Genomic DNA, 144,179 nt, shown 5'->3' with positions numbered 1-144,179 from the left:
CTGTAGCACAGTACTGGGCCTTTTGAGCGCTGCCTCTTCAATTTGTGGCTCAGGTTGCCAATGTTACAATTCTAAATACTTGCTGAGCAGACTACCTGTTCATACAGGAGATGCATTGTTGTGCAGTTTCATTCCTTCCGATGGGCGTGGAGCAGCATTAAAGCATGCTTTATAGGGGTTCTAATTGCAGATGCCTAATTGACTTGATGAATAGCAACTACTTGAAAAAATAAACCCTCTTTCTGTGCTGATCTGCATGATAGAACATAACATCTCACAGGTGTTGAACACTTAGAGATAAAAGAAATCTTGCTATATTTCCTAAGAACTTTTTTTTTTTTAAGTAGTCTCTGTGCATTTGTACCTCATTGTCTCGCTGGCATCTTGTAGCAGTCTGTGGCACGGGTTCGCTGAGGCTCTGGCTAGCCTGACTGCAAGTGGCCTGAAGAGTGATTCTTCCCAAGCAAGTAGTTCTCCCCTTTGAGCTGTTCCCAGTTGAGGGTGGTAGGGGAGAGAAAAAAATAGTCTATTAGCTGCCTTAACATACATTTTCTGTAGTAAGATGTAGTATTGGGTATATATTTTGGTTTAAATTCAAAGCTGTCAGAAGTTTTCTTAAGTGTTCTGGTTTTGTAAGTTCATCATGTTATCCTAAATGACTAAAGCTTTTGCAAAAAAGCTCACAAGACAACTTATGTTCAACCTGAAGTTGGTCACAACTTTCCATAGTTTGAAGAAAATAGGGCATTAGGAAAAAAAATTGTGTTACGTTACTTTCTGATGCCTTATGAAAATTTCTATTGGATTTGTATTTAAGAAAATGTTACACTGTCTGATTATTTCTGACCATTTATTTAGAAGGAATGGCCAGCTTGTATGTGGGTAGTATCACATACATTTCTGTAGCCCTACATTCCACTTCTTAAGCTGTGCTGTACTTAAATCACCTTTATCTTCCTGCCCCTGTCTGTGCACATACACAGGCACCCAAAACCTGTGAGCAGCCTGGCTGGACTGTTTTGTAGATCCTGGGCTGTCAGCTGGCCACTCCTGCTGAGAGCATCAGTTGTGTTTGCAGTTTGTTTTTACTCCTGCACAGAATATACATTTAGGAGTGTGTGGGCCTTAGTGGGGGAAGGGCCACAGATGAAATATCATTCCTCAGTTCACCTTAAGAGGTTATAAAGAAGCTTTGGCTGTGAGGGTCTGATAGCATACCTCCAGTAGAGTATGTTGTCCTTCTGTGTTTTAAAGCCGTGGATCATCTATTTTTAATGTTTCCTATATGCGTACCCATTATAATACATTTTTCAGTTCAGGGTTGGATGCTACATTTCAAGTGTAGTATTATGCATTTATGTGTACACAGAATGTATTTTATGCTACTTATGTAGGTGTAGTCAGTGAAAATTGGTATTCATGTGTGGTGTTTTTACAAAGGTGTTTTTACACCTGTTGAAGTGGGAATCCACGTGTGTGTTTAAGAAGTCCTTCTTTCCTAGGGATCATAATAGCCATATTTGTTTCCAAGATCCTGTAGAACATATTCAAGAAGTCCAGTGTGAACCATTTTCTCTCAAAATTAGTGAAATTTTTTCTCTGTTTTGCAGACGTCATTGGCAAAAGGAGAATTAGTTTATTGTTTCATTAATTTTGTTGAATCAGAATTCTATAACATGTATTTTCTTTCCACTTTTCAGGCTTACAGCTGAAAATATCTAAGTTGAAAAAGGAAAGATGCTTGTAAGTACTCATCCTGGTGATCTAATTTATAAAAGGAAAGTCTGAGTACCATTAATATGCCATAATTCTTGTAAGATCAATTGATGTTTTCTGGATTCTTCTTTCAGACGTGTACAAAATTCTGCTCACTTTAATAATTCAGCTGAAGTAATCTAAAGATATACATAACTCTTTATAGGGTGTGTAACCCAAACACTAGGTTTGCCTTCCTCAAACAAATAGCTGGTGAGGTTTTCTTATCTACAGTATTTCCAGGATGCCTATCAAGATGTTGACATTTCTAATATGAAAGATTATTAGGGAGACATTTTAAAATTTAGATCAAATCTGTAAAAGAGAAGTGACAAAACAAGAAGCCAGCATTTTTAGTTTGTTTTTTTTTTTTGCTATATGTTTGACTTTAGTAACAGGTGTTGTGAATTAACTCTTTCAGTCATTCAGTAAAGATTTGGGTAATAACCTTGCTAATGTTCACCCAATGCTTCTATTTTAAGACATGTAACTTCTTTTGCAGTCATTATTTGCTACTAATTTTTAGTTCTTTCTTCAGAAGCAATTTGGGGAAAAAATCTGAATTACAATTTACATGTACAGTAGAATCAAAATGTGTATTTACAACATTAAATCAGCTTTTATTTCCCTTCTGCTGACTAAAGCCATGTTTGTTTAAATGATAAGAGATATGCTAATGTGATTCTTTATTGAAATTTTTCTTCAGATTTAATTACATTAATATTATGTTAGTATTACATATGACCTGTAGTATGAGTTGCACTTTATATAAAAGCTGTGTAGAAGGAATAAAAATTAATTATTTGATCTTTTACCACTTTGGAAAACAATATAATTGTATTAGATATGTTAAATAAATTAAAATCTTCTTAAAATTAGCAAAAATGCTCCATATTTTTATTCCCAGCATTGCCACCTGCAGCCACAGAGATACAATCTTAGTTTTAAAGTATAGCCACAGTGCTCTCAAGCATAGTTTCTGGGTTTTCAGAATTAACATTTCTATCATCATCTAGTCAGTTTTCTTCCTCATTAATTCCTATTAGTTTTTTTAGTTGTTCCCTTTTTAGTTATATTTTTCAAATTGTATAAGCGGGAAATAACCCTTCCCTAGTCTAGAAAAATTAGGTCATCATGTGCTTTTTTTGTGCAATAGTAACTCAAGCAACTCCCTAGCATCTTTGACAGCTACTGGCTAAACTCCCCGATGTGCTTATATTTCTGGTTGGGAGGGAAACAAAGGTGTCTTTCCATAGGCGTAAATTCCTTCTAGTGAATCCATGTTTCCTTTTCGCATAACATGAATATGTAAATCCATCTTAAAATTATACTGGCTTTTCTAGCATAACTTGGTTGTACTACAGTACATACTTAGCTTGATGTCTACTTTAATTATAACTGTGTCTCACTTAAAGGTAAATTGTTCCTGTTTCTTTTCATTAGGCTGTTGGAAGAGATTGCCTTCAGTTGTGTAATGCCTGTGTTCTCCCTTCCCTAAATATCTTTTTGGATTTTGTTTATCCTTTGTTGTGCTCAGACTTCCTCTGAGCTTGTATTTTACTTGTTTCAGTTAAGTATTGCACAACTTTCTGGCATTTGATAATCCACAGTAGCACTTTGAGCCTGCGCAGCATTGTGTTTTCTCACATTTCAGCTGCATTCATACAGATCTCATCTGTGGAGCCATAGATAATTGCCTATAGTTTTGACTTCTGTCTGCAGGTTGTCACTCTGATGCTTGCTGAGCAGGTGCAATTCACCAAATCTACAGCAGGGTTTACAATCCCAAGAGTACCTATGTGGCTAAAATTAACTCCCTGCTCCTCCACATACGGACCTGCTCCTCAGGATCGAGATTTGTCAGCTTTTATAGGGGTTCTTCAATCTCCAACACTAGTAGAACACAGTATGTACTATTTGCAGCCACTATTTAATTATGCATGAGTTCACAAATTATTAAAAAAAAAAAAGTGGCAATAGAGTCCTGTTGCTTATTTGGTCTATCGGTGAATTTTTAGTCAATTGAAAACAGGAATTCATATGAACTTTATCAAGATTTTGAGTTCAGAGTATGTCATGGAATGTTGTCAGATCTTTCATTAAAATCCAAAGAGCATATGTGTTGTTTACATTTTGAAGATATGCTTTCTGAACATTAAGATTCATATTGCAGTATCACAAGGAATATATTTATGTTAGTAGATGAAATTATATTGGGTTATCAGATGACTTTCAGTTAGCAAATATTTGGTGCTATGTTTTATACTTAAAGGCTACGCTTTTCTGTAAAAAAAAGTCAATTTAACATCATTTATGAATTATACATATGAAGTAACAAGAAGTAGTTATTTCATTTTTCTTCTAAAAGGATGAAATTATCTCTTGCTGTAATTGTTAACTTAACCTGTTACGTCATGAGTTGCTTCCACAATCTGAAAATCTTAAGTTGATCAGTTAATTTTCTAGATGATGAATATTACCAATGATGTGACTGAACACATACCAAATGGTTTAATTATTGTTTGTTGGAATCTTTCTACAATTACCACATTGTAGATACAATACTTTTACATAGGAGTTCTTGTTCTCCTTGGTGCATCTGAATACCTGAGGTTTAGTATTTCAGACTTGGTAATCAGCTGACAATGAGCACCTTATTTTGTACCCAACTTCAGCATTGGAGCTAATGACTTGTAAATGCTGGGTCAGAGACCGTTCATTATGCAGAGTGCCTTCACAGCCAAAAATGTCTGTCGTTTATCGGGTGCACTGGAATTCGAAAAAAACCCGCAAAAGCCAAAAAACAACCACCACAAAAAAAACCAAAACCACTAAAAGCAAACCCTAGTTCCTTCTGTCATTTTACTATCTTAATGTGACATTTTACACGGTTTAGGTGGTAGGCATGGAGTATTAGTGTATGTTAATGTCTTCTTTTATTTTCAATAACTTAATGCCATAAAATGACTTAAAAGTAGCTTAGGAAAAGATTTTAAAATTTGATATTTTAAGCCTTCTGTAAGTTGCATAAACTGAAAAAAAAGAGGGATTTTTTTAATGCCATAAACACCAGAAAAATACAAACTGCTTTTGTCAGACTTAAATTTTGCCATGGCCTTGCTGTACTTGGTTAATGAACTGAGATACCAGAACTCTAACACTTGGTCCCCCCCAAGTGAAAGTACAAATTTTAAATGGTCCCTCATGCTGTTTGCATGTAACTGTTTTATATGTTGCATATGCAGATGAAAAGGACAATATTGGTCTGGGTGGTAGTACAGAAAAATAAAATCCCTGTTTTTAAATTTCAGAATTAATAAAATTCTGAAAATTTATCTATGAATATTGTCATAAAATATGTTTATGATTGTACACTGTGGAAGCTTCTGGCAGTCCCATTCACTTGGACACATGATTGCTAATTTCTTGTATTACCCTAATACCAGCAATTTGAGAATGTGTTTGACTAACATGTCTTAAAGGGATAGTGCAATTTGAAAAGTATGTCTCTGTAAAATAACTGTATCAACAAGTTAGTTAACAGTTTTCATTTCCTGTTGTGTGTGTGCTTAGCAGCCTTTTGTGAGCCAATTTCATGGCTTCCTCAAATAATCCATCTTAGGCACACTGAAAACAAACACCCGCATTCATGGACTACGCAAAGGATTCCATGGTAAAAAGAGCTGGGAATGAATTCTCAGAAGTTAGTCATTGTTACATAGATTCAGCTGCTTAGCTTTAACTGAAAGTCAATTTCCTTGTAGAAAAACATTGTGTGCTTGTTGCTTGTGTACCTTGTTTGCATCTGGAAAAGGGGTTGTGATCTGATAATAAAAGTGAAGGGGAGCTAAAACTGGGTAGTTAATGTTACCACTTTTCCTTAGCTCCTTTGAGGAGGAAGTGTTCTTAATTAAATAGTCCTGGCATTTAGAGAAGGTGTTTTCCCCAAACCTTCTGTTTCTGAGGTTTTGGGGAAGAGAGTTCTTTTCCTCGTGTTCATATTCTGGGAATCCATGTTCTATAGACTCTGAGAATTGCTTCTTGGGGAACTAATCCTCTAATGGATCTAAAGACTTGTCAGAGCTGTAAAACATAATGTAGTTTGCCACACTGCAAGATGCATTCACTGCTAAGACAAGACCAAAATGACCTGATTGTTAAAGCCCCCAGTTAGCTTCCCAACAGCTCAACTGTTGCTACACAGTAAAATAAGAGAAGTACTTGAGCTTACGTTCCCTGAAATTGTTGTTTGAATATTATTAGCTTTTATGCCTTGGCGATTATCAGCTCCAATTTTTGTCCAAAGATCAGATATATCAACAGAAGCTCAGCTTTAATATGAATGAGAAACTAGCTGTTCCTTTCCCAACTCGGATGTTTCTAAATTACCATTCATCAGTAACACTTGCTTCATTTATCTTCAACTAACTCTTTGTGCTGATGATAATCACATTTCCCAAGAATATGAAAGAAACATGCCACAGAGAATTCTCTGTTGAAAAGCTCATAGCTGTAATTTAAAGGTAGAACTAACTTTTTCTCTACTTGATTTTAGGGATGCAGAGAGGCTTGAAGAGTTTTATACCAAGAACCAGCAGCTCAGAGAACAGCAAAAAGCACTTCATGACACTATCAAGGTTTTAGAAGACAGGTGAAGTAGTGTCTTTTAGCTTTTGGGTTTGTTGTGTTTTGCTCTTACAGAGTAGTTCTGGATACTTAGCAAGTTGGGTTTTGGGCTGGTTTGTTTTTTTTTTTGTAGACCACTCCTTTTCTAACACAATCCAAATAGTGTGTTTTAAAGAAAATTGTAGAATTCAGATTCTTATGATTGAATTATAGTTTTCTTATTTTGTTATTATTGAAGTGCTTGGCTTGCTTAGTTCAGTTAATATAAACAGAAATTAAATAGATCAGCTTGGGAGGCAGACAGCTGTTTTAAAGCACATAATTTTCCATCCATTTTTGTAGAGGTAAGTTTGCTATCAGTTGAGATGTCATACAAGTACAAAACCCAAGGACAAGCCATATAATATACTTTGAAACTCATGAAATAACTCACTAGGAAATCTTTCAGATTTGAGGGGGTGTGTTTTTTACCAGTTGTCTGTTTTACCTACATGTAATCACAGACTCTGTCTTTTGCCTTCCTATGGACTTAGACAATCTGATCACCTTTTGAGCCATTCTGCTTTTCCTTTATTTGTTCTTGTTTAATCTGGTATAGCAAAACAAAACCAATAGATGTGAAGTTACAGTGTATTTTTTTATATTTTAAAAATGGTACCTGTTTTGGAAAGTGTATGTTAAATTTGCTGCTAATAGGCTCTCAAAAGCTTTCTGGGAACAGGAGATTATTACATAGTAAATTATTTTCCCACATTCCTGTGGTACATCAAATTTTAGAGCTATGGTACTCAAATTTTGCTTTCAGCTCTGTTTCTCTGTGGAAGGCATTAGGGATAAACTTGTAACCACTCAGGTAATAAACTTTCATACCACATATGTCGACATTTGCAGAGTGGAGGGACTTCTCTAATTCCTAGAGCAAATGAAGTACTCACATTGTGGGGAAAAAAAAGAAGAGTATTTAAAGTGGTTTAATACAAGGCGATGATCATACACTGTTTATTACACAGTCAGATAAGCTGGTATCAAGAGGCATTTCAGTATTCTATTCTTTCCATAATTCCACAATATTAAAATACACATAAACCAAGATGGCTTTTGCTTGTAATATTAAACTGTGGAATTGGAAACTTAAGTGTTTTGTCTGGGTTTTTTAGTTGGGTGGGTTTTGGTTTTTGTTTTTTTTAATTCTTCATATGCTAGCAGCAGCAATGCAAAACTCTTAATCAATTGGTCTCTTATTTAGCAGGCAAAATAGAGTGTGAGTGTGATTTTTCACTTTGGTAATACTGTTATCTTTTTGTTGTGTACCAGAAATAAATAAACTTCATTTATCAGCTGTAAAATGAACACACATTTAATTGCATGAATGAATGCGTCAGGTAAGATGGAGTGATCATAACAAATCCTTTTCTGATAGTGGATATGCTTTAAAGAGCTGATCTAAACCATTAGAGACAGTGGAGGCAATGCCTCACATGGACTTTTGGATGCACCTCTAAGTATTGGTGTCTAGATAAAGGTGAAAGATTTCACATTTGCTTGGTATTTGTTACAGAGTGAACTTATTATTTGTCCTTCTTATTTTATTACTTTGCTTAATGACAGTGATATATCTTTCTTAGATATAGTAGTAATTATATTTACTGAAATGATTTGCTTATTTGTGTTTGCTTGAATGAACTTTACTTACAATTAATGGTAATTTATATCTGACAGTACTCTTAGTAGGACAGCTCAGAAGGCTTTCAGTGGCAAGGTGTAGCATGCTCCACTTTATTCAAGTAATTAATGTTGCTTTAGAAGTATCCAGTACCTACAGTCGTTTATGCAAATGTTAGTACATGTAGTAGTAGATGTTCAGAAATCTCAAAATATTGCTATGTCAATATATAAAACCGCAGTACTTAGTGGTGTTCTGCATAGTTGTCAAATTTTCTGGTTTTCATTGTTCAAAAGGCCAGTTAAGTGTGGATATCTGCTTCATGTATGGCAATTTTTTCTTAACAGAGGGACTTTTTTCTCTTAATTTTATTGTAGATTAAGAGCAGGATTATGTGATCGCTGTGCTGTAACTGAAGAACATATGAGAAAGAAGCAGCAAGAGTTTGAAAATATCCGGCAGCAGAATCTTAAACTTATCACTGAGCTTAGTGAGTTTTATCCATGAGTCTTAAGACAAAACATACTATTTTGTAAACTAGTTCTTCATGAATTCCTGTAACTTGATATAATTTATGTATGGTGTGTTTAGTAAGCCCAAGTTCAGTCAGGGGATACTTAATTCTACACCCTGAAAATATAGGTACATACCGATTACTAGTCATTTGACCCACCTTCTTAGCTTGAAGTACTGATACTGAAAGTGAACTGATGTGGAAAATCTTACAGTATTAAAGTAGCTACTGTAGATAAAATGTGGCTGCTACTGTTTATTCCTACAGCATAGAATGACTGACTGCCAGTTTTCCTAAGGAAACCCTGACTTCAAAAGTAACTGGTGATCACAACGTAGCAAGCTCAAATAGAAGTTCTCTGGGACCAGCTTGTGTCCTTTAGTTGGTCTTGGAGTTTAACTGCAGTAATCCATAACCTTCACATCACCCTCTGAAGCCACAAAAGAATCGCTTCATGCCAGGCAGCTTGTAGCCAGCTCATTTTGAAATCAGGAAGTCGTACATATGGGACGGCAAAAAATAAACTGTTCTGGGTGACATGAAGGCAGGACACAACAAATGTCTTCAAAAGGAGAGTCTGTAAAGACTGGTCGTGTAAAGTGCTAAAAAATACAGGACAGGATTTTAAAATGTTAATGGTATCGTCACCATTAATTATTACGTGTCATTTAGTTGTCTTGCTTTATCAAGAACAAGCAGACATTCAATGAGATTTAAAATATGAGAAATTCCAGACACAAAAATATTTCAATTATAGAAATATTAGATTTTTGTACTAATATAAAATACATAAATTTTTCAAGGACTTTTAATATTGGATATATATATAATATAAATATTCTGAATTCTTGAGTTTAATGGTTAACAACAAACAGGTTACAACCAATCTTTAAATAAATCTTTGAGCCTTAAGAATCGAGGTGAGATCTATTGGGTACAAATCTTCTTGAACACTATCTGACAGAACAGTAGTTTTCTGTGGGTTTATGTTGAGGTCTGTATGACAACTTACGTATTTCCTGCAAGGAGCAAAAAAGGTCAGTCAAGAATAATCCAGAGGTAAAATACACAACAAAAAATAAGAACAAGAAAATAAAAATTAAAGTGAACGGAGAAGCTGGGACATTAGTGTCTACTAGTGACATTATTAGCTACATAATGTAGCTCACTACATTAGTGTGAGACAGCATGGAAAAGAGGCTGAAGGTGATGCAGTAAGCTTTTGTGAAATATGTGCAGAATGAATTGGAAATTAAGAAAGGTAAATAAAAATTTTCTGATAAAATATTTAACTGATTTTTAAGAAATTGAGGATTTTTTCATATTCCCTCTAATTACCTGGTTGCTTTGGTGGCTAAAACCAAATTCTAATTACTTTATACTTCATAGGCTGTCTTCAACCTAAGGAAGCAATTTTGTCCATGGAGCTGAGCGACAGTTCATTCATCTTTACAACACAGTCTCACTTGTATGTACATGGACAAAAGTAGTTAATGATTGGGTGGAAGTAATATGATCCAGTAGTTGTGACACCTTTGCCTTTTCTAATGCATCATTTTGCAACCTTTTTAACAACTAGCTTGAAAATACATTTTGGTAAGCCATAGAGGGTATATGGCATTACATTTTAGAATTGATTCTGTTTCCTTAAAAGACCTGACAAATTAGGTATGATATGATGTTAACATGTGTGCATTGATTTTTTTTCTTTCTCTCTTCCCCCCCCCCCAATAAATTGCAGTGAATGAAAAAAACAACTTACAGGATGAAAATAAAAAGATAACTGAACAGTTCCAACAATTACAGAAGGAGTTGGAGTAAGTTTTGAGGGTTTTTTTGGATGTTGCCCCCCCTTCTCCTTCCTCAGTAGTAATGTCTGGGAATATAAACATCAGCTTTTAAGTCTTTAAAACCTGAGTTTCCTCTTTTTTTCATAACATTTTTGCTTTTTTAAACTGTGTGCATCTTTCTTTTTTTAAACTGAAAGAGCGAGATAAATTTGTCATAAAAATTATGTTTGACCTCATGATTCTTCAAGATTATTCTGGCCTTATGTCTCATTCTTTTATGCCTCTGTGGACTCTTTACCAAGTCTTTCCTCCTAGGTGAAGATTTCAGAAAAGTGGTTTTTCAGCTAGTCAAAAAGTCCCAGGATTTTGCAATAAATTTTTAAAATAAACTTACGATAATTTTACAATTTTAAAAAGAAAAAAACATAGTAAATTTTAAAAGAAAACCATAAAAACAATCAGCTATGTTGACTGTCAAATTGTAATCTGATATGATAGCAAGAATGTGCCATATAATGTTGTGGTTAATATGCAAATATCACAGAATCATGAAGGTTGGAAAAGACCTTTAAGATCATCAAGTCCACCCATCAGCCATGTCCTGAAGTGCCATGTCCACATGTTTTTTGAACACTTGAAGTGATGGTGGCTCAGCCACCTCCCTGGGCAGCCTGTTCCAATGTTTCACCACTCTCTCGGTAAAGAAATTTTTCCTAATACCCAGTCTAAACCTTCCCTGGTGCAACTTGAGGCCATTTCCTCTCATTCGATTGCTAGTTACTTGGGAGAAGAGATCAATACACACCTCGCCACAACCCCCTCTCAGGTAGCTGTAGAGAGTGATAAGGTCTCCCCTCAGCCTCCTCTTCTCCAGACTGAACAACCCCAGTTCCCTCAGCCGCTCCTCATAAGACTTGTGCTCCAGACCCCTCACCAGCTTTGTTGCCCTTCTCTGGACACGCTTTAGCACCTCAGCATCCTTCTTGTAGTGAGGGGCCCAAAACTGAACACAGGATTCGAGGTGCGGCCTCACCAGTGCCAAGTACAGGGGCATGATCACTTCCATACTCGATATGGTGCACTGTGCAAGGCAGAGGTAGTAGTATTCCTTTTTTGTATAGCTGTGGCCTGATATCATCTGAAACTTACCTGTTTTGCCCATCTGTTAGCAAGTTGCATATGTGCATGGGAGGAGTGGGACAGGATGCGTGGACTTGAAACATAAGGCTTTTTGTGCATGTAATTTTTTTTTTGTCTTTGTCAGCAAGTAACTTGGGTAGAGGAGTAAAACAGCTTAGAGTTCAGTTCAAAATGACTGTGGTCCTATTCCTTTCTATTTCTTGGTTTGTCTCACATCACTTGCACCTTAATCATCCTTTCTTTTTCTGTATGCATTTCATCTTCTTGGAGTAACATTTCATGACCTTAGGAGTACTCCTTTTTAATACCAAGTAGGAACAAATTTCTATATGCTTGCCAGTGTATAATTGCTTCTCAAATAATGGTTCTCCTATGCAGCTTGACAGCAGTTAGGAGGTGACATTTAAAAAATTGACACCAGACAGATCTGTACAAATGTATTAGTTTGATTCCCAGTGTTGCTATTTAGCTTCCCGTACAAATCTCCAGCCACTGTAGGAAAGTTGAGAATGAACGATGTAACACTAAGTTATTTGTTCTGCATGTTAGGTGGTCATTTAAATGAGTGCAGAGTTGAGTGGATGAACAGTAATTAACAAGGATGGTCCTGCTGTTTGTGATATAGCTACTGCATTTGGTAGTTTTGGTTTAACTATAGCCGTGTTACTTTATGTAGAATAAACCACTTAAATCAATATAATATCACCACTTAGGTGCAAGGTAACAGATCGTTTCTGGTGCATGACATGAAATTAGATTTTTGCAGTCTTCTGTATTTTGTTACCACGGCTTAATATTTTAGGAAAAAAATCTAAGAATACTTTATAAAAGTGAAATCAATGACATTTTAGAAGAATTGTATTATCTGATCCTTTATCAGGTCAGAATTTCATTATCCATGTATGGAAACAGCAAGGAAATTTCTGCAAAAATCTTTTCTGGGGTCTCAGATAAATGTTTCCATGACTCAGAAATTATTTATTGCATATTTATGATGCATAGTATGTATGGCAGCTTCTTCATTTGATATTTTCTTGTAGTGGTATGTTTTTTTGTGGTGGCATGTAGGAACTATCTCTTGGTTTGCATGGAAGTAAGGTACAGAAAAATACATTTATAGCAGGCTAATTTGTCGTACAAGGCCACATGTGCCAGCAAATTTAAAGACAACTCCAACAGCTACCTTAAATTTGCGAAGTAACTGGATGAAGATACTGTTTCACTGTTCGCTTTGATTTGTTTCTTAAGATACTGTTAGTAGATGATAGCATTTTCCAGTTATGGTGCTTTCTTTGGAAATGTGCTAGAAAAGAGGAATTACAGAATCACACAATAGGATTCATCAAGACTTCAGAGCATCAGTGTATCAATGTTTGTCATTAAGTGTTCAAAGTCGGTCATGGTAAAAAGTGTAACTGCAGAAATGCTTGTTGTCTCAAGCCAGGCAGCTTTTTTCTATAGTTCTCCATCATGTTAATAACTTATTTTGTCTAAGATCTTGTGGTTCATTTCAATGCAAGCTGAAATATATCCATATTCCCTCCTCTTCCCTTAGATCAAAACCTTACATCCTTCTCTTTATAGTTAGGAAATGATCTTTTGGCCCACGTTTTCTCTTGAGAGTCATAAGGAAAAGTGCTACTGTAGAAAGATGACCAAGCAGGCTCAGTTGGATTTCCTTGTGTTTTTTTTACTGCCTCTTCCATTTCTCGCTCCCACCACCATACGACAGGTCACAACGCCCTTATTAAGTACTAAACAAACTGTATTTAAGTTAAAAGAACTGAAATTAATGCTTTTTTGTTGTTCTTCCCTTGCTATGTCTAGACAGCAAGACAGAGTTTTTGGAGGGAGAAGACATAGTTATTTGTTACACTAATTTTTATATATCAACTCTGCAACATGCTGACAGTGTGAGGGAAAATAAACTTCGTAACTCATGTTGTGTTTTACATTACTTGTTTTACATGGTTTACATTGCTTTTTACACTCCTCTCTGAAGACCTTCGTGAGGTGGATAAGAGGTGTCATCCAATGGTCTGGAGAGGGATTGTTTTTAATATAGTGCAGTTCATTACCATTTAAAATTGTCCAAAAGCTTTTGTTTTGTTCTTAAGACAGTATTCTTGGGGTATACAGGGAGAAAGACACTAGTCCGTCCATTTTGGCGTTCTTTCATTCAAGTAGTACATGCGTCAGAGGACAAGCTAGAAACTCTACAGTCCCTAGTTTCTTCCAGGGAAAAGGTCTTCCTAGTGTAGTAGTTAAATGTTGACTTCAAATGTGAAGAGCTAGTGTTGTATGCTGTTCTTAGGCTCGATGGAGCAAGTGTGAATTTTTTGTTAGATGAGTCTGAAACCTGGGTTCTAGTATTACTTTTTTACGCTGTGATGTTATTGAGATGGCTGTATTTTCTAAATTGTTGCTTTCCTGAAACATATGATTGTCCTGCTTGCTGAAATGAAAGCTCTTCATCTTGCTGGGATTTATTTGACCACCTAATTTGGTGTCCAGGGAGCAAAAGCAACAAGCAGTGGAATTAGAAGAAGGAGTCATACCAGATTCTCCAGTTTTGACTGCTTCATTTTCTGTGGTTAATCGTATGAGAAGAAAAAAAGAGAATAGGCATGTCCGATACACAGAACATGCACACCCTGATTTGGAACTTGCAGAAAGCAACAGTGGTAAGAGTATTGTATTTTACTTTTTTTAATTAATTTTAAAATATATTTTTAAGGGCTAAAGAAAAAGATTATGTATAGATTTGATTGCAAAGGGTGAAAACTTAAAAAAAAGTCTTGTGCATTTTTTTGTTTGGCTTTTTTCCATTTGTGCTGTAATATGTGAGTCAGGGGAAAAATGTCTTTAGCAGTAACTATTATATTAGGGACATGCTCAAAGCTTATCTCAACCTCCTACTTTTCTTCATACACATGCCTATATAACAGTTTGCCAACAGGTATCTCTCCTGTAACTCCAAACTAAAAAAAACTGATAGGGTTTGGCTTCTCCATACAGCTATGTCACCACCTAGTGGAGAGTGAAATAAATGTTTTGCCATATTCAGCAATTATTCTGCAATTAAAGTAGTATTACTGAAACTAATAGATACCTAATTCTAGCAGCTACATGACCTTTCTTTTTCTGGTACTGATACACTGTTTGCATTGATTTTGTGTCTGAGTCCAGAAGTATTGTGCACACTTAATTTCTGAACTTCATTTGGTAATGTCATAGAAATGGCTCGAATGTATATTAACTGTAAGAAGTACTTTTGTGAAATAAGGGACTTTGGGCTTGTATTTTAATGATACACAGGAAATATGATAAACAATCCAGGTGCTCTTAATGTGTTAATTTGTCTTGTTGAATAAAAAGAAGTATTTTAAATACTATATGGTTACATCTAAAAATAAGTCTTGGCTAAAAGCTTCTTTCCGAGAATAAAAATAGCACAACTGTGGGGTGAAGAGAGTGGGCTGGTTATTCACACCCTTTATTTTGTGTATGTAATTTTAGTGCCGTGAATAGTTTCTAAACATGCCCACTTCTCTCCATTTTCTGAACAAAAATTTGAGCTACTAAATTAAACCAAAGTTAAATATGTAGGAAATGGTGTAAATAAATACCTGTCACAGTTACCAGCTATGAAAAGGTATTGTTCTCCAGATAGAAAGGACTACATAGCACAAGTTGGTCATGATAAAAATCTCAGGTTTTTCACTTCAGCTGATGCAGAAAATTATTCCATTAGATGGTTTCCTCTTTAACAGTTTTGTTGCCGTTTGAAAAGGTCAAATACAGATTGAATACGTACTTTTTATGTGGTTACTGTAGAAGGTGATGTAATTATATGTCGGTATTGTTTTATGGCTAACTGACTAGGCTCATATTTGTGAAAGAAATGATTAATAGGAAATATTTGTGGCTAATTTGTGATAGTGATACCTCAGAATAAAAATAATCAGATGAGCTTAGATTACTGGATCTACTGACATATTAAAATTCACATTCAAGTGCATTTAAGATCAGGATCACTGTCTGTATCTACACAAAATTATCACAAGAGTGATAATTTTCACTGTGTGAAGATGTTTCTACATCTTCTCCTAGAGTTTGGAAAACTTCCGTTGTATTCCACGCAACTTAACAGTCACCACAGAGAAGAGATACTAGTGGCAAACACCTGTGATCCACAACTGTCCCCTGTACCAAGTAAGTGTATTAATAGATTTGGTTCTAATTCCATTCAAAATAAGGCAAAAATGTTGTAAAACTGAGGGTTCATCAACAACTGAGGGTTCATGTATTTAAGTACAGGAGCCAGAAAAAGGATATTATGTTTAATCACAGAATTGCTGCTGAAATGCCTGTCAGTAGATACATGATCTAGTGGCATAGCATCAGGGCTTAGAGTCAAGAAATAAAAAGAAGCTCAGTGCAGCTCTTAACTGCAGATACTTTATATTTTAGGCAACTTATCCAATTGCCTTACATCTGATTTTCCAGCTGTACAGGGGATAAAATATTCTGAGGATTGCACTTCTGTCTGACATAAATATATAATGTTTAGAAGCTTCTGTTAATTATTCCCTTTTTTGCAATTGTGAATTGGTACAAGTCTTTAAGTCTGAAGTCCTTCTCCATAAACAGTTCTTTGACAGGAACTTTCTGTGTCCCTGATTTTTTTTGTGTGAAGTATTTAACTATAAATGACTGCAAGAATCAGCATTTTTTAATTGTTTGTGCAGGTCAGGGTTGTGGTGGTTGTAGCTCTTGTACTTTCCCATCATATTACCTTGCCCCAGTTTAATAAACTGGGTAATGTTAAACCCATTACATGAGGGAAACTCATCTCTCTGTTTTCCTAATAAAAACACAAGAAGAATAATTATAAATGTCACCTAGGAAATATGCAACACAAGCATTTCACTATAAATATACATTAACACTGTTCTACATGATTTTCTGAGACTATTCAGGCCCTTGACTCGGAGTTTGAAAAGCAACTTTTACATTGACTTGTGTTTGTATTTTAATTTTGGGGAGCTGTATTGAAATTGGAAGCATATTTCTCTGTGATGATACAGCAGCTTGCTCTCATCGGAAATTCTTCTTTTGTCCCCCTTCTCCATTTAACACTTCCAAATATGATTTTTATTTGACACAGGTTAAACTCTTTCCATAATTACTGATTTGAATTTGTGATTTTTTTAGTTCTGTTTGTACTGTCTATGTGAGTGAAGTAAGATATTACAATGTATGTGTAACTTATTGTGAACTTCTTTCTGCTCCTAAAGATAAACCAAGGATGGGAGGCTATCCAGTTCCAAAGCCGTCTTTTAACTTGGCTGCAGTTGTGGCAGAAACGATTGGACTTGCTGTTCAAGAGGAATCTGTAAGTAGTATTCCCAGATTTCTTATATAATCAGCTTTTTGTGCCAGTTGTTTTCAGAAACAGTATTTTTCTCTTTTGCATTAAAAATCTGCGAAAGTATTCCGAGTTACAATAAACTCGTTTTGATTTGTTTTCACTTACTCATTACAGAATTGCTCTAGCAAGAAGAGATGTAACTGTGCTGACCTGTCTGGGGGGTGGGGAGGAGGGTAGGGGCACAGTTCCTGCTGTGTATACAACTTTCAAGTTTGACTAAGATAGTGGACTAAACCCTTGGGTCTGCCAAACTGCCTTTGTGCAGTAATCAAGTCTAAGACTTAATTGTTTGGTGATGAGACACTTTGGTGACTCAGGTGAGATTATTTAATGTCTTTGCTTGGTAACTATGGTGAAAAGGATAGTATGCAGGCTATTCTTTTTGTGTGTACATTTGAATGATGAAATTTTTCCATTTTCATAATATTTCTTTGAAGTTGTTGGTCAAAATTTCATCTCTCTTGTCACTTCTATTATTTTTCAGAGATTTGAATGGGTCTTCACAGTATGTATGTGCAAACCTAGCAAATTTCTAATTTTTAATTATAATAGCTTGTCACACTTACTTTCTTTGTTTTTCTTCACCACTTGCAAGGAGTCCCAGAGTGTACTGAGTCCTCCCTGCACTAATACTCTTGTGAGCCAGGCCCCAGAGAGCATGCAGTCTGAAGACTCGAGAAAACATCCAGCTTCTGAATCAAGAAATGATGACAACAATTTAGGGTGTGTTTCCACTTGGTTATAATAATACTGTTTTAAACAGACTTATATGAAGTTCTGGGTTTAGTAGAACTTAAAACTTACAGCAGTTTGCTTTAAAGGTACAGACATGGAAATAAATATTTTCATGTTATATGGGCTTCTTTCAGGTAAATAACATTAGAAGCAAAGGAACTGATAGGATGCAACACTGTGGACTTTTACATTCTCAGACTTCTGATTTGGGCTTTCTATGTACACAGTCCCTCCCTCACTGACTTCTTGTTATTGCGAGGTATCTTCTGAGGCCTATAAACATGGGGGTGGGGGGCCTGGAACTGGGGTAGGAAAACGATTGTAAAACTTGTCTGTTGACTAGGTGTCATACAGATTGACTGCACTTCCCACTCTCCTCAGAATGATGTGATCTAAACAGAAATGTTTTTTTAGCTCCTATTTGTTACCCTAGATATATGTTTTATTGATGACAAGTGAAAAACAGAGTACCTGAAAGAAGCTTGCACATTTTCCCTTCACTTGCAGAAGCTTTGAGAATCTGTTATTGTAGTTATAAGATCTATACAAGAACCTAGATAGAATGCTATCACAACCATGCTCACTTTCTTCCATTTCACTGCATTGAAAGGTAGGGAGTCCTTTGGTAGGAGAGATACCTAGGTAGGCGTACTTCTGTCCTTGGTTCTCAGTTGAATGTAGAACAGAATTTCATACCATACTAAAATGAAGGACAAGGCCTGTGTTTTGTTTGCCTTTCATAGCTCTAGGTGCAACTGTGTTAACACCTAGGCCAAAAAGTTCCCCTTTTCCTTCTGTTTTCAGTTAATACTAGCCACCCTGACAGCTTTCAAGCAGATCACTGATAGGAAACATATAATTTTTATATATCCCTTTCTGGCCTCCCAGCCCCCTGTGTACACCGGAAAAATCTTTCATCTCTCCATTGTATTCAGTCTTTCAGATCCATCTCAGAACACTCCACCACATGTTGACTGGGATTCTCAGGTAGCTTCTCCTGTTTTTGGAGCTTCTAGCAGCGTGAAGAACAACTCGAGTACAAGTCATGCCCCTTGTATTTTAGATTCAGGATTGAAGCCTAATCTCAAAACCAACCTCTTCAACAATCCTTCCATTTCCAGATCTCATAAAAGTAGATCAAAATCTGAAGATGTTGCTTTTGTTGCACCACTGAATCTTGGAACTGAACTCAACTCAGTTATAAGCCAAGCCTCTATCAATAGGCAAATGGTTGTGAAAAAAAATACTAATGAGGCTGTAACCTGTGTTGGAAACACTTGTGCAGCTAAAAATGAAATGATCAAGAGCGATTTCCTTCTCATACACCAGAGGCAGCTAGAAAGTAGGTGTGCTAAGAGAAAGAAAGCTGAAGATGAGCACACGATGAGCTGTGAAAAAACATCCTTCAACAAAGAGAACTCCATGCCCTTTCAATCAGATGTTCAGCATATTAATGGGGAACATACAGTTGATAAGCCCTTGGATCTGTCTGATCGCTACTCTGGAGTTCGTTGTCAAGACAAAAAACAAGGAAGTGAGGATACCTGTAAAAATAGACTGAAACAGGTGACTCTGCATGACATTTTTTCACAGCTAGGGAAGCCCATTCCTGAAGGTTCATCATCTATTCAAAATGCCAACAATGCGAGTTGTTCGTTTGGCAGAGATTTACAAGAGGAAGCCTATGTACAAGAGGCAACGTTGGGAAAAGCATTCCCAGATAAGAAAATCCAGATTCAAATGAAAGAAGAAGTTTCTCCCTTCAAAATTCCACCACTGCCAAGTTCTGCAGAGACAGAGCAACTTTTTGATGATGTGAAGGTATGCTTTTCTGACCTTTTTTTTTTTCTTCTCCTTTGAAATACTATATTTAAGTTTTGGGAAATAGTAAAATTGCAATATGTTGTTAGGTTGCCAGTGGCCATGTACCAAATAGAAAGAAAACAAGGACAGGACATGGAGAGTCTGAACCAGCATCTGTACTTCAACCAAATCCTTGTAGAGTATCAAAAACTAAAGCACTGAAAAATGAGCAAGGTAACTTGATGAAAATGTTCCTTTTATTGCCCCCTGCCCCTCCAGCCTGTGTTATGGTTAAATAGAATTTTTCATATCTTCTTTTCTCCCACTTTAATCACTTTCTCTGTTCTGCTTCTAACTTAGTCTCATCCTATTCAGGACTTCTCAAGATCACCTCCACATTTTCAATCTGTATCTTCCTGGCATTCTTTTGCCACTATATAATAAATGTATTATTGGCGTTCAGCTGTAAACTCAGCAGGCTAGGAATCTTGTTCTTTCTCATTTGTTTAGCATTGTTATTTACTGCAGCATGTGAATAACAGATGCTGAAATAAAATCTCAGGACGTTTGAGCTTATCTATATCAAATGCTTGAAAACTATGCTTAAGCGTAAGGATAAGCCGTTTTGGTAGTATTTTTCATGATTCCTGATGATCTGTTAAAGAAATTTTTACATTTAAAATAATGATAATTATATATTATATTTATGTCATAAATATATATTTTATGTCATAAATATACATTTATATATTATAATTTATATATTGTCATTTAACATAAATGATAATAAAGAGGCGCTGCCAAATATTCTTCCTAGAAGTTGTATCTTCTTTCCTGTTAAGTGGTCCCAGTCTAAAAACGTATTTTTTGAACTGGGATTGTAGAATCACTGCTTCTGTACTCCTTAGCTGAGCTGTTACACTGCATACTTTATTTAAAAATACTTGCATAATGAATTTTTAAAAAAAGTTTGTCAGCAGTTGGTGTGGCCATGTAGTTTGGAATCTAAACCTCTACTTCACAGATAAATCAAGAGCCATCTCTGGAACAATGACCAGACACTTTTGTATTTGTTTATATTCTAAGACATGATTTTTGTATTCTTATCAATCTAATGTCTTCTATCCAGTATTAATACTACTCGATTTACAGACTACAGAAGTTTCACCTGCAAGAGTATTTTATGTATTACATACTTCATACCAACACAAAGGAGTGGTGTGTTTCCTGAATATGACAAAAAACTTAAAAGATCTATTTCTAATTCTTCAGACAAACTATGATTTACACTGAATGAGCACGTTTATTGTTTGTGAATAATCAATCCCTAAACCCAAAGATGAATTGATAAGAGGAAAGCTGACTCATAATTTAGATACTATAGGATGCTATTGGCAGAACTGAATTCTGATTATTTGCCTTTTATCTCATGTTCTCTGCATCCAGACCTGAAAGATAAACCTTTAGAAAACCTCCAGTGGAGCATAGATCCAGCAGCTGACCTTTCACAGTACAAAATGGACATTACTGTGATTGATACAAAGGTAAGCTTGTGTAACATGTATGTGTGTTCTGTGATACTGAAAAAAGCCTATGAAAGTAGTATCATGAACTTTATTCTGGGCAGACCAAAACCACTTTTTAACAAGAATCTGAATTAATCTCATTTGATATTTGTGTGCACTCCTGAAATGTTTGTTTAGGCATCGTACACTACAGTTATACTAAAACATTTCCACTGTCTAGTTGTATTTGATAAACTCAGCCATGTGGCTACTCAATATGAAACTGATGTACTTGGGGGTGCTTTTGGGTTTCTTTTAAGACAAAAAAATAATGTTCTAAATCTCATAATTTCTCCTGTGAAAATGTTCAGAAAATGTGCAGATAATGGCCATTATCTTTCTTTGAGTTAGGTGCAGGTTGGTTATTAGGATCTCTGAGAATTTTCGTGAAGTCTATTTGGTTTGTCTCACTTAAGGGCTATCTTATAATGTATTAATTTGACCATTTTTTAAATTTCTGTATGTTTCATTGTTACTTTTTGTCTTTGGAGAATTTAACATGAAAACATTAAAAGCATTTCTTCCCCATCAAGTAATGTAATCCACCAGATAAATGCTTCACATTCGAATTTTAAAATATGTTATTCTCTTACCTAGATTTTACGTCTTTATCATACAGACATTACTGCAGAAAAAACATCACAGAAAGTGTCCAAGAAGATGCCAGTAACTTTTGTGAAAGCTTTTCATATATACAGCGATGGCACTGACCACACCAGTTGCTTCTGAGTGCAATTGTCATGTTTGCTTTTTTTATTTAGGATGGTTCTCAGTCAAGAGTTGGAGGGGAAGTTGTTGATATGGATTATACCTATGTTAGTGAAAGTGTGCTATTAAAAATGAAAAATCAAGAGCAAAACCATGAAAACAGTTCAAGTAAGAGGCACTTTTTTTTCCTTTGGTGTGCTTTTTTATGGAGGAGGAAAGGGTAAAGGGCATTTTTTCCCCTGTATGAATAGATAGTAGAAAATGATTTGCAGTAAAACAGCACTGATGTATTTTTGTCGGTTACAAAGATCAGTCTGTTTCCTCGTAGAATCGGTGATTGTTGCTGAGATTTTTTAACTTAGATTAAGAAAATGATAGGATTTGTGTTGCGATAGAGCCAGTAGCTATGCTTTTACAGTGCTTGGAGTTAAATACTTCACCATATAATAGTTCTGATCTCACTGCAACAATCACTCATACAACAAACAGCTTTGAAAGTTTTCTATGTATATCAGCCTTTCTACGGGAAGACTAATTTCATTTTTAATGGCATATAAATAGAACTGGTATACTTAAAGCAAATCCAAATGTGTTTATATCATGTTTAATTTATGGTATGTGGTGAATCATGGCTGCAGGCCAGTGACTTTTCATGGTGTGTTCTGGTTTTTTAAGCTGTTGCAACTTGATCACACTTCCGTAGTTTATCTCTTGCCCACAGAAAGTATTTCCTTCTGCTTGGATAACTCTATAATTACAAGAACAAAATTTTCATGTATCCAGTATTAAGGTTAAAGGTTTATCAATCAAATTTTAGAGATTGAATCAAGGTATCTTTATGAAAAATAGATGAGCATTGTCCACATTTAAAAGATTGACAGAGAAGTTGCAGAAAGAATAAACGTATCACTGGTGTTAAGAAGTACTGGAACAGGAAGTAAATGTTAGATCTTTTTTGATGCCCATTCAGTCAAAATATGCTTTCTTGACTTAAATTGTTGAGAGACTGATTTGGATGTTCATTATGCTTTTTATAATAGGAGGAGAAAAAAAAATGAACGATACCTTAACAGAAATGTTTGATCGGACAACCCATGAAGAATATGAATCCTGCCTACCAGAACATAGTCCTTCTGCATGTGATGAAAAAGAAATTCTTCATGATGAAGAGCAGGATAAGGGAATAACAGCAGCAAGCAAGAAACTAAAGAGTGGGATATAATTTGTTTTGTCTTTATTAGCCTGGTTAAACTGCAAAAGTTGATTTGAAATCAAGCTTGGTTCTCTAGGAACTAATATGCCAAATAAACCATGAGTTTGTTCTTCATAAATTCATGGGAAAATTTATTCATTGTAAGGACATAACATAAACCAATATGAAAACTATTTTGGTAGCTCATTTGTATAGCCACCACATAAATATGGGTTGTGTAATGGAAGTTGGCACAGAAGTTGTACAGCAAAGTGACTCTTACAGAAAACACCAGGTTTTGGCTGCAGATTACTTGCTTCCTTTCTTCTCCCTATCCTCGGTTCTATCAAAGGTTTCGCAGAATTTTGTATTTTAAGCAACCTTTCCTTTACTCTTCTGCTTATCTTTTTTACTTGTTTCACTGCTGTTTTCCTTCTACTTCAGTAATGTTTTTTGATCACTGGTTTGATCAATTCTATATTATTTTTATTATCTGTTTGAATCTGTTGTCTCAGACTGAATGTACATGGCATTTTTTATTTCTTAATAGCTGGCTAACAATTTTACAGACGTTTCTCTAGGCAGTCTGTTAACTATATGACATGTAGTTTTCTGTTTTGCATATATATTTACAGAACATGAGGATAAACAAGATAAAGCCAAGCAGAAAGCTTTTGTGGAGCCGTATTTCAAAAGTGATGAAAGGTAATTTAGATTGTTCTGTAGAGGCATTTTAAGGCTCTTTATATTCTCCCTATAGGGAACTTGTTCTTTCATAAAATAAACATGTTTGTGTGTAACGTACTAGCAGCTGAAGACGCACAAGTAAAAGATCTAATGAATTAGATAAAAGCCTTAGATAAAAGCTGGAGTGTGGGGGGGAAATAAACACAGTGAAATGCCTATCTATCACATTTGCAGAAGAGAAAGGATTTCCTCTTCTGCTTTTTACAAATTTACTGAATGCAGTATTTTGTAATCCATGTTGTTTCTTACAGGCATGAGGTCATGCATGAGTTTATGAGAAAAGAGCCTGTGGGTTGCTTGTACAAATAAAAACTTTTCCTTCTCTGACGTTTTTGCCCCTTCCTCTAGGCAATAAATGAGTAATGTTTAACAACTGTACCTCTTAGTGCTTCCTCTATTGCCTTTCTGTATAATCATCATTGGTAGTCTGAATCTTCATTTCATAATGATACCAACCCCTTCAGTTAAGTAGTTGTTAGCTTATTTTTTACCTTAGCAGATGTCTTCTTTGTAGAGGAATGTGTTTTGTGAGCAGACAAGTTGAAAAGAAGCTGTTAGTTCTGTTCTTGGACTCCAAAATATATTCTTTTTGCAGAAATCAGTGCAACAACAACTGTGTCGTGGACAAAATAAATGTTCTACAGAAGGTCTATATTTGAGTAATTTGATCTAGTAATTACTTCCACACTATGAAAAGCCGTAATGAGGAGGTGCACATCTCTGGTTATGTAAAAGATCATATTACATTTTTAAAAATGCTGGAACTCTTTTACTTACAAAAATAGTCCTATTCACCTATGAAATGCTGTATGATTGGGTTTTTCAGGCATTTTCTGATATTTTTTCTTTTCTTGAGACTCTCCTTCATTGTGTTCTAAAAATTGAAAATCTCCAGACATGTAGGAGAAATAGATACGTTATTGTGAGAAAACATTTTTGTTTTTCAGAAAGAATACTGTGTTAGATTTTCCTCATATTGAGGTTATTCGAAAAAAAGAAGAAAGAAGAAAATTACCTGGCCATACTTGTAAGGAATGTGAAATAGTAAGTAGTGCTTTAAAATTTGGTCAGTCTTCCATTCTCCTAACTCTGCTAGTGCTAAAATGCTGTTGAAATTATGAATCTGGTTGCATCATCATCAGTAACTACAGTAGTAGAGAAATAAGTGTTTGCCAAAGCTGTTTTACCAAGCTTTGGATTGGTTGGTTTGTTTTTAACTGTAGTGACTGCATATAACTTAGAAAGTCTTCTTTTTTGTGTGTGTATCTGTATGATAGAAATTTCTTACATCATGGTTCCAGTAAGATTTTTGTTAATAAAAAATACATTAACTAGTCAAAGAACGATCACACGTTTCTAAACTTCAGCTCAAAAGCTCTACTGAAATTTACAAGTACTGGAATAAGTAAGTTCCATGTCCTGTTGTACCTTTATTAAATAAATCTTGATTAGGGTTTGTTTGTTTTTTTCTTGTTTTCCAGAGTGCATGCGTTTTCAGATAATTGCACCAGCAATAGGTGCCAATATGCATATATGTACAAATGCATGCAAAAATGTTTGCAACTTAAACGGTGTGAAGTTTTAGGTTTCACATTATACCTTTTTTCCTTCCTTTCAAATTACTAAACTGCTTTCAGATACTTGGTACAGAGATAAAATATTGAAGTAATTACATGTGTAATAAGGACGTATTTCATTTGGTCATTAATAGACTTTCAGGCTGGAGTTAATTAGGTGATGATCTAATACATTATGACTCGCCAGAAGTGTGAATTAATCACTGAATAATGATGGATTATCTGGAATCTTTTCACTTAATTTCCACACCTATATAGAACCAAAGTTTTTCATAGATACTCCTGCTATTCACTTTATAGTCAAGTCACATTTACTTAGCTGAAGAAATTTATTAGAGTTTATTTTTGACAAAAAATACATTCCTGAAATGTAGCTTCAGTAAAAGTCATTAAATACAAATAATTAAGTTTTACAGTCAACTATAAATAAAATTTCAAAAAAAACCTTTAATTTAAAGAGTTTGAAAGAAAACAAGATGTTGGAAAAAAACCAAAACATAAAACCCCAAAACTTCAGTCTATTTCTTGGCCCAAGAGCCATGCGTGAAGTGTTTTAATTTCCTGTCTCTGTAAGCTACAGATCTCCTCTCAGCAAATCCATTTCTTGTTACTTTCTGGCAAGTCAGAGTGGTAACTATGGTGTTTGGGAACATTTACAGCTCAAATTTTACAGTATTAGGTTTCTACGTTAAACTTCAGAAAAGTATGGGTTTGTTGTTGGTTTTGTTTGGGTTTTTTTAAGTCTATGTCATTCAAGATGAATGTCTTGGAATGCGTGGAATGCTTGGCTGTGTTATTGCACCATAATAAAACTAGCTTTGAACTGAATGCCTATGGAAGAAGGGAGTAGTAGACAAAGCATACATGATGCTTTAAAAAAGTCTTGGCTTACTTTTTAGTCATATGGGTTTGAAAAGTCTCCAAAGTCTGAGGAAATAGTTAGGGAGTGGGTAGAAATCAGTAAATTGTTTCTGACCATGTTCTGCAAGCAGTATGAGTGGGAAGAGTTACCTGTCATTCCGAGAAGATGCAAGAGATTTAACTTCTGCCCATACTGTAGCAGACTGAATCAAAGTCCGTCATAAGTCCTTATCTTAAAACTTTGTGGGAGCATCTCATTCACTTTACAGTGTAGAACCCTTGATAAGAGGTCTTGTTTTGGTTTGTTATGACTTTGCGATGTGATCGGAGAAAGACTGTATGCAGGTGTTACTGGTAGCTTGTAAAAGTAATGTTTATTAGTGTGGTTATTAAGTCTAGTTACACTTTAGATAAGTAGGAGAATCAGACAGATGTTTTTACATACATTTACATTACAGGAATTACTCTGTAAGTGACTTTGTGCTAAACTAACGAGAGGAACACTTTAAGGGTTTGTTCTCTTTTTGAGACTGCAAGTTGTAGAGTTCTGTAAACAATTCTTTTACCATGAAGACACTGCAGGATGAGATTTTTGCCTATCTTTCCACATATGGAAAAGCCTAGCTCAGATGTTTTGTGTGGATTGAAAATGCTGTGGATAGTGAGATCTAGAAAACAGCTGAAAGTTCTTTTTGCTGTTCAGCAGATATATATGTAACTTTCTCATTCTTTGTCAACCCTCATAGATTTCTAAACAAGCCAAAATATGAAAAAGTTACTTTCTAATTTGTTTTTAATACATATTTAGCTTGATTATTAATTGGTCTTTTTAATTTCTGTTCCTACAAAACTGTACTGTCTTTTTCATTGTTTGATCCATAAGTATTCCTCACTAATCATAAAGATTTTAATTAAAAAGTGCAGCACACTGCAAACTTTTAGTAGGCCAATTTCTAAAATTCCAGGCTATTTAAAGGACAAACGTAAGGTGCACTGCTAATTTGGAGGAGGTTTTTTATGCCAATTTTATACTTTGTCTGCCATCTAGTAGGAAAAAAGGAATTTATTAGTTTACTTTATGTTTCCAAGTAAGTAGGTTTTCTGAAATCCTACTAGTAGATGGGGACAAGAAGTACTCTCTGTTGACAGAGGTATTCTGTTCCTTTCTTTTTTTCCCCAGTCTAGATCACTTTTCAGATGATTGAATGAGGTTTTAAACTTTAGTTTGCCTTTTTGAATTGTAACACTATCAGTTCAGTAGAACTGTTTACCACTTTTATGAGGGTCATGTTTCATGTGCAGTCCAGACTGCGACTGTTGGCTTGCCTCTTGATTCAGACAGTGCATTTGCTTTTAAAACGTTTTGGCACTTTATGACATCTAAGTGCCAGATTACTATTTTTAGGAGATGCTAAATAGAATCACAAACTAGAACAGTAGAAAATTGCATGGAAATAAACCCTATCTTTCTATGATGCTACTTATGGGAACACTCAGTAAAAAATTTTGTGGCAGCCCCCAGTACTGCTGACAAGGATGAAAGAGTAGCTAGCCCATTTACTACATACTCTAGAGAATGCCACGCTGACAGATAGTTTTTGGAGTCCCAGTGTCAGTCGGCTAGCTAAACTGGATCTTTCTTTACTCCTAATTTGAGGGTAATAAAGTAGGAAGCATTTTTACTTATGTTTGTTGTTAATACTGTAAATTTAGACACTGGAAATAATTCTGCAGTGTGGTTTTTGTAGTGTAGTTGTTCACTTTTCTATTTTATTTGTAAATGTGAGCTGAAACTTAGTTTATTAGAAAATTCTCATCTATTTCAATACCTGTGCTACTTAGCTTTGTAAAATCAGTCAGTAAAACTGTTGACGTAAGTAATTGTACCTATGGTATGTTAAAAGATATAAGGCTAACAAATCTGCCACTATAAGGTTTTACTTAATCTGTAAATTCAGTAAGATTTTAGTATAATGGCCAGGTGTTTGTGATTTGGATAACAAAACTCTACTCTTAGCTATCCTCACCATTATTTTTAGATAACTCAATGTCATTGTGTAAAGCAGTTGCTCTATATGTACAACTTTGTTAACTTGGATTTCCTGCCCCTGCCCACCCCCTCCCCAACATTCAGTATTATGCAGACATTCCAGAAGAAGAGAGAGAAAAGAAACTAGCTTCCTGTTCAAGACACAGATTTCGCTACATTCCTCCAAATACTCCTGAAAATTTCTGGGAGGTTGGATTTCCTTCTACCCAAACTTGTGTGGAAAGAGGTTTGTGCAAAAAAGGCTTACAAAACACTATTTAAAGCTGATTTTTTTTTTTTTCCTCCCTGAAATTATCTCTAGTTCATAAAGCAGCCCTTTCTCATCCAGTCTTGTTGAGGTCTCTTTATTTATCAGCAGCCATTATTTTGAATAAATACTGTCTTTTTTTAGCAGCTCCTGTACTACTAAGAAGAAGGGAATGTAAGGAAACTTTTTTAGAGCCTAGATAGAGAAGGCAGGAGTAATTGGGATTTTCATAGAACTAAAACCCTACATGTCTTCAAACTAAAGCAAGAACTGGGTTAACATTTTCAGAGGCAAAGGCTGAGAGATTGTACTTACTGAGGAAAGAGAGGCAGCACTGTTGATGTCCCTTGTCTGTATCATTAGAGCTCCATAATACCACATGATAATGGAAATCAATGTTGAAGGTAGGGTGTGATTAAATAGTTTTTAATAAATATACCCTGTTTGTTAGTGACACTCAAAAGTTGTTTTTACTCTACACAGAAGATTGTTCTTCCCTAAATAATTCTTCTAAATCCTAGAGCTTGGTATAAGAATGAGTTTTTACTGATGATGTCAAAACATGTTGAGTTTGTAGTGTACTATATGTACATATCTTCAGAAGTGGTGAAACTGAGGTAAGGAGCCCTATATGAACTCTCTTTGAATTATTTACATCTTTATTTGTGCATATGTTACTAACTGTGAAGCATTAATCTTCACTTATTTTTATCTGTTCTCATAACAGTTTCAGGTCAGGCATAGGAAAATGTAGCCAGAGATGTGTGTGTGTTCTTGTGTGATAGCATTGCAGCATCATCCTTAATCTTTCAGAACAGGGAGCCCTGGTTTTTAGGGACTTGCATAACTTTCATAGTCCAAATCATGCTGTTTAATCAAGATACGCTCAGCTGAGTTCATTTAAATTTGAAGCTGTATTTCCAAGAAATATATGTATGTCAAACACAGTGTTCAGAACTTTAAGCCTCTCCCTCATTGTGGACAAATGTCAAATTTTCTTTTGAAGCCCTAGTCAAGTTCCCCCTTCTTAAATAGCCACTGCAAAGGGTTAAGCTAGTCACAGAATTTGCAGACTGTTAAGCTTCCTTGGGCTTGGTTAGGCTTCAGCAAAATGGTTCTCTTTTTTGCATCAATTTGTCTCTGGTATCACATAAGGCAAAGTGAATCCCTCAACCCAGCTATCAGTCCAGATTCACCTCAGGAACACTGCTGAATCACCACTGGCTTTGTGAGTAGTCTTTTTCCTCTCTTGTGTATCCAGTTAGACAGGGCTTGGCTGAGCCTAATCCATTTCTCCTTTACCTTAAGTAATGAGAGAGAGTTCTCGCCACTCTAGAACCACCGTTGGTTCTTGATGATTATCTTTCATGATTAGCAAATCATGGTCCTTCCTAGTCCAACCTGGTTGCCTCTTAACTGTTTCAGATGATGAGAAAGCTGGCCTAAGCTAGGCATGTCCATTTATAACTTCAAGTGATCAGGATATCCTGTTAGGGAGGAATGTGAAATAATGAAAGTAAAGTTATGTGTGTTTTTATATTGTATTTCTTACCTCAAATTTGTTCTTATTCTTTTAAGGATATATTAAAGAGGATCTTGCTCCATGTCAACGTCCAAAAAGACGGCAGCCTTATGCTGTAATGTTTTCTCCAAAAGGCAAAGAGCAGAAGACATAAAGGATGGGGAAGTAAGGCACACCAACTTGAAGACTATCTTTCCTGTCCTTAGATATTTATAGTTAATATAAATTTGAAATAAAAGAACTGTGTTTTCCACAATGATAAATAATTTCATTAAATATGTAAATTTTATAAAATTCATTTGCAAATCTGATGTACCAGGACACAAAACTATTTAATGTATGTTTGTTTCATATTGTGTTAATACATTTTGTATTAATTTTTGCACCTGTCAGACAATGAGTCTCCCTTTTTTTCTTTGAAGTCAATGCCTAAAATTCCAGTAAATCCTGTCTAAACTTTGTGTCAGTGAGTAAATGCTTTGAAGTCACAGAAATCAGCTGTTCTTGTAAGGTCTAAATGCCTGTCAATGGGAACAGAAATGCAGATTTTGTAGGGTGCTTTTATTTTGCACTGGGGTTTTTTTATATAGCCTTTATCTTTTGGCAGTAATGGTTATATCTACTTGTAATAAAGTTGTATTAAATATAAAAGGTATCTACTGTTAATAGTTGGGAGATACAAAAACCATGTACTCTGTCTTAAATTTTTGTTTAAATCTATAGCATCACAATTTCCTCAGCGTTTAAATTAGAATACCCAATTTTTTTTTCTTAATTTGGATCTGTTTGTGTATCTGTGTCTCATTGATACAGAGATAAGCATTGTTATTTCTAAATTTGAATGGCAGCTATGCATGGAGTTCTCCTAGGTGATGACCACTGCTATCCACTAGATATGAAGGATTCTCCAGAGGTGTTTTGAATTAATTTTTTGTAGCAGGCGATATAGTTTCATACTTGCATTTGGAGAGTAAAAGCGTGCAGTATCACAGAGGCAGGATAATGCTTTTACATAGGTAGGCAGGCCAAAGATCACTACAATATACTTAAAATAGCATTCTAGAATATAATAAAATGTTCAATCAGCATACAATCAGAGTTAAGTTCAATCAGTGAGAATTCTCTTTAAAAGGAGATCATAAAGCAAGCAACTATTTAAATGCTTTAAACCAAAATAAAAGAATAGAAAGTACAGATACTTTTATTTTTATGTATCTAAAAAAGTATCTGTGCTTTCTATTCTTGTATTTTTTATAGATGTGTGTGTGTGTGTGTGTGTATAAAAAGGTATGTATTTAAAAGCTTGGTGGATAGGACAATTTAATTCCAGGTGTAGTTATATAGGAGTGGTGGTAGGTTCTGCTGGTGGAGATGTTATGGCATATATCTAAACAGAAAAATAATTAAAAAAATTGATTAATTTAGCTTTAACACTAAGTAACACAAAATCCTCTTAGGCTGAAATCACAGGCCTTGCAGAAAAATAGAAGAAGGTGTGTCACTAGCTACAGTCCCCATCCTACCTGCTTAGCTGATTGGTTTGCTTTAGCATTTCGCAGGCATATATCCTAAGGAATAGCAAAGACATAAAGCCAAATAACAATGAAAATTTTTAGTTATTCCCATATATGCTAACACATGCTGACAATAAATGTTTACATACTGTAAAAGTTCATTTCTTGGAGCAGGAGTGTGATAGATGGCAATAAGGTCCTGAAGTGTGGAAATGGTAAATAAGAGGTCTTGCTCACTAAGGGGCATCAGGCAGCAGGTTTAATTACAAGCAGAAAGGAGCATCTTCCTAGATAACACAGTCGAACCTTGGATTATGCCACAGAACTGCTGCAGGATGTTATGGGTACAAAAGGATTGGGCAGGTTAAAAAGAATATAAGGTGGAAAGAAGTCATCAAGGATGCGTTAAAGGTACTACCACTGCCTCAGGCGTTTTTGAAGTCTAGCTTACGGAAAGCTGGGAGAGTATCGCAGGGTAAGTATCATCTATCTGAATTTCTGTAAAGCCTTTGACATGGTCCCCCACAACATCCTTCTCTCTGAATTGGAGAGATACGGATTTGATGGGTGGACCATTCAGTCAATGAGGAATTGGTTGAATGGTTGCATCCAGAGGGTGGTGGTGAACAGCTCGATGTCCAGATGGAGATCAGTGATGAGTGGTGTCCCTCAGAGGTCCATATTGGGACCAGTATTCTTTAATGTCTTCATCAATGACATAGACAGTGGGATCGAGTGCACCCTCAGCAAGTTTGCAGCTGACACCAAGCTGAGTGGTGCGGATGACACGCCTGAGGGACAGGATGCCATCCAGAGGGCTCTGGACAAGCTGGAAGAATGGGCCTGTGTGAACCTCCTGAGGTTCAACAAGGCCAAGTGCAGGGTCCTGCACCTGGGTCGGGACAACCCTCAGTATCAATACAGGCTGGGGACGAAGGGGTTGAGAGCAGCCCTGCTGAGAAGGACTTGGGGAGACTGGTGGATGAAAAGCTGGACATGGGACAGCAATGTGCACGTGCAGTCCTGAAGGCCAACCACATCCTGGGCTGCATCCAAAGCAGTGTGGCCAGCAGGTCAAGAGAGGGGATTCTGCCCCTCTGCTCCGCTCTGGTGAGACCCCCACGTGAAGTCCTGCGTCCAGCTCTGGAGCCCTCAGCACAGGGAAGACATGGAGCTGTTGGAGAGGCTCCAGAGGAGGGACACAAAAATCAGGGTTTGAGCAACTCTCCTGTGAGGACAGGCTGAGCGAGTTGGGGTTGTTCAGGCTGGAGAAGAGAAGACTCTGGGGACACCTTCATGCAGCCTTCCAGTACTTAAAGGGGGCTTCTAAGAAAGATGGGGACAGACTTTGTAGCAGGGCCTGTCGTGATAGGACAAGGGGTAATGGCTTTGAACTAAAAGAGTTCAAAGATAGACTAGATAGAAGGAATACATTTTTCCCAGTGAGGGTGGTGAAACCCTGGCACAGGTTGCTCAGAGAGGTGGTAGCTGCCCCATCCTTGGAAACCTTTGAGGTCAGGTTGAATGGGGCTCTGAGCAACCTGATCTAGTTGAAGACGTCCCTGCTGATTGCAGGGGGGTTGGACTGGATGGCCTTTAATGGTTCCTTCTAACCCAAACTGTTCTATGACAAGTATTTGTGTTTCAGTAAGTGTCCCTCAGTCTGACCATACTTCATGTTCATGTTCCATGCCACCAAAATTCCACAGTATATTTACTAGAGAGTCTTACTATCTGAGATACCATTTCCCCTTTCGATGTGAGGTACCCCAGCTTTTGGTCTGCATCTGCCAACTTAGGAATAGCTTAAGAGTTTTTTCACTAAATATATGACAGGTATCCTTTGTCCACAGATCTATAGTTGTAAAGCTTGTTGAAATGTGCCATTATTTAGACTTTGCCATTTGATACTAACTCCTTTTTACTTCAGAGTTTGTTAGTATTTCAACTGAAATAATACAAGAGACAATTTGGAGAGATCTTTGGTACATAAGAGTGAACAATGTACAATTGAATATGTTAGCAATGCACACTTTTTTTTTTGAAGGCAGTTAGTGTCCGTGAGGATAGTACTGCTCCACTAGAGGACAGTAAGGAACTGCTTTTTTATTTAAGACAGTGTAAGAACTACTCTTTATTTTCCTCTTTAGTTAGCCAATTTTTTAAGGCTTCATTTGCCTTTAAAAATTTAGATCTTTTGCCCAGCTGTTTTAATTCCAGAAAAAATATTTCACTATTGAGAACCAGACTTTATCTTGACAAGTAAGAGATCAATCAAAAAAAAATCTAGAAACAAGAATATAAACAGAACAGCTGAGAGAGATAGACTATGAGTAAGAGAAATTCCTAAAGAAATAGTAGAACAGAAATACTAAGCAACTTTTGTGTACCAAAAAAATTACTGAAATTTATAAATTTTAGAAATGCAGTTACAGATTTCTATTTACAGTAATTTCTAATTGCGATTTCTAATTATGGCTTACTTATATTCTTAGCAAAGTCTTGCAATAATGTATATTTTCTGCCCAGAAGAAATGGAAGGAAAAAGGGAGACAGTCAAACCCAGCAAGGAAAGTCTGCTAAAAAAATAACCTCAAAGACTGTTGCATTCAGAATTATCGTTGGCCATCTTTGTACTCTTTATGGCATGGCAGCACATTGCGGTTGCGGTCAGCTGCACTGTCAGAGGCTGTGTTCTTTGAGTTGTTTTTCTCTACATCCATGAGTAGTGAAGAAGAAAGGGAATTCTGGATAAAAGCCGTAAGCTGAAGTGGGTTAGTGACTTTGAAGGAGTTTGGGACAATTGACTAAAACCAATGTTTATCAGCCAAGTATTCGTTTACTTTCTTGCATGAAGCCACTACTCACAAGTTGAGGGGGGCATTTCTTCAAGTGTATTCAGGTGTGAGCATCCAAACAGGAATCTCTGAGTAGCAGTGCCTGTTGGATCATACCTCCACCATCTGGCACTCCTGCCAGGACTGCCACAGCTATCTTCTAGTTTCCTCTCCTTGTCTGTGACAGTGTCTTGGGATTCAGATATGTCCACATGCTGCCTCTTCTCATTTTGTGAAAAAGGGAAAACTTAGAGTCATTAATGCTGGGATTTGTACATCTTTTTAAATGAACATGTAGATATATAATGCTACCATGTTAGCCATGACTGGGAGAATTTGACAACTTCATGTTTGTATGGCAGCCTCATCCCATTTCTGTTTGTAAGAATCTGTCATAGTAACAACCCACAAAGAGACAGTAATAACCCACAAACCCATACATCATCAAAAATTACTGCTGGTAGAATGGGTTGAAGTGGTTTCTGAAAGTCAGCTTTTCTTAACTCGCATGCAAGTAATGCTCAGGGCTTCCAGCAGAGCTGCTTCTGGAGTACTGGGGCACACAGCGTGCCCCCGTATTCCTAGGGATCCTTAACATATATTCTAGTTCATGATGTTAAGACACTGGCATGGGCCCAATAATAGTACCGCCTCCAAATCAGTGGCCTAGTGTCATTCCCAAAAACATGAAGATGGCAAGTTGATGGCTTTAGCACATCCAGACCACTATCTGTCCAACCCGCAAACAGATCTCAGCCTGAAAAGCAAGCCTTTGATCATAAACCGTTTCTTGGGCTGCTTGGAGCACGGAAGTCAGATTGTTGTTAAAATGTCCACAGGCAAGCTGCACTTCCTGCACTGCCTGCAAGGCCAACTTGGTCATTAGTTGCTTTTAATTAGTTGTGCTTTTGAACTTTGCCTTTCTCACGCCAAAAGGATGAATGGCTTGTCCCTAATGAAGCAGGAGGAAGACAATGTCTGTCTGCTGATTAATGGAAACTCCTGTAAAAAACAAAACAAAACAACAAAAAAAAGAAGAGAACGAAATTATAGGCAGGGGAAGAGCAGAGGAAGAAGAGGAGGGAGGGGAAGAAAGTGGTGAGGTGCTAGTTGTTGATACATCATGGGGTATCGGACTCTTCTTTCTAGAATAATCAACACTAAAATCAGCCTGGCCTTGTTGATCCTGATCTTCAAAGAAAGGGCTTTGCTGTATTTAAATTAATTAGTTATGGAAAATTTGGAAGAAAAAACTAATGACACCTTCTCTTGCATGTGTTAGTACAGAAAGACTGCTCGGTCTGAACAGATTCACTCTTTGCTTTGCTCCCGCAGAGAGTGAGCATAAAATTTCCAGGAGCGTTCTCTGCGTACAATTATGAGCAACTAATTAGCAAGGGAGGGAGAGAGACAATGCAGAAATAAGCCCAAAGTTTGACTTAATGGAAGATGAACCAAGCTTCCTTCATGCCCATGTAGAACAGTTTTACTGAATAAAAACTGAAATGCAAAGCGTTTTCCTCAGATTTCCTCTTGCTTCTTTAGTCTGTGTTTTGAGTGCAGTCTTGGAGGACAATTTGCGTTGCTGTATGTCAGCACATGGAAAAATGATGTGCTGTAGATGATATAAACAGTGTTGTGTTATGTGAATTATTCTACAGGTTACAAAGTGATGGGTCAGCACAGGTAGGGTTGCTGTGTCTTAGAACAAGGGTGTGCTATAAAAACACACAATGCGTTTTGACCATTAGGTTTGAAACTATGAGTGTTGTAAATACAGATAAATCTCTTCTCCCCGCGATGGTCATATTAATAGGAGATTTTTCCTGGGTTACAGTTGTGTCTTCTGTCTCCCACTCTTTTTATTCTGCTTCTCCTCTTTAGAATACTTTTAGGATACACATGTGGCTAGACAACGGGCATCCTGGGCACAGTGCTTGAGATGCAGGCATCATCACCTGGACACCCAGGTGGCTGAGATGAGTTATTGCATCATGTTCATTGTGAAGAGAGGCATGGGGAGTCTCCAGCCCAGGACAGCAACCCCTGTCTCCCAAACTTGGCAATGGTGGGAGATAACCCTGCCCAACAGGAACTTTGAGAAGGATGTTTGAAGACTGCTTGCCCTTGGGTGGTTTTTGTCTGCACTCCAGCTGCAGCCATGAGCAAGGCTAATCACAGTCTCATTTATAACCAAGGCTCCTTTTTAGCATCTTGTTAGGAAAATTAGTTGGAGCTTAAGGTCAACACGGAAGAAAGGTTTTTCATTACAGACAGGAAAGCGGATTTAAGCTAAAAGCATCCTCAAACTAGAATATGTTACCCAATCAGAACAGTAACATTTGGTACATGCTTTCTACATTGATTGGCTAAGCTTGGAACTAGCCAATGCCCGAGCAGGGTTTTAAATACAATCTGGTGACACACATGAGATATTCAGACAAGAAAAGTGAGGAAAATATCCCCAGAAACAATGGTAGGAAGAGTGCCATGCCTACCTCCATTCCACCCATTTTTTCTCCAAAAATACTACTTCCGTGTGGTGATGACACATATTAATACGTTTCAACTACTGTACCAGCATATATATAATTTTAACCACAATTTGGAGATACGGAATATCTCTCTTTTTTTTCTTTCTTATTTCTGAGTAGTTTACGTAGAACATCCTTGATGTTCTTACCTTGGACTTTAAACTTCAGAGTAGAGATCAGTTAGGTGTCTGATTTTTTTTATGTTTGATGTTCACCAACTTTAATAACTGTTTTGAATTAATTCATTTGCACTTACTTAATACCTTGCCTGATGTTGTTTATACTTAGCCAATATTTTCATGTGGAGAAGGCTTTAAAAAAAAACATAGTGACAGAAAGACCTTTATATGCCTATACTCCAAAGACAGTAGAAATAGGCAGGAGACTCTGCTGTGGATCAGACACATGTGAAATAAGAAGCAGAAGAGACAAAATTCAGATCCAGTCATCAGCTCAAATCCATGTGGTAATAAAAGCCACCCAATTCCCTCACAGTCAAAATTACCCACTCGATGAGTCCTTTTAGAACAGTTTTAAATAAAGTGTGAATAAAGTAAGGCTAGATAAGAAAGAAATAATGATTTGGAGGCCTTTGGGAATCTGTTACATGTGCTTTACTTGTGCCCTTGGGTAAATCAGTTGTGGGAAAAGATAAAGAGGTTAAATACAGTCTTTGAAATGACATTCCTAGTGACTCACCATTTCAGAGAGCTTGGGAATTTAAGCTGCAGTTGAAAAGAACCATAAAATGTAAAAAAAAAAAAAGCTAACATTATCTTGGATAATGTGTACCGGATAATGAGTTGATATTCTTTTAATATTGAACAGATGTCCTAGAAGAAGCAATTATTTTAGTTCTCAAGTTTTCATTTACTTAAACCAATTTGCAAAAATACAGGTACTCTATCATACAAGTGTAAGGATTAATATAATTAGAACCAAGACACTAATAGTTGCAAATCAGAAAAGCTGATTTCCTATTTCTATTCCATGGAAGCATCCACTATCTCAAATTGTAGTAACGTTCCATTTTGGAACAAAAAGCCAAGATTTCCCACAAAATTACATCTAAAATAATTGGTTTTGAAGTATTAGACTTCTTGATGTATTTCACTCTGTCCTAATGCAATTCAGTTTATATCATTACTGTCAAATTAATAGAAGCAGGCAGGAAATTCAAACTTATCATGACAACCCTCTCCAAAATCACTGTGCTCTTTATATGCATTTCTAAAGTGTTTTGCTTGCCAGGTATCAACTGAATACTTTTCAGCTTGCTAGCCTGCCAAATGCACTCTATTAATTGCTAATAAATTGTTAAATGCTTGGCAAATCATTCAGACAAACCAATGGGACTTTTGAAGTTTAGTCCTAATAATTTGACACTTAAGCAAGGAAAAAAGGAAATATAAAAAGGTATAAAGAATCTCTTTTCAGCCAAACTTCCCTCTACTTCCCTCTTGGTCTATAATAGATAAGCACATGAAATCATCAGAAACATGACTCTCTTATTTTCAAGCCTCTGTTGAAAAAGTTAACTGTTGAGGGGGGGTGTCAAAAAGCCTATTTTATTCCTCAACCTCTGAGTATTGACAGTATTTTCTTAGTGACTCTTGAAAGGTATTATGCATTCCTGAGAAAGGAATTGCATATATGTCTCATCTGCTCCATCTTCTGCTTTAGTCAATGGAGAGCATGGAGCCGAGGCAGTCTTGGATTAGTGGTGCTTACTGGTAAGTCATTCCACAACTGCACTCATCAAGACTTCGTTAAGGCTCTTTTCCTCACTAAGAATAAGCAAAAGAGGCTTTTGTGAAAATTTTGCCAAGACGTTAGATGACCAAACACTTCTAACATAGCATTATAGAAACTAAGATTTCATAAGTCATTAAATGTGATCAATACTTTTTAAAAAAGACAAGTATGTGCTGTGGAGACTGGTGGTCTCCAAGGCTGCACCAGCTGTTTAAAGTTAGTTCATACATGATCTCCTCACAGAAAGGTGTTAATTTATAAAGACATTTGTGTTCCTTAAAGCAAATGTGAACTACACTGAAACTTTTTTTTTTAAATATATTTCCCTTTGTGATGAAAACTATTTCCAATTCAGCATATATTAAAATGGATCCCGTGGGCTTTCTTAGAAGAAAACTTCTGCAGAATCTGTTTATCCTAGGACTGAACTGGGAAGGACGTGAAAATAAGAACACTAAGACTCAAGGCATTTGTTATCAAAAGAATACAAATGATTATTCCAAATAGGTATATAAACTTGACATGACCAACTCTAGTGGCTTTCGCCCATGTCGCCATAACCTGTGGTAGCTCTTTTTACACCAGGCAAAGACACCCATGAGCTGTTTTAAGCACTGAGTCATTCTAGAGGGAACTGCTGTCAACGTACGGTTAGGAGACTCACAGGAGTCTCCCAAAGACAAACACTTCTTCTTTCTGCCACTCTAGTTTGCTGCCTAGAGGTAGCACCCTGCTTTAATCTGCTCAACTCTTCCAAGTCCTAGATGTACGTACCTTTTCAGGAACAAAACTGATGCTTGTCTGCCAAGGGATATCGTCTGCATTCCTCATGGTAAAATATTTTCCTCAGCAATTTCCCATCTCTCTCACAATTCTGGATCCAGGCATTCGGTAGCTACCTTGAAATGCTTTGAAAAGGGGATCTTGTTTCAAAGGGCAAGAGACTCAGGATGCTCTGAAACATGATGAAGTTCAGCAATTAGAAAGCAAGGTGCTCCCATTCATGTCCCAGTGCAAAAAGCTTGGCTATAGGTTGGGGCACTGGCAGAAGAAAACCCACATGGAGGGAGTTTTGTGTGAAAATATTCTCTGTTTCCCCAGAGTTTGAGAAGGATGTTAACATAAGTATGGCCAAGACCCTTATGTCAGATCCTGGCCTGTCCTCCAGCTACTTTCAAAACTCACCAATATGGATTAACCCCCTACTCTGGTGGCTTTCCTTGACCCATCATACAACTGGTGGCTGATGAATCAAATATTTCAACTTGGCCTACTGTATCTTAAATCTTAATAGCCTCCCTTTCTGTATTTTTTACCACTCGGCCTAAGGGAACTGCATCTTTTTTTATATATTTATTCTATAAACTAACCAAGACTAAATCATGTAAGTGGAAAAATATCGGGAGTGGAGTGTAGAAAAATAAAATAATGTGATTATATCTGTGCCTGCTGTTCCCACAGATCCCATGGAGAATATCTGCTGCTCTACACACTTCTCATTGTTTGGAAAGGTAAAAAAAAGCTACAACATAAAAGACCTGAGGTTCCTTGGCCATGGCTGATGCCAAAAGGGAGAATTTTCCAGGGAGGCTTTCTGAACTGCCCACTTACTAGCCTACTCAATTTTTTAAGGCTTTGGGATAATAGAAAGTCATTTATTGCTCATAAGTGGCCTGAGCATAACTTTATATCAAGGAGGTTTGATGAATTTTCAACACATGGAATTCCAGGATTTTCCTGGCCTACTGACAGCCCTTCTGAGCTCTTTCTCTTTTGCTATTTACATGTGTGCATTTAGGTATTTTCGTTGTGTTTTCAGACCATTCCACTTTCCCATTTTTACCCCTGCGATACTTCTGAAGGTCACGATCTCACCGCCAAGCCCACAGTTGTTGCATTGCTAAAGCTGCAGCCCCCACGATCAAACGATTGTATACATTTCCGATTTTATTTAAGCAAAGCTTTCAAAATAACCTGGGAGGGCAAGAAGCGTTCCGTATGTCGGACCCCGTGTCGTTAAGCTGTGTGACAAGAGGCTCACCCCCACACACAGAGGGGAGCGCCGGCACAGCAGTGGGTGGGGAGCCCCTGAAGCCCTCACTGGGGACACGAGTCCCTCCCCGGCCCCTTGCAGGGCTGTCCCAGGGGAGCCTCAGCCCCACGGGCCAGAGGTGACATCCATCACGGTGAGACAACAGGAGAGGCTCTCCCGAGCACCTCACAGACCAAGGAGTGTGTGGGGACACAGTAGGGGACACAGGGGATCAGCATTTTGGGATTGCACAAACTTACAGGATGTTATAAGGAGGGACCAAAAGCACAGAAAGGGAGGGGTCATGGTGGTTTGGGGAATAACGAGTGTGGGAAAATGAAGGGATAAAAGAGGCCAGTGCACGTCAACAGTGGCTGGTCAGCACGCTTGGCTGGCTATGCCCTGTGTCTCATCGCTGCCGTCTGCCCTGTCTGCTCATTAAACTCCATTTCTAACTATTTCCCTGGGCAAGGGAGTCCCCACTCCTGCTGGCAGGCACGTGGGGTGGGTGGCTCGGGAGCCAAGGATCAAAGCGAAGTAAGCCCTGGCCAGAGGCGTGTGTGTCCCTGCCTGTGAGACAGCTGGAGAAGTTGGCTACTGGCAGGGCCAGGGGGTCCAGACCTACTTGGGGGGGGGCTGTGGGGTCTGGGGTCCGCTGTGAGACCTGTCTGCGTGCGTGTGTGTGCAAAGGGAGATGCGAGCGTCCTGGGCCAGCCGCTGGGTAGACTTGGTTACTACTAGACAGGTTACTGGAGGGGTCCATAGCCCCTGTGTGTTTGTGTGTGCACGTGCAAAGGGGCCTGTGCGCCTGCCAGAGGAGTGGGGCTGGGGCCCTCAGGGGCTCCTGTGCCCCCCAGGTACCAGCAGCTGCTGGATAGACTGGGTGTATGATGTCCCCATGGTGGGTATGTATGTATTTCCCACTGATGGACCTTCATCCTGATCAGACACAGAGGGGGACAGGACTGAAGCTGTTTGTGCTGCTTGTGCGAGTGATGTGTTTTCTGCGTTGTGCTCTGTGGCCACGAACAGGATTTGTGTGTGTGCCTGTTGGGAATTTGTGCTCAGTCTGGCTACAGGCTGTCCTCGCCTGTTCGGCTGCTGGATCCAGAAACCCGCAACAAATAAAGCTTCACAAACGTCAAAACAGAGTCCCCATGTCCGGCGCTCTGCTCTGCTGAAAGCAGTGGGGATGAACAAGTGGCCTAAAGTCTGATATTAAATGAGTTTTCAACTATCAGAATTTCTAAATGAAGGATTTCCCTTAAACAGGGAAGGTTTACAGGCACATGGCGTCCATCCAGTCTCTGCTGGTGGCTGCTCAGGGATCTGTACAGGGGGAAGTAATTTCTGACTGCTGCACTGGCACCTCTCACTTAGCCCCTACGCAAAAATGAGAGAAAGAAACTACAGAGGGAGGAACTCGGAGCTGCAACTAGTTCCGAGGCTGCAGCTTCTCCCACCGCGTTTCGCTAGCGCAGGGCCATGCCTCCAGGATGGCCGTGCCTGTGGGGTTTGCTCTCTCGTGCTGCGAGGGATCACACAGCTTCGAGCGCAAGATCATCAGCTACGTGACCTGGGGCTGCAGGTCCCTCCCACTATCCAGTTACTAGGAATTTTCCAGTAAGCGAGACCCCATAAGGAGGTGTCAGTGATAAAAGCCAACCTGAGAAGAACCCTGTCAGCGTCAGCGCTGAGCAGGCTAATAAATCATTTAGCCCAGCACCTTCTAAATAACAGCCCCAAAGCGGCAATATTTACATAAGTTTCTCCAGCTCGTGCACAGATGGTCTCCCACCACTTATGCTGCGAGAGCTCTCCGCAGGAGCAAGGAGTGCCCCGAACGGGGTTACGGCTCGGGTTATTCACGGGGATAGTTTGTGTGCTTAGCTTCGGGTACTAAACAGTGCAAAATAAAGCAGACAGTACTTCCCACGAATCTGGGAATTCTTGTTTCTAAGCAAGCATCTGCTTGCTCTGAGCATCAAAACCATAAACAAGCACAGGAAAATCCTTCTTGTGAAAGCAGAGCTACGGAAAGCTATCAAACCCTTTAAAATTCCCTTTAAAATTCCCGAGATGTGGTATCAAGCGGAAACGTCGCCCCAGCACGGGCCAGGATGACTGGCTGGCTTGGCTGCGACACTGCTTGGAACAACTGATCCGCTGCCCGACCGAGGGGAGACAGCAAGCTTCACGGGTGATGTCCCTGTCCTCCCACCAGGAAAACGAAAGACACGGTGGAACCAGGTCAGCCTTATTCACTTGTCTGCCGTTTGGTCCCAAGTGAGCCGGTTTCACTTTGCAAGATAAGTGTGAATAGCTGGTCCACGCTCTCCCTTTCCCCTGCAAAGTAGGTTTTTTAAGCCATGTGTTGATACCAAGCAGTCCTGTCAAGGCGCGCAGATAGCTGGGGCTGTGATCTAGTCCTGTGCTAAAGGCTTTGCCCTGGGTTGAAAAAAAAGTGTAAGAAAAAGAAAAAATCCTTCTTGATATCTAATGCTTTCCATGACATGAAAATAGGGGGTGAAAAAGGGGGGGGGGGGAAGGAAAAAAAAGGGCAATAAGCATGTCACTTCCAGAGGGCTGCTTTGGAGGTGTCCTTGGGGACAAGCCTGGGTTTATCCCTGGGTTTTCCTGGTGATGTTTGCAAGACAGGCAGTCGACATCAATGGGTCTCCTTTTTCTCTGTATCAACATCTCCTGCTTGCTTCTGCCCAAGTCGGGCTCCTGCAGGTGCTAATATAGACAGAAAGCACACTCACTCGGAGTCCTGCCTGCAGGGTGGGGACAGGCCATCTGCCCCCATCTGCACCACACCGTAGTGACATCCACCACCCATGTGCAGCTGTGACCATTGCTACTGCAAGCAGGAGCATCCTCTGCCTTGGGAGAGCTGTACCAGCAGGAGTGTGGAGCACATCTCAACATGATGGTCCCTCAGCAGAGATCACTTTTCAGCCCCCACTGACATTTTTTCACTCCCAGATGGATGTGAGTAAGGGTTTAATTCCACCCAACAGCTTCATGATAAGAAAAAGATTAAAACTTGGAGGAACATCTTAATTTAAAAGTCGTAACGCAGGAACAGTGGCTAATGCACCAGCTCCATGGAGTACGGTACGGAAGCATTCCCAGCCCAGCACAATGGGCTGACTTTCCTTGCAAGTCTTGTGTCCCATCCTGCAGCACTTCTCACAGCTTGGCCTGATCCCCCCTTTTCCCAAGACATCCATCTCCTTGGCTTCTGCCTGTATCCCCAATCTCCTCTCTAAAGCCAGAGCATTTCTACCTGCACGATCTCTCTTCTCTGGGACGGGGGGACCTCATCTCTCCCCGTGCTCAGACTTACAGTTCCCTCTCCTTGGGTAAGTTCCCTGAGACAGCAGAGCCACCATGAACATGGGGCCAGTGAGTGGCAGGAGACAGGAGAGGGAAGGGAGGCAGGTGCTACAGAGGCAGACGGGCACATGTAGCTTCCAAGGAGACCAGCGTAGGAGGCAGTGCACTGGACTCCTGCCACCCCTTCCATGCTGCAGCCTCCTCCATCGGGTAGAGTTGCAGTGCCCGGAAGGATTAGATCAGTGAGGAAGCTGGAGTTAACAAAGCAGGCATCTCTGCCCCAAACTACTGGTTTCTTGTCCCAAAGTTGAACAGCACTGAAAATCTGATAGCATGTGGCAATGAGCATCCCCTGTTGTCATAATAAGGGGCCTTAAAGAAGAGAGGAGACGTGGAGGAGCAGCCATTTTTGGTAGTGGTGCAAAAAATGCACACTTCTGTAGTGGTGAGTGAGCTCAGAGAGGCACATGAGAAGAGTGGCGTTAAGCCTCAGTCTAAAGGAGGCTGAGATGGGATTTCAACATCAGCTCTCTAGAAGACAGAATGATCACCAGTTCCATGCTACATAGCAAAGAAACTCTAAAGTGACTGAAACAGCTGGGTGAAGGCAGATGTGCATAGTGTCATCTATGCTCGAGCTGCAAAACTCTCTGTGTTGGGTTTGTGTGGCAGGGTTTTGGTAGCAGGGGGGCTACAGGGGTGGCTTCTGTGAGAGCTGCCAGAAGCTTCCCCTGTGACTGACAGAGCCAATGCCAGCTGGCTACAAAACGGACCCACTGCTGGCCAAAGCCGAGCCCATCAGCGACAGTGGTAGCACCTCTGGGATGACATAGTTAAGAAGGGGGAAAAAATTGCTGCACAACTGCAGCCGGAGAGAGGAGTGAGACTATGTGAGAGAACAGCCCTGCAGCCCCCCAGGCCAGGGCAGCAGGAGGGGCAGGAGGGGCTCCAGGTGCCGGAGCAGAGGTTCTCCGGCAGCCCCTGGGGACGCCCATGGTGAGGCCGGCTGTGCCCCTGCAGCCATGGAGCTCCACGGGGGAGCAGATCCCCACCTGCAGCCCGGGGAGGGCCCCACGCCGGAGCAGGGGGATGCCCGAAGGAGGCCGTGACCCCATGGGAGGCCCACGCTGGAGCAGGCTCCTGGCAGGACCTGTGGCCCCATGGAGGGGAGCCCACGCTGGAGCAGGTTTGCTGGCAGGACTTGTGACCCCGTGGGGGACCCAGGCTGGAACAGTCTGTTCCTGAAGGACGGCACCCATGGGGGGACCCAGGCTGGAACAGGGGCAGAGTATGAGGAGTCCTGCTCCTGAGGAGGAAGAAGCGGCAGAGACAACATGTGATGAACTGACCACAACCCCCATTCCCCATCCACCTGCACTGCTTGGGGGTAGGAGGCAGAGAAATCGGGAGTCAAGTTAAGCCTGGGAAGAAGGGAGCATTGGGAGTTGGTTTTGGCTTAATTTTCTTCATAGTAGCCAGTATGGGGCTATGTTTTGGATTTGTGCTGGGAACAGTGTTAATAACCCAGGAATGTTTTCACTATTGCTGAGCAGGGCTTACACAGAGTCAAGGCCTTTTCTGCTTCTCACCCCAACCCACCAGTGAGTTGGCTGGGGGTGCACAAGAACTTGAGAGGGGACACAACTGGGACAGCTGACCCCAACTGGCCAAAGGGATATTCCATACCATATGATGTCATGCTCGGCATGTAAAGCTGGGGGAAGAAGAAGGAAAGGTGGGGGTTCGGAGTTATGGCGCTTGTCTTCCCAACTGACCGTTACACGTGATGGAGCCCTGCTTCCCTGGAGATGGCTGAACACCTGCCTGCCCATGGGGAGCAGTGAATGAATTCCTTGTTTTGCTTTGCTTGCGTGCGCAGCTTTTGCTTTACCTGTTAAACTGTCTTTATCTCAACCCGTGAGTTTTCTCACTTTTACTTTTCTGATTCTCTCCCCCATCCCATCATGGGGGGAAAGAGCAAGGGCTGTGTGGGGCTTAGTTGCCAGCTGGAGTTAAACCACAACCGGGGGGAAGCTGTTTTAAGATTTAATTTTTATTTCTCATTACCCTACTCTGATTTGATTGGTAATAAATTAAGTTAAGACTAAGATTTCATTTTAATCATGTGATAGGACAAGAGGAAATGGCCTCAAGTTGTGCTAGGGACGGTTTAGATTGGATATTAGGAAAAATTTCTTTACTGAAAGAGTGGTCAGGCATTGGAACAGGCTGCCCAGGGAGGTGGTAGAGTCACCATCACTGGGAGTGTTCAAAAAACGTGTAGACGTGGCACTTCAGGACATGGTTTAGTGGGCATGGTGGTGTGGGGTTGATGGTTGGACTTGATGATCTTAAAGATCTTTTCTGACCTTAAGGATTCTGTGATTTTATGTCTTTAAGAGAATGTAACAAAAAGATGTGAGCATATTGGTTTGAGGTATGAATACCCAATGGAGCAAATACCAACCAAAACCAAAACTGCTATAATTAACCACTGTGTAACAGATTTCGGTTCATCATCACAGTGCTTTTTAAAGTAGCGGTTTATCTGCATGTAAATCATAAAAGTATTTTTTAAAAAGGTACTAATCCTAGAACAACTTGATTTGCTGTAGTAACACATTCTGAAAGTCAAATTTCTATTTATTTATAGACAACCAAAATGAAAATATTATGTCTATTTTCACATGGCAGGCTTAGAAAACAAAAAGCAGTCACAGGAAAAGCATTTGTGATGGAAAGTTACTGTCCTCTCACTGGGACTGCTCAGTCTGTGAGAAGAGAAGGAAAGGGGAAGGCAGGGATATATATATATATATATATTTATTGACATATACATATGTAGGGTGCGTGTTTATTTTCATATATATATTTATATATAGAAGTAAGAATCATAATCTCAGGAGAAACCAATATAAATATTTTTAATTAACATGAGAAGAAATAATACTGTTTCTTAGGCTAGAAGGGAGCAGTGTGTGCTCCGCGAATGCGCATATCCTTGCTGGGAGCTGGAGACCTGGACATCAGTAGTTTCGGTGAGGGCACAAATGACAGTCAAATAATTCCAGGCCCTGGCTCCCACGACTGTAGCTCCTCGCACACGTCCCCAGGACATGGAGGGCGGCTGGGTATGGAGAGGTGTGCGCAAGGGCACGGGATCTCTCCCAGCTTTCCCATGGGAAACCAACTGGGGGGTTGGAGCCTTATACGCTGCGCTCTGCATTTATGAAAAGCAATTATAAGGTCAGTTATAATATTTTTCTTCTTTCCCTGTAATAAAGAGCATCCCTAAGAGATACAGCATCTCATTCAAACTCCTTTGCTCTGCTGCACTCCGCATTTCCCCAGCTCCAGCCGAGCCAGCCCCGGACAAACACCGGCCCCGACCCCCTTCCCTTTCCGTCTGCCCCAGGGGCTCAGCACCTCTGTAAGAAAAGGTGTCCTAGCCTTGCATCCCAAAAAATCAGCATCTAAAAACACCAGCTGCTGCTTTTATAAATCAAAAGGGAGACCCATGGGATAAAACCCATCGGAGAGCCCGCAGATGCTCGGTGCCCACACGTGTACACGCACACCGTGCCGCCCGCCCGGGCGGATGAGCAGCGGGCAGCGAGGCAAACCTCGCGTGCAGCGATGCCGGCCGACTTGTGGAGAACAAAACCCTCCACCAACTCTTCCAGAAAAGGAAAAAAAAAAAAAAAAAAAGCCTTGAACAAACCAGCCCTGGGCCATTTCAGCCAGCGACAAAGCTAACAAGCAAATCAAACAGAGAAATATCCCAGCAGACCTCAACTGGCTGAACAAACAATCAGAGAAACCCAGGTTCCAAAGAGCAGGGGAGCTGGGTTATGAAACAAGATTTTTGATACAAAAGGAAGCTTACAGCTATCTCTGGTGATTAGACACGGAAGAGAAAGGTCGCTCTGGGTGTCAGGCCACACTTCACACGCACGGAGGTTATTCAATCAATATTTGTCCTGGAATCACATGCGGTGGAAAAATTTGCAAGTGAATGGTCAGCAGAATTTAATGCTCATATTCATTCATGTTGTGCTCTTGGAGAGATATGTGTTTTTAAATCTAGCACAACCTAAGCTTCAGAATCCAGCAGGTCCATAACCAAAATACATGAAAATCTTGGAATTAAACACTGTATCTGTATATGTCTTTCAGTTACATCTTCATCAGGACAGGGACCGATGATTTTAGAAAGGTTTCTGTGGTAGGAGGGAGATTACTTGAATCTCCACGTTCTGGGCCTGATGGGAAAAATGATTTATTTAAGGCTCCAGAAAGACAACCCTGTCCACAGAAACCTTCCTAAAGCAGAAGGGAGGGATTTATTCCTGCCATTGCTGCGTTCCACATCCACGCCGCTGCGCTGGCATTAGAGGTTTTATTTAGGGTCACAGCAGTAACCGCAGGAAGATATAATCTTCTGATGAACAGACAGCTGCTACCCCCTGCCTTTGTGAAAACGATGATCTCAGGTTGAGGATATTGTTGCCTTGAATCATCATATTTTTTTTATCCCCCCGTCAGTTCACCACAACAGATTGTTTGCTTATGTTCAGATCATAAGGTTGGGACTCAGTTTTGCCCCCTGCCAGCAGGAGTTAAAAGAAATTTGACCATAGGGGCCCTAATCATGGACTTTAGAATTTGGCTGCAAATAATGATGATTAAAACACAAACAAAACAAAATAAAATCTGACAAAACCCAACCCTCTCGCCTAGTGACGCAACGACAAAATACGCACAAAGCACAGCACAACATCCAGTTCGCTTCAGGTTGTGATATAGCTGATGGGTGGCAATCAGATGACTATCACAGGGACGGGAGGCCCCCAAGTCCTTAAAATAGTTGTTTCGTGTGACTGAAGTGAGGCATTAGTGCTCTCTAAGACTGTGTAGGGGGTAATTTCAGCTGCACAGGGGAAAAAGCCTGGGAGAGGACAGCCCCATTCAACAGCAGAGAGATTTATAGAAAGAAGGCAAATACAGAGGCAGGCTGGCTGCTTCAGGGCAGAAGCTTTCAGGGAGTAGTTTATTTTAATAGCCTAGCTGGAAATTCACTGGAAAAACAGCTCTATCAGCCCTGGTCAGGAAGAGTGAGGGCAGAGATTATGTTCCTCCAGCAGTCTGTCCTGCCAAAGCCCCTGTGCTCCAGCACCAGGCAAAGCATCGCCATGTCCTGCAACAGATGTGCTTTATTCCTTGTGTGGCTAACGCAAAAGAAAAAAGCCTCTAAGTCGGTCACACTGTGTTAAAGAACGCTTTGATGGACTGTCAGACAGCCTGCCGGAATCATCCGCTGTGCGTGCTGGGCCGTGCCGCGTCCAGCGGAGACGCTGCAGGAGGGCAGAGGGAGGAGCGGGGAGCGCTGCCCGGGTCAGGGACGCGTCCAAGTCCAGGCGAAAGGCTCTTCGTCCACATGGTGGGTGGAAAACCAGCAAAGCCCATGCCGAGGGGCCTTGGCGCAGCACCATCCTGGTGCATTCACGGGAAAAAGCAGTCCTGCAAACCATTTTCCTTCTACCCGTGCACCTCCTCCCCTCTGAAAACACTCACCCGCAGGGCAACGCTGACCCACACCACCGTTGTTCGGGGCGAGGAAACTCCCTATTCAAAGTGGGGCACCCTGGCGTGAAACGGGGTTGGTCCTGCAAAGGGTGAAGAGGGCTGGTACCTTTCAGGTGGGGAGCCGCTCCTTCTCGGTTTCACCCACACAAGGCTACCGCGTTCACCTTTGGTAACACTGGCGAGGGAGTGTTCCAATGGGAGAGGGAAAAGAAAGATCCTCCCTGAAGGCGATCTGTCCCTTCCGGCGCGTTGGCCCTCAGTCTGTTTGGCACTGAGCATTACCGCGGGCTGTCCGCCGGCGCTGAATTGGGGCAAAACTGCACAGATGCAGGCGCAATTAAAATGACGTGTCATGGGAGTCGCTCTTCATGCTCGGTCATGTATTCCCTTAAACGGCCACACATTTGGCCTAAAATTCCTTGGTTTGATGCCATTTAAAAATATCCACTGCAGAAACAATTGCATAGCGAATTTGAGCATTTGAAGTTCTGGGACAAATGACCCTAACTGCATTTGTCATCCTCTTACCTTTATGGGACATCATTCTCCTGCTTCTCTCTGCAGCCCAGCTATGCTTCGTACAGAGCAATAAAAGCAACGTATCCCTCACCTCTCTGGTTCTGGTCGGCAAGCAAATACTACATGCTCAAGACCAGCAAATACACATCTTATCGAGCCTACAAAGGATTAACACACCCATGTTTTCACCATGTGGTTCTCCTGTGAGCTATAACGGTTGTTTCCAAGGGCACAGTATGCTTCATGATACGTTATCAGATATTATATTCAGTCCACTGAAATGCTGATTAGGTATCGTAGTTAGTCAGTTTAAAATTCCTGTACCTTCTCAAGAACAAAAATAGTGGCAACGTGGTGGCAACATGTCATCGCTGTTTAGAGCAGTAGGAAACTTAAATCAGGAAATTTTTCTTGAGATTAGAAAGAGGCATTTCAACATTAATTGAAGTTCTGCAATTTTTAAACCTTTCTCTATAGCCTGTTCCTCTTCACTTCTTTTTCTCACAAACATGTTTTCTACCCCCAAATATAAACAATCACTCAGGTGAAACTGTACAGGGAGTTGGGACCTTCTGGCCCCTTGTGAGCTGTTGGGTGGCCCGTAACACCAGTACTGCATAAACCAGTGCAGGCAGCAGATCCCTCCTGAAACACGCTTCAAGTTTCTCCACATCAAATGTCAATACCATATCACCACCAAGCCCCCTTCTTGGAGGTTTTTACCAGTGCCTTAAATCTAAAGGTGTCTTAGACACCTTTAGGACTCCTTCTTAAGGCCATCTCACCATCACCTGCCCTAAGGATGACAGGGGAAATGGCACACACGAATGGTCTCTGTACTCTTGGCATGCGGATGTCTCACCGCGGCCACCCTCTGCACCTCAGGCAAGGTGCAAGGGGAGTGGTACCGATGGTAGAGCATCAGCGAGGGAAGCCAGGACTATGCCAGCAGAGACAAGACACAGATGAACCAGCACTGAGAACAGAGCTAGAGAAGACATTTCAAGCAGTGGTTACAGGAGGGATAAGACCAGGACTGGAACATACAACTCTGACATCCTTGCTTCATTTATTTTCACTAGAAAATTGGTATTTCTGGACTCATAGTACCAGATGGGACACGATGGCACCACACTTGAGGTTTCATTTACATCTGTACCCTTGAGGTACAGCACATCTGACTCCATTTAACGGTGCGTTTCCCCCAGCTTAGAAGCTTGCCTTGAAATTCAAGTCCCAGCCTCCCCGTAACTTCCAGTATGCTCATTCATTACCTGCTGGCAAAGAACTGCAGTTTAAGTTCTGTCACCTTCATATCACTTAGGGACATAAAAGAGCTACTTTGCTGGCAATTTTAACAGCTCAGAGTTAAAAATAAAGCTCAGATACATTTGATCAGCTTCAGTTCAGGGAATGAACACTCAGAATATTGATTCAAAAAAGTATGGAGCTACCTGCAGCGATCATTCTGGTTTCTGAACGACTGGTCAGATCAATGCTTTTCTTCCCCAGAATCCCTTAGTTTCACGGCATATTCGACCGAGCTTTGAAGTTCCCAGGGTTTTCTTCTGTAAGCATTGCTCCTGCCGCAAGTCAACATTAAGGTAACGCAAAACTCTTACGACATACAACACAAGACCTTGTTTTTCAGAGATGTGCGTTTCAGATAAATACTAACATAAAGCCAGATTCTAATATGCTACTTCACAAAGAATAGTTCTTTAGTCCAGCAGTAGTCCCATTAAAGTCTATGCAATTACTCTTGCAATACAGTGCTTTTCAAAAGGGGCATCATCACCAGGATGCAGCTCTGGGCAGTAACACCATGGCTGCAAGGAGGGTGCAAACAAGCTTTTACTACTGAGGATCTACTAGTCAGTCCTAATGACGGTTCGAATGTGGCCGATTGCATCTTGCCTCATTGGCAGAGTAGAACTCTTTCAATTAGTTTCCAAAATGAGTGAATTTAATCGAAATATTGCAGAATACTTGATATTTACAGAACATTTAGTTTTGTGCTAAACCCCAAGTTTTTAGCCAGGATTCACCTACTCTTGCTAGAGAAGCCTCTTGCTTTGAGGCAGCTTGTTCCCATAGGAACACAGTCATGCTGGCATCATGGAGACAGCTAAAACATTTCCAGAAACAGCCAGCAGAATAATTCTGCTACGTATTCTTTCTACCATTCTAGTTGGAGCGTATGTATTACATCCTATTGTATCTAGTCAGAATTACATCCCCACAGGGCAAAGTGAAATATATATACACACACACACATGCACACATGTATACATTCATACATGAATATATATACACACAGACATACAATCTTGTTTAATTCCTTTTCGTGCATATCTGAACATTTCCTTTTTTTGCTAGGGGACTGGCACAAAAACAAGCCACCTCCAAAGACGCTGCAGTAAATTAGAACTAAACCTTGGAAGGTTTAGTTGCGGTAAATTAGAACTAAACTTCAACCTTCACTTTGGAAGAAGTGCGACACACACCGGTGTGTCAAGCTTCCCAACAGAAAGACCTGCAGATGCACCAAGTATGTACCAAATACCGTGCTGGGGGAGCTGTACCATCCTGCTACATTGCCATTTCTTTCGGTTTGCTTTCTGGCCCCCAACTAAGTTTTATTTTGTAATAAATTTTAGAATGCATCTGACAGACTCTTTCCATCACTTCCTTCTTCACAGCTTGATGGATTTATCCTTTCCTTGGGGCTCACGGAGGCTTGAATTTTATTCTTTAGATTTTAATGCCATCTCTCTCCCCTTACTTTCTTCTGCACTTGAATTCATTTATTTAAACAGCCTCACTGATCTCAACATGAAGATTATTACACCGAGGTGCTATTCAATTTAAGCAGAGATAGAAGACTTCGGATCTGTCCTGCCAGGGGATCGCCTTTCCGTTTATGTAATTTCCATTTGCTGCTTACAAAAATTTCCTGCCAAAACTTTTGAAGGAGAAATGTATCCTGTTTAGGCCAATTTTTAGCAGCTTTAATTTCTATTGGATTATATGAGATAGGCGTGTGGCAAGTTCTGGTTATTTGGGGTAGGGTGGAGCTGCTGGTTTCCCCCCCAATGGCAGCAACCCGTCCCCCACCCCACGGGCAGCCAGTTGCCCTGGTGGACCCCAGTGCGGAGCTGGGGCACGCGTGGTCATTCCTCTGCAGGTAAATTTGCTGTTCCTCGAGCGCGGGGCTGGCCTCCCTCCCCTCCCAACATGAAGGCAAGCAGGAGGATTTGGAAAGTGCAGGCAGCAGCCCCCCCGAAGACCACGTCGGCAGCCCGGGGCTGCAGGGAGCCATGGAAGACCTCTGGAAGGCTGTGGTGGGAACCCTGCGACCCGCCCCAGCCCGCGAGGAGACCCCCTCAGCCAGGCACACCCCAGCATCGGAGGCGCGCAGCCTTCGGCAGCCCAGAGGTGTTTGGGGAGAGGAGCTGCCCGCCGCCCTCCTCCCACGCAGTCCACAGCTGAGGCTGGCCCCGCATCCCCCGCCGCCGAGCTCTCCGCCATTTCATCTTCCTTCTCAGCAGCTCAGTCGCTTGTGCCAGTTTTCCTGGCCACCCTGGGACAGAGGCAGAGCTGACCTGGCTGGGATTATGCTGGAAATTTGCCGGTGGCAAATATTTACCCAGGAGCATTGCTCGGAGGATCCAGGCAGGACTCGTGCCCCATCCTGGGGGCAAGGAGAAGTGGCTGCACACCCACCGCGTCCCCGTGCCGGTGGCCCGAGGTGACAGAACACAAGGGTGCGGGCACAGATTTCATTTCTTCTCTCTGGCTGCCTGCTTTCCACACCTGCCTGCGATGAGCATTACCCGCTGAGGATCTCCCAAAGCTAAAAGGGCTCTAAAATCTTCCCTGAAAATTTGGAGCGAACCGAGCACGGCGCTCACGGGATATCACATTGCACGCAGACCGAAAAATGCCATCAAGCTGAACCCAAAACCCCAGCTCCCTCCGCCAAAAAGTTTTCCGTTTGCCTCCTTCATTCCCCTTAGAGTCACGCTCCCTGAATTTAATATTTTTGAGAGGAGAAAAAAAAAAATCCTTTGAACTTCCTTTTTTTTTCCTAGGATATGAAACATTTCCAGTCAAGCTGAACTCGTAGAAGAGTCTCTGAAGTGAAACACTCCACCAGCACGTCCCTCCGGGAACTTCAGATGCTATTTATTTAATGTTTTTACTCATTGAAGACCGTGTCTGAGAAGGTGTCAACAGCATTTTCACTCTCACCCAGCTCCTCGGTCTGACTGGCCTGTGAACTGGAGGATTTTCCTACCCTCAGCAGCCAGCAAACTGAAGGACTTGCTCACATGAATGTTTCAGAAACCTGCAGCCTGCTTTAAAATTATCCTGAGGCGATTAAAAATTAACAGATACTGTGATGAAGACGAATGATCTTCCAGGTTTCCCTCTGAAATCTTAATGTCCAGTGATTCTGTCCTTGATTCAAATTGTCTGGAAATGGTAAAGAACAGGAAAAATCACAGCTGCCACTTAATGAAAACCTTAAAAAAGCTCTTTTTAGCGACCAGTCGTTCTGTTCTACTGCAGTTACAAGTTGCTTTTTATTTACGTCGCTGCTTAAGGAGATTTCCAGGCAGACGGGACATTTACCCATTCCTCGTTCCAAAAAAAGACCACTCCATTTTGAACCTCAACGCTTGCGTTAACTTATTATGATACTGCAAAAAAAAAAAATTAATAATTCTGATTTCACAGAAGAAAACTGCAGCAAGACAAGGACAAACAGAGACAGGGGTTGTTTTCTGTACAAGTGCCCACAGTTTTTGTTTTTCAAGGGAAGGAGGAGCTATGTGGCCCTGTTCCCACTTAATCACTCCAGTAGGAGCCAGCAACGGCCACATTCCAGTTGCAATTCCGACATGGCCACCTTCCTTGTTTTGTCTAGTTATCCTGCAAGCGCACGGAGGCATGGGGGAGCATTTTAGCAGCACCCAGTAAAACAGAGCTGCCATTTCAGTGTGGGTCTTTAAGGGATCTGATAGCACGCAGGGCGAACAAACGACGACAGCAACAACAAAAAACCTCAAAGCCAGCTTAAGCTGAGTGAGGAACTTCCAAAATTCAAGCATGCAAAAAAAAAAAAAAGAAGTGAGGAGGAATTCAGGTTGTATGTGCAAGCCCTCAGCACCCCTGTGTTATGGGCTTACCCCCTAATGAGAGCATATGCATTAGACCTGAGGATGGTATCTTCTCCACCTGCAGCTCCTTCCCTCTCCACATCCATCCAGCTGCCTCCACCGTGCCCCAAAGCAGCTGGAACATCCCTCCCAGCACTCCTGTAGGTCTGGGGACTGCACCTACTCAGCCCGTTCAGCAAACACAGAAGGTTGAGGTTTGCTCCATGAAGATGGCTCCTCACTGGCAGTTTTACCTGCTAGGCAGGAACAAGTCCCTAGCTAGCATTATGTGAGCAATGATTCAAAGGCTTAAAACTGGACAGAGGTGGGTGGATTTTGACAGGACGGGCACCCTCTTCTCCTTCCCCAGCCCCACCTCACAGACAGAAGCCCACCTCCTGAGTTCTCGTCTTGGTGTGGGGATGCTGGGGTATTTCAAAGGAAAGGTCACAAGAATTTCTAATGTGGGCGAAGTGAGGTGTTTTTCTTGGTCTTGCCCTTGGAGCTGGCATAACCATTTTGACCAAAGTTTTCCAAGAAATGTTTGGCCTGAATTTGATCTAGCATGGGTCTAGCAATGGAAAATGTTAAGTATTCTTAATAAAAAGGCTGTTGCCACCAGCCCCACCTAAAGGAACTGTAAGTTTTAGTAATGATATAGATGCCAGTTTTGAGCACTTAATTAGACTGCCCTAATTTCTCCAAGAGACAAACGACTATCAAATTGTCCCTACCTCCCATAGGTGCACTACTAGCCTACTGAAGATCTCAGGAACCTTTCAAGGCACACACAAACACCACGCATGCCACACCTCTGACATCCAAAGTATGTGGCAGGTTGGGTGCCCTGACCATCCACACCTCAGCTGATCTGCAGAGACACCATTTCATCTTTGCTGAAGGCATCCGCTTCTGCACATCCTGCCCCCGCAGTCACCCACACCGCTCCAACCATGACGTCAGGCGGTCACAACTCTCTCCCACTTTCCCACTGCCATATATGAGTCGGTCACAACTCTCTCCCACTTTCCCACTGCCATATATGAAATTGGTTTTACGTTAACTGGCTGATGTTGGCACCTACCCTGGAACGACGCAAGCAAACAAAGTTAGGTTCTTCATACAGAGGCAAGTGTGGACCTACACATATCCAAGGAACACTGCTCTTCAAACGGGGTGACACTCACATTAGCGTCAAGCTTTTTACGTTTCAGATAGCAAAGGCAGCCCTCAACAAGTAAAACACCCAGGCTCCTGAAAAATCACCAATGGGAAGCACAAGTACTTAGCATTTCTGAGAATCAGGCTAAATTTACAACAGACTGAAGGTTAGGGCCTGGCACCAAAACAGGCCTCGCTATCCAGATGCAGTATTAGTCTTTTGTAAAGAATTTGTACTGTCTTTATCCAATTTCCATTCTTAACTATGGCTCTCAGTGAAATGTATTCAAATTCCCCTCTACTTTTTTTCTGCCAGACACTCCTTCTAAGCAGAAGTATTATTAAATTCATATTCCAAGTCTTTCTCCAATGTTACAACTGCTCTCCGCTTTTGAAGTGCAATTCTCTTCTGAAAAGTGACTCTGGGAAGGAAAGAAAAAGCACATATGAAGACTGCACATTTCTTGTTTCCCCAGACTTGTACAGCAAATCTGCTTACAGGCTATGGGAAATCTGCCTAACTGCTGGGATCTGACAGTGATATCCATGACCACCATAATAATGATCTCTGTTCCCAACCACAGGAGCATGGAAGAGTTATCTCCAGGCTACTACTTTGCTGAGTTTTGCATAACAGCATTACCTGACTGATCCTGACAGTCAGAAAACAAGCCTGTCAAAATTAAGAGAGACAATTGCATTTACTTTTTCTTCCCCTAGTTGCCTCGGTTCTGCAGCTCTAACAAGTGTCAGTGACAATAAGAATCTTGTTTCTGTCACTAAAGCAGGCAAACGCTACGCTGAGGCCACTCAAGAACTGGCCTGGTGACTCACGCTGGAGACTCAGGACCGGTTATTCCTGCAGAGTTAACTCTCAGCATAGTATAAATCTTGCCTCTAACTCAAATTCCAGGTGAAGTGTTCGATTCACCTGCAAAGATATTTTTAAGCTTGACTTGGCAAGCTGCTCAGGAGCCCAGCTTTAGCTCCAGGTCTCTGGCCTTTCAGACTGGCTCTTCACGTCCTGCTGGCTTGCAGGCTTGCGTCGCAGCAGGACGGCCCTCACACTCGTTACAGGAAAACCAACACAACGTGAAGCTTCCACACTTGGATTAGCTTTCCTCTGAAGGCAGGTACTCAGAGGCACCGTTTCTCCAATCTCATTTCTCAGACTGGTAAATTGCTGAGCTTTCATTTTTGTCCAAACTCCCTCCACCCTCCTCGAGCTCTTTAAACCCACTCACCTGTGTTGACCGGCCCCCCCAAATTCCATGTTGTCTTCTAACACCCATAACCAATTAGTCTCTCTTCCAGCTCTTGGTGCACTGGATGAAAAAGCCATCACGCTCAGCCACTCCTATTACCACTTGTCATCCAACCGCTTACATAAGGCTGTGACCTCTGAAATAAAAACATTTGTTTGCACTTGGGTAGAGCCGGTTGGTTGGAAGAGAACTTGGAGAGGGAAATGATTGAAAAAACAGTCACAGAAGCAAGCTTCCAGAATATGTCTTTTTGGTTTTCCTTTCAACTTTGCTATTTCCTCTAGTCAACCACTGCTTCCCCATCAAGGAAAAAAGTTTCAGTTGGCAAAGTCTTTAACATTTCCACACATCCTCCAGCAGACAGGACTACTTATAGAACATGCAATCATCTATAGTTTTGCTAGGCACAGATCAAAAGGCCATAAGTAACTGGAAAAAACATTCACCTGCGGTTGTGCACATTCATTTAAATTTGCTACTAAATGTATAAATAGGTCTAGAGAACCCGGTATTTCTAATGTGCCAATTATCTTTGTACTGTGGTACCCCACTCTTTATCAAAAATAGCTTCACTTCAGACTGAAAAAATCATGCTTTTCTTCTTATCTGTGGCTTTCTCAAACGGGTTTATTCTCACGTGCAGTGGAAGGGTTGTTTTAACCTACCTTCAACGAGATTTTCGGAAAAGGCAGTCCATACACACGCAGCACCCCCGGAGGAGACTTGTGCATGTTAGACCATGGCCATCAGTTTAGGCCCACTGAGGTAGTTAGGCTGGTGAGCACGGACATGCACCTTGCAAAGGTTGCGCTGGGTGACACGGAGAGCTCAGCTGAATGAGCCAGGCTCGCAAAGACCTACCATTTATCCTGACCCCTCTAATTTTGATTCAAGGAGGTTCAATAAGCTCAGCCATTCACATGGGCATTCCCGATCTCAGAAACAGCATTGTAAAAATCAGGTGCCAAAAAGCATCTGGACGCACGTGTGGACAAGGGAGGGGGGTAACACTTTCCTCTGGGACAGCTCTAGAGGAGCTTTAGAGCAGAGGTCGTGGCTCCATTTAAAATAATGCTTACAACAGAGAATGATTTATCCCATCACAAGAGTAATTTTGTGGAAGGAGTGCATATTTCTGCACTCATAAAAATTGTCCCAAGTTAGACCAACCTCTGGAACCCCACCTGGCGTTGTGGTGGTGGTTCTTTTTCCTAGACCTCTCTCTTGTGAGAGGCTGGATTTGGAAAATACGCTTCAGGACTTGGTTGCCATAGCAAGCTTTTGAACTCCAGAGAAAAATACACACTGTGGCTGCTTCCCCTCAGAAATGCAAGAGGGGAAAAAAAATCCCAGTGTATACCTTCCTCGGCTGTAATGTGGGGGGCCTGAGTTTCATGACCTATCTACCATCTAGTAGTAGTCCTTGGGGGTCAGCATTCAGGGAATGCACTGACCATCAGGCTACAGAGCTGCGACACTTCCCTGGGGCCCAGGAGCCCTCCTCCAAAAAGTCCTGAATTTTTTTAAAAGCGGGTACTGTCTGAAAAGGAGCATGGAGCTCCTCCAAGGGAGCCGGGTGTATCGTTGCCCCAACACCAGACAACCCGCTGGTTCTCACTGCAGGGACGGGGGCCTACGGTCAGAAACAGGCATTGCCTGCCCCATCAAAGGAAGGTGGCAGGCCGGCAAATCCTCAGTCTTCCCCTCTGAAACAGAAGTTGGACACATTGTGACCTCGGGGCTAGAGAGCATCTTCCCAGCAGGTAGGAGATGCCAGCTGGGCTCTTCTCTGGGGAGGCGAGTCTAGTGTTCAGGCTGACCCACTTCCCATCCAAATGATCCATCCCCAACGTGCCACAGGGACAGGCACACCAGTGGTCTCCGTTAGGAAAGACAGCAGTCTGAAACGAGAACACCCATCTCAAAATAGCACTTACCTCTCTAAGAAGGTGGAATCTGGGAAACATCCCTTTCCTCCATCATTTCCCTTTCCCTTGCTCAGCGCTTCCTGCTCAGGATTGCAGCATTCTTACCGTGTAAGGAACCCACCCAGGGACTAGACCCTTAAAGTTCAGGTTTTGTGGCACTCGGTGTCAGTAAAGGCCAAACTTTCAGAAACCAATCCAAGTCACAGAGCTCGATTCTAAAGTCACTGAACGCTCCAAAGGTCAATTTTGAGAGGAACACAATCCTGGCTCCTTAGCTTCCTCCAGCGATAGGATAAGGTTCCCTTCTCTGACCAAACAATCTCGTGTTTCTATCAAATTAGCAAACTTTTGATAAAATCGCAGGGGGCACTATAATATTTGTGACAGTTTGTGATGACTGTAAATCATCCGCCAACTGCAACTGGAATATAATACAAGTCATTGTAATGCTTTATGAAGGCGCACGTCACTATCTTGCAACAACCATATGTTCTGCTGTTTGTATGTATCTGTTATCCAACCCTTACATAAGCCGTTGGTGAAATTATCATCACAGGACAGGAACACCTGTAGCACGGTTGAGTAGATCAAAACAAAGCAATGAAGAAATGAAGGAGCTTTATGCTGAGGTGGGACCGGCGGCTCACCCTCCCAAACCGTAGCTGCAGGAGGAGGGAGGGTGCAGACCTGCAGTCAGCTGCAGAACAGCCATCACTTTGCAAAACGCAGGGAATATGCAAATTCTGGAGCTTGGGCTACATGCGAGAGGGCAAACGAAATACCTCCAGTTTCTCTCGTGCAGGGGAGAGGGAAGGGTTGGGGAGGGAGTTGGGGGAAAGGCTGGGGAAGGGGTTGCTTTAGCGGTTTGGGGAACTCCTGAGATGTCACTTACTTACGCACACACAGGCACACGCTCGCCTTGCACGGCAGCAGGCCGCCGGGGCAAGCCGGGGCAGGCCAGGCTTGCCGCACCGGGGACGGGGCATCCCCGGGGCCTGACCCGCTCACCGCCCCCGCCTCTCCCCTCCCGCCTGTCGAGGCTCCAGCGCCCGTCCCGGGAAAAACAGCGGGGCAGCACCCGGGCCGCTTGGCACAGCAGGGCACGGCTGCAGCCCGGTGCCGCTCCAGCAGCCGCGGGCAGAGCGGGCCGGGCCGCAGCCCCCGGGTCCAGTACCGCCGGTGCCGGCCTCCGAGGGCCATGTGCCGTGTCCTATGGGCACAGACTCCACCTTCCCGGGCTCCCGCCCGCCCCCACGCATCCAGGAAGGGAAAAAGAGGAGGAGGAGGAGGAGGAGGAGGAGGAGGAGGAGGAGGAGGAGGAGGAGGAGGGGGGGGGGGGGAAGGGGGTGAAAGGGAAAAAAAAAAAAGAGGTTGAAAGGAGGGAGCTCGCCGAGACCCACCCTTCTCCCTCCTCCTCCTCTGGGCTGCTGGCCGGGCTTTTGTTTTCCTCCAGCTCCCCGTTTCCCACACGTGATTGCCGTGTTATTGCACAGGGCGCTCGGCGGCGCGGCTGCACCTATAAATACGGAGCGGGCGGGCGGCGGGGGCCCGGGGCAGCGCGGCGCGGCCGGGCGGAGGGCACCCCCGCGCCCCCCCCCCTCCCCATGCACCCCGGCGGGACGACGGCACCCATGCCCCGCCGCCCGCCCGCCTAAGCGGGAGGCAGCGACAGGCAGCGCCCGGCCAGCGGGCAGGGGAGGGGGAGCCGGCCGACAATGGCGGCGGCCGCCACCGCCGCCAGCCCTGGCAGTCCCGCTGCCGGGCCCCTGCCGCCGCCGGAGCCCTGCCCCAGGAAGGGGCCGCCGCAGCCGCCGCCAGCGCGCAGCGACCCCCGCCGCAGGCAGGCCGCGCTCTCCTTCCTCACCAGCATCTCCCTCGACGGGCGGCCCCCGCCGCCGGGCAACGACGGCCCCGCCGCCAGGCCCCGCCAGGCCCCGCCGCCGCCGCGGCTGGGCAGCCCCCCGGCAGCGCCCGCCGACCCCCCCCGGGCCCAAGAGGAGGAGGAAGAGGAGGAGGAGGAGGATGCCTTCGCCGCGGTGCAGGTGCCGGCCGCCGCCTTCCTGGGCGCCGCGGCGGCGGGCAGCCGCGGCCGCCTCAACTCCTTTACGGCGGGGGTGCTGCCGGCGCCCTTCGGCCGCGCCAGCCCCCAGGGCCCCGCCGGCGGCGGCTGCGGCGAGCTGGGGCAGCCCGGCCCCGCCGCCTTCGAGCTGCAGCGGTCCCGGTAAGCCGCGCCGCGGGTACGGTGGATGGGCGGGATGCGGGGATGATGCGCGGGCGATGGGCTCGCCCCGGGCGAAGGGCGGACACGGCAGCGGGGCGGCGGGGGGCAGCCGCGGCGAGGCCCGTTAGCCGCGGCGTGGGGAGCGCCGGTGGCGCGGAGCTTTCCTCCGCCGGGGCGGGCGCTCCGCTGCCAGCGGGCCGGGGGGAGCAGCGGCGCCGGCCGGGATGTGCGCGGGTGCAAGGGGCGGGTTTGGGAAGGTTCCCGGGCGGCAGCGGCAGCCGTGGCCATTCACGCCTGGGCGCGGGTGGCCGAAACTTTCGCTCCTGCTAAGAAAGGCAAAGGCGGCGGCCCCGCCAGCGCAGCCGGGCGCCGCTCCCGAGCGGCCGTTGGCCCCTTCCTCAGGGGCTGCGCCCGCGGCGCTGCCCCTCTTCGAGGCAGCAGGCTGGGGACCAGCCCTGAGCCGAGTGCGCTGCAGCCAGCTCTGCAGCCCACGGAGGGGAAAGGAAAGCCCTCCCCGTCGATGCCCACGGATTACGGTGTGTACGCAGCGCCTCGTTACCTCCCTAAATAAGCTCTTTATCTACAAGCGCTTCGTTGTTTCTTGCCGCCGGGTACTCTTTTGCCTTTTATGAGCTCGTCTCAAAAGAATAACCTCACCTGCTTGAGACATTTGGCTACGAAGGTGCAGTCACGTAGAAAAATATGCAAACGCATATGGATTAATTGCTTCACGGGTACAAAATCGTTTTCCGTCACTTCTTCAACAACATACTCGGGTATCAAAGGCTGGGGGGGGAGAAGAACCGGGGAAGAAGCTGAAGGAAATGACTGTGCTCCCCAAGCCCACATCGGTCGCCACTCCCACATTCCCCATTTGCCACACTCCCTTCTTGTTTCTCCCTTGGATAAATAGGTAGACTTTGAGTCACATGTTATTGCAAGGGTTTATAAGGGTAATTGAGCATAGATCGCTGTAGAAAAATCCCTTTCAAAACCAACTAGCTTGGAGAAATTGGAGGTATTCCAGGAGAAAGTTGTCTTAGCTGCATGCCCCACTGTTGGTTGCTTTTTTTTTCCTTCCATCTGAATTGTATTGATGGCTTTTTTGAACCCCTTTTCAGGTGCTGTGCTAGGGAGCCCCACCTTCCTGGCTAAAATGCCAGCTGGTGGGTTACCACCCATGTTCTCCCAGTCGTGTGTCTCTCAAAACATTTCCTGCACTGGGGACCCTCTAATTGTGCTGTGGATCACCAGCACACCTGTGACAGGGTTCTGCACGCCGCTGCCTGTGGCCTTGTGAGTTAGGAGTGACCCATAGACCATGATTTGGGAATTCCTTTTCTACTCTTGAACTTTTTACTTGTTGGTGATAACGTGCTTGGCAGTATACTCTTAGTGTTCCAGACACTGGATTCTCTTTGGCCTTCCAGTTAGTGAGTTTATTATTCATGCAGGATTCCTATGTTACCTTTCTGGGTTCCCAGGGATCCTCCTTGTTCTTCCTTGCTTGCAGGCTTTGATACTGTGCTCAGTTCTGGGAAGGATGCTCAGATCTCACCTGTATCATTTCTTCCCTCAGCCCTTACTTACCCCATCATTGTTTTCCCTTGCCCCGTCTGCCACTCTCTGAATTTTTCCTTCCACAACGAATGGGGTTTTTTTTGGTGTTACATGAGAACAGTGTGGAGCTTAAGAGAGAAAGTTAATTGCTGTTTTTGTTTAAAACCTAGAAATCCAGCGTTATGCAAGTTCCGCTGTGCTGCTAGTGTGCCAACAGGCTGAATGGGTAGCTCGTGTCCACGAAATCCCGTAATGAAACCTCGTCAGAGTGCTGCTCCAGTCCTGTGGCAGCCCTCCTTTGTGCTACGTATTTTCTTGTGGAGTAAGATGTAAGGAAAGTACTGATCTTCTCATGCTCTGTTGTTTTCTTGAGAGCTAGATTCAACTGTGGCTAGATTCAACTTGCATACCTCTACTGACAAGTGTGAGGCGCTCTCGTGGTACTTGCTTACGGCTGGTGCTGGTGCAGGAGAGCTCTGGGTTATGGCCCCAGCTTTGCTGACTGCCGTGACGCTGCTCATCTGCAGCCTGGGTCAGTCTTTGGCCTGCCTTCAGTAGATTTGTTTCTGTTCTGGAAAAGGTTGTATCGAGCGTTTGCTCCTTGTCATCTCAAATGAAAAGACATGGCAGGGGCTTTGCTGCTGGGTTTGCTCCTGGCCGCGCAGAAGATGGATCGCGGGAGTGCCCGGGGCTGGCGCAAGCCCAGGGATGGAGGGGTCGAGCAGACCTGCTGCTGCTCTCTTAGTGGAGAGGAAGGAGCCAAACGCCCAGCATGTGGCCTGCCCTTCTCGGCGCGACGGAGCAGGAATCGCAGCAACTGCCCAGAGACAGGTGTTAGCTCACCTGAAGGAGGATGCGGAGAAGCAGAGAGGAAAATAGCAGATTTTTTTTGTAGTTGGTGTGTGCATCTGCTGTCTCTCCTCCCACCCTTCCGCTCCCCTTGCAGCAGGCTTGAAATCGAGTTTGATGCACCGTTTGACAGACTAGTCCTCTGTGCTGAGACACCCAAGTTATGTTGTAATGTGAAACCATTTTCTATTACAGTATCAGGCAAGACAGGCTGCCTTAAGTTGTTTTTATTTAGTTTTCAGAAACCATTGTGAACGTATAATCAGAGTTTCCTGGCTTTTTTTGTTTGTGTTAGCAGTTTGTATAATTCTGTACTAGTTTATATTTAACAAGGTTATCATTAATGTGGTTTGGGTCTGTTCTCTGTGTATTCACAAGAAACAAACGATACAAAGAACATGGTGCTTCTAGCTGTACGGAGGCTAGTATGTAATTATATGTAAATGGGAAAAAAAAAATGCTTGTTCAGAAGTCAGTTTGTTGATGCCAAAGGCTCCTGTCTAGTGCAGATGGAGTTTGTTTCAGTTTTGTGGTGAATGGGTGGCTGGGGACACAAGGCTGCTGGAAACTAGGGCCAGGTTCTGCTAGCTTTTCCTTCATGTCAAATTATAATTAATTTTAACAGCTTTATCTTAAATTAGTGAGGAACTCTGTGGAAAAAGATTTCAGCAACACTGATTTAAAATAATTTCAAATTCTGTTGATTAGGTGATGGTAGCAGGTACTTATTTTTGTGTATGCCTAGAATACTTGTTGCCATAGTCTTATTTGGGAAAAATACTGCTGTTTCCATACGTGAAGTTTCCTTTTCTACATAAGGCCTTTTCCAGTGATCTGGATGGTTAGAAACAAGAACATGCTTTTTTGTTTGTTTTTTGTTTGTTTGTTTGTTGTTCTTTTTTTTCCTAAGGAAGCAAATCAGTGGTTGGATTTGGAGTTTAAACATTGCTTATGGCTGCGTTTGTCTGTGTTGCTGTGTCAGGCTTGAAGGCAGATGGGCAGGAGAATTCCTTCTGGGGGCTTCTTGGTGCTGGGAAGGAAGCAGAGTGCAGTATCTGCTGAGTAATCGCTGGGCGGGAGGTCCAGTCAAAAGGACACTGAAGTTATCATGGTCCAAATAGATTTATCTTCAGAATGTATTGACCTACGAGACAAATCTAATTTCCTGAGTAATTCTAAAATTAATTTATGATTAGTAAAGCCTGTGAAGATTGAATTTGTTTCTACCCATTAGAAAATACAGAGCTGTGTATGGCCTCACTAATCGTCTGGAGAGGTGCAGTGGAGAGGGATGCTGGAATGGTTGACCTGCCTGGCTTTTGGAGGGCTTGCAAAGGGCTATGGGTTGTTGGTGCTGGAGGAGGCCTCCAGGATGTCGCTGAGGAGCTGAATCCCACCATTTAGTTTTGTGGTGGAGGGCTGTGAGGTCAGAGCCCAGTCCTCCATGGCGTTGGGCGGGCAGGCAGTGCAGGCTCAGCCCACCACAGGAGATGCCTCCAAACTGAAACGCGCCGAAGACAAAAGAAGAGTCTCTCAGAAACAAATGTCTTACAGGCAGAGTTCTGAAAGAGGAGCAAAACAAAGAACTGGGGGCACTGTCCACCCTGTGGGGTCATCCCAGCTTCAGGAGTGGGCTTGTGAGCCGCAGGGACCTTTTGTGTGTGATGGAGCCTCTGCTATTCACTGAACCTAAAGCCCGTCAGGCAGCCTGAGTTTCAGAATGGTGTATACAAGAATAGCGTGAAAACAGCAATTTAATGGTCTGAGAAGTGAATGGGAAGTGCATATGCTGAACTAAGTCTTTTCGTAGGTGTGTGACCTTGTATACCACTGATGGTTGCTGTCTCTAAAGAACGGGGATGCTTATTGACTTCAGCTGTCACTTCAGGAGGCTAAATGGCCTTCCTGTGCCACCCTGAAGAGGGGACATTCAGCAACAGGGTTAAGACTTAGGTAATAAGGGCTGTTTCACCAGTTGTATCTCTTGGGGCAGGTCCTCATGGCCCATTTTCAGTGCTACAGGCCCTGTGTAAGCCTTTGGCGCTGTTCCCAAGGGCTACCTCCTCGAGAAAGGGCTTGCAGTCCCCAGGCACACAACTTGCAAGCTCCTCCAGGAGTCCTGTGAGGGACACTGAGTGCACCCATGTCCTTTAGCATGAATGTGCTGAGAGGCTGGGTCCTCATGGTCACTTTGAGCTGTGCAGGAGCGGTCACTGACTGCCGGTGGGCTTTCTGAGCTGCGCATGTGTTGAGCACGGCCAGCCCCACGTCACACAGACCGTCATCCATCGCTGTTGGTCTCTGCCGTTTCCCTTGTTCAGGGCACAGGTTTGTGCCTCCCTCTGTTGCTTCCTTTCAAAATTGTGGAAATGTGGTCATAAAGTTGAACAGTGGTTCAGAAGTCACTGCAATATGACAATGGCCAGACAGATGGACAGTGTAGATGCGTCAGCCTTGTTCCCTTAATACACAAAGCTTTTAAAAACAAATCCCACAGAATTTTGCTCTGGCATATTTTAGGCTCTTATTATATTACTTATTAAGCATCTCTGGCAGATGAAAAAGATAATATTCATCAGACAAGGGAAAAAATCCTTTGCTGTCATTTCTGCAGAGGAGCTGGGACAGAACATGGCATTCATGACTACCAGGGAATTAATTAGACACCTTCACAGAAGGACAGACACTGAGAGGGAGCTGCCTCTGCCGAATCCTCAAGATTTGTCAGGTTTTGGAGTGAGATGGTCTTAGAGCTGGATGGGTGAGAGGGCTCTGCCTGAGTGGGTGCTCAGTAACCCCTGTGAGAAACCCTGAGCCGGTAACACATGAAGAGTTGTGTTTGTGTTGGCTGCCTTTGCTGGCCACCAGTTCAAAGCTTTCTAGGTCCAACCCCTCCTCGGGAAGTCCCATGGTTATACCACGCAGGTGCCTGGCTGGTATGTGGTGACCCCTCATTAGCCATCAGGAGGGCGGAGGAGTGAGACACTTCAGCAGGTTTGCTCATGTGGTCAGTGCATTTCCATTACTCGATCTTTCTTTTCACCCTTTTCTTTACCAGCAAAGCTCCTGTGCAGGCAGCCAGACTGGCCCTTTTCCTTAGAACCCCACTACACAGCTTTCCTCTGCACAGTATTGCTGCAAGCATCTTGAAATGATGATTGGTAGCAACCGTGTAAGTCACCAGCCCTCCAGACCATCATAAAAACATAGTTTGAGGGTAGGTAGATAGGATAATGACAGATGATAGTTTGATAACAGCTTTTGGATAGGAAGTATGCGTTAATCTGTAATTATTATGACTTTGAGAACTTTTCTGGTGGAGAATATAGCCTAGCTTGGATAGTTCAAAACAGTTAAAACACAAGTATGAGATTCCCAAGTGCGCTCTCTGAAAGCAAAAAAACCCCAACCCTCTAGTAATTCTGTGGCTTCCTTGTTTCAAATAAATAAATAGCAGGCGGGCTGTCCAGAGGCTCTGCAGAGTGGCAAGTGTGATAGGAGGTAAAGACAAGAAGCGGAAACAAACCCTGATTTTTTTTTTCTAATTTTTTTTTTTTATAATTCCCCCTCCCCACCCCGATTTCAGCTGTTCATAGTCTCTCAGGCAAGATTTCCACTACATGAACATAATGGCTTATCTTCATAATTTAACCTGAAAATGAAGAAGTTTGGTTTTACGTGTTAGAACTTCTGTACATTGAAACCTCAGTAGACACCAACTTATCCCATGATAAATATGGGAAATCAGATTCTATTTGAGCTGTGCAAATATGCACAAAATTCACCTCTGAGTGTATGCTAATACCTCCAAAGCTGAAATCAGTCCTTTCTGACAAACACTCTCTTTCTACACCCAGAATTGTTAGTGGGGCTGCCACCAGATACCAGGCTTAGCAGCGCAGCAGGTGCAGCGAGACAGAGAGCTGGCTCTTTTCATAACCCAACTAAAAAACCCCTTGTCAGTTTGCTGTAAGAAGTATTATTCCTAGAAAATGGAAATGACATAATTTGGCATATGGAGAGTATCTGTCTGCTGGCCTGCAGTTTGCAAATAACATGCTGAGAAATTTAAGGAATGGTATTTGATTTCATAAGAAGGACTTAGCTGAAGTTTTATTTGCTGCAACGGTAGGGTAAAGAGCTCGGCAAATCAGTTAGGAGAAGAAAGTTTCACCGGTGGTTGGAGAAAGCTCGATGTGCCAGTAGGAAACTTTTCGACTCTCGGGGTTTGCTTTTCAGATTGCAATATGCAGATTTAGAGGAGTACATATTTAAGGAACTGTGAGGTTGCTTTACAGGGGCTACTGCGTTATATTCGTAGCAACTGCTTTCCTGTGATGAGTGCTAAATGTATTTTCTGTTCTTATGAGGTATTTTAAAGTCAGCACTGCTCACAGATATGTTTCAGAGTTTTTGCCTAAGGAAGGTTTTCTACTGTGGAAAATTTAGAAGTGAGTGAAAAGTGAAGTGAAGGCTACCTTCCTTTCTAGAACAAGTGTTTTTTTTTAAAAAAAAAACCTTCACCCTATATATGAATATAAAGGACAAGCACATGTTCTTAGCAAGCAGTTGTGTTTTCCTCCATGCTGTTATAAATTAGGCTAGCAATTTTGTGAAATTGAGGTTTGGGGGGACAAAAGATTCACTCACCACAACTGAAATGTGTTTTCCCCTGCTTGTCTTGGGTGGCAGAGGAAGGTATGGCCTTTCTGACCCAGGAACCTGCAAAGCCTGAACTGTACATTTACGTATATATAAAATTACTCAGTTAAATCAAGCGCCAGTGTATAAAGTTTTGCTGGTAAGTAAATCTTTGCAATATGAGAGTTTTACTGTTTGATATTGGTGGGATTAAAAAATAGAAAGCTAGATAACTTTTATTTATAATAATTTTTCAGACAACGGTTTGCATTTCGGTGCTCCTATGGATAATCATATTACCAAGGTAAATATGATTAGCTTTTCAAATCTACATGCTGTCAAGGCAAATCAGACATAGGCATATCAGTTTATGGGTAAAGGCATTCAAAAAAAGCATAAATTTTCCTGCAAAAAAAAGAAAATCCCCTGATCTTGTGTAACAGGAAAAATCTGTAAGGTGACATTATGCTGACTTATTTCTGCACCACATTATGCAGCTGGAACTGAGCCACATGGAATGAACAGGGATGAAGCTCTTCAGCTGGCTCTTCCCTTTCTCTGGGCTTTGGGTAGGATGTTGAGCACCAAGAAGTCAGTAGTGCCACTCGGTTTGCGGCCTGCTTGCAGGTACATGTTTTTTTCAGCCATCTGCGTGCCATCAGCAGTGTGTGGCCTCTCCCGTGACCGTACAGGACATACCCGTACACATTTTTTGTGTAGACACAAGGGACAGAGAAGTGATAGCAGGATGCAGTGGTGGTGCCAGTCCGGCCTCAACAGGTATGAACTGCTAGGCACTGTTACTGTCCTTGGAGTTGAACTTGTGCCTTCTGCAGAGTGGGAATGCTAGTGATGGGTCTCTCATCATGTCCTCTCCTCTCCGAGGGGCTTCATTTCCTTTCCCATTTCAGGATGGAGAAGGAGCCACTACAGATACAGAGTCAGCAACTCCCAGTAAGGAAGGTGGATGGGGAAGCATGTGGGAGGCTCCAGCATTCCTCGCATCGTTGTTTCTGGTGGGTCTGCCATGGGTGGAAGTGCAGGGAGAGGTCCCAGCCTTCCAACAAGGTTGGATCACGCAGAGGTTAATATACCAGAAGGGAAGAGGAGGGTGTGGGAGACCCCCAGGTCTCCCTGTCCAGCAGGAGATGCACATGCTGGCACTGTTGCATGGATTTTAATTTCATCACCATGAGAAGGTCCAATGTTACTACCATTGCTCTTTAGAGAGTTCACTCACAGCACTGGAGCAGCCTGTTTCCCGCTGCGGCTGCTTAGCAGAGAAGCGAATTATAACCCCGGCGTGGTGGTGTGCCCTTTGAAGGCCTACTTCAGAGGGAGATCTGCTGAATTTTCATTTCTTGGGCGCATGGTGCTGGAGGGGGAGAGAGCAGAGCCTCACCACCCCAAGGACCTGGGGTACCTTCGGCGCTCAGGGAGGACCGTTGTCTCACCTGGGCGGATGTCTGGTTTCATCCAATCCCCCTAGCACCTGTAGGGAGGGAGAAAGGGGAACCAGGAGATAAATGTCACATAAGGCCCTTTGCCTTCAAGCCTGCTTGGGCCATATACATACATTTGTGTGTACACAAATACAGTCCATACCTACAGTTCAAGAAGCTCTCATTACTCCTTGTTCACAGTGGCATGAGCTAGCAACCTGCGCTTCCCGCGCTACTGTACTTAGCCTGTCTGAAGCATGTAACATAAAGCAGAAACTAGATGTCAGCTGTGGTCTGAAATGCATCTTGAAAATGTATTTTTCTCTTTTTTTGTTTTTGGGGTTTTTTTTATTTGACAACTTATTCCTTGTGTTTTGGCCATCGTACCTCTCTACAGACAAACCTTTTATTTTCTTACTGCTTCTGCACTTGCATTAGTACCTACAGATCCAACAGAAAAGGAGATTAATTTCCTCCTTTTTCAGTTGAGGTTGCAAGCCTAGGCAAATGCAGGGTGACAGAAGCATTGCCTGTGTGTCCGTGGGGTGCGGTGGCCTTGCACAGCGGGGAATGAAGTCCTTCTTAGGTGACAGAGCACTGCATGAAATTGAGGACTCCATCTTGATACCTGGAATGTGGGCAGGGTTAAGCAGGCTTGGTGGTTACAAGCAAACTGTGTTGTTCACCGAATTGCTTTAAGTGAATGATACTGTTTCCGACTGTAAAACACGGAGGTGTTTTTTGGGTAATATGAAGAGAGGAAAAACAGCTTTCAGGTGCTACGGTGCAAAGTATGGTTTAATCCCTTGGATAGGTGAGTCGTGCAGGTGCTGCAGCAGGTTATGGAAAAAGGCGTGGAAAGCTTGCTGTCTTGGAAGCGTGGTCTTCAAAACACAAAGGTGTAATTACGTTTTCTAATGTGGAGTTTACATAACTTCCTGTCTTCAACCCATTGTGTATCTTAGGAACCTCCTTAATTTTATGAGGCTGTTTTCTTAATTAAAGCAAAACTGGGTTTGATTTTTAATTGTGATATTTACTGTTTTATAGAATGCAGTCTTTTAGCATGACCTAATCCAGAAGAAGTGGCAGCTAAGAGGTGGCTGCTTAAAAAAGCAGAATTGTATACAGCAGGACACAAACTGCCACTGTCATGTACCTCCATCATGACCTTTGAGATTTATGTGTAAAATCCGTATTTTTCTGTGTGCATGACTCACCTCAAGATAAAATGCTTTTCTAGTTTAGAACGCACTCCGGGTACTGCAGAACTCATGAGCAGCCTCGCAAATAGCAAGTGTCTGCGCACATTTGTTTTAAGGAACAGACTTCATTGTCTAAGGTTTTGTGCTTCTGTTTGTTTTAAAGATATCATTATAAATATTAGTTTCTTGTTTGTTCATTAGTTTCCTTATTGATGTAAGGCTATTCAAGTCAGAGATAGCACTGGGGTGTAACAGGGAGCAGAGTTTGAGCAAATGCATTTAAAAGTAAAAACCAGAAATTGTAGATGTTTGTCAATGAGTTTGTAGATGTTAAATAGGCACTTCCAAGGCAGTAGGTTCTGCTGCAAGCCTTGTACCCTGTGTTAAGGCTGAATGCACGATGTGAACAGAAATGTGTATCTTCTTGCAGTGAGTTTGTGAGCTTGCAAGCTTCCTTCTCCTGGAGGGATGTAGTGTTGTAGCAGGAGTGAGGATTTTTATTTTTATTTTTTTAAATAGTGTGGTACTGATGCAGTGCTCGGTGCTGCACAAAATGCCGTTACTCCTCCATATCACTTAGGTGCTAAGCCCCAAGCCCACGAACTGTTTTGGGCAGTAGGGCACCGCACAAAGGTGCGGGTTGTAACTGGAATTCACTCCCTTGGGGAGATTGGGGTGGGAGAGAAGGGACCAGAGTGAAAAAGCCCTTACGAGCCACTGCCCTTTCAGAAGGCATCTGAAAACAAATGGGATCTGAGTTAAATGCAGGATTCCTCAGGTACAAATGAGAACAGGATCAGGCCCGTCTTTTCTGGTTTAGGTGCAGAGGTAATATTTCTGACCTGTCGAGCGATTGCCTTTCTCGACTATCTTGCTGGATAAACAAATGTGATATCGATGTTTGAGGATGCGGCGGTCTTTCGTGCAACTGGCAGTTGTGTTGCAGTTGTTGCCGTTCCGTACAATGCCCAGGAGAATTTCAACGTGGTCTTGTTCACGGGGTTTTGTGTGTGTGTGTCATTTACATATGTTAGAAGAAACGTTGCTTTTGAGAGGCTCTTGACCCTCACATCCTCTTTCCCAAGATATGGGGTTATGATAATGAAGACTTGACTTCACTTCTCCAGTGTTTGTTCTGAATTAGATGTCTGTCTTGTGTTATTCCAGCTAAAGAGAGCAAAGCAGTTGAGCAATTCAAGCTGGGATTTTTGAAGGAGCCTCTGAACCATGAATTTTGAGGAACTCTCTGAGCTCCTTTGAAAATCTCACTTTGAAAAGATAGCATGTGCTTTTCCTTTATGAGTTTTCACAAATTTTGCTTACCACACTGTCCTGACCTGCTCCCATTTTTATACTTGTCCTCCCTGGCATTTTGGGGGGAAACAGCATTGTTGGGGACTGTAATTGTGGTTCTGCTTTTATTGAAGTTAACAGGACACCTCTGGTTTAATCAGTGCGTCAGAGAGCTTATTTTATGCTGACATGTTAATAGAAATGGACAAAAATGCTCTTTATAAAACTTGAAATGTGACTTTGGAGGCCACAGCTCTAGTAATCCTTTACATCTTAGCCCGAGGAGGGATGTGGGCCATAAGAAGCAGAAAGTCGAGGTGCAGGTTGTGCTTTTCTAATGCAATGTGACTGTAATTCTCTGATTTCTCGTCAGGCTGTTGTTTCCACAAGGTCAGAACGAGGGCAAGACTGGAATAAACAGATGTCTCAAAGGCTTGGTCAGCTCCTCACACAATGTGCCCATGTCATGCGGTGGGATGAGTGTCAGCCCCACTGGGCTGCACCCTTTCTTGCTTTGCACAACCTGTTTAAACACCCAGTGTGCTGAAACAAAGCTAACAAGAACCACCAGCACTATAAATTATTTAAAACTGAAGCCTTTGTGAGAGAATTGGGCCTTCTCCATCCAGAAAGGCTGTATCTGTGTCAACAAGCAGCATGGCCCAGCAGGAGCAGGTTGGTAGAGCCGGTAGCTTGGTGCTGAGGACCAGATGTCCATGCTACGGACATTCAGACCAGCTCTAACCTGGACCTGTGGACTGGACAGCCAGCCGTCAGAGGACGGGTGCTGTGCTCCTGCAGTATGTCATAGAATAGTTTGGGTTGGAAGGGACCTTCAAAGGTCATGTAGTCCAACCCCCCCTGCAGTGAGCTTCCCGTCGTCGGAGGGGAAGCCTTCGTGCTCTGGGGCTGCTCCGTGCTGCAAAGAAGAGCATGTCGTAAGCTGGCATGGTCGGGAGATTTGCTTCACAAGTGTGCTTCTGATCCGAAGTCGAACACGGTGGAGATATGCCCATAGAGTCCCAGTTCCTTGTTCTGGGACAAAGGGATTCATGCCGAGCTAATTTAAATTTCTCACACCCTTCCTTCCACTTGGGTTAATGCACTTTTTGTTTGACCCTATGAATTCAGATGCTTTTTCCCTAGTAATTTCCAATGGGAATTACTGACTTCCCTCTTTTCACTGGGGGTTTTAAAAAGATTTTGTAGGGAAAACATAATTTTTTTTGCTTGTTGAATCAGCACTGGGCACCTGTTTTCTTTTTACTAGTCAGTTGTGGGCTTTCTAAGTCTTCATTTTATAATGTGGTAGATTCATGAAAATGGATTTTTTTTTTAATTACGTTATTCACATTAACAGACATCTTTCCCAGCTGTTAGTGGAAAAGGTGAAACAGGAAAACCAAAATTTCAAGATTCTGTATCACATGTTGATGGCAGTTTGTGAGCTTGATCAACACAGAGGTCTAATGTCGTACCCAGCATGGTTTTACCCTTGCCCCATGCTGTTTTTAGAAGCGACATGCAGCAGCTGAGGAAGTAGTGGTTTCTGTTCGTGAGGTCTGGGGAGGAGGGTTCATTTGTTTAATTAAAAGAAAGACACCCACACCCCCCCTTAATACAAAATATAGCTAATTTTACTTCCAGTGAAAGCAATGAGGCAAAGTTTTGGCTGTGACTGCCATGTAAGTAGCTACCAAATGGGCCTTCGTGTCGGGTCCCACCTGAGCTTTGGAAGGGGGAACCACACCGGGGTTTTGCACAGAGGTGGAGGGTTGCGCTCCCCCTCCGGCCCTGCTGCCCACAGCTCCTGGCAGGCGCGTTTGGGCTTTCCCCCTTCCCCAGCCAGGTGCAGGCAGCCTTTGGCAAGTCCTTTCATGCATCTATCTGCCCCTACCCATCCAGGCACAAAGCCATTTCCCTCTCCCCCTCCCTGTTAGGCAAGCTCCTTATTGCTCAGGTCTGAGGCGGCAAAGGATGACAGAAGCAAAACAAATCAAGTTTTGTATAATTTGGGTTTTTTTTTCTGATGCTGTGGGGGGCTGTGGCCCTCGTGTAGTGGCACTTAGTTCAGACTTCTTCCTCTGCAGAGGCTTGTGGGGAGGAGGGAGAATGCTGCGGGTGCTCGGGCAGTCGGAGGGACGGTGACAGAAATGCATTTCTTCGCTGGACAGGTTCTTTGCAAGCTGCTGCTGTTTCTGAAAGAAAGGTGAAGGCGTAGGAGTTCCCTGTTTTCCAAATAGCGATTAACAGATCCTGCTCAAGAGAGGGCATCTTCCCCGTTCTCCTTGTAGCTCTACCGCGGGTGACTGCATGCCGCTTCGTTAGCGCTCGCGCCTCCCATTTTACTGGTTGAACTCGTACAGATGGCTTCCCGCTGCCGGGGCCAAGTATCCCGCCGCGACAGCGCCTGTGGGACAGTCTGCGCACGGGCTGCAGACCCCCGGCCCGCTGCCCTCCTCAGGCCTCCTTGCCCCGGAAGGCTTCGGCACAGCGCTCGGGGTTACTCGACCATCCCTCCTGCCGCTTGGCGTTGCCTTTGCGGCCTGCGAGGCTGTTGGAGCGCGGTGGGATGGCTGGAGCCGTCGCTGTGAAGGCTTTAGGTGTGCTTTGCTTCAGACAATAGCTGTGTGTCCACATTATGTTTGTCCTTGTTCGTACAAGCAAGGATGTTTATTCTGTATCGATAGCTGTATTTATTCTCTGAGGTGCAGGGGTAAGTTTTTCCAGTTGCTAAAACACCGTTTATTTCCCGTCTAGAACTGCAGAGCTTTTATTCCCAAATTTGGTTTTAAAATCTTTTTTCTTTTTTTTTTCTTAAAAACCTTCAAAGCATGGTGTGCTGGTTGTGGTTATGTGCTGAATTAGTTCAGATATAAAAAAAAAAACAAGGGAAGGAATTGAGGAGGGAAATATTCAGTCCTAGGGCCTCTTTCTTTGTACTCCTTCTGGCTAATATAAATACAGAGAATTTTTTGTATGCAAGCAAGTTCAAAAGGATGCTAAACAGTTTGACTTCATATGTTATAGTATTGTCATCAGCATACTGTTTTCTTTGTGTCACTTACCCAGATACTGCTTTGTATATAATTTGAAAGCTTTAAGTTACCAAAATGTGCTACCAAAGTGTGTGCTTCCAGAGTTCCTACTTAAAGCCAAAAGAGATGTGTGTGTTTACACACAATAAAACGTGTTGTTTTGGGGAGGAATATTGTTTCTTTAATTGCCTGTGTGATAACCTCCTTGGAAGGCGAAGTATTTTCAGTAGCAGCTTTGTGGTCTGTACCCTGTTTGCTTAGTATTTGTCATAAAATATGATGTAACTGGTACTGGTGCAGGTAAAATTTGAGTTTGTGTTCAACTCCCTGGTAGGGGAGTTGTAAATAGGAGTTTGTTGTGTATACATAATCCCATTAGGCAATACGGTTGTTCAAAATCCTCTTCCCCCCCAACAAAGCTCCTAGGTCTGCGGTGAAGTGCTTTGTGACACATTTCTGAATGGGCCTTTTGCCCTGCCTTCAGTTCTTTAATGCAAGAAGCTTTACCAGGAAACAAGAATCTCTTTCTTCTCTCTCTGTGTTTATTCAGCTTGGGGCTGTGATGCTGAATATGCAGGCAGACACACAAGCCAGGTGATTGAAGGTGTGTGATGTTATAAGGTTAACCATTTTATACAATAATAATTTAAAATCTGTATCAGAGTTGTTAGGTCTGCATTTAATGTCTATGCCATCTAAATATGTCTTAATCCTTTTCAAAAGATTTTTGTGTCTTTTCACACACACACACAGACACCCCGCCCCCCCGGCTGTTCTATAGTAAATCCTCCTTGCGTTATATTTAGTTGCATCTTTTGAAAGAGGTGATTAGTTCAAAAGAAGGCCCCTCACTACAAGAAGGACGTTGAGTTGCTGGAGCATGTCCAAAGAAGGGCAACGAAGCTGGTGAAGGGTCTGGAGCACAAGTCTTATGAGGAGCGGCTGAGGGAACTGGGGCTGTTCAGTCTGGAGAAGAGGAGGCTGAGGGGAGACCTTATTGCTCTCTACAGCTACCTGAAAGGGGGTTGGGTGGGTGTTGGTCTCTTCTCCCAAGTAACTAGCAATAGGATGAGGGGAAATGGCCTCAAGTTGCGCCAGGGGAGGTTTAGACTGGGTATTAGGAAAAATTTCTGTACTGAGAGAGTGGCCAAACATTGAAACATGCTGCCCAGGGAGGTGGTGGAGTCACCGTCAGTGGAAGTGCTCAAAAAAATGTGTAGATGTGGCACTTCGGGCCACGGTTCAGTGGGCATGGTGGTGTTGGGTTGGTGGTTGGGCTTGATGATCTTTAAGGTCTTCTCCAACCTTAATGATTCTATGATTCTCTAAATATTTCTAAAGTAGCTTTGCTATTGAAAAAGGGCTGTATAAAAATAGAGCTTGATCCTGCACACACTTGCAGGTACATTCAGTCTTAATCTCCCAGGTAACTTGCTGCCTTTGGCTTATAAAGTCATTGCCTAACACAGTGAAAGTGAGCAGTTTTGTAGTTTCATTTGAGCATAAGCCCTATCAGCCAAGGTTTCTGCAGAAGTGCATTGCTAGTTATGCAGTTAGTACCTTTGTTAGGAATATTGAAGTGGGTGAATTTTTGCAGGATCGGATCAAATTATTGGTAGTAGTGACTTTTTTCTAGTTATTAGTCTGGTCTGTTTTAAAATCTTGGAGAGAATAGGCCTTCAGTGGTCACCTTTGAGATGTTTCTTCAAATGAATGTGTGTATGTAGTTCTTGTAATACTAAAAGCTGAATATAACTTATAGCAACCTAGGAGAATACTGGGCACTGAGATTTTTTTTCAAGGCATTTCACACTTTATATTTTCCTTTATACGCTTAGTCTTTAAAGGAGATGCGATGAGCTGCTCTAAGAACTTTTTCCAGTGTGTTTAAGTTTTTTGTTGTCTGTCTGATGTTGCTTATAGAGCAAAGACTTTTCTGCCTGGAGGTGCCACTAGGTGATTTGGGGCAATTAAAGGGATTGCTGGCTCCAAAGCAGAGGCTGGCCAAAGCAAACATGCTAACGAGTCCAAAATTTCATTTCACAACCCAATGTATCACCTTAAACTGAATTAGCTGCTGATTTAAGCTAACACACAGGTCTGACTCTGGTCTCTTCCAACCCCATGTTTAGGTTTTTCAGCTTTCAGAAATACATAGCTTTTTAGATTAACTGGAATAGGAGAGCCAGATACACTGCGTCTGTTTTCAGGGACCCTGCACTCAGTAATCATGTTTTAAAGGTAGCATATGCATACACATCACACTCCTGGCTTGGGGAAATGGAGGAGCAAACAACGATACTGCGAGCTGCAGCTTAGCGGTTTTTAAGAGTGTTAGTAGCTGTTTTTAAGATTTTTAGTATGTATTTTCCTGACGGTTGGAAGCACTGGAAACACTTCTAAATCACATGATCCAATAAAGGATCCCACGTCTCCTCTTCATCTTTGTTGCAGAGGGCCTTACTCCAGTATCACCAACTTCAAAGTCTAGCACTGCATGATAGAGGCTTTTTTTTAAGTTCATGGGCTGTTGGGGTGAGGTAGAGATGCTCAGTCTAATCTCCTTGTATTCTGTCTTTCTGACAAAGGTCCTAACTTTTAAGATCAAAAAAAAGATTTAAAAATATTTTAAAGATCTGCATACCAGAAGGCAAAAAAAAGACTCTTTAAGGATTCACAGAAATTCGTAAATTTTTAATATGTTTTAGCTTTGTATTTGTTGTTTAAACGAATAATACAGGGTCACAGGTCTCTCATGCCTTTTGCTTTTGGAGAATCAGCAATGAATACTACAGTATGCACATGTAGAGTCCTTGCATGTGTTCATTGATGGAGATGAGACTCTCTGAAAAATGCCAGATACCACCATGGAAGTGGTGATAACAACTGTCCCCATCAGGATGTTGCTGTTAGCATCGCCTTGGCACCACTGGTCATGGGAAGATGCAGCTTGTGAGGCAGATGTGGGTACAGCACAGATGGGTTGGGTCAGCTCAGGCACCTCGGTACGGAAGCGTCCCCCAGGAGTAAGGACTGCCTAGGGAATTGCGTCTGTGCTGGCATCTCCTGTAACCGGAGCCAGGGTAAAGTAGATATGGAACTGGAAAACAAGACCATACACCCTGAGGATCAGCAGTGCAGTTCCTGAGTTTACAGGAGGAGGTGTTCAGAAATGTAAGGGGAACCTTGCATCCTTCTGACTGTGTAACTTTGTTCTCGCATCCTCGCCCCTCCAGTGGTGTTTGTGAGAAGGGTCTGGATACGGGGACATCCTTTGTCCTCTTCTCCCAGAAATTTGTGATACTGAACTCAGTCAGGAGGGACTTCTGATTTTATTTTTTTATTATTTTTTTCTTTTTTTCTGCAAGGCAATTGCCTCCTGTTTCAAAAATGCCTTTCGCCTGTGGATGTGACCTGGTGGTACTGTTGCCTGTCTCAACAAAACCAGCTGGCTGCTCTGGGGCATGCTAAACCCCTGACAGGTCATTAACCTGTCACAGGACAGGGTGTCATCTCCTGCTGGACCGAGATGTTCACATCCAGCTCGGAGCTTTTTCAAAATTACCTGTTTTGCACGAATATGGGTTTCGTCATAGTGTTTTATGGTCAGACCGGGGCGGTGCCTGCGAGTAGCTCATCACCAGCTCTTGCTGAAACTGGTTCTAACAGCAGGCACTCGCTTGGGTTACGGTGGCTGTGGGGCTGGCTCCTGTCCGCAATCCTGTCTGTGGGGTGTGAAGCCAGCTGTGAAGTGTCTGATTAAAATACCTGCATTTGGATGACTTAACAATTTCTGACAATAACAGAATTACTGGCAATAGTAAAAGTACCTTGAAAAGCACGAAGTGGCACTGCAAAATTGTCACGGCGCATAATGTTGGGATGGGACCCAGAGCTGCCCCTTTTTTTTGTGACCCTTATTTTTAAAAATTTCTCTCCAATTGTTGCTGTAGTCTGTGAACTGGAATAAGGTCATCTCTCCTCCTCAATATTCAAGAAATTAGGCAATGCCATGGCCAGCTCCCTGGTCCCTGTGGAGGTGGATGGGGTTACTGGCCGTAGTAGCTCGGGAGGTTGGTATTGCTGAGTTTTCTTTCAGTTTGTGTTTTCTTATATATGTCCAGTCTGTCAAATCATTTGCCTGTGCAGTCAGAGGTTAGAGTGAGCATCTTCCAGAGATCAAGATAAATTATTTTTTTCAGTTAAAGGCTTGATTCTGTGAAAAGCTTAACGAGTATTTCGTTATGCTCTGGAGTAGTTTACTGGGCTTCCAACGAGAGTTAAAAATACAAAATGCTTGGAGTGAAAGCCATCTCTGCGCAGGACTCTGCAGCCCAGTGAAAGCTGCTGCTCCTGTGTGCCAGTTCCCCCGCAAACCTGGCAGTGGCGGGGTGGGATGTTCATAAGAGTAAAGGAGGGTAAGGCTTTTTTTGTCCATCTTTTTCCAGGACAGAGGAAAAGAAAGTAGCTCCTGTTTTCACTCTGTGTGTAAAACGGGGGAGCAAAGCTTTCGGAGGAAACACAAGGTTGGGAAGGGGAAGCAGCTGTTTCCTTCTGCCTCCCACTTTCCTCTTCACTTCCCCTTCCCTCCCCCATTGCCAGGAGGATCTCAAAATGCTGCGGACTCTGTAGTGAGATGTGGATCGGGAGACTGGTTGGGGGATACGACTTCATGTAATTTTTCTTACTTTTGCGTTAAGTACAGAGCTAGAGGCAGTGTTCCAGCGACCTGCCCCGAAGAGGCAGCCTGTTGGGGTGCCAGCCTTTGTGTTGCCTCGGGAAACTGCAATTTCATTGATGTAAAAAAGCGTCTGCTGACTGTTCTCGCTTAAGAATAGGGTAGGTAATTTGATGTTCCCTGTTTCAGAGTCAGTGCTCTGAGTTGCTCAGAAAATTGCCCTCCTTTAGAATGAAAACTTGTGGTTTTGGGGTGTGTTAAGCAATGGTGCGTGCCATTTGCCTGCAAATGAAACTAAGCAGGTTGTTCAAATGAACGTTAGGTTGGTCTACTCACTGTTTTTTTTTTTTTTTTTTTCAAATTCTTGCAGCAAATAACTGGGAGAACTAAATTCAAAGCAACTCCTCGTGAGAGAGGTAGGACAACTCAGGAAATATGTGGTAATACACTGGATAAAGGTCATTTTAGTGATGCCTTGGTAATAACTAGCTAGTGGTGCCTGGAAATAACTTGTCTGTGCTCAGGGGTCATCTGATGAACAGAAATCAGTACCAGCATCATGTGTCAGCAGAGCCTTTTGCTGCCCCGTGTGCAGGTGCAGTACTGGGAATCATAGAATAGTTTGGGTTGGAAGAGACCTTTAAAGGCCATCTAGTCCAACCCCCCTGCAGTGAGCAGGGATATCTTCAGCTAGATCAGGTTGCTCAGAGCCCCATCCAACCTGACCTCAAAGGTTTCCAGAAATGGGACATCTACCACCTCTCTGGGCAACCTGTGCCAGTGTTTCACCACCCTCATGGTGAAAAATTTCTTCCTTATGTCTAGTCAAAATCTGCCCTCTTTTACTTTAAAACCATTACTCCTGGCCCTATCTCAACACGCCCTGCTAAAAAGTCTGTCCCCATCTTTCTTAGAAGCCCCAGTACTTAAAAGTATTGGAAGGCCACAGTAAGGTGTCCCCGGAGCCTTCTCTTCTCCAGGCTGAACAACCCCAACTCGCTCAGCCTGTCCTCACAGGAGAGGTGTTCCGTGATGCCTCTGACCATTTTTGTGGCCGCTCTCTGGAGCTTCTCCAACAGGTCCCTGTCTTCCCTGTGCTGAGGGCTCCAGAGCTGGACGGAGGACTCCAGGTGGGGTCTCACCAGAGCAGAGGGGCAGAACCACCTCCCTCGACCTGCTGGCCACGCTGCTTTGGATGCAACCCAGGATATGGTTGGCCTTCTGGGCTGTGAGCGCACATTGCCAGCTCATGTCCAGCTTTTTACCCACCAGTTCCCCCAGGCCCTTCTTGGCAGGGCTGCTCTCAATCCCTTCATCCCCAGCCTGTATTGATACTGGGAGTTGCCCCGACCCAGATGCAGGACCCTGTACTTGGCCTTGTTGAACCTCATGAGGTTCTCAAGGAAACCTCCTTGTTTTCTGTGGAGCAGCATGGGGCCATCTCAAGCATTCTCTGGGGAGGCAGGATTGTATGGGGGAAGTGCCCGCATCCCCCTGCCCTGAGCCTTGCCCCTCCACTTTGGGACCACGAGGCTGACGGCTGCTTTCTACAGGCACAGTATGTGATACATATACCCTCCCCCCCCTTTAAATGTAAAGGGGTTTTACATTCAGCATCACACAATGAACAGAGGGGCAGGAGGAGAGAAACCTCGCCACATCTAAGTGTTTGGGCCACTTTGGAAAATATTTTGAAAATATTTTTTTTTTCCTTTTCTGTTCTCCATTGGCTTGTCTGACAGCAGTGGCAGAATACTCTTGCTCCTCCTGTGGTTACAGCCTGGAAATAGCTGCTGAAAAAGATTCTAGAGACTCAAACTGAGGGGTAAGAGAGGATGGAGAACACCATAGCCACGCTTTGTCTGTTATCTGTAATGCCTGGCAGAGCTTCAATAGAAGAGATCTCTGCTGTCCTTGTGTTAGTGGGGCACAAGCCTGCAAGCAAAAATATTGTATAAGTGAATATTAATGAAATATGTCATTAATTATAGCCAGAGCATGCTCTGGGTGAATTGGGTTGCATTTTCAGTGGATTTAAATGTATCTGTGCTTATGCAGTCCTGGTAAACATCATTGCAGGATGTCACTGAGAAAGCTCATTACATTTGCTGTATAGAGATTATGACTTGGAGGGAAGGGATCAAGTTTGGGGGGGGATATAAAGTTTTAGCGGCAGTTGCCATCTTTCTTGTGGTCACAGTGAACTGTTAAATGTGGAGAATAGGGGGGAAGCTGTGGGTAAGCCAGACTTTGTGTCTGCCTGCAAACACAACCTTTAAAGCTGTTAAGCCAAACCAGGGGAAACTCTGAGCTTTAAGAGAGCAAAATCCTTCAGAAAGGTGATATGTTCAAACAGTGGGAAACTTCTTTTTTCCTGAGTATGAGTCTTATATCATATATGCAGATGAATATATATGTTTGTGTACATACAAGATGAAAAAAATAATTTCAACCAAAACATTGGCTTCAGGCAAATCAATCAGGCAAATTCGATTCAGGCAAATCAAAATGCTCTGTTCCCCGCAAAATCTGAGATTTTTTTGATCTTTCTGAGAATAGTGGCTAAAATGAAAACAGAATTTTTTTTTTTTTTTTTTTTGTAATTTAGTTGGAAAGCTGCACCCAGTGCACTCCAGCAGGAGCCTCTGCCCCCCAGTGCTGTAGTCCGTGTTTGATTGCTGAAGCTGCTTGGGATTTTCAGCCTGAAAATTTTGCCCTGAGAGCCATGCCATGCTTTTTTTTTTTCTGTTACTAACCTAAGCGTGTCCCTTTGTGCTGCTCTTTTCTGTTAGCGAAAGTCTGAGCTCGGTATAAAGGAAAGCAGGTCTGCCTTTTGCGCGCAGCATTGGTGCACTGGGGTACGGCCGAGGGGGTTGATGCTGGTCTATAATGTATTTTATTCACAGCCAGCAGCGCTTGCTTCAACAAGTCAATCACTGACCTCAGCTGAAGCGGTGTCTACAGACTGATAGCTCTAACTGGACACAAGGCACCTGGTGTATCAGTGATTAAAAACAAAAAAACCATTATGACTAGTTATTGTATAACTGGCTTGAAACCACTGTAAATGACAGTACATTTGCCATCAGATCAGGTCATGAAGCAGCTTTACTGCAGCTTGGAAAATTAGGATCAAAAATAGTCCTCTGATTAAAACTTGAGCTTTTGAAAGCTCTTCAGAGAAGAAGTATGTGCAAATGCAGATGTATGGGAGAAATTAAGAAGTCTGGATATGCATGGTTCTTGAATTTAAAGAGAATAATTGATTGAACCACTGTGCTAGCTCATTTCTCACAGCCACCCGCTCTTAACAAAATTAAATGAAACATCAGAATGATCTGGGAATAAGTTGCCTAAAATACAATCCATAATTGGTCAATGTATTAACATAGTGACTTTAGTAGTTTTGATGGACATGTGGTTGTTATGCATGTACCAGTGTCAGCCTACAATACCAGTTGTCTTGGTTTAGATTTATAAATTTCCCCCACGTTTTAAAAAACATTTCATACACTTTATCAGACATTTATCAGCAGTAAAATAATTTCTTTTTGAAACAACGTTTGCTTTCTGATATCATTGGGAATTGGTCTCCTCCTCCTCTGCCCTTCGCTGCAGCAGCATGATTCCATCAAGCTTGGGGCATCCTACAAAGTCCCATACATCCTGCCAGGCAGTTTTTAAACACCAAAAAAAAAAAAAAAAAGTTTGAACTGATAAAGAAAAATGTTTAGATTCTCCTTTTGCTGCCATTGTGTTGCTTGCTTTCCTTTGCATCAAGCCGAAAAGCATCAACTGTGGTGGAATTGTGTTATCGAGTCCCTAAAGGCTGAATCTGGTCACTGTTGTCTGCAGGCCTGTTTAGTATCTGTATCTGTCGAGCTTAAAGGAGTCTAGCCTAAACCTGTTCCCTGTGGCTGTTTTAGGTGCCTGCTAACTGGCTGAGTTGAAGGTGAGACCTGTAGCTGCTTGGGGACAGATGGGAGCTACAGGAAGAGCCTCTGCGGACGCACAAAACAGCGAGTCTGCTGCTGTGATTTGAGGGTTGTGCTGGGCTACCCCGTTGAGGACAGCAGCACTTCTGCGCTCTCACAAAGCCCAGGAAGAGCTGATAGCTAATCCAGGTTTTTTTTCACTTGTGTGCTTGTTAGCAGGATCAATTCCCTTGCTTGGCCAGCTGCACAAGCCCTTCCGCTGGCATGATGCAGAGGATGGGTAGATGGCTGAAGCAGAACCGTGCCTTTTGGCCACAGCATAAGTATACTAGCATAAATGAGGCTGGTTTAAACGAATTATGAAGCCGTAGGTTGCACGAGGTCTACGTGGGGGTTGACCTTTACTTCATTTAATATTATTTTGGTGTCAGGATGTTCTGTATGTCTCTGAAGGTTAACACTTGTCCATGAGGACAGTTTCTCTGTACATCAAGCTTCCACCTGCGGGCTGTTCTGCATGTAAGGTGCCAGAGTTTGGTAAGTCTTAACGGTGTTCACTTTTTAAAACCCCGTATGCATCTTAGACAAAATTCACTATAGTGTGAGTTGGCATCTATTTAACTGATGCCCGTTTACACCTGGCCCAAGCCCATTTTTCTATATTAAAAGTGATGCTGTGTTGTAGTAGGCGCTGCCTGTTGTCAGTGTCATGGACATGATTTATGATACCGATAAAGAGTCATGATCACGTTGAATCGGGTTGCTGCCTGCTCCGTTAGCCTGGTCACCTACAAGGCATTTGCTCAATTCTTGGAGAGGAGTAAGGAGCAGAGAACATAAAACTGACTAATGAGACAAACAAGCAGTGGCAAATACAACGTACCCCAAGCTCTGAGGTTAGCACGAGTCTCGTGCCTATTAAGAAAATTGCCATGGGCTCCCCTGGAAGGCAACAGAAATGCTCCTGGTGATGAGCATGGTCCTGGCTAGCTGGGGCAGTCAAATTCCCTTGCCTGTTTATCAGTGTTCCCAATCTGAAAGGCTGATAGAAAGCGCTTCGTGATCAGCCTGATAAATGGAATTTTGCATCGTAATTATGTTTACAGCAGGACAGATGTACTAATAACACATCCCCTAGAGACTTCAAGTGAGCTATAAAAGAACCAAATCTCTGCTGAAAATGCTGGCAGCAGTAGTATTAATTGTGTAAGTTACAGCTCATAATTGTCTTGTTTCATTTGAATGAGGCAGTCAGCTATTAATGGCTTGCGCTCTGTAGTACCGATAGAGCAGATTGCGCAAAATTTGTCAGTCTGGATAATATAGTTATATATTAGCAATGCATCCTAATGGACATACTCCAGTGGCTAGGGAAGGGAAGAAGTGTTACACTTAATTTCTAATGCTGTTTCATCTTTTCCATCAAAATACTTGGTTATGTGCCTTCAGGAAGAGAACTTTTTTTTCTTTTCTACAAATTGTTTGATGTAAGACAATGCTTGCAGTAAAAAAACAGGCTCTCTTTGTGGTTATTGAGGTTTGAAATTGAGAATGACTAAACAGCTGTCTTGTTCGACTTAACCTCTTCCACACTGGTGATATGAATGAAAATCTTACCCATGTTTTTATATGTATGAAAGACTCCACTGTTCTGCAAATCTGTTACAGAGCATGCATAAGTGTGCATGTGCGTATAGATACAGAGAATATAAATATGACCTAAAAACCTGTTACAATAAGTTATCAAGCTTAATTTTTAAAATAGCAGTAAAATAAAGTCCAAATTAGTGATCATACTACGTATTGTGCCAGGTTTACAGTTAAATAAAGATCTTGTAGGTAACTAACAAAATTTTAAAAACCCTGCTGGTCCAAATTGAATTATTTTTTGTGACATCCTAATTCATTTGCATTCCCAAAGCGTATTTCATTTCATCTGTGGTAAGTTGAGCTGCAGGTAGTATCCCAGAGGAGCACGCTTCTAGCAATCCTAACCCACATCCCTGCTCTGGCTGATTAATCTGTAAATCCTTCAAAATTTCTCTCCTGTGCTATTACATCAAAGCATCCCTGAGTAAAACATGTGAGCAGAATCCTGGAATGTGTTCCCTTAATATGAGAAGGACTCTGTGTGTGTTTCATTAGGCAATACTTTGGGTTTTTTTACAGGGAAACAGGCGGTTGACTTTCCAAAGAGTTCAAGATATGTTTCTTGGGTAGCAAAAGAGAGATGATGGCCTGGAAAAACTGCCTGGAGATGCTCCAAAAAAATTGTCCTTGATTCCTTGTAACCTTTCATCCGCTTAATTCATGCGAGCTGCAAGTTCATTGCAATTCATTGCAGAGCTTTAAAATTATCACTGAGTCAGATGACAAAGAGCCTGTTTTACGTTATCAAGAAAAATCAAGAAAAACTGATGGAGGACTAGGCAGTAGTAGCACAGCTCTGAAAGAAGTCTTGGGCCCCTTGTCTCTAAAGGGTGCCGGTGGAAGTGCAGCGATTTTGAGAAGAGAAAGGAAGGAGAGACCAGAAAAACAGAAGATCTTTGTTAGCTTACATCTGCATAGGTTTTATCCTTATGCCTGCTTATCCTAGGGAAATGGTGTTGTGATTAATTTGCTCCAGGCAGATAAGTAAAGCCTTAAATATCAAATATATCCATTTCTGCATTGGCTTAGAGTTGTTTTTCTTCTTAAAACTGTCTAAAAAATGCATGTTTGTAAGCAAATGAAACACCAACAGTAAAAAATACAAATAATGCAAAAAATGGTGGTCTTGGCTAAGGAAGAGATAAATAATTTTTTTGCATCTATAGACATGGCATTTGCCATCCAAAGGTCTGTTACTCTGCCTAAGGTTGTACTTAGCATAGCTGCAGTCATAACCACAACACTGCTCCTTCCAGACCTTGGTAATCATTCAGACTAAACCAGGGTACGGCACCCAGAGGACCAACCACTGCATCGGCTCAGGTGCCCGTGCCAGCTTTTTTTCAGGTCTGGTGCTGTGACTTGCTCCGGTGCTTCCCAGGTGTTTGGAGACTGGCACCTCTGGCAGCCAGCTGTTGACTGCTGGAAATAATGGGAAATTTTGAGTGGTGTCGTATACCCTTTGAAATGCTGTGTTGGTAAAGCTTATGGCAGTCCCATTTAATGAGAGAGAGGCCAGATGCAGGATCATGGAAGCCATCCCTGCCTCTGCTGAGCCTTGGAAGCAGAGGAGGGAGATGCTAACAAACTGGGACTTCACTGTCATTTTTAGATTTTTGCCCCTAGCTCCTATGTGTATAAGCCCCTATGAAGTAATGCACAGGGTGTATAAACTCGCCCAGTAGCTGCTCTCTATAGGTAGCTTAACGTTTGTGTGACTTTGCTTGTGATGGGAAGAAGTGAGTAACTCAGGTCCTCCAGACTGCCTGTAAGGTTAGAGTGTGGACCTGTTCTCAGTTAATCGTCTATACCAGAAGAGGGGTTGCAACTATATTATTAATGATTGCTTTATCTATTTGTTTTCTTATATGCAATGTAGGTTAGATCAGATCAAGGACTCAAGAGATATTTGAAGTGGGTCACTGTGACATTAGGAGTAGGTCAGCCAACCTCTTTCCCTTCTTTGTTTGCATTTGAATGTAGCGTTTTTGGGTGTGCTAGGGAGAGACTGAACGTGTCAGGAATCATCACTGAAGTTACTTGGTACAGCAATCAGTGTGCTTTAAGAGGGCTGCCTGCTCTTGCATCTGCCTGAGCTGCTGCCTCTGGTTCTTCTGGTGCGGCATGGCTGTATGTGGAGACAGTGAACCCAGCACCCACGTGGGTGAACAGAGGCAGGGGAGCTCGCCAAGTACATAAATGTGAAATCTGGGTTTTGTGCTGCCTTCTAATAGTGCTGATCTTAAAGCAAACCTCTAAATTGCACTTTGTTGGCCGGATTTGTCGCTGTGAGATGCTTTTTGTTGTTCTGATAATGTAAAATACCAGCAGACCCAGTCTAGCAGAGTGCTCTGGCAGCTCTCTTCGCTTTTAGTGTGTTGATGAATCTGCTTTTAGAATAGACCAGAGTAAAATATTTCAGTTGGAAGGAATCTGCAAGGATGATCTAGTCCAACTGCCTGACCACTTCAGGGATGACAAAAAAGTTAAAGCATATTATTAAGGGCACTGTCCAAATTTCTTGGAGGTTCCCCCCCCGCAAAACTGATGGAAACTGGTATCTCAGTACTGGGTATTTCCTGACCAACCAACTAGTCGGCGCCCAGAAAAATTCAGTCTTCTAATAATAAAGTAATTTAGTAAGTAGGTGACTGCTCAGATTACCAGAATAGGCATTATTTTGCACCTCTGATAATATAGCACCTTGGCAGTATGTGGGGAATATAAGAATATAAAAGGCCATAAATTTGAGTCCCGTTCAGGTCTGCACATCCAGCTGTTTCTGGGGTGGCAGAGCAGGGTGTGTTCCCTGAGTGAGGGCGTGGGGACGGTGCCCTCGAAAGAGGCTGTTTGCGGTGGAGAGTAGGGGAGATGCTTTCTGAGCCTCTGGCCTCTGCCAATTGAGGTATATGTTCTCGTGACAGTATTGATCCCAGGAAGGGCAGGTCCCACGCCTGCAGATGTAGGCTGCGTTTGCCAAGGCAATGAAGAGTTCATGAGGGTGACTGCTGGGTGCTCTCTGTTGTGAAAACAGGAGGGGAGGATTCTTGGCAAGCTTCTCTAAATATTGGACACTACTGTACCACCCTACCTTAATAGTGGGCAAATGATACAACTACACAACCAAATGTTACCAGTATTATGAGAATCCCCATAATATATTGCATAATTGGATATTAGGAAAAACTTCTTCACCGAGAGAGTGGTCAAGCATTGGAAGAGGCTGCCCAGGGAGGTGGTGGAGTCACCATCTCTGGAAATATTCAAAAAACGTGTGGATGTGGCGCTTCGGGACATGGTTTAGGGGGCATGATGGTGTTGGGTTAATGGTTGGACTTGGTGATCTTGAAGGTCCTTTCCAACCTTAGTGATTCTGTGAGTCTGTGAATACTTGCTTACTGGGAGTAGGGAGAAGTGAGGGCCCCTTGTGGAGATCCAATCTCTTAAATGTCAGCCTTTGAACCACGATTAGTCTTTGTATGTGTACCTGTGATAAGCTGTACCCTTGTGTTCAGTTTGTACCTGGTCTTTTCACGCTGTGGATCATACAAAGTAGATGGTGGTTTCTGAAAACATTTAAATTTTTAATAGAGATCTGTACCAGGAGAGAGCAACCTCAGTCTGGGAATGTGCCAATTACAGTATGCCGTGCTGAGCAAGGGACCTCAACAGAGAGAGAAGAAAATGATCTAATCTGCTACCGCCTGTCAACCCAGTGCCCGATAACAAGAAGATGTTGCACCCAGTCACACTGGCAGGGTCGGAGGGAAAGAGGAGGGAGTTTGCTTTTTCCGGAACGATTACGCTGGTTGGCTCCAGGATCTGTCCCCAGCAAGAAGAGCAGGGAAGAACCGAGCTCTCTCTTGCAAGCCCCGGACCCACAACCTCGCAGGCATGTTGAAGCAGTTCTGCCGGACAGTAAGGATCCGCCGTTACCTTAATAATGGATCCTGTTTTACCTTTTTTGAAACGTGTATCCAATATTGCAAATATGTTTTAAAGTTAAGCATAAGCAAATGCAACATTTTAAGTAAATGCGTCTTTTTCGTACTCAAATGTTTTTGGCATTAAAACTGACTGTGTGTGAACTAACAAGCAAGAAAGCATTAATCCCAGTGGATGTAGTAATATTTAAAATTGTGGCACCGGACTGTCTTGCATTATCACAGATATCCAAAAATATACCCAGTATTGGATCTCTAAGATACCCAATATTTAACTTCTCTGAACCATATGAATTGGCTTAGGCTTTAGCAATGCATGGCCATGGAAAAGAGGACATTGACTCCTGGGTATATAATAGGATGGTGGGAAAAGTGCCTGATCCTGAGGGAATGCGAAGCAGATGTTCTCAGAACTAAACCCAAGGTACATACCAGTAAATGCTCTGATTGCCTCATGCTAGCTTTCGCCTGTTTGGTTTGGTCTTCTATTTCCTGCTTGCATAGGGGGCTTTCTTTTTTTCCCATCCATCCCAATTTCCTATCTGTCTAGGGTACATTTTTTTTAGCAATGAGATTTATTAGTGCCTGTTCAGATCTCTTCTAAGTCTAATGTTAAGATGTGGGATGGGAGAATATTTTTTCCCAGGTAGCACACATGCATCTGGAAGCAAGACAGGGATATGAGGTAGGGCTGTAGGTAACCTAAGAAATATGGTGAATAAAATAAAGGAAAACAAACAGGAAGAGGCAGCAGTTTTAATTGCATAGTTATGTATGCATGTTAGAATTAAAGTCCTCTTTTCAGATGACTTAGTAGTGCGTATATGTGTTTCTATGTGTTACGGTATCTACTGCATAGAGCCTTGACTTGCAAGGGAGTTTCTTTAGTTAATTCCAGAACTTTGGCTGCTCTGAAATACAACATTATGGGATTTGACATTTTAAAAACTGGTCTCGCAGTGTGGCTTATTCAAGTGGTGTCCTCTGTTTAAGTGTTGATTCTTTATTTCTTTGCTTAGGAACAGGTATCCTGAGGATGTGACTTTCAAGGAGCAACGTTGCTTGTGGACAGACCTCAATACTTACTGTTTTACAATGCACAGAGTTTATCAGGCAGAAATGATACATGAAGAATCTGTTAGGTTAATGTTGATCAGACATTATTGTGTGGGTTTTACTGTAGAAAAAGGACATAAAGGTGGAGAATTTGTGTGTTCTTTACAGTGCTATTGTATCTGCTTTTGGCAAGCATCCTTGTTTTCCTAAGGACAGATAATTAATCTTGTTGTTTGCTCCTTTGCTAGTTTTGAGTGTCTTTAATTAAGCTGGTGCCCATTGATGTCTTACCATGGTAATATGTGTTAGGTTATGAGGTAAAGGCTGTTCTGAAAAATATAGCTGTGTCAGTGTTCGGGCATATTCAAAATAAATCACTGTGCACAAGCCTTCTGAAAGCTATCACATTGCTGCAGAGTCAGTAAAGTGAAGACAGTGAATCTGTAAATCACTGGTTACAGATAATAGAAAATGTAGACTTTAGGCACTTCAGGATGTGTGAGAGCTCTGCTGTAATTTTTTAAATGAGTCTTACTGAATTGCAGCTGTAGCTCCTCGTTATGGCTTGGGTAGAGCCAACAGTAGGAGGACTGGGTGCAGAGGCAGCTGTCTGCAGAGGGAAGATGATAGGTTTCGAACAAGGTCCATCTTTGGTGAATTGGGAATCCAGATGGGGAAGGTGAAAATGAAAGAGCCTCCAGAATCAACAACATGTGGTGATTGGTCTTCCATTCTCCCTAGACTCAACCCTGTTGTTTTTCTTCACTAGAGATTTCATATCAATGCCTGATTCTGAATGCATTTCCTCCCGGAATCTTGTCTTCTAGCAAGCCTAGTAATTAAGATATCAAGCTGAATTGTGCAGGATGCTAAAAAACCCCAAGACCCAGTTCTACTATACCTTCTGTTTTTCTGTATGCATGTGTATACACATTCACGCTATACAAATGCTTTGTCAGTGAACAGCTTGCTTCTCAGCAATTCTAGTGTAAGTCCCCTGTCTCTTCGCAGTGCTGGTACTCCTGATTTTATATTTTGTATAACCAGACGCAGGTGATCCCTCTGGGACATTGGGACAGAGCCATGCTAGAATTTTGTGGAACTTTGAAGGATCCGGTGTGTAAAGCTATATAATAATTTATGAACAGAACATTATGTTGCATTGCCATACTAAGAGAGGTCAGCAGGATACTTCAGTCAGATACTTCTTCTTTTTGTACTCTGTATTTGATTTGCAATACATGTCCCGAGAGGAGCAGGTTGTTGGAGGTCCTGCTACCTCAGGATTTCTGTGTTGGAGACTTTCCTTCACAGCCTACTGCAGAAAGCTGTGGTCTTAAACCTCCTCATCCTGCCTGCGTGTAGGTGATAGCTAAATGGAGGTCTCTTGGTATATTCTTCATATGTGTCTTTGGGTTGGGCTGCTGAATTAACAAAATAACCCATTTTCAGCGTGCACCAGATGCTTTTAACCCCCGTTGTGGGCAGCCTTGCCAATGCATGGCGCAGCTTAGCAGTCCTAAATGGAGTTTGATGTTCTTTGGGGACAATGGCTCTGCTGCGTGATGATGATAGCACACAACTAATACTGCTTTATGTTGGTTTGGGTAGCTCCTGGAAACTCTGCTTCCCTTAATAATTTTTAATAGTCTCAGGATTTGTTTTTCCTGTGTTTGTCTTCCCGTGATATTGGCAAAAGATAGGAAGAAAATGAGCTGGGATGTAGGAATCCCAGTAACAACTTCAGAGGGAGGGCGAGAGGTGACTCATTAGCGGGTCTTTCATCTGGGCTCATGCTGGGTGGTGGGGTCAGGAAGCAAAGGGGCGTTCGTATGCAGCTGATGTCTTGTATAAGGTTTCAGAAGGGTGTCTTAATTGACGGCAGCTTAGCCTGGGAGTTTCGGCAGAGGCGGTCAGCCGGCAGGCTGAGGAGGAGTCAGAGAGAAGCGGCTTTTAGGTTTCCCCAGGGTAATGCAGGAGCTGGGGCTGCTGGGGATGGGGCATCGCCTGCATCTGGCGGCTCCTGGCCCAGGAGCGAGCCGGCAGCTGCGTTCCTGTTTGGACCCAAACCCTAACCCCGAAGGAGTTAGGGAGGAGATTGGTAAATGTACCCTAGTCAAAACTCAGAGTTGCTTTGGAAGATACGTTTGTGGCCAACATGTGCTGACGGAACTAAAATGCTCAACAGCCAGGATTTGTTGTGGACTATAGACCAGAACTGTGTTATATATATATATATGTATTTTTACTTGTAAAATATAATATATATGTTTACTTTTAATATATATATATTTCATTCTAGCACCTAGGAGCCTGATCTTGGATCTCATTGAATACACTCCTTGTTTTCCTTTTACTGTCTGAGCCCATTTTGGTGCTGGAGGGAACAAAATGAAGCACAATGAAAACACAGCCTTAGGGTTGCTGTTCCCATAGAAGTAGGATGAAGGTGATGCTCTGCCTGGTTTGACCTATGGGAGCTGCACATCCAGAGCATGTTTTGGTAACTCCTGAGGGAGCGTTTGCAAAGGACTAGGTTGGCTTTTGGGCAACAGTAGGTTGGGTTTTGGGCAAGAGCTCCTCTTTGAGTCTGGAGCTGGCACCTTTCAGAAGGGTGGGTGAATGGCAGAAGGAAGCCCTCCACTTACACCTCTAGGCAGGCCCTGAGGTATCTTTACAGGTGTCCTGATCTCATTCCCCATCGCTGCAAGTTTTATAATGACTTACAGAAAAATTAGGCGTATTTAAAATGCAGCTTTTTCTTCTTGGTTTTGTAGCTGTGCTAGAAAGTCATTACACATGGATTTGTTTTTCCTTATCTCTTGGATTATCATCAGCTTCCTTCCTTCCTTCCTGGATGAATTTATCCAGTGTTCCGACTGCAGCTCCATGTCTATGGGACTTAAGATTTTGTATGTTTAACATAATTGAGCTGAGTATTTTGCAGCAATTGACGGTGAAGATAATTTTCCTCTGATTGATGGGTTGGTTATGGTGAATCTTTTTGCAGTCTATTCACTTTGATTTGCTGTTTTGGTTACAGACCTGCTTTATATTATTTGTCCTTGTATTTTATTTCATTTGTGCAACTGAGCCATATATTAATCTGACCTTGGAGAGGGGAAACAGAGACAACATTGTGGGTTTTAAGAAACTTCCACAGAGATTTAGACAGCTGGTCAAGGATAAATTCAGTATGCAAACAGGGTCATGAATATTCTAGAAAATAGCTGTTTAAAATACCAAGGCATCAAATATCTCTTCAGTCTCCTTCTTTGGACTGGGCTTGGAATTTGATTGTAGGGTATTGGTTATTTCTGGGCTCATGTAGCAATTACACAGGGAACAGGGAGGAAAAAAAAATATTTTAGATAGATGTTTAAGGGAAAGTGGTATGGCATGATTTTAAAACAACAAAAATCCATAAGTTGCATGAGACTGTGACGATGTCCTACAGGGGCTGATCATTAGAACTAGGAGTCCGTTATCTTTCCAGAGCTAAACTGCTTGCTTCTGTGTGCATGGGGGTGCGGTGAGTTTGGTATACCTAGGATGTGGTAGTTAAACTAGGTGGAATTTTTTTAAGGCTTTCTGTGAGCTAGGAGAAATTAACATTTTTACTGAAACATCTTTTATTTTGTTATTAAGGGCAATTATATTTTAGTGTGTGTTAGCTGGCTGACATTAGCTCTGCGCAAATATTAAAGCGTTTTATATTGAAAATGCATCTGCCTAAAGACTTATCCCAAAGCCTGTGTCTTATACGAATGACAGTGCTATTTTGTTTTGGTCTGCATATAGATACGCTTCCTTAACAATAGAAGGATTTTCCCCATTTTTTTATTACAAAATAGGTATCAACACAGCTTTACATCACAATGATGGTGATGTGTGGTATAAAACAGTTTGGGTTATTTCAGTGCAAGTGTCTACATATACCAGCAGCTCTAGCACAATAATCAATTTTTGAAAAATAACACTTTTAGAAATTGTATAGACAAGCCCTTACTGCTTGCCTGAAGAAAGAAAGATGATAAATTAATTTAAATATTAAACACCAGTTGAGGCAATTAATTTTTAACGAAGACCGTGAAAAACTGGTTTTGCTTGTATTCGCTGGAACACACTTTCAAAAGCTTTGCTTTTCCAAAATTGTTTTTTCCTACGTGTGTGGTGCAGGATGTGACTTGGTTCACAGCAGATGGGTTCATTAGCTGGCATTTCTGGTATAATATCCAGCTGTGGAAAGCTTATAAAAATATTGGTATTTAGGTCATCTTAATTAGGTCTCAAAATAAAGATTTAAGATAAAGTGGCTGAGCTGCTTCAGTGAAAAGAGGATGCAATTCCCAGGCAGTATGAACTGATTTCAGCAGAGGTGCTGCAAATCCACCTCACCGGTGCCTCCTGTGACTGTGCAGGGAGCTGAACCAATTAATACTAATGATTTTGGGGAGAGGTGAAAGACGTGGCAGTTTTCAGCTGGGTTGGGTGCTGCACGGAATATCCCTGCTCTCACTGCTACCGATGCCAGCACAGGGAAGGGATTGGGCTGGGGCAGCCCCCATTTGTATTGCTGCAGGCTTCTGCGTGACCCATGCTTCTTCATTGCTGGTGATTTTGCAGAGTTTACCTGCTTCCTTCCTTTCTTCTTCAATGAATTTATCCAGAGTCGTGCTTATGTTCACACTAGTTGAGAGGGAGCGGAGGTATCTGTTCTTCTCGCCCAAGCCTGGGGGAGCAAAGAGCTTCCCCCCCTTCTTTGTGCAGACTCAATTGCCATGCTAGGTCCCCAAAATACTGCAAAACTGCTTCTGGTGAAAATCGACGTGAGCTCTTTTGTGCCAGGAGGGGTGGTGGCGATTCCTATCCAGCCTGTGTGGCATTCGAAGTTAGCAAGCCAAAACCAGGAGGCAGCATCCCTGGTCCTGGCTTTAAGAAGTTGCAACCAGCAAGGGAAGCTAGAGGAATCTGAACAGTCAGCAGGCAACTGGATGACCAGTGTTTAAAGCTGCCCTGGAGCTGATGAAACGCAGTTGCATGTATTTCTGCCAACCAGTGTGTCTGCTTTAATAACAGATGCAAATATAGGGTCTTCAAACCCATCTCCGCCAAGCTATTGGCAATGAAGTTGAGGATAGTGAGTAACTTTGGGCAAGGAGAGGCTTGCAGGAGAGTTGCAGTGGTGTCTGGAATATGCATCTAGTGTTGTACAAGCACCTTATGGCATCTAACAGGCATCTGGGGCAATACTATGTGACTAGTTTGATAAATGTAATATGAAGAAGCTGGCAAGGTTATACTGTTATTTATCTCTCTTTGACTAACAACACAAAGTACGCTTTTGGTGTTGTAACACCCCAAGATGGGAAGGTACCATCATTTAAGTGTGTTATTAAGCTAATGATGTATAAAGAGATATGGAAGAAGCAACAGCTGTCATCTGCTACATCAGTGGTAGTGGAAACTTCCAACTTTTGTTTATGGCCAATGTAACTGAAAATGGAGGGGGAGCTCCTTCTGATCTGAATTTCTCCCTATAGGAGCATCAATGTGTCCTCTTGACTACGGGTGGAGCCTAGGGAGCACCTGTGGGCACAGGAGGCAGATGTTTGGTCTCTTCTTCCTTGTCTATGCCAGCAAGTTCAGCACACCCTGAAATGCAGACTTTATTTTTTCTTAGAATTTTGAAGGTGTATCCTATCTTGCACCAGATCTTCTACATTTCTAGTTTAGACGCAGCCTGAGGGGATTTAGGTTTGCATATTTTCCTAAGAGGATTACACTTCACACTTAGTTGCTTTATAAATTGTTTGAGGGTTTTTTTTAATTTTCTAAGCACATGAAAAGCCGCATATGCATTCAGACTGTCCTGAAATGTATTGTCTGGGGGTTAGTGATAGAAATCTGGTGTTTGAACTAGTAGTAAACTGGATCACTGAACCTCAGGGTTATTTTGAACTGAAAACCATTTTGGTAATCAGATCTGCAGCATGGCACAACTGGAAGGGCTAGCAAATTGCAAGAAGGATTATAAACTGCTTACACTGGCATCAGAGAAAACAATTTATTGTGAAAATAGAGCCCAGGAATAAATTAATGAGCACACTTCCAAGCACAGGGATGCTCATAACACACTGAGATTCTGGAAACTTTATGTGCAGGTCAGGGGAGTGAGGCAACTCAATAGGAAAGGTATTAAGGTAATGAGGGGGAAAAAATAGTGGTGACCTATGAGGATTTTTATCATTTAAGTTCATACTCATACTTCATACCGTACACCTCAGCAATGGTCCCTAGGAGCAATGGGTGCTGCCACCCCTCGTGCTAGCTGGGTGCTGCGGCACGGCGCCTGTGCTGCGCTGGCTGTCGCAGCTGCTTAACCCCCACCAAGGGGGTCGTTTTGATGACTGCCAGCTTAATTTTTCATTATGTCCCTGTGGGTGGGTTGTACCTTAAACTTTTTTTTTTTAATTTATGGTGGTTTTTGGAGTGCTGGGTGCAGCTCCTCGTTTTGTGCTGCAGTTGGGGTGTTTGGAGGTTGTGCAGAGGCAGTTGCTGCTAAAACCAAGCCTGTACCAGGGCTTCTTCCCTGCCCTCTAGAACAGTTGGAAAACTTGAAATACTAAGATTTCCGGACTTCATTTCACTGAAGGTGGAGGAGGGATCTGCCTCAGCCGTAGAAAACTGGTTTAAAACAGGACTGAACTCATCTGTGCTGCTCAGAGGGATGGTCGGAGCTCCCCTTTAAACTTCTGGTTTGTGCCCAGTGCTGCCCAGCTCCGTCGTCTTTCACGTCTCTTCAGTCGCTCCTCGCAGGAGTGATGGGATGGACATCACTGAGAAACAAGTGGCATTTACTTGGTAGAAAGGGCAAGGGATGAAGTGTTCCCTGTGGCAGTGTGAAGGACAGGCAGTCTCTGTAGATCTACATCTGCATTATTTTGTCAAAGAACTGTGCTTGTAGTGTTGCAAGCTAATGTGGGACTGGTGTTAGATGGGTGTTAAATCCTTGAAGGAAGGAAAAACATGAAAGCACAAACTGAGGAGGAGCTATTGGGAAGTTTCAACTTCTGTTTGGTGTGGAATTTTTCTGGAGTAAGTTTACTTCTGTTTGGGATCAGATTGATTCAGTAAGGTAGGCAGAACAGAACAAAATCGATTAATATCCAAAGGTACGTCTCGGCTAGTGAACGGCAGTTTGTAAACTTTACTAAATAACAACTCTGAGGACTTTCTCATGCCCTCTAATCCATGGTGATCTTTTGTGTTCTGTTTTCTCTGCAGACGTCGGCTGATCTCCCAGCGATCTTCTCTGGAGACTCTGGAGGACATCGAGGAAAATGCCCCACTGCGGAGGTCATTTTATTTACTCTCTCCCTGGTTACTTGTCTGTAAGGCTCGTGCATGGTGCGTATCAGAAAGTAGCTGAGTGTTCACATTAAGAAGTGCTTCCTAGAGGGTAAAGTGAAACCTCATGCACCCTGCAAGGTGGTAGGTGACGTGAATTACACGTTCCTTGGCTTTAGGTTATTAAATAAAATGTCAGTATTTAAATAAAATGTCAGGAAATAAAAAGTCAGATTTGATTAATAGAGAATTTTAGTTGTCGCTAACAGGAATGACTAGCCTCTAATGGAGTACCTTTAAAAAGTAAGTACAGCTGGTTTAATAAAGTCAGCTTTTGAAGGCTAGTATTTTTAGCATTCTTATTTTTTATGGGTTTTTATCGTTTGTTGTCTCAGCACACGCAATCTTATTTTGCTAACCAGCATTACTGTCTTTCTGTGCTGGCTGGAAGGTTTGTGGCTGCTACCTCACTAATAAATCTGCCCCCATCCTTGTTGTATCAGCAGCTTCAGTGCGGCTTTATTTCTGCAACCAGGAGGCCACGGCTTCTCTGGGGACCGCAGTAATTAGTCACTAGGCAATCTCTGGGGTGATGGAGGATGGAGCGACTGCTTAACAGTTCAGAAACGGGCCGATCAGTAATCTGACCAGTGCGTGGTGTGTTTCCAGGTCAGCTGTTTGGCAAGGCAGCAGCTTAATTTTGAATGTCTCTTTATCTTCAGACCTGTAATTCAGCGGTTTTATATTGATGTTTAGCCTATAGCCTTGTTTATCCACATGCAGACTGGCTGCCTCTCCCCACCTCGAAGCAAAGACTTAACAGCAGAGGCTGTACCAACTGGCCTATTACCAAGGCTGGATTATTTTTACCAAGCATACTCTTGAATGCTTACCAGCATGTTGTGAAGCGTTCTCATAAATGATTCAAACACCTATAATTGGCAAAAGATACAAACAAAGTATGGTTTGCGAGGCAGTAGTTTTACTTGCTAATTTGCAGAATTGGTTGTAGAACCTCTCTCTTGGTGGTATTTTCCCGTGAAGAAGCTAACAAGGCTAATTGCAACCAGAGGGTGGGAGAATCTCGAGGATTTCACAGTAGGCAGAAATGGCAAAGTGATGGGGTACCCCCCTTCGAGGTGTGCCCATGCAGGGTGGTGGCATTTGGGTACAGCAGTGGGGACTGGCAGTCCAAAAAAAAAAAAGGATCTCTCAGGATTGGGAAGCTGCTGAACTCTGCCTATGTACAGGAGAGGATGGGAAAAATAGGTGAGGGAGGCTCAATGCAGAGGGACTGTGCTGGTCCCGCGCGCCAGTGGAGGATGCTTGTCCCTTAGCTCCCATGGAGGAGGCAGCGGCTGCGGTCCGGCAGCCCTGGCCACGCAGTGAGCGCAGGAGTTATCTCCGGTGCCTGCGTGCCATGCCTGGCAATAAAACAGCCCTGAGATGAAACAGAGGAAGCTTTCACATGCGTTGTGGTTTCAACTGATTAAAAAGAGCAAGGCTGGCAGGGGGGTGGGTATTGCTGCTTGTCTCATCTCTCCTCCCTCTGGCAATTTCTTTCTCTAACTGCAATTTAAAGTGTGTTCAGATGTAAAATAGATTTAAAGATTAATGTTTTGAAGAATGATTTTTCTTTTTCCTGAGGTAATTTATTTTCAGTTGTCAGGAACATGAAAAATAATATTTAGAATTAAAAGCAAATAGGAATTATGCTTCAAATGAGAGATTTTAAAGGTTTCTAAAAATTAAAACAAGAAAGAACTTTCCTCAGTAGCTCCTTTATCAATAGCTGAAGAGGATACAAAAGTGTTGGTGTTGATGTGAGGGGGAAAATCACATATTTACCAGGTTTTGGTTTAGTTTAGTGTTCTTCTTTTCTCTGAAAGCTTGGGCTAAGCTATCAGGGCAGATTACAGGAAATTTTATTTTGCTGAGATATTTTTTATGATGTGTTTTTTTGCATGGAGGGAGGGGTGGTGGTGGTGCCTTTTTTATTATTATTTTAAATATTTTTTTTATTTGAGCTGTCACATTTCCAGACTTACTGCCTTTATTGTTCTTGCTGATTCCTAACACAGGGTGACTTGAATCATTTGTCTCGTCTTTCCTTCCTGCCTTTGTGTAGACTTCTTGGCCATACAGCAGGGAACTGAGTACTTTTATTTTTTTTCTTTTTTCCCCAACTGATTTATTTTTCAGATGTCGGACACTCTCAGGATCACCCAGACCAAAGAACTTTAAGAAGGTTCATTTTATCAAGAACATGCGGCAGCATGATACCAGAAACGGCAGGTACTGTGCATCCAAAGGCTGCTTCTGCAAAGGCAATCCGTGGGGTGCGAGGGAAGGGACAGGGTCAGCATCCCTGTGCAAGAGCACAGCGTGCCATTGCCACTTACCACATCCGTAGTAATGGCCTTTAAAGTAGTCTGGGCAGGTGCAGGCTGCAGTGCACGCTGCTTCCTCCAGCGAAGTATGAGTCAATGGAAGTGCTAGCCCATGTGTTTTTAAGACCTGTGTCTCCTTAATACAAATAACCTGCATAAAAGGAAAATCCCTGGTGCTGTCGGAGTAAACTGGGCATAATCTGGTTGCATTTTTTTAAGGGTAGTGCCAGGCGCTAGGTGTGAGAGGGGTGCATGGCTGAACCTGCCTGGAACAAATTTAGCAACGGCTGAATGACATTTCAACGTCTATTAGTGGATGCAAAGTGCTGGCTGGTAAATGTGCAGCTGGGGATGGTTGTGGCAAGGTGAGGAATGGGATCCTTGTTTTCAGGGCAGATGCAGGCAGAGGGGCTCCTGGGGGATGTGTGAGGGGCACACCCCAAGCTGGGACGTGCACTGCCTGGACTGCAGCCATAGGCACCGGTGGGACCTGTGCAGCAGCGGTTGGACAGGACTTCCCTTACTGCAAAGTCACGGTGGCTATCGTGGTGTTCCCATCAGGAAAATGGGTTCTTTATTGCAGTATCATCCAGCTCAGAAGTGAAACTAGCTCCTCCCTGCTTATAAAGAAGACACCTGCCCTCTCTGGTTTTTTTTTCCAAGACAATTTCCCCATGTACCTCATGATTTTATTCTTGTCCTTCCAAACCTGCATAGATTTGAAATAGGCTACCCGAACAGGTTGCATATAGACTAAACCATCCCACTGAGAGTTGACTCTGCAAGATACCTCTTCTCATACAACTGCCGTGGGTGAGAACTGTGTATGTTCCTGTGGACTGATTTTTGCACGTAGCCTGTGGTTTCCATCAAACGTGGAACCAGCTCAACAGAAATTCTGACATTACGTTGAACCATGGGTTTTATGAATTGAATTCTAGGTGTTACGGGGCTAGAGCAAAATTTTCCTCGCGTTTATTCTCACACGTACAATTAAATGCAGTGAAAGGTAGTAATCAACATAAATATGTGGCTCTGAGAGACGACAGCTTTTTAGAAACAGCTTCTGTAGCAGACAGACGCATGCAGAACTGTTGAGTATTGTCTGACTAGCAGCTGATTATTGTCTTTACAACAAATACATGTGGAATCAAATGCTGAAAAAAGAGCCCTCTAATTTTAGTCTGTTTTGTGCATAAATAGATGTATGCTCTGGGAATTTCTTACAGCAAAAAATACTTATTCATAAGGTATTATGCAAATTCCACAGAGAATGAATAATTTGTGAGATATGTGTATAAAATACATGCATAAGCTTGATAGAAATATTACCTGTGAAAAAATTAATAAATATTTGATTTGTAAACCCTTTTCTCCATCTTTTGCAAAAAAGTATTTGTAGGATATATGCAGCATTTTATCTTGATTCATAGATCAGTCATTACATCTGATAATATAACTGAATATTTTTCTTGCTAAGAAAACAGTGAGTAAGCTTCTGTTATTCAACTGGCTTCTTAGCTTTATCAGCAGACACAGTTTTCCAGAATATTGCCATAATCATGATAAGGATCTCTTTATCTAGAACACAAATAAAATGAGAATAAGATACACAGTTTTGGAAATGCTTTTTGTCCTATGGACAAAGAGCCACAGTGATATTAGCTAAAAATAAAATGCAAAGTCAACACTTCGTGTCACCCCTAAGGCCAGCTGAGTCTAGTGGTAAGTAAGCTGAGCGCATATGCTGGTTTTCTGAAGGGTCTGGCTGCTGTTGCAGTCGCTGAAATTAAGAGGCATTCAGCATGAAAAGGACCTCGGGAAAGTCAGGTGGATCTGCTTTGTGTTCATCCTAAAATAACAGAGTTTCCGAGTACCTTGAGACCTCTAAAGCAGGTATCTTCCCTGGTTCCCTGTCACATGGAGGAGCACTGGTATCGCAATGGGTAGAAAACCCTTCTGGGGCTCCTTCCCACGCCCGGGACCTTGCCCCGTGCGGCTCGTGCGCGGGCAGCGGGTGCTCAGGCGGGCTGGAGTCGGGCTCTCTGACCTCCCTCCGAAACCCCGGGCCCTCCTGGTGCGGCGTGACAGCCTTTTGCTTCACTTGAGGAACCAAGGGAACCGAGCTTTGAAAACATCGACACATAATATTTTTGAGTGGTGTGTTTGATAGCTGGGCTTTAAAATAGCCAGTGCTTTCAGTAATTGTTTCGCTGGTGTGTGGCTGTGAGTGTCAGAGCAAACTGCAGCCTGGGTGATAGCTTGGGGCTTGTTTCTCTGCTAACTGCCCTTATTTGTGGCTCTCAACCTGCGAAGTGAGGTGTCCTTGTCCTGCGGCCCTGAGAGCTCTTCCCCTCCCAGCCCCGGGGGTGACACATGCTGAGCAACGATGACCTGGGTCCAGCCTTTGGCAGTCCAGCAAGCAGCAGGATGGGACTGGCCGTGGTTAAAATAAGAGCTCAGCTATTTTAGCACAGAAATGCCACCTATACACAGAGCGCAGCTTATCTGCCAGTCCTTGTAAAGCTTCTTGTCGATTGTTCTGGGCGCTGGTTAAACCGGTTTCTTTGGATTTGTAGGATGTGTCTTATTAAAGGAGCTGGAAAATTAGGTTTCCTAGGCTGTGTTAGGAAAGCAGTCTTGTTAAATAACACAAAATAAATTTTCCCATTCCAAAGACAAAGACAAGTCAACCCTAACATACAAATTAGCACAGGTAGCCACCAGCCTGTGGTTTCACCCATGTTACTTGGCAGATTTATTGGTAGTATCTTCCATAAACTGTGAAGCAGAAGATTTCCTATCTAGCAGAAACAGGCCGCTGAAACAGCAACCTGATCCAGCTGAACAAACAATTCATGGTGAGAATGGGGCAAGAACATTTCTAGAGTCACCCTATATAGCAGATAAATAAAAGCAGCAAAACGATGCTCCTCTCCCACCCCCATGCTATCGCTTTCTTAATTTTTCTGTTAGTACGCACACAGTTCCATGCCAAGGCCAAACAGCATCCGCAGGGCATGAAAGGTCTGGTTTGCTGCCCTTTTAATTGTGGAAGCGCACACACAGATGCACTTGAAGAGGTTGACTATTTGCGGTGTCCTCACTGTTCGTTATTGCTCTCAGCCACCTTCCAACAGCCCCAACTAGAGCTTGGGAGATTCCAAAATGATGTCTGCCACCCAGACAGCATCCAGGGTTTGCGTGTTCACCTTTGCGTGCAGGGCAACAAAGCCCTGGTAGTCAAACATCATCGATCAGGTATGAAAGAAGAGGCTACAATATTCTGCATGCATATGGTACATATGATGTATATCACATTGCCTGATCGCAGCCTTTTGGTGCAACACAATCGAACCTAGACAGACGCTAAAGAAAACAGGCATTATTCAAGTCAAGTGAATTACTGATTTCTGTTGAGAGCCTTGTGTGCAGTAAGTTTTGTAGTTTCATAGCATACACCCCATTAAAGAAACTGGAAGATTAGCTTTTACAGTCTCAGACAGTTGCACTTTGTCAGAGCTCTCTTGCAAAATAACGGTTGCTCTGAACCATAGTAATTAGTACAACTTCTTGGTGAAATGTGAGAATTGGAGAGTGAAGAGCTTTTCATAAAATACTTTTAAACATGCTTAGGTGGCACAATGGCAATCAGGGCACATAAACCCACTCCGACTCAAGCTGCTTCTGATGTTGGAGATAGTTCTGTAGAGCTGCATAGTGTCGTAGATGCTCTTTGTTGAAGAGTTGAAATCCAGGAAAATGCTTTTCTCCCATAAACAATAATTTGATTTTCTTGAACAGCAGCCAGCTTCCACCACACCTTCTTCTTCAGATGACAGGTTTCTGGACTTTCTGCTCCAGCAAACCATTGCCTGCTCTCAGCATATTTTTTTTTTCCATGCATATCATCAGACCTCTAAGTAAAATGCTGTTTTATTTCTCTGTGATGGGCTTCCAACCACTGCCTTCCCTGCTTCTTTTGCAGTCCAGCTCCTCAGGCTGTTTTACACCAGCCCTCTCCAGCAGCTTTGCAGATGAGGTTTTGTGGCATCCTGGCGGTGGGCTCTTCTCCTAGTTGACCTGGGAGATCTTTATGTAAAGAAGGTCCCCCGGTTTATGGAAAGAGGCAATACTCTCTTCCCAAGGGAAAGACATCCAAAAAAACTAGAGGCTGGGCTGGTGCTTTTTATTTCCTTGCTGATCTGATTCCTTCTGATATGTACAGCAAGTTTTCTGTGGTAACCTCCCACTGTTGTCTCTGCTGGTGGACATGGAAGGACCATTTTTTTCTTTAAGTATTAAGAGTTGGGGTTTTTTTTAGGGAGGTGTATGGTGTTTGTGGAAGAGCTGTATTTCCAGAAGAAGCCAGAGGGAGTGGGGGGAATATGCTTAGTGGGTACTGTGGTTTTCCGAATTCAAAGATGCTTTCTGATGTCAGCCTCAAAATCTGTGCCAAGTTTCATACATCAGCAAACAAGGCTTCCAGTGAACAAGCAAGCTGTTGTGAGTAGCAACCATTCAGCAATGAGCAGTGGCAAACACAAAATTAATCATATGCCAGTTTTTTTTTGCTTGTGGACTGCCTTTCTCAAATGTGAAAAATTATTCCCCCCTGCTTTATAACTTAGTGATGCACCATGAGACTGTCTTACAGGATCTGAGATATTTACCATAGGTAAGGGGTGTTACAGCATTCAGACAAACAATGAAATCATGCTTTGTCTGCTGCAGGAGAACTTCCTAATGTTGTATGCATGTTTATTATTAGAAACCTCCCTTTATTAAAGGGTAAATACCACTTTGCTTTTAAACGTGCTTTTAAGGAATAAAATAGGATGGCTAGAACAGAATGATCCAGGAGAAGGAAAATTGATCATTCTGCATTTTTCCAAGCGTTACATTCAGCAGCTCTCCTGGGGATCTAAACCTTTTCCAAGAACGATGACTAAGCTGGTCCCTTAAGGAAATAGTGTTTTAATAACAGCGTAACTGGTACGAGATTTATAGCTGCATATGGTGGTTTTCGGACAGTAAAGAACAAAATAGCTTGCCAGGGTTTGTTGTCCAGCTTTGAGCAGTGTAGGACAAAGGATGAAAAATTCAGGTGAAATCCTCATATACAGATCTGTGGGACACAACGCCAGAAAAACTAATGTTGGAGAGCAGAGCAAGGGAGTGCAATAGCCCTGACAACCAACCTAGCAGTAGGTCCTAGCATTTGGACCACAAGTGGAGATTTTTAGAAAGGTAAAACATCAGTGAATTCTAACACTAATCAGTTTAGAAGATTGCAGAGATTGCCATCACCACGTCTTAGAATTTGAGGGGATGCAGCCTGTTGGCCATCTTCAGAGGGAAGAAAGGGTCTTTTCAGTGTATGTTGTACAATTGTGCAATTGTTGTCCTGGAGGTAATAAGGAGAAGAGGGTATATTTATAAACCATCAGTTATTTATTGACATTTTATATCTCACAACTTGATCAAGCTTCTCTTGGCTTCTTGCCAATCTCCATCTCCCAAAACTATAATTATGTAGCTATTGGCGGTCCATGCAGTTGTGGACTGGTTTTGATGTTGCTTAATGATATGTCAGAGGTTGATGGCTAAAAGTAATAGTGTGGCTGTAAAAAAGATTGGTGGCTCTAAGGTCCTTGATTTAATGCCACACAGTGACTTTGCAGATGATGCAGGGATTTTGGAGACTGGTTAAAAATACAAGGTGTTTGCTGTAAGAGTGGCCTGGTTTCTGAGATAAGCTCGGAGCAGGCAGGTAACGTATGCTTTCATGTAGCCAAATCTAGAGCTACCTGCCTGTAAGGAATGAAGGCAAGCCATGCATACAGGAGGAGGGATTCAGCCCCGCCAGTTAGTGGCTGAGATAGACATGGTGCTGGAGGAGAAGGGGCGAGGAGCTATGGGATCAGTCATGCCTGGATGTCAATGCGACATCATGACCAAGAGGGCTGATGTGATTACCGAGCGCAGAGGCTGGCGGGTTGTCAGAGCTAGACCCCAACCTTAAAGGTAAGACTGAAAGATGCGATGTTAATATCTGCGATGCGTGCAACTGCTGGGGCCACTGATACTGCCCAGAGACCAGGAAAGGTGATGGGGAAAAACTGGAGAAGTATCAAGGAGGAACCTGGAAAACAGTGAGAGGACCTGAAATCTTATGATAATAACAAACTTGGACTTCATCCGTCAATCAGACTATTTCAGGAACAGGAAGCTGGAAATCAAAGGAGTCCGTTGGTTTAGCAGAGAAAGGTCATGACCAGCAGCTGGAAGTTGTTGTCCGATGAGTGCAGACTCCAAGTCAGCCACAGAGTTGTGGTGTGTATCGCAGGTGGCTGCTGGTGTGTTCACCCGGGTTGCTGCTGGATTTGTCCTCTACGTTTCAGCCGTAGCGGTGGGTTGTCAGAACGGCTCCTTGCCCCTCTGGGCAGACTCCTGTCCTAGAAGGACATCTACCCTGGATTCCAAGCAATGTATTCAAGATAGTCTTCCTAGAAAGGCTGTAGAGGGGAGGGGACTCGACTACTCGTTCGCTGTGAAATGTATGGCACAGGCTTTAGCACTTCTGTAAAGACTCGGTAGCACGATACCCTACCTGTGAGATAAAAAAGAGGAGGGAGAAATCACCCGTGATGGAAGTTGTATGGTTATGAATTCCTCAACGGTAACATCTATTGCTTTGCATATTGTCGTGGGATTTTTAAATTTTAGTCTTTGATTGCTTTTATTTTCTTTTATATTTTAGAATAGTCCTTATCAGCAGCAGAAGATCCTTCTGTAGCATATTTTCAGTGCTGCCATATCGAGACTGTACCCAAGTCGGGTATGTATATTTATACATGTACTACATAGTCTTTCTGGGCCTGCATGTAGACCTGATAATGGACAACAGCATGATGGAAGCTAATGCTTTTACATATCTGCTCTGAGAAGAGATAAATGCACTTAGATCTATTTGCCTTGTGGAACATTAACAGGTTAAAACTACAGCTCTCAGTCCCCGGTTTATTTATATGTGTTGTGGTATCTTTGATTATTAAATGGGAGAAAACTACCCCCCTGAAATCAATGTTCGTGAAAAATGCACTGTTTTTATTGTTTCATCTGACTTCGCTCATCTTTGACAAAACAAGTACTCTAGACAGCACAACTTTTATTTTATAGGCAGTTTTAGCTTTCTCATTCTGCCGTGCAAACATGGTGCTACTGTATCTAGATTTCCAGAACTATAGAGAAATATTTGGATTTAAACATAATACCTTTTTATTGTACATTTAACCATTGGTCAGATCATTCAGTCAGTGAAAACAGATTGTTTTGGCCATAATACCATACAGGTTCTTAGCTGGTATAAGCAACATCCGTGGAGCTGCCTTGCATCCTTTGACGTGCTGAGACGCCAGACGTCAGCTAGAAAAGTTTATTTGGATTGAAGCAGTTCTCCAAAGATCGAGCAAGCTTTTTGCTCTTCTGCTGAAACCGTGGAAGTGGAAGAAACTGGATCTGGCTAGGAGATGTTGTCTGGCGGGCTCCGGGGCACGGCTTGCTGGGTGCCTTCAGAGGCTCAGCGCAAGGCTGGGAAGGGCAGCGCTGGTCGGCAGCAGCTCTGTGCCCCTGGGGCAGAGGAGCAAAGTGTGGCCACCGTGGCTGCTTGCCGGAGAGCTGAGAGTTGCCTGTAGATGGGGTCAGCTCAGCGCCTGCAGGGCACAAAATTTGCGGGAAATATTCAGCCGATACACCGAGGTGGGTTTGAAAGACCCACAGACCATCTAGAGTAAAATTTATCCAGTGCATAAAAGATGAATTTGGCTCATATTTTTCAGCCATCTATTTAATTCTGGAGAATTATTTGCTACAAGCTGCTTGTGCATCAGTAATTCAAAACAAAGGGAGATTACTTTTAACGCACAAAGGAAAGGAGTCACCTCTGTAGGAGAGTTGACTGGTTCCCCTGTCTCTTAGAGTAAATTTCTTAATTTAATTAAACTGGAATGACACGTCAGGCAAATTCTTGACAGACTGGCAGCTTTGTTCGTTCTTATTGGGTACACTGTCATTCATTTATGGTCATTGCCCTGTGGAAATTGCCTCTTTATTGAAAATTGAATGTATTTTGAAATGCTGATGACTAGTTATACCTTCTAAATTACAGCAGTAACGAGCCCAGCTGCAAACCTAAGTATTATTTCAGCATGTAATGTCTTCTACCATGCTTGCGCAGCAAGAAGGGCCGTGGGGTGAGAAGGTAGCAGGTGCCAGTACAAAACAATCCAGCCCTGTTCCCTTTGCTAAAAAGCCAAGATTTTAAAAAAATGCCCTCTGTCTTTCTTCCAGAGCATCAGAGGAAGAGAGAAACAATTCAATGGCACCTCCTTCCAGGAGCAGCTGGTGCAAAGAACAGATGAGGCAGTATAGCATAAACTGTAGCCGCTCTGTCCAGGCTGCAGAGTGCTATTTTGGATGTGTGGTAGGAGCGGGGAGAGACACTGGTACCCTTCTGAAGTACTGTAGTGACAGCATCCTTTAGCTTTGCTTTCCCTGCATCTCTGGGTTGCTGATGGCTGTCCCCGGACAAGATGTCCCAACTGGTTTAGGTTCTGCAAATGTTTCCTGAATGGTTTACGAAAAGCTACCAACTATTGCAGGGAGCTATGGGTGTACCTGCGGTGAGACTGGAGTAAGCCCTGGCAGGAATGGGAGCGGGAGCGCGGGGCGGACATGCGTGCAGGGGGGACTGTTCCACGTGAGAGAGCACATGGTGGAGCTGCTGCTGCTTCTCCACCGCTCCTCCGACGCGCAGGCACCGTGGCCAGCGAGGAAGTCTGCAGGCACAGCTGTGTTTTGGGGAGGCTGCCAGCCCCTGTTATACTGTAGGCAGCACAGAAGAGCTCTACTGTGTCGATGCTGGCAGCTAAACTGCACTAACAGATCCATTTTAAAACCCTGCCTGAAAGGCGGTGCCTGCACTCACAGCTAAACTCTGTGCTCTTGCCCGGGGTGGATGGGGCAGCATCGCCCCTCGCCAGCGGGGTGCGAGCACCAACGGGGTGCGAGCAATGCGCTCTAGACCGTGCCCCTTGCTTGCCCGCCCTCCGTGCCGAGGTCAAGATACAACAGCAAGAACCCTCCCCAAACCCCCAAACGGTGTTTTTCAGTCGTCGTGCAAATACAAACGGAGGTCGGGGGGGTGCGGGGAGGAGAGCCGCGGAAGTACGTGAGAGGATGAAATTTGAACTGTCCGCTGGCACATTTCCCAAATCCCGCTCCCCGGCAGCCGGGCAGGCAGGGGGAATCACCGGGAGCGCAGCTGGCACCAAGCTTTTTGAAGGGAAATGTATTCCAGAGCGGCGCGGAGGCTGCCGGTGATGAATGGTAGGTTTTCCTACCCGCGGCCTCGGAAGGCCGATCTGGTGGTGCTTGCTTGGGCCGAGAAGGAAGTACACTGTGTGCCACGGGAATTCCTTTCTCTAGTTTCCTCCATTACGCTGAAGAGAAGCGAAGAGTACAAAGCAGAGAGTGACACGGTGGGGAGAAAAAAGGTTGTGAACAGAAGTAATTGCTAGAATTTTCTGTCTTCAAAATTTTGTCCATACCTTGTGTCTGATGGAAACCTAATGCTTTAGCTTATAGTGCTTTTGTGCAAGGGAAAAGGGGAGAATTAAATCTAAATTGAAAAAGGTTTCGAGATGTATTATCTTCTGCTGGAGTCACTGAGAGGCAGGTATTTCTGTGGATCTGGGCGGTAAATTCTCCTCTCCAGGTCTGGCTATGTTAAGATTGACGGCATCTTTGCTGGTGGCATGAAGACAGGCACAGCTTCATCTGTTTCCATGGCCAAGAGTAGGGTAATGGGCAGGACCAGAGCTTGCTTTTCTTCCCCCAGAGCAGCTGTGAGAGCAGACGTAGCCAGGCAAAAGCAGCGTAAGGAAGGCTGTACTGCGAGTCAGGAGCTGGAAGAGATGCTGAGCATCTTGCCTGCTGGCTTCCCTTGGCCCCCAGTGTTACAGCCCAAAGTCATACGCAAGGTTTAGTGGTGGCTAAGGGCAGCGGTGAGAGGGCCGCCCTGTACTGAGCGCGCTGTGACAGCGTTAATGCCTCTGTTATTAAATTAACAGACACACACACAAACTCTCGTTATCATTACAGGATGTTCTGCAGAGGCAGGTAGCACCTGCAGGATCCAGCAACACTCATAATGTTGTCTGAGTGTTTGGCTTTGGTTACGTTTTTATGAAATACAAAGTCATTGTGCGATGAACAAGTTAGAGGTGAGGCAATTTAAGGGCTAGTGGTGGTACTGCAGGATCGGTTGTGCAGTTGCTACTCTTTTTTTTCAATCTATTGGAAATCTTCATGGCTAAAGGCTATTCATAATCAGAATTTTTCTGCTGAACAAAATCTTGCTCACCTGTGAAACATGCATGCCGTTACCACACAGATTTTTTGCGGTAACGTTTACAAACAAAACACATGCATGGGAAGATGCAGCAGTGACTGCTGAACCTTTATTACCGTTGTGGAGAGATACTTGTGCTTTATATAAATTGTTTCTCGTCTCCTTTCTCACCATTCACTGATGTTATACTATGGATCATGCTGACACTGCAGTATTCTTTAATAATATGTAGAAATTTGAAACATCATATATAATTTTATGCTAATACTATTCTTCAAGTTCCTCTTTCTTATTTAAATGTAATACTCCAAAAGATGGAAGAGCTACTTTGTGAAGGGTATTGAAACTGGATTTTTGGCTCAGCATCCACTTGATGTCTTCCTTGCAGGAGATGAGAATTAATCCCCATCTAGTTCTGCAGATGGGCAGAAAATGGGAGGTGACGACAGTTACCAGAGATGCACCTTGTGCAGCCCCTGGGCTGCTGTGGCGCACACCTCCTTTGTCAAAGGTTGTCACGGTGGAAGCTCACAGCAAGTCTAGTTGAGCCTTGGTGCTGTTCCTCTTCCAGGACAGGGATGACTCGGGTCACTAGCAAATAGCTGCCCCAGCACACGCACTCAGCTCGTGCGCGTACACATGCATGCTGACCTGCTCTGGGCCCTCAGAGGGGATTCGTTTCATGGCAAACCAAAGAGTGGAGCCACTTGCAGATGGATTAAACGAGACTTGAAGGGATTACTCATTTGGAGATGGGCTTCAGACGATTTGAGGTGAATTGGATTTCAGCCTTCTGAGCTAGGGGTCAGACCCAGCAGATATTAGCCTTTTAGACGTGAGGCAGGTCATGCTCCAGGTGCTGGGATCACTGCGTATGTCCCCAAAGAGGAATTGTTATGGCCAGGTCTCCCCTTGCAGCCGCTACAGGGAATGTGCCTGCAGGTTTCTGCCCACCTCTCTCCCCAGCACGGTCTGTGCAAGGGCGCTCTGCGGACTGTCCATGTGACCCCAGCTGGGATAGAGAAGGACCAGGTTCAGCTCTGCCTCCAGGGAGCTATCCTGGGAAAGGCAAATTTCCTAAGCAGGGGAAGAAGGGAACCTATTCTCCATTGCTTACCTGCTCTTGGAGCTTCTCTAGCCACTACTTCTCCCTTGACTTCGAAGGAGATGGTCCAACTCTGACAGTCCTTATGGGTGTCATTGGAGTTGCTCCATGTGGTCTGAAGAAAGGCTCTGAATATGCTTGTAGGGAACTGAGAGCAATCCAGTTCTTGTTAGTATTTTAAGGTACCTAAGCATTTTCAAAAAAGGAGGTGGCCATATGTGTCTGTCACTGTTAGTGGTCTTACAGAGGAAGAAGGTACCATATTGTCTTTCCCCTCAGGAAGAGAAGGTAATGAAATTAGCTGGGTTTATAGTTCTGTTGTGTTGGGTTTTTTTCTTTGATCCACATCGTTATGGTTCATAATTTAAAAACATGTTTTTGAAAGGGGGCTTTTAAAGTTTGTTTTTGTTAATGGCAAAAACATTCACAGATTGAAATCATACCTAGTCTAATGATACTTTATTTTGTGATGTGATAAGAACCTTTTAAGAACTTCCAAGTTCCTGTGAAGTCCCACCCAGAAGATGAATCTGGAGGACCCGGGGATGAAGGAGAGCTGGTGGTGTCGCATGGATGCGGCACTGCAACGTGACTAGTCTTACATTCAATTCTCAGCCACTGGGCTCGCAGTGGCTGGCTGGCACTGGGGCTGGAGGTGATGAGCTACAGGACAGAAAACCCAGAGCATCAGTCAGTGCTTGTCCTTACAAAACTGGCCAGTTCACCTCAGTTTTCATTCCTCGTGGCAGTCAATTCATTAAGTGGTTAGAAACGTACCTGCAGTAGGCATAGCTGCTGAATATTGCTGTCTTGACAAGAATACAGGTATTTATCTGACTGAACTCGCCTCCAGTTACGGGAAATACTGCAATATGAGTACTCAGATGGATTGAAGCCCAGGAAACAGACCCTCCTTCTGAACTAAAGCAGCAAGTCATTAGCTAAAAAGAGTTTGTGTCCTTCTCAGAAATGCTACAAACCAGCTTCATCCAGTTTCTAAAGAGAAATCACTGCTGAATTTAACTTTGAATTTAACTAAGTGCTAGCCAGAGCACTAATGAGCTCAATGAAGCTGCGAGCAAGAGGTTTCCCATACCATCACCCCAGATGACATGTAGCCACAACGATCAGTGAGTCCACAGGCCAGGCATTCCCAATGGCCTTTGTTATCTAAAGTCTGAGATCTGTGGTTGTTTAAATGGGGCAAAACAAAGCATTTAGGTGAGGTTGTCTCACATGCCGTACCCCTGCCATCAGTTACTTGGCAGGTCAGGTAAGTGTGGAAAACCGGGGTATATTTACAGGGGAAATGAGAGCATATAAATTGCCGTAAGGATAGTAGCAATAATTATGCACACAGCAAAGCAGGATAGTCCGTTACGTCCTTCAGATTTGTTACCCAGTTCCTTGATACTCTTCCCCAGTAGATTTGTATGTGAGGCAATTTTGATTAAGTCATCAATCTCGAGTGCCTTTCCTGATCATTTATCATTCCGTAGGCCTGAGGAAGAGTAACAACTATCTGTTTTTAGCTGGTAATAAACTGAAATATCCCTGCTTTTCTTTACCATTGCCCATTTTCCTTGCTTCTCCCAAATTGAACAAAAAAACCAAAACCAAGTGCATATTAGCTTTACAGAAAGACACATAAATCTGTAGGCTTTTTTCCACAACAGGACATTTCAAAACTAATCATCTCATGTATGGATTTTATAGAGTCACCACTGCTCATTTTTGTGAGTTGCCCTGTTCCCTTAGATTGAAATTAAGCAATGAATCTGCAAAAGCTAATAGGTTTAGGTTTTGAACTTTTACTCTGTGTTGGGCAAAACATCAGGACAAGAGCTGATGTGTTGACCCCTGAATATGTTTGGAGAGAGAGAAAAAGGGTACTGGCCTGTTAGAAAGAGAGAAGAAGGATTTGGAGAGAGAAAAAGGATTACTGGCCCATCTTTCCAGGAGTTTCTCCACCTCCTCTGGCTGTAAATTGCCACTGGAGTTGTTCTAGCAACACTAATGGCAATTAGGATCTGAAAGCTCTCGATCAATTAAAGCAGGCAGTCTCAGGCAGCAGGAGATCTGCTGCCGGACTGGCTGGCAGCGCGTCTTTTCCAAAGCTGTCATTGTCCTTGTCCCTATAAACAGAGATGATAAGTAGGAATTACTTACAGTGATGGATAAGAGCCGTATCTTTTCTTGATGTCTCATGAACCGCCTTTGCTTTTAGAATAAATCTTAACACTCAGGAATCACTAAGCGTAAAATATAGACACAAAAGGCTTGCATCTCTAAATAACAATTATCAGATTCCTTTTTGCAATAAGCAGAAGGCTTTTTCATGTATCTAGAAATCTATTTAATATTTAATGGATTCCTGAATTATTCACAGGTTAAAGTGTTCAACTGTTGCTGTAATTTAAAGAGCAAGTGCCCAGCAGGAGTCTTGCATGGGGTTTTATAGATCACGTCAAAGCATAACATTTGATTCATTAAAGAAATGTTATACTTCCAAAAGTAATAGCATCCAGTGTATATTCTGTTAATCCTGGCCTGACTAATAAAAGACACAGTGAGATTTCCCATGTTGATTCTTATCTACCTGCTCAGTAAAATTTCTCACCATCCCACAACAAATTTGGGATCCCAAGTCACCCAGATAGTGTTCCAAGAAAATCTGTGACCCCTTACTAGGTGGAGATACGTTCATGTTATTCTGCAGTCCTGGATGACTAAACCAATATGCTTAGTTTTGAGTGTAGTTTATAACACTGCTCAGCTTTCTGGAAATGGTAGGCACAAATAGAATATGTAGAGCTTGCCATTGATGTAAATAGGGTAATTCCTCAAACTTTGTTGGAAACTGGGATCTAGTTTTTTTGCTTCCTAAGGAAATGTCATCACTGATCTTCTCATTTCCTCAAACTTTCACTGCTCAAATAAAGTGAAGGTAGTAAAATCAAGTTCCCATGATTTATTTTTTGCTTTTTGGTGTCTGCTCGAATCCCTTGAAAACTTTGTTAAAAAGCACTTTGGGAAAATAAAACAAGAAAATCAAAAGTGAGGATAAGGAGGAATGAAGCTTTCTTCACTTAAAAGCCTCATTGGCAAAGACCATCTTTCCTACTCTGCATCCTGCAAGCACCTTTTACTACTGGATATTGGTTTGCACAGTTCCTCAGTGCCATCGGTAATCTAAATAGCTGAAACACAGTGCAAGCTTGATTTTTATTTTTTTTTTTAATATAAAGTGCCTATCCTCTATATGCTCCTGCCCTGCGGGGCCCATTGGCCATGGTGCCATGCAAGAGCATGTCCCCTGAAGAACTCGGTGGCCGTGGTTGGCAGCGCTGGTGCGGTGGCTGTACCCAAACAACCGTCCTGACTGTTCCCTGGGCACGACTCGCCCGTTTGCAGAGGGCAAAGCAGAGGTGTCCTCTAGGTCTTTCCTAGTTGCTCTCGGGGTTTTGGGGGTTTGGGGAGGAAGCAGCTGTTCTGGGGCTCCTCCGGCAGCAGGGTGGTAGCCCCTGGGCTTGCTAAGGCCTTTGTGAAATTATTTGTCTGTAATAGGAGGGAGGGAGGGAGAGAGGGAAAAAATGAAGAGCTGTCCTGCAAAAACTTGGCTAGCTTGCTGTTGGTTGTAGTAATAGGGAACCTAAAAAAGGATAAGGTAAAGTCCCCTAGGAATTTCGTATTAAGCGTTCACCGAGATCTTTTACCAGTTAGAGGAGGGTGTGCATACACTAGGTTGAGCCTTTCCATTTATACATTAATAAGAAATGGCACATTGTTTAGTGCTGGTTTTCCTCAAGAGAGGGAATTTAATTCTCTGTTTTATGGACAGATTTCTCTTCAAACAGTAATATTTTATTACGCTGTTTTACAACATAAGCAATCATATGCTACCTAGAAATACAGAGCATATGTGGAGGAGCAGAAGACCCTAAGTAGCCCTTGCCACTCAGAATGAGGGATAATAACTGCAGTGTTGTTCACAGGGTCCTGAAGGGAGAGTCTTCTTTAGAAGCATCAGAAAGACGGGGAAACAGAGGCATTAATCGATCTTGAGCTAATGTCCAGGGATCGTTCCCATTGTGTGCTTACACTTGCCAGCTGACCCTGAGCCCTGCTCAGAAACGACAGCACTGATTTCAGTCCCCAGAGCTGCTCTTTTTTTTTTTTTAAAAAGCTGTTGTGCTGACTCTTTAAAGGGTGCCAGATTTTCGTTTGATGGATTACAGAGTTATCTATTCTTGTCTCTTGATGGCATGGAGAAATTTCTCCGTGATTTGTTTTCAGAGTCGTAACAACATTATTTCGTACTCTGTGTCTGTAAGGTTTTGAGTGGAAGGAAACTAAACTGTCCTGATATTATTTCAGGTATTCCACATTTTTTGTTTCATTTTTGGGTTTGGGGGCTTCCTCAAGTTGTGTGTTATCTCTTGGATAAGACCTGCTGAAACGGTTACCATTTGGCATTTATCTCTGTGAGAAGTAGTTCCTTTAAGCATGTTTTGCACAAGAGCGGAGAGGCTAATCCCATGCCTGTGACAGAGGGTTATTTTTACATAATTATTTGTCCAGCTCCTCAATAACACGGTGCCAGGGAACAGGAATGATAATGTGACACTGTGCTAAGTGAACCCCAGTCAAGAAACTAAGAGGGCTTTGTTGGGATGAGAAACTTGATACAGCCTTTTCCTTTGTCAAAGAAGTGTATTTTCCAGCCGACAAGACGTGTTGGATTTTTCCAGCAGTAAGGTACATGATTTATTGGGGACTCACCGAATGCCATTTTTCAGAGAAATAAAATGAGTGACAGGTTGGAAAGGGAAGACGAGGAAACGGGGTGTGCAGAGGCGCAGTAGGAGATAGCCCAGCTCCGTGGTCGGGTGAAGAGCCTGCAGGGCTTCTCCCTGCCTCCGTGTCAGCATCTCTCCCACACAGACTTTTAAGCACATACTTGGACCTTAGCAGAAATCAGCCCTGGAAATACTGCAGGATAAATACCTTGGAGATGCATTTGCGGAGCACAAATTTGCTCAGAGTCTCTCTTGCCTTCGCTCACATTTTGATCGTGAGGCTAAAGCATGGGATGCAGCCTGGTTGTCTCCGGCATCTCATTTACCTCCAAGTGTAAGATGTCAAATGGATCCGTCCTCCCAAAGCAGATCCCCAAGTTTCCACCCCGAGGCAATGGAGAGCTGGGTTTCTACTGCCAGCCTCCAGAAGGAGGGTCACTGGGCTTTGGACATTCTTCGGTGCTCGGAGGAGCAGGAATCCCTCCCAGAGGCTTTCCTGGGCAGTTACCTCTCTGTCCGGCAGTGAAGGGGGACGTGGGTATGTACTCTGGCAGCGACCGTCAGCTGGACACGTGGCTGTCAAGTGTTCAAGCTAGATCGTTGGGTCTCGCCTGAAGTTTATAGGACTCCCAGTTCCCTCCCAGTGCCAGGTTCTGTCAGAGGCACCCAGTTATGGGGAACCTTGCTTTACAGGTGGGGCATGAGGTGCAACCTGGAACAAAGTGGGTTTTTTCTGTAACTAGTCACTATAATGTAATTTAGACAACACAGATGCTGCCCGTAGGAGAAGTTGTCTGGTCTGTGCTTTGCATTGGCATGTTTGGGTTGAGGCTGCTGCCTTATTTCGGCACTGGGTGGTGGAAGGTGAACGAGGCGTGTGTTTCAAGAGCTGTTTCTGCTCTGGTTTCTGCTCCCCAGGGATATGAAGCTGGACGGTGGACGCCAGTGCCATTCTACCGGAGTCTGTCTGAAGGAGATAATTGGTCTTGAAGGTGTGGAGCTCGGAGCAGACGGGAAGGTGGGGATGTTTCAGTTCTTACTCGCTTAGATTTTATGTAATAAGGGAAAAAATGGCTTAACTAATAACAAGCACAAATATAAGAATAAACTACAACATGCAGCGTAACACCATAGCTAAAGCACAATATGTGCAAACTGTAAAGAAGTTTAGCAGAAATTCAGGAGGACTGCCCAAGATGTCAAATGTAAACAACTGTCTCCTTGAAGAAATTTGCCTCTGGCAACATCGGAGTCTGTAAAGCATTACCGAACCGTGCAGCCTGCCCCTGGCTCTAGCAGGAGGTATCACTGCACAGTATATTGTCATGGGCCTGAAAATAATTTCTGGTGAGAGTTTTAAATTGTAATTCTGTTTGCTTTCAATTTTATTTAATAAAATAAATTTTATTTAACAGTATATTTTTCCAAAGAGCAAGAAGACGGTAGTACAGTAGTATAAACCTGAGGACTATTTCCAAATCCAGGAGTGCATTCATGTGAATAGAATAAGCAATTATGAATCTTTTAAGTGATCCATTTTAAACAAATATATAGAGGAAAAACAATTTTAATCATAAATGAAAACATTTTTTGTTGAAAGCCTGACTTACTTTTTACAGTTCCGTTTACCCAGTCTGCTGTCATATATGGATTTAAAGGCCGTAGGTCAATGCTGCTACACATGGTGTGCTCACCTAATCAGGTGTCAGGTGAGACCACAGGCTGTAAATTCCTGAGGACAATCTGTCTGCTTATAAATAAATGAAAGCTTACGTGTTTTATTTGATAGCTGTTCTGACCTCGTAAACCAGTCTAGGGTCTTGACTTTTTTTTTTTTTTTTAATATAATGTTATTTTTGGAAAATAAACCTACGAGAAGGAAAGCTTAGCTTACTCCTGGCTGAGGGTAGAAGCAGAGAATTTAGTACGCTCTAAAAATAATTTTGTCACAAGTTATTCATTCACACTTAGTCCATGCTGGGAGGTAGTAAATGATCTCCCCCAACCATTGCTGTATACTGGTAGCTCACTTAACGACACCAGTAAGACTCTGCCAGACAAAATCCTAAAGGAGAAAAATACCAGAGAAAGTGCTTAAGGTGAGCAACGTTCAAGTGATTTGCCTCTGGCTGCTCTGTGCTGAGGGACCCGTATAGATGATGTTATTTCAGTAAAGAAGCAACTGAAATCCGCTACAGAGAAGGCCCACTGAAACAAAACTGACCAAATTGACATATTTTTAAATCTGACCCTTGAGTAGGATTTTGTAAATCCAGTGTATTAGAGCTTGTGTGTGCGTTTGTGGTTTTGTTTTGTTGAAGAATTAATGCCTTTGCAGAAGCTTTTTTTGCATGGATAAACTGACTGCACTGAAGCAAATGTAGGTGACGGATGTTTATTCATCTGTGCCGAACTGTTAAATCCAGAAAATCCTCTGCTAATTTGGCTTCCCTTGCTTCCAGTTGGGATGCACCAAAGACATCCCGCTGTGGCCAAGCTGGGCTGATAGTAACTGTCCTTTCTGACTTTCTTTTTAGACGGTTTCTTATACACAGTTCCTGTTTCCCACCAATGCTCTGGGAACTCGTCGAAACACCATAGACTCCACCTCATCCTTCTCCCAGTTTCGCAATGCAAGCCATCGTAGCCTTTCTTTGGCAAGAGCTAACAGCACCCAGGGGAGCATTGATGCAGGTAACTTCTCAAGAAGCTTCTTTTAATATCCTTGCATACCCTGGTGATGGGCAGTTATTGTGAATGACGGACAAATGTCATGTTTTAGCCACCTTTTTTGCTTAAATTCAGCAAAATGTAGTCTCATGTCGTGCGTGAGACACAACTGGGTCCCTGTTTGTTCAGCAAAGCTGGCTTACGGATGATGGAAAGTTAAGTAAACAAGGCTGCAGATCGTATTGACAGCCCCTGATGGCACTCGGCGTGCCTCCTCCCGTCACCAGCATTGTTTGTTCCTCCTGCATCAGGCTCTTCGTTACCTTCCTTTGCTATGGAAAATTTACAGTGGCAACACGGTAGTCATAAGCTGAAGGTGTAAATCACACTTGTGACCTTTATTAGGCTGGAAAGGGCTGTGTTTACAAGACTGGGCACAAAACATAAGCCAAAGCACTATATGCTTAAGATATTTTGGCATGTTAAATGAAACAAATCAAAACATCTGCATAAGCAGATGAACACTGCTTGCCAGGAATAAAAGTCCATGTGGAGCTTTATATAATTTTGCAGTTCTCTAAGCCCTAAATTCACATTTGCCAGGTAATTCATAAGCTGTAGGTCCTCTGTATCTTTGCAAATTTTATTAGTATTGAAATACTTAGAGTTTTCAAGATTTAGAGAAATCTTTTGACCCTTTCAAAAATCATACATGACGGTCATCTTGTGCATTATCTGTAAACTCGTTTGCTACTTCTGTTAAGTCCAGAGATTTCTTGATGTAATGCATTGCTTTCTTATATTTACCATTGTGTTATAGGTAGCGACCTGGGAGACTTTGTTGAATATGACCCAAATCTTTTAGATGATCCCCAATGGCCATGTGGCAAACATAAGCGGGTTTTAATATTTCCATCATATATGGTAAGTGATACACAAAATTAGGTGTAGCACAGATAGATTTTGGTAACACTATTTTGAAGGTTGAGGTTACATTTGGCCATATTTTAAGAAGATTATTATTATTTTTAATCTACTAATAACAGCTATTTGGAATGCTTTGTTCTAAATGACAGTTACTTACTGGGACATGTAAAAACAAACTCGTGGAGGTATTACAAAAGTAAATGCTTTTATTATTGCTGTATTTCATAAATGCTTTAGGTGAAAGGCTTGTTCGAACAATGTGTTCATTCTCTCACATTCGGAGGAAAATTTATACTTCCTCTAATTGGCATCTCTTACAAAATAGGAGGATGCCCAGTAGGGTTTTTCTGAAGTCATGAAGCTACGTTGTGTTTTGATGCTTATCTTTCTCTCCTTGGAACAGCGCTTTGGTGTCTAGTAGAGCCTGTGTTTCCCAGGTATTTATTTCACCATGGGATGGTGCTTCCTTTAATTGCAGCAATTACGAACAGAGCCTGTATATTTTTCACTATATCCAAACCCCGTAACAATACAGACGCATAACCGTTCCTTTATCTGTGCTCTAACTCAAGTGTTTTCTGTGGTGAGGCTGCTGTAGCCTTTTCTGGGTTGCACCAAGTCCGTAGACTTTGGTGTGCTATTTTGGCAGGACTTTTGCATGATGCAGTGTCGTCATATGTGTGTGAGCACGTATCTGGCTGAATTACACATCCAAAGTAGTAGTAGTAGGCAGCAGGGAAAAGCCAATTTCCACCCCCACCCCCCCCCCGCAAAGCAGTGAGTTAATACTCAATAATCTATATACAAATAGTATAGGATTTGAAACACTAAAGTGTCATCCATGTCCTCACTTAACTTGGAACAGAAGATACTGTTTAAGAAACTGCTAATGTATGTAAAGACACAGTCTTTGTAAGTTCTCTTCTACCCCGCACCCTGGTCTTTATTTGATAATAGTGCTCTTGGGTGCTCCTTCTTCAAAACAAATGGATTTTAAGTGTTTCATGTAAATTGAAGGTTATCTCCTTGCTGGTAGGAGTGTTCTGCCTGTTGCACAGAGAGGCTTAATTGAGCTCTGAGGCTGTGTTTATGCTAAATTTTCAAATGGGATGTCCAGTATGTCCTCTTCTTACTTTCAGATGGTTTTACTTTTAGATGTGGCAAGTTATTTTTTGGCTACCAACCCATAAAGTCAGCCTTTTATGGCAGCTACATCTGGGTAGGAAAATATTTGTTAGGTTTTGATGTGGTTATTGTCATGGACAGGGAACTGTCTTCCCTCAGAGAGAAAGATGTTGTTAACCAGCATCTAAAGTGAACATAGCTTTAGCAGTCATGGTTGTGTTTCTAACTTTCCTCGGGCTGCGAATGTCCAGTAGGCAATCTGAGTCCTCTAGGATCACCTGGGATCTTTGATCCCTTTTCAGCTTGGTGTTGAGATGGACGTGGATGGGTGAGTCAAAGCAGGGCAGCCAGGATATCATCCTGCAGGGGAGGTCTCCGCCCAGGAGTGGGTGTTTGGTGCCCTTCTTTTCCATATGCTAGTTAGCCACAGCGTTTTGAGATCTGTATTTGTACTTATTGCAGAAAGGAGCCGACTGGGTTTTTCACTGTGATGGAGGTATGACTAGATACTTTAAAGGTGAAAAAGGAACTTCAAGGGCAATTGTTAAAATCAACGTCATTGTTTGTCTAGAATGTAACAGGTCTCTCCCTGCTTTTTTATTTTCTCTAGGGGTTAATTACTACTGTGTCTGGAAAAATGTCTTATTAGACATTTTGGGGTTTTATTTGCCTTCCAGCCATCACTTCTTCAGCACTGCCTTAAGGGTCTGCAGCGCTGGCATCTCCCTCTCTGAAGGCAGGCGCTAATCTAAAAAAGGGCCGAAGGACACGAAGTGCTGTGTTTCTTTTGTTGGTGGGAATCACAGGCGCGTGCCAAGAGCTCTCTTGTCCAAGGATTTCACCTGCCCCTGGTTGAAGCAGGCTCGCTGGGACGCCCCGCGGGAGCTGCACAGCTTTGCAAGAAACCGAAGGTTGGGTGGTTGTTCTTCAGTGCTCAGCTGAGAGATTTCACAAGGGGCTGGTCTTCCTTCAGCCGAGAGAAGGGAGGAGAGGGAGTGTCGGGGTGTCCCAGGAGCTTGCAGGTTAAATAGGATTTTGCAATGTGGGCTGCAGGTAAGGAGGGCTTGTGTGTCGAGCTGGTGAATATGGGGTCGTATTGGCGAGGTAGGAGACTTTACTTGCATCCATATTAGACTTTCCCGTCTCGGCTGGCATTCCCCTTCCCTGCAGTTCACATCAGTGTGAACAGGAGTATATAATAGGCTGTAATTTCAAGTCATTTTCTTCCCCGATAACAAAAATCAGCGTATGCTACAATTAAAGCAAATCACAGTCTGAGGCCAGTGGGAAACCGGTGGTCTTCTCCTGACGGTACGCAGCCCTCGCGGTATCGACAGACCTCTGCCAAAATGACCGCGGAGCCGCAGAGCTGCTGTACACACATTGAAACCGGCCTCTCTGTATTCCTGAGCGGAATATAGCTGTAATTACTGCCTCTCGCAAGCGCCGGCGCAGCTGAGCGCGGCTCTGATCTCAGCACTGAACGTTTTTTTGTGTGTGGAGAGCTGCAGCTTGTAATTAATGTTTCGTTACTTGGCCAGCGTTTAGCGTTAATGCTTGGCAGCTGCAAGCTTGTGGGTATTTCCCCCCCCCCGCCCCTTACGGATGCCAGAGCAATTAATGAGGGGAAGGTGCGAGGGAGGAGTGTGAACACGTGGCGGTGTGGATGAGCGACGCTGGATGCCGGGCTGCGGCGCCGGCTGCGGGATCGAGCTGCGTGCACCGATGCTACGCGCGGGAGCCCAGCTCCTGCTCTGCTGGCCGGGAGTCCCCCTCTGGTAAGAGTCCCTGCGGTCCGTGCGACGGCTGCCTCAGCAAACACCGCGGGCTTCATCCCCGGTGTAAGGCGGACAAGGTGTGTGGTCCCGCCTGGATTTTACTCTGAAATACTTGCAGTTAGCACTTGACCTGCAGTCCCCTCCGTTTTTGGGGAGCCCAAATTTATTGTCACTGACATTGACTTTACAGTCTTGCAAATCTACTGGGCTGAATCAGTCCCGACTTGCAGAGGACTTTTAACTGCAAGTCCTCAGCCATTTTCAAGGAGTAGCTGAGCTTCCTCCTTGAAGATAGCTGTGGGGAGGGAGATGTGCTTTTGGTTTGGTCATTTTTTTGTAGCAAACCTCCTAGCTTGAAAGGGTATAGACCTCCCTGTCGCATTTCTGAAAGTAATACCCACAAGCAGCCTGTTAGGGGAAGATTCTGAAAAAGCAGCTTCGATACTTTCCCAACACAAAGTCTACGGCTTCTATTAATTTTATTAGTCATATTTAAATTCTGGTCTACCCTGGAGAAATTATTTTGCTTTGTGTTGTCTTTGTAGGAGAGTCTACAGTCTCTACCGCAATATAAACAGTAAGAGGTAGAAAATCTTCATGCTGGGGGGAGGAGGGAGGAGGGAAACATCATGTCACGGTTAACAGATGTCTTCCTGGCTGATACTGCTAAAACAGGAATTCTTGCACATTCTTAAATCTAGCTAGAATAGGAACTTTATCTACCAGACAGAGCAGTGATTTCTTTGCTGGAGTCTCGCGCTGACCAGGGTACATCCAAACTCGTCGGAGCCTCCCTGCATTCTTGCCAGCAGAAAAGCTCCTTCCGTGCAGAAGGAGAAAACTCACCCTGCAGCGGGCATGCGGCTGACCCCCGCAGTCCTGCTTTTGTTGGTGACACAGAAACACAGGACCGTCCTCAGCTGGCTGCTGTGCACTGCCAAAATTTACAGAAAAAGAAGAAAAGCTCGCATCAGTAGCGTCTTGACTTTGAGCGACCCTTCTGTAATAACATCCCTGCAATATCCGTCTATCCATGCCCAGGGGATACACTTGGAAATTGGTTTGGGTACTTAACTACAATTTCAGTGCATTGGTTTAATTATGTCTAAATAAATTGACATGTCTACACCACTAATAAAAAAGCACGTCACAAACGCCTGCAGTGCTTTTACAGCGGGCTGACCGTCAGCCTGCGTTTGCCAGGTGCTGCACCACTGTCGAGCACAGCCAGGCTGCGTTATTAAATATTAGTCCTCCAATGCCATTTTAAAATTAGAACTGCTTTCTGCCCTGGCTGTTCAGTCTTAACAAAAGCCCTGCGTGATGATACAGAGCATTCGATCTCTCGCTCCCCCGTTCTGTCTTTCACAAGGAGCATCAAGGTCAGGACACATTGCTACAGCCTGTGTCCTCCGGTGCCATCGCCCTGTTCTTCGAGCTGCTTCCGTGGTTGTAAATTAAGCATCTCCAGAGTGCTTTTTTTATCAGCTTGTACCCTAAAGTCTCAGGGAGCAGAGGATCACAGTGGTGGTATATATTCACATTTAAACCCTGTGCTCTATGCATTTCATGCTGTAGTTGGCCGAGACCAATAAACACCTCTTTGGGAACAACGACACACTGTATTAATCGCGAACGATTCCAGTGTGTTAACTGTATAAAACAAACTGGTGCCCTTCCATGTTCTTTAATTCAAAGAGGCAGTTTTGAGATTATTTGCTCTGTGAAATTCTAAATCTTTCAGCTTACGGTCCTTGAATGTTAATAACTTTCTAACAACGGAAACATCTTTTAGTCTTCCTTTTCCTTTTTTTTTTCCCTGTTTTTTTTTTTTTAATTATAAAGAAGGACTCGCTCCCATTTTCCACCATCACTGCTTTAAGCCTCTGCTTGAGCAGTATTTCCCATATATATGCATCTTCAGCCATATGTATATACATGAGGTTACTGGCAGTTTACAGCTGCACAGCTGGTCACCTATGGTATGCATTAAGGTAGCCAGGCAGTGCAGGGTCATTGACGTCTTTTCATTTGTTATGTGGTTGAGAACTTACCATTGACCTACTGAAAATCTGTTCGATGTATCCATCTTCTGTCTGCTCTCTGTGAAGTAAATTTATCAGGGGTATACAGTAATGACAGCTGAGGAGAGCCTATCATACATCTTCCATTTTATACACCTATTTTGTTCTGATTTTATCCTTAAGCGGGGGATAGAGGCATCCAAGGCTAGATCATCTTTTACTGGTAGCATGCCAGAGGAGGATTTATTTTCAACAATATTTCATCTTGCCAGTCTTTCCAACCATTTCAGGCATCCTCCCTCCTCCCTTACTTATGAAACTATATATACAGCTTTCTTATGAGAAAGCAGCTGCTCGAAAACGCTTGTGAGTAACACACAAGCTAACCTCCAAGTTCAAAACTGCCAGCCATGCAAAAAGTGTGCAGAGTACAGACTTCGTCCGAAGCATTCGTCATGTTGTCCAGGCATCTGTCAGCTACCACATATCAAAGCTTTCATTCGTCTTGCGCAACTTCCATCGCCAAACTAAAATACAGATTTGTATACAGAGGACGTGAACAGAGCTCACGAAGGAGTATTGCTGAATACCGAAGTGAAATCTGTTTTGTGCAAGTAAGCTGTAAGAAACAAGACAGACGTTTCTGGGTGACAGAAGTTACAAACATTGGAGATTAGAGCATGGGAGAGACAGTTTGGTAGTTCCCAGTGCCTTGCTCTTGTGTCTGACGGCTGTGGGAGTGCAGAGTGCCTGCCTGGTAGGGAATAACATTGTGTATAAGAAAGCACGTTTGAAAACACTGTGCTCCTTTTAGGGAAATACTTGCAAACCCTTCGTAAAATTGGGGCATCGGTGTTGAACGGTGCTCCTACACCACCAGTACCAGAATTGTTCCAGACAGACAAAAATCCACGCCATTTACAGTCTCGCCTTCTCCTCAACGTGGCAGCTTCACGTGGGACTCGCGAGCAGCGCAAGCGCAATGAAATGGCCTGAGATGGAGGAGAGAAGCGTAAACGCGGAGCAGAGGAAAGGCGGCGAAGGATGACGCTAGGTCAGAGCCCTCCCGTGTCAGACCCCAGCTGGTCCCTGTGGGTCGCTGGGCCGCCCCAGAAGTTTCCTCTGCTCCATCCCTCGCGGGCCGGGGCGGCGGCAGGGGCTTGCTGCTCGGTGCGGAGCTGTTGGCGGGGTGCAGGAGGTGCCCCGGGCAGGCGCGGGGAGGGGGACATGGGATTTCCGTGTAGCCTGGAAGTGCTGTGCCCCAGCTGCGGTGTGACAGCGAGAGGGGTGCTTGGGTGCCTGGTCAGAAACAGTTAGGAGGGGTAACTGATTCGATCACTCAACAGACACTAATTCAGCATTGCTTTTAAATTGCCTGTCAACATGCACATTTTTAAGAAAATTTTTTTTTTTTGCTGCCTGCATCGCTGGTGGGCAGGGTCCCACACGCACACATTTCTATGGCACCAGCTGGGCAAACAGCATCCCGCTGCTCAGACAAAGTCGGGCTTCTGCAGCAGCTATGGAAAAAACAAAAAAAAAATCAAGGGGCTTGGGGGGAAGAAGTTGCACAATTCCTTTTCTTGGGAATAAGGGCAGTTAGCTCGGCTCCTGAGCATGGCACTGACAAGATGAGACAGCTGCCTTAGAGCCAGTGTGTTCAAACATGCTGCAGTTATCCTGTTACATGAATCAAAACCAGCACACACCAGCTTTCATCTGGATTTCGTTATTGTGATTTATATTGTAGAGACTGTTGTCTTGTAGGAAGCAGCAGTATATGGAGTTGGGGGGGGAGATTCTTATCAGCAGGACAAAATTGACAAATCTCTCCGTTTAAAAATAGCCATTACCTCCTTACCATTTTCTGTTTTAAGCTGTCTGCTTATTCTAAAGCCTCTGAGTGGCTTTAAATAACATTTTTTAAAAGAGCTTTTCTCCTCCTAAAGAGAATTCAGCTGAATTCTGGCAACTCTCTCCCACGGGCCGGAGGAGTCCCAGGTAAAACAGACGGTGCCCGCAGAGCGGCTGCGGGGAAAGGTGCACCCTGGGGGGCTGCTGCCGCTGCCCAGGGCTCCCTCCTGCTCCGCGCAGCCCCCCGTGGGCTGGGGTTGTGCCGGCACCTGCTTGGTAGAGGTGAAAGCAGCTGAAACTCGCTGAGGGGCACGAGTTCTGTGCAGCTGAGCCCGGAGGCTGGTCGGGCCCCCCCCTCTGCCACCGTGCCCTTTCTGCAGCGCAGCGGTTTCTGCGGTCGCGCGTGATCGCGTCCTCCTCTGTGTGAGGGGAGATGATTACCTGGAGAGAGGCAACTGCAAGTCTGCCAGAAAAACCCATGATCACTGGGAGGGAGATAATTAAGATAAAGCCAGAGGAGCTCCACGGTAATGGGAGAGCAAACAGCAGGCAGTTAGGTTTGCAATGAAGCACAAAATAAGGTGTCGTGTAGCTTTGCACAGTAGCACCAAGCTCACTCTTTCTAGGACTGTCCAAGACAACCAAAAAATGCTGGTAGTAACTAAAATCGTCTTTGGATTTAATAGCGGGTAACCTTAGTGTGCTCAGTGTCTCCTGACTCCATAAGAGCAGCATTGGACCGATGCTTCTGTACTTTGACTAGCAGATGACACTGATATAAATTATGTGGCTTGTTTCAGTCGTCCTCTTGCAGCAGCACTAAGAGGAACCTCGTAGTAACACATAAAACTCCCAGTGTGTTAGCAGCACCCAGCTTGCTGATGACCCTCTGGCAACAAAACCCCGGAGCAGGCAGGCAGGCAGCGACGTCCCAGGGAAAGAAAGGAGAGAACTAATTGTTAAGATCTTCATTCTTCTGCCTCGGAGGGCTGAGCCCTGCCCGGTGAAATGAAGCACACCAGAAGCTGGCTGTGACGAAGAGCCACGGCTGCACGGGTGTGTGCATACGTCCTTCCGACCCCAGTGAGATTAAAACCAGGCAGACCCACACAGTTGAAGCCTTTCCTTCCGATCCCGCGTAAGGCAAGGTTTCTCCTCCCTGTCTTTTCCTCTTTTCCTTTTATTCAGGTGTGGAAGTGCATTGCCTGCCTCGGCGTCAAGACAGCGTATGTATTTTTAACCTCAGTGGCACGGCAATGCCTGCCCGGACTGGCGCTCGAGCGCATCCACATGCGTACAGGGCAGCAGGGCTGGCTGATGAGGGTTGATGGACTTTCTCCTTTTTAATGATTTCTTGTAACTGGCAACTTTCTGTAATAGGACTGAATTTCCTTAATAAATTATCCCCTTTATTGAGCAAAATCTGGACTGGTGCCTAAGACATCACTGTGTTGGAGGGGGCTCACAAGCATTTATACTTTGGAAAACGGCAGGCAACTGTTGCACATGACGTGCCCAGCAGAATTACTCGCCAGGATGTAGTGGGGAACAGTTTATCTGGACAGATGATGCTTCTCAAACTGCAAATCAGGTAGCAGAATGGCCCACATTTTAAAATGTGTATATGACCATAACAACACCCCGAGGCAAGAAGTTGTTTTTTTCCTCTCTATTACAGTGTGTTTACCTCAAATATTGCTGTGCGCTATTCAAGGGAAACAGATGCTCTGCTTTCTTTTAAATTCCTATGACCATCCATTATTTCCATACCATGTCTCCTAAATAAAGTGCAGGAAAAGTTAGGTGCTTTACTCCCCTTCATGCTCATTTTGGAGCCAGACAAGAACATGATCGGATAACAAGAGTTGTCCAATTGCTCTCTAGAGCCATTACACTCTCTCCTCCCCAAGCCTTTCCATATACTATTTTAATTATTGAAAAAAAAACCTGCAAGCATATGCAGTCAGTCTTTTTGGTTGATTTAGATTCCCATGAGGATATAATACAGCGAGGCTCCACCTTCTATAAAGGCCTAACATGCAACAAGTGTTTTGCATGCCTCATTCCACGTCCTGTTGTTCTAGCGTTAGCGTCCGTTTGCCGTAATGTAGGTTAATCATAAACAGAAATTAGAAGGGAAAAATTATTTTGCTGGAAGGAGAACGCACTGCACTGCAGACTGCTGCTCTCCCGCTGCCCGTGCTTGAAGCTGGCCGGGAGCTGGGTGCCTGGGGACCAGGTTGTCCCCTGGCTGCCCAAGCTGGGGCTCTTCTCTGCTTCTGTCTGAGGGGCAGGACAGTCAACACCGGGAAGAGAATTGGCACATCCCCAAAATGAAGGTTGGTTTGTTGCTCAGCTGATAAATTTTGGCCAAGTGAGCGGTGACAGGGGATTTGAGTAAAATGCTTCCAGAATGAAGACGGAAGGAATGAGAGAAGTGCTGCACACCCATAGATGCGAGCGCTGGCATTGCCGTACTGGCCTGGAGCACCTTCTTCTACTTGGGGAAGTACTTCAGGTTGTGACAAAAGGGAATAGCAAGCTCAGTGTAAAGGAAATAGACTGTACACTTTGAATGTTGTCCTAACTCAATATTTTTCTCCACTTTTGCTTAACTTACGACACCATTACTACCTTGGACTCCACTGAATGACCTGCCATATAGGCTAACTACCTGTTTGATCACTAATGTGTGCTGTGGCCATCACGAATTTGTACCAGTGGTTCCTCTGAAGAATCAATTTGAGAGAGACTCACAATATGTCTCAGAACCACATGGAGATATGCACACAAAATCTGGTCTTCGAACCAGTTATTGTGATTGCGGGGGGGGGTGGTGGTTAACAAGGCTTCTCAGCTAGGTTTTATGCACCTGCTTTTAGCTTAAACTCACTCTTAGGTGATACGTGGAGGATCCTGGTAAGGTATGTGTTGTTCAGGGCGTGTGCTGAACAGTCATCCCAGACTTCAGGTCACTTGTTCTGATGGAGCAGTCACAAATTGTTGCCTTAATTCAGACTTAATATTCCCCTCTACTGAAAGCTTTGGGAGTGGCTGGCACTTGTTTGGTATTCCTTGCTTTTGGGAATTCAGTGATCTTGTTTTTTATGAACTAAAAGAGTGATTCTCTCTTGACCATGTGTTACAGACCACAGTCATAGACTACGTGAAGCCATCAGATCTCAAGAAGGACATGAATGAGACCTTTAAGGAGAAGTTCCCTCATATCAAGTTAACCCTCAGTAAAATAAGAAGGTATGTTGCAAAACTTGGTGAGGCTGCGACATGATGCAGCTGTCTGGCATATCAGTGCAGTTGCTGCTGTACAGGAGGGGAAGCACTGATTGATCTTCCAGGAACAGTAACAGGCAGACGTGCAGAATAAGTCAGATGATTGCTTTGATTAGTGGGCTGAGTAGACAAAGTAGGGGAATGTACAAACATGCACCAGTCAGGTGTCAAGTGCGGCATCTAATGGGATGAGGATGAGAGCTGGACAGGCACTATACTAAAATACCCAGAAAAATAACACAACAGAGTCTCTGAGCTTGTGGCACTTAGCTTAAAAAGAGACTGAGGAAAGAGAAATGCTGACTTTTGTGCCTTGTCCAGAGAGCATGGCCAGAAGCAAAACAAGTGGCCAGGTTCTCAGCAAAGTTGTAGTATTTCATTACTGTTTCCAGTGTAGCAGGCTAGACATACTACTTCACTGAAGTAATGATAATTTCATTTACTGAAGTGTCCAGAAGGATGCTGAGTTGTGTTGCTCTGTAACCAAACAATACTGCAGTATGTGGAAAGACTGTTGGTTTGAATTTCACTAACCATAAGCAGCAGCAAAGCTGCATATAGAGCACAAGCAATGGAGATGTTGTTACTAAATAAACTGTATGCAGCTTAAGACCTCTGATTAAATACTGTTACTAAGAATGTCAAAGCTTTTCAGTCACTTTTATAGTGTGACACAACTATCTGTTGGGGGCAGTGAGGGGGAAGAGTGAAGTCAAAATGTGCCATGAAATGTGTCCCCAAAACAGAGCATAAAGGTATCTGCCCAGTAAATTGCCTTTTCCCTTTCCCCTCCATTTGACTAAGCAGGAATCTCTGATAGGATGACTCTTAGGATGAAATGAGAAATGCTTTAAAACGCAGTTCACAGCATACTTGTCTGGTTTCTTTACTCAGCTTGAAGAGAGAAATGCGCAAGCTTGCTCAAGAAGAATGTGGTTTTGAAGAGCCCACAGTGGCCATGGCCTTTGTCTACTTTGAGAAGCTCGCTCTCAAGGGGAAGCTGAACAAGCAGAATAGAAAGCTTTGTGCTGGAGCCTGTGTTCTTTTAGCAGCCAAAATTGGCAGTGACCTCAGAAAACATGAAGTCAAGCATCTTATAGATGTACGTATCCGTAGGTTTCCAGTGTTCCTTCTACATGAAGTGCCAGTGTGTGGTCTACGCAAGCCTGCTTGTCAGTGGTCACGCTCTCCTCTAGGTTTCCTGCTGTACAGCCAGCTTAAATACCTTTTTTTGTTATACATTTATGTGGAAGTAGTAGTGATCAGTGTCACTGCAGAGGTGTGGGAAACTCGTTTGTGATTGAAGACCTTGGTGTCAGATACTGTGAGGTCCGAGAGGTATCTGACCACCGTTCCGCCAATACAAATCAAAAGTTGACCCTCAGGAAATGCATTTTGGTTTTTCAAGAGTGTCAATAAGGACTCTTCTTTGAGAGGTAAATGCAGATACTAATTTCAGAGGGAGTCTAATAGAGTACCAAATGTGTATTTCTTTCCTCAAGTTAAGCTTTTGGGCAAGAAAACCTAAAGAAGTGTTACCATTGGAACACCTCAGCCCAACTGTTCTTTTGTAGACTAAGGTGTTTGGTCTTCCACCCACTCCTTAGGAGAGAGTTAACAGAGGGGAGTGTTATTCCATAATCCTTTGCAAGCACTGAGATACCAATCTGATTTAATGCTACAGAAAGTTAGGCGGGTAGTTGGGTACTTGGCTACAACCAACTCAGTTCAAGAGACAAGGGGACTTGGTTGGGGGGCAGGACTGGACTCATGCCCTTCTGCCACAGTCAGAGAGCTGGGTCGACAGTCAGTTTGTTAGAAAGCCCTCCGAATAACCAGAAAAAAAATCAACCCAGTGGGAGTTGGAAGATCTGGCCTCTCTTGCTATGCTGAACCACTGGTCCATCCTTAAGACACATTGAGCCTTTCAGTAGACCCAGTGGGCAGAGAAGTAGCGAGCCAGGGAGATCATAAGAAGAGGATGGGGTAGGGAGATATCCCTGAACAGCTGGTTGCCTACTTGTAGCATCCAAATGCAATGAAAACAGCAGAGCAGATGGGAGGTTTACTACGTTACAGCAGAAAGCCAATTATGAAACCTCTCTCGTCCCTCTTGAGGACAGTATTTTCTATTATTCACTGTTCTTGTGGTTGTTGCAGATGACACCTTCTGCCTCGCAGGTATTAAGATCAAATGTATCTAATTGTAGCAGAAAAAATTTCCCCAGTAGAGTGTTGTAAGGCAGTCTAATGCTAAAAGGAAAATTGGCAATTTCAAGCAGCGCAGGAGGTTTGTGGGCAGTTACCAGGCGCATGTCTGCCATTACACAGGTGATTTCAATGTTTGCATGAAGCCAGGAGTTTCCTTTTCCTGCAGTGGTAACCATTGTGATGGTTAGAAAATACACCTGCTGGAGATGGAATGAGTGAAATGAGAAACGTGTCAGAAATAGCATGGCTGGCTGAGCTTCGAGAGTTCACCTTCACAGTAAAGAATCCGTACGTCCAGTCATCCTGCTCTCATTTTCTAAACCTGGAGCCTTGCAAGTCCAGAGGTTTGATGATAGCAGCACGCGTGTTTTGAATAATGTCCTCTGTAAGAAAGCACTAGAAAGTCAAATCCTCATTCACAAAGATTTTTTTTTTTTAATTTTTTTTTTTCCCTCGGCTGTCGTTGCAGAAACTGGAAGAGAAGTTCCGGCTGAACAGGCGAGAGCTGATCGCCTTCGAGTTCCCGGTGCTGGTGGCCTTGGAGTTTGCTCTCCACCTTCCCGAGCACGAAGTGATGCCGCACTACAGACGCTTGGTGCAGAACTCCTAGCGCTGGCTGCCCCGCGGGGAAGGGGCTCCCGGCTGTTCCCGCTTGGCTCTCCTGAGCTGCAGTTACTACTGGAAATGCAAAATCAGACTCCTAACACTTCACTCTCTCCCCCCCCAAACAGTTGTTCCGGCGACACATAGGAAACACTGCGTCGACGTAAGACTCTCAGCTTTGACAAATTTACGTATCGTTACTTTCTCAGAGCAGGTGAAGACTGAGCTGTTGGTAAATGGCTAACATGCTGAAACTGGGTGGCGACTGATCCTACCTGTGGGGACTACCGCTGTAAAAGTAGGCAAAAATTTGAAGGGCAGCCTCCATGACCACCCCCGTGCCATCACACAAACCCTGGAAGCCCACGTGAGTGCATTCTCATAGCGCTTTTTCTACAGACCTGCTGCAACTTCCGAAAGGACTTCTTAACGTTGTGAAAAAGCTTTTAAAGAGCATATCTTCACTGTGTCAAAAAGAATGTGCCAATCTATTTTTGTATCAGCAATTGAAAGTGCACTTTTTCCTGTGGGGTGTTTCGTGTGTGTATCCGTGTGTGTGTGCGCCTGCGACACTGAACTGATCTCAGTCCGGATGGTTGGCTTAGCTGTTTCCGAGTGTATCAGTTACCGATGGCGAAGATCAAGGTGACCTTACGTGTTTACTTCTTGAAAAACGTAACTACTGGAAAAGTGGTAAATGGGATCATTTGTGGACACTTGTTTTTTTAATTCTCTGATCTTTCCAGCGTTGTACTTTTGAGAGGATTACACTGCTATTACTACGAGAGAAGGATCAGCAGCTGACCTTAAGTTTTCAGTCATGTTTGTGATAAAGATGAAAGCATTAGTATGAGATTTCCATGTCATGTTTTTTAAAAATACCTTGTGTTAAGCCACATGCATATTTTTAACCTTCGCACTTTTCCCACTGTGGAGATGGTTAGACTTGCACTCTGTAGTGTTGTATTTCTGTGCTCTATGTTAGAGTGCGTAATAAGCACATTTATTGTGCTCTATCTTAAAACAGTGTTTTATTAAATAAATAACATAAAAAAGAGTAGGGCTCAGCAGTATAACAGGTGTCTTAAGGCTCCAATAGCAGGGGCATCAGCTGTTAAGGTTTTGGTTTTTAAGTAGAATTCACTGTGTAAAACCTAAAATCAGTGCCCATTGAAGTTAGAGGTCCGGTTCCTTTAGACATTTCAGTACTGGAGTTTTACAGTAAAATTTCTTGCAGCTTCCCTGGTTCTGACTGGACACCCAGAAACCTGGAGGGTTTCATCCAAGCCCCCCCAGTGCTACATACACACTAAGCTAGCACCATGCTTACGGACATCATCCAATTGCTGTTATCCTGTGGGATTACGCCCCTGCCCAATCTTCTCCCGTGCTGGTTCACTTATAAGCCTTGTTCTCAACATGCCCCACACGGATACAGTAAAGTCAAATACTTACATTTATGGTATTTATATTAAAAAAAAAAAAACAACAAAACTATCTCAACCGTGGGATTTTAGCTGAAGCCTTACCTCTCTAAGTTTGGGAGTGCTTGCTCAGACGATGGAAAGGGCTTGTGAGCAGAACGTAGAGAAGTGGGACATACCAGAGGATGTAAACACACTAATGCTTACTTTCTTTCACTCTTACTTTAATCAGTTTTATTATTTCCTTCAGTTAGGCCAGGAGACATCCAGTTTCTTTACCAGCTTTGACTCCTTTAAATTCTAGTCTGAAAAACGCCTGCGTATGGTTGCTCTATAGGATCTGGAAAGGTTACGCGTGTCAGGACAAATGGGAATTTGTTTCATGCTGTTGCTCTCCCTCCATTTTAAGGGAGAGGGTGACTATGCTAGCTTACAGTTACTATTAATACTTATCTAATTACTGATTACATACATTCCAACAGGATTGGGGAGGAAGGGGTAAAGAGAAAAGCATGCACTCACCTCCCCAGTGCAACGCCCCATGCCACTGCAACCCACACATCACTCATCCGGCCGCAGACGGGGGAGAGGGGTCCCTCACCAGCGCTCCTGCTCCCTCCTCCTCCCGGCCCCCACACAGCCAAGGAACCGAGGAGCCGAGAGCCCGGAGCACGCCTAACGCCTGTGGCTGCCCTGCCCATTTATTCAGCCCAAAAAGGTCTGCGGGTCTGCTAGGAGGGCTTCCATCCTTGGTTGCATCCCTTCCCACCGAAATCGTGTATATACGTTCAAGATTTGCTTCTGATGGCAGAGATCTGTTTATAATAGCGACCGCTCAAGGCTAAGCAGAAGCTTTACTTTTCCATTAAGGCTTCTACCTTTTGCTTTTGAGTCTGATTTTTTTTTTTTTTAATGTTGCTTTATAGTATTGCAGGGAAAAAGCAAATTGTGATTGCAAGATGCAGACTAAAGAATGACAGTCTTACAGTAGTCTTTAGAGACGCTATTGAATCACGCTGTCACATCTTGTGTCTTCTGTGCTGCTACCCAACCTTGATCTACAGTTTACACGGATTTCTGGGATGAAATCTGATTGCTGGACTGCTTTTCATTGTTGTTGTGGTTTTGGGGGTGGGAAAGGGTTTCAGAGTGATGTTCAGTTACAGTTTGAATGTGGAATAAACACTTAAGATGGTGATGATGTTGCACTGTTCACTTAGGAACGTATATAAAGCCATATGATGCTAGATCTCAGAGCACAAAGCTTGGTCAGTACAATTATGATTAGGACAACGGGCAGGATTTGCCCTCCTTTTCTCCCCAACCCTGGGAAAATTCCGGCTGAAGTGGTAGAGGAAATCTGTACCAAACAAAAAAATATGTTGATTGTTTGCCTTTGTTTTACATGGTAATGAGTGTTGATTTACAAATGATTTTAGGTTCAACTTTAAATAGTTTGGGAAAATAATCCATTCCATATCACTTGTTCTGTTTTGAAATTATATACAGTACACTCTACCATGCAGAGTTTATTCCGTTTCTTAAAAAAATAAATAAAAGTTTAAAAAAATGGAAAAACCTAGCCTCTTTTCCACCAGTGACAGTATGTAAAATTATTCTGTTCTCCCATCTGTATGTGTGAAATGGTTTTGGTTTTGTCGTCTTCTGGGACATAAAGCTGCTTATTAATAAGCCAATGGTGGGATTGCCCGAGGGCCCTTGCCATCTCCCGGCATTCGTCTCCATGCAGAGCCCCCACTTCCTTCAGCCAAGGTTTTCACCACCTTCTTCTGAGACCATTGTGGTTATGTTTGGGTTTTGGGGTTTTTTTTAAGCCCTTCTTTTTGCCAGCAGCTCCTCCTCCTGCAGCTGCCAGGCCCTGGTTCTCCCAACCCAAACCATCGGTGTGCAGAAGGACGAGGCACAAGCATGTTCCTCATGACCCCTTGTTCACGGGAGTGCTTGGGATACACCCGTTTAGTTTAGTGCAGGTGTTTGTCTGTGCCCAGTACCAGCTGTAGCTCATGAGCAGCCACTTGAGAGGGTGAAGGTTCAATTTTGGACAATTTTGGAACACGCACATGTTCAATAGCATTTTTTTTCCACCTATGACACCCCCCCAACCCAACACCTAGCTAGGCCATTTACTGTGCATTGTCATTCCACCTTAATAAAGATATGCTGAAGGTTTGGCTTCCTCCCTCCACCCATCGCTGTCTGGGTTCCCCAGAGACCCTCAGCTGTAAGTCATATTTGTGGCAGTATGAACATAGCTGGATTTACACAGACCCCAGAACATACAAATGTACAGAAAAATGCTTTACTGATCACTTTCCCCAACGGCTCACTAACGGGCAGTGGCTTCTTTGGGATAGTCTGTAAGGTCTATAAATGATTTAACTTCAGCTAATTGCTCCAGCCCCATCATGTGGAGCCCACAGCATAAGCCTTCCCTGGAAGCAGCGAGTAGTTTGTTAGGAGATGGTAACACCTTCCCACGACACTAAAGGATTTTGGCACCAGGCCCCACATTAAACATTTAAAAAAAAAAAAAGGTAAAATTTTAGCAAAGTGAGAGACTGAGCAATCAGAGCAACAGTGCCAACACCACTAGCTGAGGCTGAAATCTGTCCCAAGTTGCACCTTTGGGGACGGAGGAAAGAGTGTGGGAGGTGGATTTGAGCTGAATTTGTCCATCTTCTATTTTAAACTTTGTAGTGAGGGGGGGAAAATGAGAGAAAAGAAACTTCAGGTGCATCCCTTCAAAGAAAGGTGCACACAAAGCCAAAAGACCTTTCTGAAGCCCTAACCTTCTTCCTTCCCACTGACTCTGCTGTGAGCCAGGCTCCTCGCCTCAGCCTGAACCTGCTGGTCCAGGGGAGCTCACAGGAGAGCTTCTCAGTCGCTATAAAAAAACCCAAGAACCTTGCCCAGACCTCAACAGCAAATACCAGGAGCAACAGTGAGAGGAGAAGTGATGTGTGCTACTGGCACCTGTGATCCTGCAAAATGGCCTGCACACCTTCAAAACAAGGGCAGGGAGAACCAAGAAGTTGATGAAGTTGTTGCTGACTTGAGCAACAGCAACTTCCTTCCCTTAGCGAGAGCTCAGTATTGGCTCCTGTCATAAGTTAATTTGCCCACCCTGGATGGGGAGAGGGGATAACGTACTAGGAATAGACTCAGAGGCTTTGCGGAGATGAACAGCCTGACATGCTGCTCGAGGGAGGGAGGAACCGTTCCCGAAATTCTAAATACAGAGAAAACAATGGAAGTCTGCAGCTTCCGTTGGTATTTTCTGCTGGCAGCTGAAGAAGCCTGATAGTATTTTTTGGTTAAAAGAGGAAAAAACCCTAATCTACAAACATAGTAGTTGTAAAGTTTTAAAAAGATGGCTAAAAGGATTTTATTTCTGAACCGTTCTCATCCTTGACTCCCGTCAATTAAAATCATTTTTTAATCGGGAAAGATACTAGGTCAGTCTTCAGTGCAGGGCAGGAGCACACGGCGGGCCTGTATACGTTGGCTACCTCTTGGTTGCATGTTATGGTAAGACCTGGCCGCACACCCACGTGCCACCCATTCAGTTTTCCTTTAAAAGGAAACCCACAGCACCTGGCAAGAAGGAGTGCAAGGGACCATCACCACATTTGTCGAGGTGAGCATCCCTACAGGAAAAGGGATGTTCTCTTTGAAAGGACAACTGAAGCAATGATTACCCACTCATCACCATCATCATCGGCGTGTCTTCTTAAAACCCAGCTGTGAGGACTAAAAGTGTGCTGAGCAGGATGATTGAAATACGATCATTAGCGACCTACCTTCTGCCTTCAAGGCCAAAAGTGAGCTCTTCAAAAAGCCCTAGGTCTGTGCTCTGACCTCCCATGATGCAACCCACAAAATAACTGCACTGTAGATCCTCATGGAGCACAAGCATTTTAATGAAACATCTAAGCATGATTCAGACATTTCAGATGGACAAAGTCCAACGTATTTCCAAAGAGCAGTAGGTTGTTCCAATCTCAGTCTCTTCTAGTCGTGAGCATTTTTTCCAGCCAAAAGTAGACCAACTCAAGCTTATATGCAATTCCAGGGCATTTAAGTCCACATCTTTCAAAAGTACAGGGTGCTTTTGAAAGCTGAATATTTGATGCCTTCTTCCAGAGCAACGTCCTCCCAGCTGTCTTGAAACGTCCTTAGTGAGCGACAGTGACTGGACACCAATCATTATCTGGGGTATTTCCCTGGGCAAAGATTACAAGGCGCACAAAGCCAACACCAGAACTGCAAAGTGCTCATCTCCCATGGCAGCCCAAGGGGTTCATTAATGTTTTCTGAATCCAAGACTCCACAAGGTGTCATCTGCCTTCAAGGGCAACCTATATATCATCTTATTTCTGTACAGATTGGAGTCGAATTAAGACAACAACCTACACAGAAGTAAAATTGACTTCTTTCGGTCCAGTACCCAATCTTTCATTTCCTCTAACCTGAGAAATATCATGCCGAGTTAGACCTCCACCAGTCACTGAGGCACACAAGACACTGCATTCAGATGTATGCTCTAAGGAACATTTCAGGTAGCACGCTTTAAATTATGGATCGTGTAGATGGATAAGAATTATGAGATCCTGTTTCCTCTTTTATTCCTTGTTAGGTGCTTTTCATTTGACTGCTGCTGTTTAGGTGTCTTTTTTTCTTTTTTTTTTTTACCTTTTGGTTCACCTCTTATTATGTCAATATATGCAAATATAAGCAAAAAGAAGCTGGTACAGTTGGGAGTTGGGTCTGGCTGACTCTTTCACATGATGCATCCGGAGCTGCAGACTCCACCCTTTGTCTGATTTATTTTAAAAGCCTGCTGTGTCCATTAATGGAAAATTGGACTCTGTTCAGGCTGTGATGGTGTCCATGGACAGGAAAATGGAAAGTTTCAAATTAAAGCTGCAGGAGGTCAGGAAGAAAAATATCTGGTGAATTTAATTGATGGTGGCAGCACAATTATTATGGACAAACGTTAAAGAAATGGCAGTCTGTGACCCAAAGCAGCTCCTTAGTTAGAAAGAGAAAGGAGGGTAGCACAAAAGTCTGCAAGGCCACAGGGATGAGAAACTGAAATACTCCCCACCATCAGGAAGTTCAGACATTTTGCAAAATTGATCTCTTGAATGTATACGATAGAACATCTATCAACTGAGACGTTAAATTTGCTAAGCAGCCAAGTTATTCGCTCCTTAATTTCTTAAAGAAAGATCTGAGACATATCTGATGACACTTGAGCCTTCCATACTCGCTTTTGTACTCATCACCAAGTTTGAGAAAGTGGCAGGAGGCCACGGGACATAATTCTGCAGTTTCTTTAAAATAAGCAGCTGAGCAGAGGGTACAGTAGCAGCCTTCACTGAAGACCTGATCAGACATTTCCACATTACCGTCAAGGCACGTGGAAACCCATCTACACTTTGGGTTACTGCTGCCCACAGAGCAGAAGCCAGTAAATCAGGGAACAGACTTTTTAAAGAGCAGCTGAGCTTAGATCTTAGCAATAGGATTCTTAAGGGGAGAAATAAGTGAATAAAAAGTTGGAAAAAGCTGAATTGCTTTTTTTTTATTATTTAATAACAATACTGTCTTTATATGGGGTTTTTTTGCAGTTAACAGTATAGCAATAAAGTAAAAGAAATATTTATTTTTAGCATAACTGTAACTATGGTTATTTATACAAGACTACTATAGAATATAAAAGGAGATGAAACCAGTATGATGACATGGAAACTTACTTAATGGCTTCTACACCAAAGAAAAACAAAACACCAAAACTCCAAAACCTTAAAGAATGCTCCAGCTTAAATCTCATGCCATGGGCTCAGTTTATTGTTTGTTTTTAAACCATCACATGGAAAATAAGGATAGAATTCTATAGCAGGAATATATTTTTGGAGTAGTCAAAAACATTTCAGAGTACTTTGTACCCTCCTATTAAGGCAAGACAGCCGAACCTCCAACCATGAAATAATTTGTCATGAAGTGAGTTCATGAAGTCTCTCAGAGAGGCCAATATAAAAGACATTGGCTCTTTATTAGTATGGTCCCTTCTGTCCTTTCCCTAAAAAACAGTTGCAAAACCCTTCCAGTCTTTACCTTGGGGTGAAACAATTGGGTGGAGTGGGAGCTGGTGCAATATAATATTCTATTATTTTCCTCCTCGCAGCTGAAGTCACTGCCTAAGACATTCCCATCAGGACAACCATCTGTTTAAGGGAGCTGTATCTAGCCTGAAGCCCATACAAAATGGGGCTTATCATGATTGATTGATAAGCAGATTTAGTTTGTATCAGTTTAAAAGAAGATGTGGTTTATTAACTCACAGTGCAGAACACGGTAATAGACCCCAGTTTCCTCTAGTCTACAAAACTCTCCCCGTTTTCCCATGAGCTGCTGAAGCCCCAGATGCTGGCAGCAAGAGGTTACACAATCATCTTGGCTATTTTCCACTGCATTTACTCCTTTAAAACTGATTTTCCATGGTTTCAAAGACGAGTTTGAACCAGGAAAGGTGCCCTTGTGTCACGTTTTGAGAAACAATAAGAGTGAAAAAAGACAAGAGAGATTTTGAAGGGAAAGGGGAAGTTATTTTCTAGCTTTTACACCAATTTCTGTAGCAGGAAGTTAAGGGTTCCTCCATCAATATTTTCAGTGGCACTGCTTTTGCAATTCAGCATTTGCTCTGGTGAACTACACTGCTTTTCTCCAGATTTCTGAATCACAGAGGGTTTGTTTTATGGATTTGTTTGTTTGTTTTAACCCAAAAGAAAACAATATAGTTGAGTTTTTTCCATCTGAGAGGTTGTGGTAAGCAACTTACCCATAGAACACAGCTATTCACAACACAAGCCACTCAATTCTTTGCTCAGCAATTTTAATATTCCACTTTGAATACAGCTGAGCCACATGAAATTCTGTTGTGTAAGGCCCTCCTTGAAAGTGGAGATTTATTTTCTTTGGTTACAGCTCATCAAGTCTTGAGACTACAACCATCTGTGTTAATCTCCGCACAGTCTGTTCTTATTCATCATCAATAATAAGCCCAAGGAGCACCCATGCCGAAGACAGAATGAACAGGCAAGTATAATAAAGAAATAAAAGCCGCCTTGCTGAGATTTCTAGCTTCTGTGTCTATCCTACCTCCTAGTTCTTTGAATATAACTGGAGACACTAAATGAGAGAAAACATTACCTCGCTCTGAAGGAGCATAATATTTGAAAGAAAGTTCAACTCCATTTTCTGAGTGGCCTTTGCTGGAATGATTTGCAGATCTCAGTCTTTGGCAGCGGGACAACCGGAAGCAGGACGGCAAAGAGAAGAACTTGGATGCTGTTTTCTTCTGCCTGCTAAAATTTATTGTGTCTCTTACACTACAACTGTTGGGGTGCTCTCCACTAACTGCCGAAGTTTGTCACACAAGTAGACTGCGTCATTCAACTGCTGGCAAGCGAGATCCAAGGCAATGCCTGCAGAGTCACATACAACTTTACCTCTAGCTTGATCTCCAGTGACGCTGAAAAGGGCTTGGCACTTCTGTTATTCAGCTTAAATGAAGAAACTCACTGTAAGGGCTGAGCACGCTGAGCACGCCAGCAACATGCTGATAATCTTTCTACTGGCATTGGATTGCTCGCAGGGTTGCAGACTTATGGGGATAGAGGGTCTCAATTAAAATTTCTTCCAACTGCTCCAACCTGAATGAACTTCATTTGCTAACTTGTGAACTTGTAGAGGTAACTGGCACAGAGGCACAAGGACCCATTCCCTGAGAAGGCAAAGAACAGATTGATTTCTAGGCATCAGTAAGGGAGAGATGACTCCTTAAGAGAAGTTCTCCATGCCTTGCTTGAGAACTTGCTTGGATGAGCCAAAGCTCATCCCTTTGGTGTCCCAGAAGGTGCGTGACAGAGAAACAGCAAAAATTCCTTCTGGTTCCCGTCTCTAACAAGGGTTAGAGGGGACGATTAGCCAGACGGGCTTAGTCTCCACAGCTTTCAAAGGAAGGTCTGAGAAATATTTGCCTTGCGGTGTTTCCCACCCCAGTCAACGAATGCTTTCTGCTTTTGCGACGTGACTGCTAATTACAGCAGCGTTAGTTCTTACAGGGGCATTCGCAAACCTCCAAAACATTTCTGCTTAACAACTCCATGCTTGAACCACAGCCCTCTTAAGCAGAAACTTTAACCCTCTTGTTAATCTATCTGGTGTTAGCGACACCCCTTCTGCGCTTAGGCATGGCAAATGGTGTTCCCAGCTCTCCACCTTTCCTTTCCGTCTTCGTTGCCTAATGACTTAATGAGCTTAACTCCAAACTAACAGCTTCTCAATCTGAATATCCATTTCCTCTGAACAACATCAGCGCCTTCTCCTCATCAGCTGGGGTTGTGCTTGGAGGCTTGTTTTATTCAGCCAGCTTGCCTCAGGCAGGCATCAACATTACACAGTTTTGCAAGGCACTGGCTGCCTGCAGCTCCAGCATAAACAAACTTGTTGGTGCATCAGCTTTCCTCATCGGCAAGGGGTACAGAAATTAGAAGTTTAAGTGTAAACATGGATCAAGCTCCTGCAGGAAAATGGGCCTTACATCTGCTTCCCACGGTGGACTGACCCTCAAGTACTTGAACCAACGTAAGTCTTGTGCAGAGCAACCACCTCTTCACCAGCCTCATCTGTAAAAGCGCAAGTTTGCTCCCCTCTCAAAATGATGTTTGTGGCGAGTCATGAAAGGTACGGGGCTGCTGACAGCAAACAGCAGGAAGAAAAGCTCGAGCACTCTCAGCTCCTGACATCACGCAGCGTCTCCTGCAGTCATGTCTGCAAATGCAGTTAGGGGATTTCATCCATTGCCTGGCAGGAGTGTTTCGAGAGGATCGCACCCATTTTATGATTCAGAAAATCACATGCTTTACTTCTCTACACATGCACAAGCTGGCAATTCGACAAGTTCTGAGCTATATGTTTTTAAATTTTAATGACAGAGCATAAGACAAAATATACTGTTTGCTCTCAGTGTGGTTTTCAAAGAGAGTGTTGTATACCATCAAATCAAGAACTTAACATGCCAGCTGGCTACTCTCATCTATTCTGGAA

The 144,179-nt window shown here is 43.2% G+C and overlaps 2 protein-coding genes across 2 annotated transcripts in view; both read left to right on the top strand.

Annotated features, from left to right (window-relative positions):
• The window catches only part of RBBP8 (RB binding protein 8, endonuclease), a gene marked incomplete at both ends in the record, with an annotated part of 33,693 nt that extends 3,610 nt beyond the window's left edge, over positions 1-30,083 (top strand). The window contains 17 exons of the mRNA XM_081996332.1: positions 1,701-1,743; positions 6,311-6,406; positions 8,422-8,534; positions 10,300-10,375; positions 14,003-14,172; positions 15,602-15,703; positions 16,789-16,886; positions 17,518-17,645; positions 18,593-19,478; positions 19,568-19,694; positions 20,907-21,004; positions 21,787-21,901; positions 22,774-22,944; positions 23,561-23,630; positions 24,620-24,716; positions 28,245-28,386; positions 29,986-30,083. Of these exons, the coding sequence (XP_081852458.1) occupies positions 1,701-1,743; positions 6,311-6,406; positions 8,422-8,534; positions 10,300-10,375; positions 14,003-14,172; positions 15,602-15,703; positions 16,789-16,886; positions 17,518-17,645; positions 18,593-19,478; positions 19,568-19,694; positions 20,907-21,004; positions 21,787-21,901; positions 22,774-22,944; positions 23,561-23,630; positions 24,620-24,716; positions 28,245-28,386; positions 29,986-30,083 (2,630 nt within the window). The remainder of the gene's footprint in view (positions 1-1,700; positions 1,744-6,310; positions 6,407-8,421; positions 8,535-10,299; positions 10,376-14,002; positions 14,173-15,601; positions 15,704-16,788; positions 16,887-17,517; positions 17,646-18,592; positions 19,479-19,567; positions 19,695-20,906; positions 21,005-21,786; positions 21,902-22,773; positions 22,945-23,560; positions 23,631-24,619; positions 24,717-28,244; positions 28,387-29,985) is intronic.
• Positions 30,084-61,282: 31,199 nt separating this feature from the next.
• On the top strand, positions 61,283-133,899 carry CABLES1 (Cdk5 and Abl enzyme substrate 1; the record flags this gene model as incomplete). The annotated part of the gene is made up of 10 exons (XM_082015563.1): positions 61,283-61,788; positions 98,367-98,438; positions 100,632-100,724; positions 107,583-107,660; positions 118,056-118,155; positions 119,675-119,831; positions 120,628-120,731; positions 130,664-130,770; positions 131,701-131,908; positions 133,487-133,899. The coding sequence occupies 10 exons, from the start codon at positions 61,283-61,285 to the stop codon at positions 133,625-133,627; spliced, it is 1,566 nt and encodes a 521-aa protein (XP_081871689.1). The 3' UTR covers positions 133,628-133,899.
• Positions 133,900-144,179: the final 10,280 nt, after the last annotated feature.

Source organism: Phaethon aethereus, assembly GCF_964289735.1.
Source record: "Phaethon aethereus genome assembly, chromosome: 2".
NCBI classification, from domain to species: Eukaryota; Metazoa; Chordata; class Aves; order Phaethontiformes; family Phaethontidae; genus Phaethon; species Phaethon aethereus.
The sequence above is the reverse complement of the archived record's forward strand: the minus strand, read 5'-3'. Positions and strand labels throughout refer to the sequence as shown.